At 35.4% G+C, this 144,179-nt stretch overlaps 2 protein-coding genes, 1 long non-coding RNA gene and 3 other non-coding genes across 9 annotated transcripts; 2 read left to right on the forward strand and 4 right to left on the reverse strand.

Moving 5' to 3' along the window:
- Positions 1-23,945: 23,945 nt before the first annotated feature.
- LOC112768369 (small nucleolar RNA R71) lies at positions 23,946-24,053 on the reverse strand. Its single transcript, XR_003185805.1, has one exon. It is a non-coding gene; the product is annotated as a small nucleolar RNA R71 (small nucleolar RNA).
- A 15,958-nt stretch (positions 24,054-40,011) lies between these two features.
- Positions 40,012-45,710, forward strand: LOC112765516 (uncharacterized). 4 transcript variants are annotated; one of them, XM_072223836.1, is made up of 7 exons: positions 40,012-40,489; positions 40,594-41,410; positions 41,567-41,675; positions 42,783-42,865; positions 43,448-43,535; positions 44,342-45,340; positions 45,436-45,710. In XM_072223836.1, exons 6-7 carry the CDS (start codon positions 44,854-44,856, stop codon positions 45,699-45,701), a joined length of 753 nt encoding a protein of 250 aa, XP_072079937.1. In that variant the 5' UTR covers positions 40,012-40,489; positions 40,594-41,410; positions 41,567-41,675; positions 42,783-42,865; positions 43,448-43,535; positions 44,342-44,853; the 3' UTR covers positions 45,702-45,710. The 4 variants fall into 4 exon arrangements, with proteins under 4 accessions (XP_072079937.1, XP_072079936.1, XP_072079935.1 ...); XM_072223835.1 differs by having other exon boundaries at positions 40,594-40,690; XM_072223834.1 differs by having other exon boundaries at positions 40,012-41,410.
- Positions 45,711-52,181: 6,471 nt separating this feature from the next.
- LOC112768329 (small nucleolar RNA R71) lies at positions 52,182-52,285 on the reverse strand. The gene has a single exon (XR_003185764.1). It is a non-coding gene; the product is annotated as a small nucleolar RNA R71 (small nucleolar RNA).
- Positions 52,286-60,571: 8,286 nt separating this feature from the next.
- Positions 60,572-64,133, reverse strand: LOC112765640 (cytochrome P450 CYP82D47-like). Its single transcript, XM_025811523.3, has 2 exons — positions 63,069-64,133; positions 60,572-61,340 (listed from the first exon to the last, which is right to left on the reverse strand). Exons 1-2 carry the CDS (start codon positions 64,023-64,025, stop codon positions 60,717-60,719), a joined length of 1,581 nt encoding a protein of 526 aa, XP_025667308.1. The 5' UTR covers positions 64,026-64,133; the 3' UTR covers positions 60,572-60,716.
- An 8,898-nt stretch (positions 64,134-73,031) lies between these two features.
- LOC112765137 (uncharacterized) lies at positions 73,032-76,352 on the reverse strand. Its single transcript, XR_003183532.3, has 3 exons — positions 75,571-76,352; positions 75,320-75,487; positions 73,032-73,242 (listed from the first exon to the last, which is right to left on the reverse strand). It is a non-coding gene; the product is annotated as an uncharacterized lncRNA (long non-coding RNA).
- A 59,533-nt stretch (positions 76,353-135,885) lies between these two features.
- Positions 135,886-135,993, forward strand: LOC112767748 (small nucleolar RNA R71). The gene has a single exon (XR_003185189.1). It is a non-coding gene; the product is annotated as a small nucleolar RNA R71 (small nucleolar RNA).
- The last annotated feature ends 8,186 nt before the right edge of the window (positions 135,994-144,179 follow it).

Consider the following 144,179-nt stretch of genomic DNA (forward strand, 5'->3'; position numbering starts at 1 on the left):
TTTTAAGTGAACCAGGTGGCAGCAACGGCGCGTGCGCGTACTATGCGCGTACGCGTCACCATGCGCGGTTCAACCATAGCAAAACTTATATCGTTTCGAAGCCCCGGATGTTAGCTTTCCAACCCAACTGGAACCGCATCATTTGGACCTCTGTAGCTCAAGTTATGGCCGATTAAGTGCGAAGAGGTCGGCTTAACAGCTTTCCGGTTCTTCCATTTCTTCATGAGTTCTCCAACTTTTCATGCTTTCTTTCTTCATTCCCTTGATCCAATCTTTGACTCCTAAACCTTAAATCACTTAACAAACATATCAAGGCATCTAATAGAATCAAGGTGAATTAAATTTAGCTATTTTGAGTCCTAAAAAGCATGTTTTCACATTCAAGCACAATTAAAGGAGAATATACAAAACCATGCTATTTCTTGAATAAATATGGGTAAAAGGTGATAAAATCCCCAAAAATCAATACAAAACAAACCGTCAAATTGGGGTTTGTCAAAGGGACCATATGTGATTACAAGTGTGTCACCATATGGCTATGTGGAGCTTCAAGACATTGATTCTGATAAGAAATTCATTGTTAATGGATAGAGAATCAAGCATTATCTTGAAGGCAATATTGAGCAAGAGTGCTCAAGGCTGAGGCTAGATTAAAAGCTCAGCAAGGTCCAGCTAAAGACAATAAAGAAGCGCTTATTGGAAGGCAACCCAATTTTTCCTTATCTATGTTAATTTTCTGTTTTCTTTAGGATGATGATCATGTGGAGTCACAAAAATCAAAGTAAAGTCAAAAACAGCATTAAAACAGCTCACCCTGGAGGAAGAGCTTACTGGCGTTTAAACGCCAGTAAGAAGCATCAGACTAGCGTTTAACGCCAGAAAGAAGCATCAAGCTGGCGTTAAACCCCAGAAACAAGCACCAAGTTGGCGTTCAACGCCAAGAAAGGGGAAAAGCTGGCGTTTAACGCCAGAAACAAGCAGCAGTCTGGCGTTAAACGCCAAGATTGCACACTAAAGGCATTTTGCATGCCTCAATGGAGCAGGGATGCTAAGTCCTTGACCCCTCAGGATCTGTGGACCCCACAGGATCCCCACCTACCTCACCATTCCAATTCAAACCATTCCCTCCTAAACCTGCCCATTCACATACCTCCTTCTCCTCCACTTCTCCTTCTACTCCCATCTATCTTTTTTTGCTCGAGGACGAGCAAACCTTTTAAGTTTGGTGTGGAAAAAAAAACATTGCTTTTTATTTTTCTATAACCATTTATGGCACCTAAGGCCGGAGAAACCTCTAGAAAGAGGAAAAGGAAGGCAGTTGCTTCCACCCCCGAGCCATGAGAGATGGAGAGGTTCATCTCAAGGGTCCATAGTTCAGTGGTAGAGCATTTGACTGCAGATCAAAGAGCCATGAGGGAGGAGCAACAAAGGCAAGAAAGAGACATAGAGGAGCTCAAGAGCACCATTCGTTCTTCAAGAGGAAGAAGACGCCACCTCCACTAAGGTGGACCCGTTCCTTAATCTCCTTGTCTATTTGTTTTTCTGTTTTTCGATTTATATGCTTTATGTTTTATCTATGTTTGTATCTTTATTACATGATCATTAGTGTCTAGTGTCTATGTCTTAAAGATATGAATGTCCTATGAATCCATCACCTTTCTTAAATGAAAAATGTTTTCTGAAAAAGAAAAAGAAGTACATGAATTTTGAATTTTAAAATAGTTTAATTATTTTGATGTGGTGGCAATACTTTCTATTTTCTGAATGAATGCTTGAACAGTGCATATTTTTGAATTTGTTGTTTATGAATGTTAAAATTGTTGGCTCTTGAAAGAATAATGGAAAAGGAGAAATGTTATTGATAATCTGAAAAATAAAAAAAATGATTCTTGAAGCAAGAAAAAGCAGTGAAGAACAAAGCTTGCAGAAAAAAAAAGAAAAGAAAAATGGCAGAAAAAAAAAAAAAAAGAAAAAGCAAGTAGAAAAAGCCAAGAGCTCTTAAAACCAAAAGGCAAGGGTAATAAAAAGGATCCAAGGCTTTGAGCATCAGTGGATAGGAGGGCCCAAAGGAATAAAATCCTGACCTAAGCGGCTAAACAGAGCTGTCATTAACCATGTGCTTGTGACGTGTAGGTATCAAGTGAAAACTTGAGACTGAGCGGTTAAAGTCAAGATCCAAAGAAAAAATAGAGTGTGCTTAAGAACCCTGGACACCTCTAATTGGGGACTTTAGCAAAGCTGAGTCACAATCTGAAAAGGTTCACCCAGTTATGTGTCTGTGGTATTTATGTATCCGGTGATAATACTGAAAAACAAAATGCTTAGGGTCACGGCCAATACTCATAAAGTAATTGTGTTCAAGAATCAACATACTGAACTAGGAGAATCAATAACACTATCTGAATTCTGAGTTCCTATAGATGCCAATCATTCTGAACTTCAAAGGATAAAGTGAGATGCCAAAATTGTTCAGAAGCAAAAAGCTAATAGCCCCGCTCATCTAATTAAGACTGATCTTCATAGATATTTTTGGAATTCATTGCATATTCTCTTCTTTTTATCCTACTTTGTTTTTAGTTGCTTGGGGACAAGCAACAATTTAAGTTTGGTGTTGTGATGAGCGGATAATTTATACGCTTTTTGGCATTATTTTTAGGTAGTTTTTAATATGTTTTAGTCACTTTTTATTATATTTTTATTAGTTTTTAAATAAAAATCACATTTCTGGACTTTACTATGAGTTTGTGTATTTTTCTGTGATTTCAGGTATTTTCTGGCTGAAATTGAGGGACCTGAGCAAAAATCTGATTCAGAGGCTGAAAAATGACTGCAGATGCTGTTGGATTCTGACCTCTCTGCACTCAAAATGGATTTTTTGGAGCTACAGGATTCCAATTGGTGCGCTCTCAATTGCGTTGGAAAGTAGACATCCAGGGCTTTTCAGCAATATATAATAGTTTATACTTTGCTCAAGGATAGACAACGTAAACTGGCGTTCAACTCCAATTCCATGTTGCATTCTGGCGTTAAACGCCAGAAACAGGTTACAAGTTGGAGTTAAACGCCAGAAACAGGTTACAACCTGGCGTTTAACTCTAGAAACAGCCTAGGCACGTGTAAAGCTCAAGTCTCAGCCCCAGCACACACCAAGTGGGCCCCAGAAGTGGAATTCTGCACTATCTATCTTAGTTTACTCATTTACTGTAAACCTAGGTTACTAGTTTAGTATTTAAACAACTTTTAGAGATTTATTTTGCACCTCATGACATTTTTAGATCTGAACTTTGTACTTTTTGACGGCATGAGTCTCTAAATACCATTGTTGGGGGTGAGGAGCTCTGCTGTGTCTCGATGAATTAATGCAATTATTTCTGTTTTCTATTCAAACACGCTTGTTTCTATCTAAGATGTTCATTCGCACTTCAATATGATGAATGTGATGATCCGTGATATTCATCACCATTCTCAACCTATGAACGTGTGCCTGACAACCACCTCCGTTCTACCTTCGATTGAATGAGTATCTCTTGGATTCCTTAATCAGAATCTTCGTGGTATAAGCTAGAATCCATTGGCAGCATTCTTGAGAATCCGGAAAGTCTAAACCTTGTTTGTGGTATTCCGAGTAGGATTCAGGTGACTGTGACGAGCTTCAAACTCACAAGGGTTGGGCGTAGTGACAGACGCAAAAGGATCAATGGATCCTATTCCAGCATGAGTGAGAACCGACGGATGATTAGCCATGCGGTGACAGTGCACCTGGACCATTTTCATTGAGAGGACGGATGGTAGCCATTGACAACGGTGATCCACCAACACACAACTTGCCATAGGAGGAACATTGCGTGCGTGAAGAAGAAGACAGGGGGAAAGCAGAGATTCAGAAGACAAAGCATCTCCAAAACTCCAACATATTCTCCATTACTGCATAACAAGTATTTAATTCATGCTTTTTTATTTTTCGCAATCCAAACTGATAATTATAATTGATATCCTGACTAAGAATTACAAGATAACCATAGATTGCTTCAAGCCAACAATCTCCATGGAATTTGACCCTTACTCACGTAAGGTATTACTTGGACGACCCAGTGCACTTGCTGGTTAGTGGTACGAGTTGTGAAAAGTGTGATTTACAAAGATAAGTGAAAAGGCAAAGAAATCAAAGAATAAGTACTGTAATTGCAATATGAATAAGTATAGAGAATTACATTTTAACATATGTATCATGATTCTGGATTTTGAAAATTGTTATTGCTATAGGTACTACTAACAAGGTAGGCATGATCATGAATACATAGTTGTTGAGAAGGCTCTTCCTGTTACTACCCATCTAGGTTTTGTCATCTTCAGTTATGAATTTTGATGGTTCAGATGTTCTCCATAGAGATTGAGTTAATCAGTTATTTCCATGTATTATATTATAAACTACTTAGTTTATTCAGAATGGAATTTTCTTTGCTTCATTGCCTCTAAATATTAGAGTTGTTGTATAGTTGAAGACTTGTAGCACTCTCTTAAGCATGAGTACCTTCATCTAGACACATACGCATGGTAATTTCAATTTTTTGTTTCATAGGGGACAGGCCATATATGTAAAATATAATGAAGCTTGTAAATGAGTTATAATTAGATCTTGATATGTTATTGCTATTATAATACACATGATTGTTTTTCTTTTTTAATTCATGCCATTAAAATCTGGAAAGGGTTTTTACCTTTTGTTAACAATTGTGCTGAGAACCTTGTTGTACTTAAGATGGTGTATAGCTGGTTAGTTTTTGTTTTTAAGTTAATGAAGAAAAGTTAAAATTGGTGAGCTTTATTAAGGAAAGGAATACATTGTTCAACTTTGTTTTTCATTTAATGAAAAAACAGATGAATTAAATTAAGTCAGTTAACTAGAAGACAAGATGATCAAATATTTGTTGTTGGTTTAGTTTAAGTCAATAATTTTTTTTATTTCTTGTGAATTTGTTGATGAATTCACCAATGATATAATGTGTTTTTTAATTGTAATGATTTGCTCTTCGTCACTTTAAACATTGTTTGACGGGATTAGTCTGTGGAATCATGTAGTTGTGGGTACTTGAGGGTTTACATTGTTGCTTGGGCTCGGCAGGAGGTGTGTATTTTTAGAAGGATGATGAGATACAGTTATGAATGAATATATGGATTGCTGCTGTTGGGGTAGGTGATGTATGATTTTCACCTTTAGCTTGGAGTAGTTGAGATTTTCATCGGTGGAAAAAAAATAGTTTGCTCATTATAGGATAGATACTTAGGTTGGGTCCTTGTAGTTTAGGGCCGTTAAGGGTCTTCGATTGAGAGAGTTATATTTTGTTTGGTCATTCTATATTAAAACAGTTTCAATGCAGTGGTTATGCCTTATTTGTGGAGTAAAATATATCCTCCTTTGGGAGAGTTGTGGTTGATGTTTTGACTGTATAGTTGGCGTGATTATGAGTTATATTTCTCTGTTTTGTATGTAATCAAGCTAGAACGTTGCATAGCTTGTAATAGTACATTGGAAGCATGGAATGTGAAAATTTTTCTTTCATTAAGTCGTCAACCATGACTTTTTAGCCACACAATTTCAGTTGAGAACTTAATTTGAAAAGTGCATAATTGTATTTACAGAAGGTTTTAAAATCTTGTAGCCTTACATGTATCCACTCATAATGAGCTTTAGGCAATAATACAATCTTTTAGTATTTATATATTTCTTTTAAATTTGTCCATAATTCTTGTAGATCTTTAATAGTCAAGTATTCTACTTTCAACCCTTCATGAAGGTGATGACGTAAAAAAATTAGTACCTTAGTCTTCTCCCTTCGCTTCATGATTCTAGTTTTTTTTTTATGGTATTCCCAGGCATTTTGGACACCAAATGGGTTTCAGCATCAAGCTCCCATCGTAAATAATTTTTTCTTGTTAAATCAAGCGTGGCAAATTCAAGCTTTTGCAAATTTGACATGATAGCTTTATTAGTAAAAATAAATAAAAGCAAGTAAATAATTAAGAATAATAATATCAATAATACATATCAAAATAAAGATTAGGATTTGAGGAAAAGAAAAGAGACAAGAAAATACGAAGAATTATAGATGATTCTATTAATGATTGTATTCATCAGAAAACATAAGAGGGGCTATTTATAGCTAAGGACCCAACTTATAGCCAAGGGCTCGACTCCTAGTTAAGGCATTCGATTCAAAACAAATATATTTATAACAATATTGTATATTTAGTAACATATATAATCATCAGTAGTATTTTCTTTTAATTAAAAATGTGAATAAGTGCTTCTTATATAAAAAAAAGTTATTTTCGTTCTTATAAATTTTTCTTTTTTTTGTTTTGGATTCGATAAAACATAAAAAAAATATATTTTTCTAAATTAGATTACTTTGTCGAGTATTATTGTGACAGTAAGTTATATTTTTATGCTTCATATCATTAAATAATATGCTATAAAATAATGTAAATAAATAACTTTGTTATATGCATTTAAAACATATTCGTAAATAAAATATATAAAATATAATTATTTTAAAGAATTCAATTAATATGTTATAATTTTAATATCATTAAAAATAAATAAATTTAAAATAATTTACTTTCAAGCATGTTTATACTATAATATATAAAGATTTTTTCAACATTTAATTAGAGGTTGACGTTATTATAAATATTAAAATATTTTAATATGATAATTGATGTAAAAATTAAGACAAAAAATATTTAAACAATGACCAAAGAATTTAAATATTTAAAGATTTGAAAATTTATTTATCGAAAATTGATTCCCAATAATAACATTCTTCTCAATTTAAGAATTGTTTCTTATTTTTAAGTTTAATAATTTAATTATTTATATAAGACAATTATTTACTCTATTTTTTAAATAAAAAATAAAATTATATAATACATAATAACTTTATAAATTTAATTGTTAATATTATCTTTGTTATTCTAACCATGCAGTTCATGTAGTTGCTAACTACTTAAAATGCAATTACGATTTCTGTTTATAACCTATAACTATGATGTTATAATTACTCATGTTTTGTCCAATAAAAGAGTCCAATTTATATACATATATATACATAGTTGGAGGCATATAAATGAACCCACAACAACGACAAAAAATATATATAATGGAACAAACCAGCTAGAGCCCAGTTGCGCACCTCTCTAACACTAAATAGTATTTGCAATGTAGTTGGCTCTCCAATGGGAGCTGCGGCTCCTCCAATCAGCCCATCCAACAAGTTGCAGAAGTCTCTCCAAGCCTGTCTCTCTTGAGCGCAGTAGCATCCTCACTTGTCACAACATCCTTATATCTGTATGGTTTATTTCTGTAGATTATAAAAATTTGAATTTTAATATGGCATAAACATATTTGTATTGTGATTATATTTCCATTATTTATGTTTATATTGTTGTAGTTATATTTGTATTACTGTGATTATATTTGTAGTCTTGTGAGGATAATTGCATATCTGTCACTATGCTTGTATAAGGCAAATGACTATAAAGTAGTATTAGATTTATGTGTATAAAATCTAGTTTTGGAAAAATGGAAGGGTTAGCTAACTGTTAAATGAAATTATTAGGGATCTATTTACCTGATATATGATATTTTTAGGGACCTATTTGTCTAATAAATAATTTTTGGATTTTTTTCTTAAATAAAATAAAAAAAAAACAAAAATATTTTCCCAAACAAGACGTTTCAACTTTATTTTCCAAAGTACGATTTTTTTTGTAATAAGGGCAAGTTCGCTATACCCCCAAACTATATGATAGGTTTCCAAGATAAAAGCATGTTTGCTGCAGAGTAGATCAGAAAAGCACAATATCCTTGTTTATTTTTTTCTCTTACTGCTGACATTTTCTCTACGATGTCAAGGAATCCATTGTTATCCATTCATTACGATGGTGAAATAGTGTATGATGAAGAAGGTTCTATCGTTTTTAGATCAAGGCAACCGATAATTACCTATATGACACTGGAAGTCGATAGTTTAACAGCTTTGAAGAATTTGATATTGTACTCCGTCGGGCAGCAAGAGGCAAAAATGGTGAAGAAAATTTACTACAAATATCTTATCAAAGTAGATGGAAGTTTGTTTTATAAAAGGTATATTATAATTGTATTGTCTCTGTTATTATTATATTTATCAGACCATGGTTGTGAGAAATATTTTTATTGTTTTCAATTAGGTACCGTTTGCGCGACGACGAGGACGTACGGCTTATAAGGTCGTGGCACAACCGATGGATAAATGTTCATCTGTTGGAATTATTTGTGTATCTCGTTGAGGTGGGTGGCTGAGGATCATCTGCAGATAATGTCGATGATAGTCCGTTGAGTGGAGCTGTTAGATGAACTATCAGAAGAACTATGGTAGATCTAAATATGCCACCTGAGGGTAGTCAGGAGGGGTCTAATGTTAAAGTTCATAATATTGACTTAATGGACGGCATGGTTGAAAGTCATGATTGTTCTGCTATTAGAGATCCAATGATAGAGGAGTATAAAGTTAACCCCGATGACGGAGACGATGTTGATGAAGAACCACCTGAAATTCCTGATGATAATGACGAGGAAGAAGAGATGAACTACTACCACTACAAGAAAATGGAACATTTATAACAAAAAATTTGTATCAAATTTAAAATTGTTACAAATTATAGTTTTTTCGTAACAATAATTAGTTATTGTTACAAAATAAGAATATTTTGTAAAAACAAGAAAATTTGTTATAAAACATTTCAATATTTTGTAACAACGTAATTTCTTTTGTTACAAATTATGTTGGCTTTCGTATCGAATTGTTGTTTTGTTGCAAAATATTATAATATTTTGTAACAAAAGATTATATTGTTGTAAAAATTTAAAATATTTTGTAACAAAAAATTAATTTATCACAAAATACAATATTTTTGTAACAAGTTATTTATTTGTCACAAAATTCAAAGATTTTTGTAATTAATAAAAAATTTTGTTTCAACATATTAAATGTAAGACTGCGACTTTTGAAAATTAACATAATGAGTTATTTATGATTTATTATATTTATTTAAGATTTTATATTCAGAAATTTATTTTAATAAAAATATTTAAGTCAAATTAATGATACTTTGAATTTAAAATTATTTTAAAAATTAAATAATAAGTCATTTATGATTTATTATATTTATTCAAAATGAATTTTTAGAGATTTATATATTAAACGGGGTATTTTTTATTTATAATTTAAAGTTTTAGTAATTGAAAAAAAAAGAAAAATTTATAATATTTCAAAAATAATTAATTTAAAGTTTTAATAATAAAATAGTATTTCAAGAATAATTAATTTAAGTACTCTAATCCTTAAAATTAGAATATTTATTTACAAATAATTTAAAAATTATAATTAAATAATATCTTTATATAATTATTATTAAATTAAAATTAATTTTCAATTACTATACTACCATTATTTTTATTGAAAATACCTAAATTACCCAATTTCTAACCTAATACAACTCACACACCCCACCCCGTAAACCTAGTAGCCGCCAGCCCTCCCCTTCCCAAAACCCTTACCCATCAGGAAAGAAAAGAAAGAAAGAGAAAGGAAAAATAGAAACATACACACAGTGGGAATCAAAGAAGAGAGATCGGAAAGGGAAAGAGGGAACCGCGCTCTGCGCCATCCAGCCCAAACCGTCGTTGCTGACCCATGCATCGCCACCGGCGCTGACGAAGAAGAGAAAGAGAGATGTTGAGACGGAGAGCGTGCGAAGGAGAAAAGGCCAAGGAGAGGAAGAGCGTCGTCGCGGGCTGGCCGTCAGGGGAGCTGCTGCAAGCTCGCGTCGTTTGCACCGTCACCTCTGCCCGTGTCGCTGTCGCCATTGTGCCCTGGTGCCGTTGAGGGAAGCTGCCACCACAGTTGGAATCACGAACTGTGGAGGAAGTCATCAATTCTGTCACTGGCACCATGTCTCGTCACCGTTGCTGCCACCAAAGGAAGCCACTGTCACTAACGCAAGGAACAGAACTCGAAGAGGGAGGCAGTGGAGGGTGATGCTGCTGTCGTCGTCGCTATGGAGGTGAACCAACGTCGTATCTTTGCTTCCTAGAACCACCGTTGCTGTTGCCATCATCCCCTAGCTTGGTTGTCATCACTACTGGAAACTCTTATTGCTGTTGTTGCCCGTTAGAGAGAGGAATTGTTCTGTGAAGAGAGGGCTGCCGGGGTTGCTGCTGTTGGTTTTGATTCTGTTACATTGATTCTGGTCTGTTCTTTTCCTTGGTTCTGAGCCATTTGTGTAACACCCTAATTAGCCTAAGCCTTACCTCGCGTCGTAAAGCAAAGGTTAATCAAAGGTTACGACAGTTATAAACTTTTACATATTTTATATAGAAGGAATTTAGTAATAACTAGAAGCCTGATGAACAATGTAGCTCAAAATATGGATTTCAAAAGCGCAAAACATACTAACGAAACTACTGACTTAAAGCATAAGGAAACAAGTATAGAATAACGAAACATCATAGTATAATAGTATAATATCATAAGACGCTAGCCACGACTCACGGAGTTTAGCATATACAAACCATGTATGAAACCAGACAGTAAAAACAACTTATACAAGTTTTGTTCTCTCAATACAAGCATCTAGGCCAAAGCAAAATACAAAAGTGAGACATATATATATATAATAAATCAAAAGGACTCCAAAAGATATCCAGATCCTCCGCTCCTGTCACCAATCAGACAACTCACTGAGGTGGGTTGTGACCTGCATATGAAAAACACAACAAAATATGGTATGAGAATCAGAGGTTCTCAGTATGGTAACAATTCCCAGTGATGTAGGATATAAGACCCCGGGACGCCAAAGGCAATCCTAGACTCCTTATCCATCACAATATTCAAGCTTAAAGCATTCTAAAACAAATAAGCATACTATATAATTCCTTAATACACCTTAAGCCGTAACTCAATAACAGGGTAATCTATCTTAGGAAATTTCTACGCTAATCAAACACCGCTGTCCCACAGCCTTTACCAACCGATCCACCATGCGATCCCATCGCCACCGCCTTCCGAACCTCCTCAGTTCCAGGAAAGCACAAGTATATACAATACAAATAAAACACAAGAATAGGCATATACAACAATTAATACAAGTAGCAATTAGACATGTTTAACAGATAGGGAGAAACAATATCAAGACGGCAAAGCATACAAACAGGTAGAAAATGCATATGATGAATGCCTGCCCTACTGGCTGTGATATCACATTGTCGGTTCAACTGCCAACCCGACACATCTCTATGGAGATGTTGCCCTTCGGATTCATGGTGTGGGAACCCCCGAGATATAGTGCTCGGATCATTGTCCAGGATTTTGCGCCTGCACGCTCTAATGATCCAAAGGGATGCGAGCGGGATCTATTGCCTCCGTTCTCACATCTAAGCGCAAGCGGGACGAACCACCGCCCTTACGCCACCGCCGCTACCTCGACAAGCGGGATCCAACCTCGGCCCCTGCTGGGCGCATAGCGTCTCATAATCTCAATGAAAAAGTGGTACGGTAGTTTTCAAAACATTTTTAGCACAAGATAGATCCATTACTTCATTCAGAGTCCTCAACCCCATTCAACCACTGTTCATGCACATTTCAGTTCCTTGATTTCGCATCTCATCCATCAACCATTCATCACACATCATCAAACCTTCCCCAGTAGAACAGAAACCTAGTTCTCCGTTTGCTAACTTTTTCCAAATAATAGTGTCTAAAACCTTTAAACCATTTACCATGTTTGAACACCCAAAAATATGCCCAAGAGTCTTAAAAAGGTGTTATAGAAGCTTACAACATCATCGGAAAGGTAGATTAGTTGAAAACAAAGCAAAATTTGAGAAACAGGACATGTGCGTGCGCACGCCCAGGAAATTTTTAAAAGTGTGCATACGCACAGGTATCAAAACATAAAAGGATCTGTTCACTCGCACAACCTGTGCCAGCGCCCCCAACAGATGGGCCTTCCCAACGTGTGCGTGCGCACAGGTCTGTGCATATGCACAGGTTGCAATTTTCCTATTAGTGTGCGCACGCACAAGCTGTGCCAATGCTGCAAGCAGAGGGACTGCCTCTGCGTGTGCGTTCGCACAGGTCACCATTTTCTCAGAGTGTGCGTGCGCACATACCAGAAAACTCATAATTCTGTAACTTTGTAGAATTTCCAGTTTTCAACACCAATTTTTCAATGATCATAACTTCCTCTACAAAATTCTAAATTTTACAAACTTTATACTGATTTAAAGGGTTTTCAAAGATCTTTAATTCTAAACAAATCTCAACAAATTTTGAAAACCGAGGCAAGAGTTATGATCGAACAAAGTTCACCAAAATTCATCTTTTACCCAAAATCACCATTTTCACAATTGCGTTGCAAAACACAACCAATACCAAACCAACCCATTCCCAAACTCCACCTTTCATCAAAATCAACCCTCTATGCCATACTACACCAAAAATTGCCACATCTTTCTTCACTTTTTTCCCATTCACAACATTCATATCAATATATCTCATATATTAAGCTCCATTAACAAATTCCAACTATATTATCAATCATCCAACTCCAAAATCACATTTATCAACATAATCTACTACTCAACCTCATAAAGCATTCATCCTCATCATGTTACTATCAATCATTATTATCAACTCAAAATTCATTATTTCATCAAACATCATCATACAACAACATCCAACAACTCATCAACCATTTAAATTCAATCCTATCTTATGGGTCACTAGCCTAACTGTCCATGAATATTATATACTACATAGAGAAAACTGAAACCATACCTTGGCCAATTCCCAATATGAACCAAATGAGCTTTCAACCAAAATCCAACCACCAATATAGCTCCAACAAGCACCAACAAGCTCCAAACTCACAATAATCAAGCTATATACATATAAATCACCACAAAATCAACCTAGGGCTCAACATAAACCAAAAGTTTACAAGAGTTCAAAGCCTCTTACCTCTTCCAACAGATTTGTGTGGCAAAACCCAAAGCCAAGCAAGGATTAGAGTGAACCTAAACACCAAGAATCACAAAAACTTACTCCATCAATAACCCTAGGTACCCGAAATTTTGGAGGGAAAAACTAGGGAGATTTCGAGCTTAACTCTAGAGTTTCTTGGATGGATTTTGTAGAGCTCTTCACAAGAAACGCATAGCCGCTGACGGCACGCAAATCGGAGCTCTAGAACTCAAGATATGAGCTTGAGAAGATTGAGGTGATTAGGGTTCAACCTCTTCTTCTCTCCCTCTTTCAAATCTGAAGTGTGTGTGTGTGTTTATGAGGCTAGGGTTCATTAAATGAACCTTTATATATGTTGGACTTGAGCCAAACTTGGGCCCGGTTCAACCCGTTAGCGTTTTTAGCCCGTTTGGCCCAACTTCAGGCCAGACCTTTAAAATTAACACTCGGTTTTCCATTTTTACTATTTTTCTAAGGTTTATGACTATTTCTACTTTTTCTCACGCAGCACCAGGCAGACTTGAACCGGTTCAACTGCCGGTTCGCGGTTTTTCATAGTTTTTCGCAAAAAATACATTTTTTGACTCAGAAAGACCCACTGAGTCCTAAAATGATGTTTAAAACCTCAAATTCTCACTCTAACTTTTCGGAATCAAATTTGGACAATATAATCACTTAATTAACAGGTTCGATTAATTGCGGTTCTTATAATTTGCATGTTCTGTTTTGTCAATTTTAATTGCCATGTTCTTGTTTTAATTCAATTCTAGTCTTGGATTTGTTTTGAATTTTCCAGAGTTATGTTTGCTTTTGATTCTTATCCAATTCGAATCCTTGTCTTGCTGCAACCATCGTCACTGCCATAAGAAATTGACATTGCTGCTATTTTAGTTGCATGCTTGCTACTGCCATGAAATTAAAAGAGAAGAGAGTTGCCACGTTTGATCTATGTGAATTCAGCTAATCGAGGTAGGGGGTTTAATTTAAATAGTTTTAATTTAAGAATGCCTACAAGGTTTATTGAATAATTACAAATAGGATTAATAGCTGTGAGTAATTGATTGATTATATGAATGTTGGATTGTGGTTGAGATTGTGTTTGGAGTTGTGATTGAATTGAGTGTAACTATGTGTGATAGATGATTGAATTATTGACTGTTGGCTGTTGAAATGGTTGTTTGGTATGTTGTTGTGGCTGTGAAAGTGACTCAAGACTAGTTGAGAATTGTGATTTTAACTTATTATGTATAATTGGGTTTTGATGGAGGTGATTGTGGAATGTGGTTTCTGGGATTTACATTATGTTATTTTGCACGTTTGAAATTGTGTTCATGGTGTCATGGAGCAGATTTTCTATAATGTTATGATCGGGTTTATCTGTTTTGGGGGGGGGAATGTTGGATTGGGTTTCTTGAGGGGTAAATTACTGCAATATGTGGTATATGAGAGTTTAAAGGATGGAATATAAGCTTGATAGTGTATTGGATTTTCTGTTGGTGCAGCAAAGATTGAGATTGGGGAAGTACAAGAGAGATTTGTATTCTTTGCAAAAGGAAAGAGAAAACTCTCAGGCCATATGCAGCCCTGATGGAAAATTAATCGCCATTCTTGTAAGTTCTTCTGAATGTTGATATGTGAATAGTGAATTAGTGAGCATTTTGAAAACATTTTGATTATACATGTTTGATTAAGAGGTAATAAGTAATCCTGCATATTCGTTGATGATTATGAAATGTGGCTTACAACTTTTGGAGGATGTATGCAAATGAAAAATGAAGCTGTCCATTGGGATTCATATTATCTGATTGTTAGTAGGCTATATTGAGAAATGAAAAATAATGCTTGCTCAGTCTATTCTAGATTTATAAAGCTTGTTGGATTAGCCCTTTTATCCAGAAAAAGAACTAGTGAGATATTATATGTTCAATTTCATTTAGGGTCTTTGTTTTATTCCCAAATTCACAATCCTAGTAACTTGTGCCTTGAAATTACTATATTGTGTATTGGCCGAGAAATAAGTAATGAATTGGCTGTTTTTGATGGAACCGTAGATGGTGGAAATAACCAAGTTTTAGGGGAGGTTCTGCCAAAATTTTTCTAAAAACTTTAGATAAAATTTAATGGAAAAATTTATAATTGGTGTTATATCTTGTTTCTAATTTTTTGTTTTGGTTTTTCTCATTTACAGGAGTGCTAAAATGGTGACAACATGCTACCTAAAGGATTCAAGAATATTTTGACTCATAGAGACACTAATCTATGTTAGACTTTCAACTTTTGGTTGAACGAGTGTAAGAAATATAACTCGTAGAACTAATAAATGTAGACACTAATGTCACTACAAAAAAAAAGCCCTATGGTCACGGTTTTTACCGTGACCATAGCTAGTAAAAAGGGTGACCATAGATCTATGGCCACGGTTTTGGACCTATGGTCACGGTTTCTTACCGTGGCCTATTTTCTCGTGGTCATAGGTCTATGGTCACAGTTTTTTTTTATCTATGATCACGATTTCAATTTTCAAAATCTGACATTTTAGGCCACGTTTTTTCACCGTGACCATAGGTTAATCTATAGTCACGCGTAAAAACCGTGACCATAGCCTTATCTATGGTCACAGTTTTCACCGTGACCATAGCTTCTATGGTCACCCCTCCTTAAAACCGTGACCATAGCCTCTATTGTCACCCCGTTTAAAACTGTGACCATAGCCTTATCTATGGTCACAGTTTTGACCGTAACCATAGCCTCTATGGTCACCCCTCCCTAAAATCGTGACCATAGCCTTATCTATGGTCATGGTTTTGGACGTAACTATAGCCTCTATGGTCACCCCTCTCTAAAACCGTGACCATAGCCTCTATGGTCATGGTTTTTCGTCGTGACCATAGCCTCTATAGTCACCCCACCTTAAAACCGTGACCATAGTCTTATCTATGGTCACCATTTTCACCGTGGCCATAGCTTATCTATGGTCACCCCTCCTAAAAACCGTGACCATAGCCTTATCTATGATCACGATTTTTCACCGTGACCATAGCCTTATCTATTGTCACAGTTTTCACCGTGGCCATAGCTTATCTATGGTTACAGTTTTCACCGTGGCCATAACTTATCTATGGTTACCCTATTTTTAAATGGTGACCATAGCCTATTTTGTTTTATGAGATTTAATTTTTTTAAAAGCATAATCACATCTCAAAATGATGATAATCACAAAATAAATCTAAGAATGAGAAATTCAATAAATCTAAATCATAAAAGTTTCATTAAAAACTAGATATCCATTACAACACTAATCAAAATAAGGTGTAATTTATCCATTACATGTAATATCGGATAAAGTCTCTTATCAAAAAGTAAAGAACATTCGAAGTTGTTATAAACGGTGCCGCAGCAACTAGTCAACTCCTGTTGTCTTTACCAGTACGAAAAAATTATCCTGTACACAAACCAAAGCCAAAACAAATTTCAAGAGAAGGTAAAGAACATTCGAGAGTAGAAAAACAAAATAATCAATTAACAAATACTAATCCTAAAAGAAATGAAAAGAAAAATATAAAAGAAAATAGCATTCCCTACATAGTTATCTCCATCAAGATACAAGAACTTAGAACCCAATTGCATGAAAGTAATTAAATTATCCCAATAGAAAAATGAAAAAAAAAAGTCTGCATGAAGACTTTAAATTTTCTTCTCTTCTTAGTTGTACTTCAAATAATTAACACTAACACAACCAAATTCCATATAGCAGTCCTTATTATTTAATATGATTTCAATAAAATATAATTAATTCGATGATGATAACTTTGTGTTGAACTATATATTAATTATTTAATTTAATTCTAAAAGAATGCAACATTAAGTTTTACCTATTTTGACACTCATAAATTACTAAGAATAACTTAGAGCAATTTCGGTTATACATAAAAACTTATTAGAAGAAAGGAACGGACAGCATTAGTGCTACATTGCTACAATTTCACAAAAGACCTAAATTAAAACAAATTAAACTAATAACAACAAAAATAGGAGTTTTCTTGAACATTTCAACTTTCAGATCAGAACCCATTTCTTAGAAAAAGCATTGATGCTTACAATATATGTAACAAAACAAATAAATAAAATTTGGATAAGAAATAAACATTAAACAAATCGCATCAATATTCAATTTTTTTGTTAATTAATAGGTAAGATCATGCATATATCAGACCGGGAAATCTTAATTGATGGATACCATTTAACTAAAAAGTAATGTGAGCAAGCATCATAATGCCTTACAAATTAGGCTAAAAAAGAAAACAAAATATTCAGCACTTACATCATAAACTAACTTGTGTTAGTAGATATTATTACATAAGCATAAGCATTCTAAGTAATACAAGCATTCGAACATAGTCTTTCTAACTCTTACCTATTTGTACGGACTCAGATTCACAAGGTCAAAACCATAAATCCCAGATCTCTGAAATCTCTTAACACGAGTCACCCTTTTTATACAAAGAGACCAAACCCAAAAAGCCCAGATCTTTGACTATGGGTAACACACAAAACAAAGAACCCAAATCTACACAGTTCTCAAAAAAGTAAACTTTTTATATAAAAAACAACGAATGCTTTCTGGTTATGGCAAATGTGAGTGTAATTCTGAGCTTTCAGTGGTGGTGGATGAGAATTGAGAAGAAGATTAACAGTTTTAACAACAAATACACACATATGATAATAGAAACTTGAATAAGCAAAAATAGTTTTAACAGTTTCAATTCGATTAAAATAAAATATTATTTTTACCAGCTATATTAAAAATTCAAGCTAAACTAATGCAGCCTTAATACATACAAACAACACCACTGCTTTAACTTCTTGTCCATGTGCTTCAACATCACGTGACAATACTTTTGTACCCTCTGCTCTCACCGTCTTCAACTCTCCTACCATCACTAGCTACTACTTCTTATTAACTCATTCAACTCCTTAATGTAAATACTACCTACTAATCAAATCAAATGCTATTTTCTTCTTTTAATTATCACCTCTTCTACTAAGCTTCATCATCTTTATTATCTTTCCTAATTTTTGAAATCAAAGCTAGCTACCTTGTTCAACAGCAGAGATAATTTTTTATTATATTTTTTTCCCAACACTTACTGATATTTTTAAGATCAGGGACTAGAAAAATGAAGTCTAAGTTGCTAAAAAATTATTTATATTTTTTTTCCAACACCTACTAATAATTTTTTTCCCAACACCTTCATCATCTTTATTATCTTTTTTTCCCATCATCTCATTTTCGTTTTAATTTTTTTTCTAAAAAAATCATACTTTATGAAAGCACTACTAATTTATTTGGCATTTATTGTCTATTTTATACCAATCAGAATCATATTTTCTATTTAAGATAGATCAGATTGTTGGTTCAAGGCATTTTCAATTGAAAAAGTTTCTTTTGTTCAAGAAGGGAGAGATTAGAATTTAGAAACCAAAAGGGAAAAATTTGTCGAGGTAAAGACTCATGAAATAGACCTGTGAACAAGAATTTTTTATACATGATTTAAAAAAATTAAAGAGAAAAAATTAATTAAACAAAACAACAGAATGCAAGTAACCAAACTCAAATATGAGCGTGACAGAGAGAGAGAGAGTTAAATTACATGAATGTCTAAGCCATCCTACATGTGCTTTGAACTTTGAATATCTCCCAACACCGCATCACCATCTCAAACTGAAATTAACTATGACAGAGCTTCCAATCACGGTGACACAACTTCCAACGACGGTGATGGATCTTCCTGCGATAGCGGTGGAGGATGCGTTGGTGTGGGACCTGCGGTGGTTGTGCCGCTGCGGCGCTATAGTGACGGCAGAGATTGCGATGGCTGTGGGCGGAAGGCTGCAGTGATGGGTGGATAGGGGCTAGGTTTAGTTCGTTGATGCTGTGTAGTTTCAGAGAGGAGAGGATCGTGGTGCTGGGTGAGTCTGGGTGTGGCTGCGTTGGTTTCCTTAGCTTCTTTAGTTTTAAGGCTTTGACGTATGTTTGTTTTTTTTTTTCTAAAAATGCACAAAACTTAATAATTATTAAGTTTTAAATTATTTTTTAATTTAAAATTAATAATATTCAACTTAATTTTTTATTTATAAAATTAGATTTAAAATTTTAATATTTTAAAGTAAATCACATAAAATTTTTATTAAATTTTAATTATTAAAATTTTTAAGTTTTAAATATATAAAATATTTAAAATTATAAAAAATATATAAAAATCTTAATTAATTTAAATTCAAATGATTAAAACTGTGACTATAGATCCTTTAAGATTAACTCTCAAAATCGTTATCATAGACCATTTTAGATCACCCCTCAAAACCATGACCATAGACCATTTTAGGTCACCCTTTCAAAAAACTGTGATCATAGACCCTTTTAGGTCACTCCTTAAAACCGTGACCATAGACACCTTTAGGTCACCCCCCCAAAACCGTTACTATAGACCCTTTTAGGTCATCCTTTCAAAAAATCGTGACCATAGACCCTTTTAGGTCACCCCCAAAACCATGACCATAGACTCCTTTAGGTCACCCCCAAAACTGTGACCATAGACCCCCTTAGGTCATCCCCCAAAACCGTAACTATAGACACTTTTAGGTCACCCTACTGGAAAACCGTGACCATAGACCCCTTTAGGTCACCCCCAAAACCATGACCATAGACCCTTTTAGGTCACCCTTCCGAAAAACCGTGACTATAGACCCTTTTTGGTCACTGTAAAAAACCGTGACCATAGACTCTGATGAGCGGATAATTTATACGCTTTTTGGCATTGTTTTTAGTATGTTTTTAGTAGAATCTAGTTAATTTTAGGGATTTTTTCATTAGTTTTTATGTTAAATTCACATTTCTGGACTTTACTATGAGTTTGTGTGTTTTTCTGTGATTTCAGGTATTTTCTGGCTGAAATTGAGGGACTTGAGCAAAAATCAGATTCAGAGATTGAAGAAGGACTGCTGATGCTGTTGGATTCTGACCTTCCTGCACTCAAAATAGATTCTCTGGAGCTACAGAACTCAAAATGGCGTGCTTCCAATTGCGTTGGAAAGTAGACATCCAGGGCTTTCCAGCAATATATAATAGTCCATATTTTGCCCAAGTTTAGATGACACAAATTGGCGTTCAACGCCAGCTCTCTGCCCAATTTTGGCGTCCAGCGCCAGAAACAAGTTGCAAAGTGGAGTTCAACGCCCAAAATGGCACAAAAGTGGGCGTTCAACTCCAGAAAGAGCCTCTGCACGTGTAACATTCAAGCTCAGCCCAAGCACACACCAAGTGGGCTCCGGAAGTGGATTTATGCATCAATTACTTACTTCTGTAAACCCTAGTGGCTAGTTTATTATAAATAGGACCTTTTACTATTGTATTAGACATCTTTGGATCTTTGGAATCATCTTTAGACGCCTGGTTCTTAGATCAGAGGGGCTGGCCATTCGGCCATGCCTGGACCTTTCACTTATGTATTTTTAACGGTAGACTTTCTACACTCCATAGATTAAGGTGTGGAGCTCTGCTGTTCCTCAAAGATTAATGCAAAGTACTACTGTTTTCTATTCAATTCATCTTATTTCACTTCTAAGATATTCATCCGCACTTCAACCTGAATGTGATGAACGTGACAATCATCATCATTCCCTATGAACGCGTGCCTGACAACCACTTCCGTTCTACATTAGATTGAATGAGTATCTCTTAGATCTCTTAATCAGAATCTTCGTGGTATAAGCTAGATTGATGGCGGCATTCATGAGAGTCCGGAAAGTCTAAACCTTGTCCGTGGTATTCCGAGTAGGACTCTGGGATTGAATGACTGTGACGTACTCAAAACTCGTGAGTACTGGGCGTAGTGACAGACGCAAAAGGATAGTAAATCCTATTCCAGTATGTTCGAGAACCTCCAAGATGATTAGCCATGCAGTGACAGTGCATCGGACCATTTTCACATAGAGGAATAGGATGCAACCAACGACAAGGGTGATGCCTCCAGACGATTAGCCGTGTTGTGACAGAGCATTTGGACCATTTTTCCGAGAGAGATCGAAAGTAGCCATTGGCACCGGTGACATCCTTACATAAAGCTAGCCATAGAAAGGAGTAAGATTGATTGGATGAAGACAGCAGGAAAGCAGAGGTTCAGAGGAACGAAAGCATCTCTACACGCTTATCTGAAATTCTCACCAATGATTTACATAAGTATTTCTATCCTTATTTTATTAATTAATTTCGAAACCCCATTACTATTTTATATCCGCCTGACTGAGATTTACAAGGTGACCATAGCTTGCTTCATACCAACAATCTCCGTGGGATTCGCCTTTACTCACGTAAGGTATTACTTGGACGACCCAGTGCACTTGCTGGTTAGTTGTGCGAAGTTGTGAACCATGGTATTGGCATCATGTTTTTGGTGCCATTGCCAGGGAAAGAAAGAGCAATGAATTTTACATAATCAAAGTGTAATCACAATTTCTGCGCACCAAGTTTTTGGCGCCGTTGCCGGGGATTGTTCGAGTTTGGACAACTGACGGTTCATCTTGTTGCTCAGATTAGGTAACTTTCTTTTCGTTTTCTTTTCAAAAATTTCTCCTTTGTTTTCGAAAAAAAAAATTTAAAATAAAAATGTTTTCAAGAATATATTTTTCTTCAGAATTTTTAAGAATGAATTCTAGTGTTTCATAAAGCTTGTTGAAGCCTGGCTGGCTGTAAAGCCACGACTGTAGGGCATGTTAGGCGTGTCATGTCTGAGTTACATACTAAAGCTTGGCTGGCTATTAAGCCATGCCTGACCCTTTGATTGGAGCTTTAGTCTAAAGAGCATAAGATTCCTGGAATTCATATTAAAAATTTTGAATCCTTATTTTTTCTTTTTCAAAATGATTTTCGAAAATTTTAAAATAAAAATACAAAAAAAAAATTCATAAAATCATAAAAATCAAAAATATTTTGTGTTTCTTGTTTGAGTCTTGAGTCATGTTATAAGTTTGGTGTCAATTGCATATTCATTTTGCATTTTTCGAAAATTTTCATGCATTCATAGTGTTCTTCATGATCTTCAAGTTGTTCTTGGTAAGTCTTCTTGTTTGATCTTGATGTTTTCATGTTTTGTGTTGTATGGTGTTTTTCATATGCATTCTTGCATTCATAGTGTCTTGCATGTTTTCTTTGCATTAAAAATTTTTCAAAAATAAGTTCTTGATGTTCATCTTGACATTCATAGTGTTCTTGGTGTTCATCTTGACATTCATAGCATTCTTGCATGTATTCATTGTTTTGATCCACAACTTTCATGCATTGCATCATTTTTCTTGTTTTTCTCTCTCATCATAAAAATTCAAAAATAAAAAAACTATCTTTCCCTTCTTCTCTCTCATAAATTCGAAAATTAGATTTGACTTTTTCAAAAAATTTTAAAATCTAGTTGTTTTCATGAATCAAATCAAATTTTCAATTTAAAAATCTTATCTTTTTTCAAAATCTCTTTCAAAAATCAAATCTTTTTCATTTTTCTTAGTTATTTTCGAAAATTCCAAAAATATTTTTCAAAAATCTTTTTCAAAAATCTTTTTCTTAATTTTACATCATAATTTTCGAAAATAACATCATCAATTAATGTTTTGATTCAAAAATTTCAAGTTTGTTACTTACTTGTTAAGAAAGATCCAAACTTTAAGTTCTAGAATCATATCTTGTGATTTCTTGTGAATCAAGTCATTAATTGTGATTTTCAAAATCAAATCTTTTTCAAAAACTAATTTCTATCATATCTTTTCAAAAATATCTTCTTATCTTACCTTTTTCAAAAATTTGATTTCAAAATATCTTTTCTAACTTCCTAACTTCTTATCTTTTCAAAATTGATTTTCAAATTTGTTTCAACTAACTAACTAAATTTTTATTTGTTTCTTATCTTTTTCAAAACCACCTAACTAACTCTCTCTCTCTCTCTAATTTTCGAAAATATCGTCCCCCTTTTTCAAAACTTCTTTTTTTTATTTTAACTAATTATTTTAATTTTTTATTTTAATTTTCGAAAATTACTAACCTTTTTCTAAAAACTATTTTCGAAAATCACTAACTCTTTTTCAAAAATAATTTTCGAAAATCCTCTCCCTCTCTCATCTTATTCTATTTATTTATTCATCTACTAACATCTCTTCCTCACATCACTCACCAAATTCGAACCCCCTCTTCTATCTGTGTTCGAATTTTTTCTTCTTCTCTTCTTCTACTAACAATAAGGAACCTTTTTACTATGACATAGAGGATTCCTCTTCTTTTCTTTTTCTCTTCTCTTTCTTATGAGCAGGGATAAAGAAAAAGGCATTCTTGTTGAAGCTGATCCAGAACCTGAAAGGACTCTGGAGAGAAAACTAAGAGAAGCTAAATTACAACAATCCAGAGACAACCTTATTGAAAATTTCGAACAAGTAAAGGAGATGGCAGCCGAACCCAACAACAATAATGCAAGGAGGATGCTTGGTGACTTTACTGCACCTAATTCCAATTTACATGGAAGAAGCATCTCCATTCCTATCATTGGAGCAAACAATTTTGAGCTGAAACCTCAGCTAGTTTCTCTGATGCAGCAGAACTGCAAGTTTCATGGACTTCCATCTAAAGATCCTTTTCAGTTCTTAACTGAATTCTTGCAGATCTGTGATACTGTTAAGACTAATGAAGTAGATCCTGAAGTCTACAGGCTCATGCTTTTCCCTTTTGCTGTAAGAGACAGAGCTAGAGTGTGGTTGGACTCTCAACCCAAAGACAGCCTGAACTCTTGGGATAAGCTGGTCACGGCTTTCTTAGCCAAGTTCTTTCCTCCTCAAAAGCTGAGCAAGCTTAGAGCGGATGTTCAAACCTTCAGACAGAAAGAAGGTGAATCCCTCTATGAAGCTTGGGAAAGATACAAGCAGCTGACCAAAAAGTGTCCTTCTGACATGCTTTCAGAATGGACCATCTTGGATATATTCTATGATGGTTTATCTGAGCTATCAAAGATGTCATTGGATACTTCTGCAGGTGGATCCATTCACCTAAAGAAAACGCCTGCAGAAGCTCAAGAACTCATTGACATGGTTGCTAATAACCAGTTCATGTACACTTCTGAGAGGAATCCTGTGAATAATAGGACGCCTATGAAGAAGGAAGTTCTTGAAATTGATACTCTGAATGCCATATTGGCTCAGAACAAAATATTGACTCAGCAAGTCAATATGATTTCTCAGAGTCTGAATGGAATGCAAGCTGCATCCAATAGTACTCAAGAGGCATCTTCTGAAGAAGAAGCTTATGATCCTGAGAACCCTGCAATAGCAGAGTTAAATTACATGGGTGAACCATATGGAAACACCTACAATCCATCATGGAGAAATCATCCAAATCTCTCATGGAAGGATCAAAGGCCCTAACAAGGTTTTAATAATGGTGGAAGAAACAGGTTTAGCAATAGCAAGCCTTTCCCATCATCCACTCAGCAACAGACAGAGAATTCTGAACAAAATACCTCTAATTTAGCAAACTTAGTCTCTGATCTATCTAAGGCCACTGTCAGTTTCATGAATGAAACAAGGTCTTCCATTAGAAATTTGGAAGCACAAGTAGGCTAGCTGAGTAAAAGGATCACTGAAATTCCTCCTAGTACTCTCCCAAGCAATACAGAAGAGAATCCAAAAGGAGAGTGTAAGGCCATTGACATAACCAAAATGGCCAAACCCAAAGAAGGAGAGGAGGACGTGAATCCCAAGGAGGGAGACCTCATGGGACATCCAGTGATCAATAAGGAGCTTTCCTCTGAGGAACCAAAGGAATCTGAGGCTCAACTAGAGACCATAGAGATTCCATTAAACCTCCTTATGCCCTTCATGAGCTCTGATGAGTATTCCTCTTCTGAAGAGAATGAGGATGTTACTGAAGAGCAAGCTGCCAAGTTCCTTGGTGCAATCATGAAGCTGAATGCCAAATTATTTGGTATTGAAACTTGGGAAGATGAACCTCCCTTGTTCACCAATGAACTAAGTGATCTGGATCAACTAACATTGCCTCAGAAGAGACAGGATCCTGGAAAGTTCATAATACCTTGTACCATAGGCACCATGATCTTTAAGGCTCTGTGTGACCTTGGTTCAGGAATAAACCTCATGCCCCTCTCTGTAATAGAGAAACTGGGAATCTATGGGGTGCAAGCTGCTAAAATCTCATTAGAGATGGCAGATAATTCAAGAAAACAGGCTTATGGACAAGTAGAGGACGTGTTAGTAAAGGTTGAAGGCCTTTACATCCCTGCTGATTTCATAGTCTTAGATACTGGAAAGGAAGAGGATGAATCCATCATCCTAGGAAGACCTTTCCTAGCCACAGCAAGAGCTGTGATTGATGTGGACAGAGGAGAATTGATCCTTCAATTAAATAAGGACAACCTTGTGTTTACAACTCAAGGATCTCTCTCTGCATCCATGGAGAGGAAGCAGAAAAAGCTTCTCTCAAAGCAGAGTCAAACAAAGCCCCCACAGTCAAACTCTAAGTTTGGTGTTGGGAGGCCACAACCAAACTCTAAGTTTGGTGTTGAACTCCCATATCCAAACTCTAAGTTTGGTGTTGGAGAGCCTCAACAATGCTCTGAACATCTGTAAGGCTCCATGAGAGCCCACTGTCAAGCTATTGACATTAAAGAAGCGCTTGTTGGGAGGCAACCCAATTTTTATTTATCTAACTCTATTTTTTCTTAGTTATATGTCTTTGTAGGTTCATGATCATGAGGAGTCACAAAATAAATATAAAAATTAAAAACGGAATCAAAAACAGCAGAAGAAAAATCACACCCTGGAGAGGAGCTGGCGCTGAACGCCCAGAACAAGCATGGTTCTGGCGTTCAACGCCAGAAATAGGCAACAAATGGGCGTTGAATGCCCAAAATGGGCACCAACCTGGCGCTGAACTCCCAGAGTTGTGTGCAAGGGCATTTTACATGCCTAATTTGGTGCAAGGTTGTAAATCCTTGAACACCTCAGGATCTGTGGACCCCACAGGATCATCTCAGGATCTGTGGACCCCACAGGATCACCTCAGGATCTGTGGACCCCACAAAATCCCCACCTACCTCCACTCACTTCTTCTCACCCCCTCACCACTCACATCCATCCACTCATCCCCATAAACCTACCTCATAAACTCCACCTACCTTCAAAATTCAAAATCACTTTCCCACCCAAACCCACCCTAAATGGCCGAACCTCCACCCCCTCCCATCCCTATATATAACCCTCCATTCTTCCTCATTTTCACACAACACAACCCTCTCTTCTCTTCTTGGCCGAAACACAACCCCTTCTCCCTCTCCTCCATTTCTTCTTCTTCTTCATCTATTCTTTCTTCTCTTGCTCGAGGGCGAGCAAAATTCTAAGTTTGGTATGGTAAAAGCATAAGCTTTTTGTTTTTTCATTACCATTGATGGCACCTAAGACCGGAGAATCCTCTAGAAAAGGAAAAGGGAAGACAAAAGCTTCCACCTCCGAGTCATGGGAGATGGAAAGGTTCATCTCCAAAGCCCATCAAGACCACTTCTATGATGTTGTGGCCAAGAAGAAGGTGATCCCCGAGGTCCCTTTCAAACTCAAAAGAAATGAGTATCCGGAGATCCGACATGAAATTCAAAGAAGAGGTTGGGAAGTTCTAACAAATCCCATCCAACAAGTCGGCATCCTAATGGTTCAAGAGTTCTATGCCAATGCATGGATCACCAAGAACCATGATCAAAGTAAGAACCCGGATCCAAAGAACTATGTTACAATGGTTCGGGGGAAATACTTAGATTTTAGTCCGGAAAATGTGAGGTTGGCGTTCAACTTGCCAAACATGGAAGAGAACGCACGCCCCTATACAAGGAGAGTCAACTTTGATCAAAGGTTGGACCAAGTCCTTATGGACATATGTGTAGAAGGAGCTCAATGGAAAATTGACTCAAAAGGCAAACCGGTTCAACTAAGAAGACTGGACCTTAAGCCTGTAGCTAGAGGATGGTTGGAGTTCATTCAATGCTCAATCATTCCCACTAGCAACCGGTCTGAAGTTACTATAAACCGGGCCATCATGATCCATAGCATCATGATTAGAGAAGAGGTGGAAGTTCATGAGATTATACCTCAAGAACTCTACAAGGTGGCTGACAAGTCCTCTACTATGGCAAGGTTAGCCTTTCCTCACCTCATTTGCCACCTATGCAATTCGGCTAGGATTGACATAGAGGGAGATACCCTCATTAAAGAGGACAAGCCCATCACTAAGAAAAAGATGGAGCAAGCAAGAGAGCCCATTCATGGAGCTCAAGAGGCGTATGAAGCTCATCACCATGAGATCCCGGAGATGCCTCAAATGCATTTTCCTCCACAAAACTATTGGGAGCAAATCAACACCTCCCTAGGAGAATTGAGTTCCAATATGGGACAACTAAGGGTGGAACATCAAGAGCACTCCATCATCCTTCATGAAATAAGAGAAGACCAAAAAGCAATGAGGGAGGAGCAACAAAGACAAGGAAGAGACATAGAAGAGCTCAAGGGCATCATTGGTTCCTCAAGAAGGAAATGCCACCATCACTAAGGTGGATTCATTCCTTGCTCTTATTTCTTCTGTTTTTCATTTTCTATGTTATGTGCTTATCTATGTTTGTGTCTTCATTACATGATCATTAGTAGTTAGTAACTATGTCTTAAAGTTATGAATGTCCTATGAATCCATCACCTCTCTTAAATGAAAAATGTTTTAATTCAAAAGAACAAGAAGTACATGAGTTTCGAATTTATCCTTGAACTTAGCCTAATTATATTGATGTGGTGACAATGCTTCTTGTTTTCTGAATGTATGCTTGAACAGTGCATATGTCTTTTGAAATTGTTGTTTAAGAATGTTAAATATGTTGGATCTTGAAAGAATAATGACTAGGAGACATGTTATTTGATAATCTGAAAAATCATAAAAATGATTCTTAAAGCAAGAAAAAGCAGCAAAGAACAAAGCTTGCAGAGAAAAAAAGAAAAAAAAATAGGCGAAAAAATAATAGAAAGAAAAAGAAAAAGCAAGCAGAAAAAGCCAAAAGCTCTTAAAACCAAGAGGCAAGAGCAAAAAGCCAATAACCCTTAAAACCAAAAGGCAAGGGTAAATAAAAAGGATCCCAAGGCTTTGAGCATCAGTGGATAGGAGGGCCTAAAGGAATAAAATCATGGCCTAAGCGGCTAAACCAAGCTGTCCCTAACCATGTGCTTGTGGCGTGAAGGTGTCAAGTGAAAACTTGAGACTGAGCGGTTAAAGTCAAGGTCCAAAGCAAAAAAAGAGTGTGCTTAAGAACCCTGGACACCTCTAATTGGGGACTTTAGCAAAGCTGAGTCACAATCTGAAAAGATTCACCCAATTATGTGTCTGTGGCATTTATGTATCCGGTGGTAATACTGGAAAACAAAGTGCTTAGGGCCACAGCCAAGACTCATAAAATAGCAGTGTTCAAGAATCATCATACTGAACTAGAAGAATCAATAACACTATCTGAACTCTGAGTTCCTATAGATGCCAATCATTCTGAACCTCAATGGATAAAGTGAGATGCCAAAACTATTCAAGAGGCAAAAAGCTATAAGTCCCGCTCATTTGATTGGAGCTATGTTTCATTGATAGTTTGGAATTTATAGTATATTCTCTTCTTTTTATCCTATTTGATTTTCAGTTGCTTGGGGACAAGCAACAATTTAAGTTTGGTGTTGTGATGAGCGGATAATTTATACGCTTTTTGGCATTATTTTTAGTATGTTTTTAGTAGAATCTAGTTACTTTTAGGGATGTTTTCATTAGTTTTTATGTTAAATTCACATTTCTGGACTTTACTATGAGTTTGTGTGTTTTTCTATGATTTCAGGTATTTTCTGGCTGAAATTGAGGGACTTGAGCAAAAATCATATTCAGAGGTTGAAGAAGGACTGCTGATGCTGTTGGATTCTGACCTCCCTGCACTCAAAATGGATTTTCTGGAGCTACAGAACTCGAAATGACGTGCTTCCAATTGCGTTGGAAAGTAGACATCCAGGGCTTTCCAGCAATATATAATAGTTCTACTTTGCCCAAGTTTAGAGGACACAAACTGGCGTTCAACGCCAGCTCTCTGCCCAATTCTGGCGGCCAATGCCAGAAACAAGTTGCAAAGTGGAGTTCAACGCCCAAAATGGTACAAAAGCGGGCGTTCAACTCCAGAAAGAGCCTCTGCACATGTAACATTCAAGCTCAGCCCAAGCACACACCAAGTGGGCCCCGGAAGTAGATTTATGCATCAATTACTTACTTCTGTAAACCCTAGTGGCTAGTTTATTATAAATAGGACTTTTTACTATTGTATTAGACATCTTTGGATCTTTGGAATCATCTTTAAACGCCTGGTTCTTAGATCAGAGGGGCTGGCCATTCGGCCATGCCTGGACCTTTCACTTATGTATTTTTAACGGTAGAGTTACTACACTCCATAGATTAAGGTGTGGAGCTCTGCTGTTCCTCAAAGATTAATGCAAAGTACTACTGTTTTCTATTCAATTCATCTTATTTCGCTTCTAAGATATTCATCCGCACTTCAACCTGAATGTGATGAACGTGACAATCATCATCATTCCCTATGAACGCATGCCTGACAACCACTTCCGTTCTACATTAGATTGAATGAGTATCTCTTAGATCTCTTAATCAGAATCTTCGTGGTATAAGCTAGATTGATGGCGGCATTCATGAGAGTCCGGAAAGTCTAAACCTTGTCCGTGGTATTCCAAGTAGGACTCTGGGATTGAATGACTGTGACGTACTCAAAACTCGTGAGTACTGGGCGTAGTGACAGACGCAAAAGGATAGTAAATCCTATTCCAGTATGATCGAGAACCTCCAAGATGATTAGCCATGCAGTGACAGCGCATCGGACCATTTTCACAGAGAGGAATAGGATGCAACCAACGACAAGGGTGATGCCTCCAGACGATTAGCCGTGCTGTGACAGAGCATTTGGAACATTTTCTCGAGAGAGATCGAAAGTAGCCATTGGCACCGGTGACATCCTTACATAAAGCCAGCCATAGAAAGGAGTAAGATTGATTGGATGAAGACAGCAGGAAAGCAGAGGTTCAGAGGAACGAAAGCATCTCTACACGCTTATCTGAAATTCTCACCAATGATTTACATAAGTATTTCTATCCTTATTTTATTAATTAATTTCGAAACCCCATTACTATTTTATATCCACCTGACTGAGATTTACAAGGTGACCATAGCTTGCTTCATACCAACAATCTCCGTGGGATTCGACCCTTACTCACGTAAGGTATTACTTGGACGACCCAGTGCACTTGCTGGTTAGTTGTGCGAAGTTGTGAACCATAGTATTGGCATCATGTTTTTGGTGCCATTGCCAGGGAAAGAAAGAGCAATGAATTTTACATAATCAAAGTGTAATCACAATTTCTGCGCACCAGACTCCTTTAGGTCACTCCCCAAAACCATGACCATAGACCCTTTTAGGTCACCCTTTTTTGAAAAACTGTGATCATAGACCCTTTTTGGTCATTGTAAAAAACCGTGACCATAAACCATTTTAGGTTACCCCCAAAACTATGACCATAGACCCTTTTAGGCCACCCCCCAAAACCGTGACCATAGACCCCTTTAGGTCACCCTCTAAAATCGTGACCATAGACCCTTTTAGGTTGCCCTTTTTTGAAAAACCGTGACCATAGACCCTTTAGGTCACCCCTCAAAACCGTTACCATAGACCCTTTTAGGCCACCCTTTTTTAGAAAACCGTGACCATAGACCCTTTTAAGCCACCCTTTTTAAAAAATCATGACCATAGATACTCTATGGTCATCTTTTCCAAAAAAACTGTGACCAGAGTTTTTTTCTTGTCACGCTGAAAAAGCGTGACCATAGAGGGTCTATGGTCATGGTTTTTTACAATGACCAAAAAAACCGTGGCCATAGACCCAAAATGTTGTAGTGTGTTATTTTGTTTTAAAACAATTTTAGTTAAATGAAGCATGTTTGAATTATCTATGCTTTTTCATATTATATAAATGTCGAGTTGCTCAGTAAAGTAGTTATTATATCAGTTAATTAAAAAAATAATTTGGTAAATTATGCATGCAATTTGTATTAAAAAATAAAAAATTATTACAAAATAAATATTTTGTTTTTGTAACTAAAGAAAAAAATGTTACAAAATCAAGTTATATTTTGTAACAAAATTTTATGATAGGAAAAAAATATTTTGTCACCAAAAATATTTTGAAGATCAAAATTTGTTATCACTTTCGTAACGAATTTTGGTTTTTGTATCAAAAAACTTTGTTACAAAATATTACTTTGAATTGTAACAGTTCCATTTTTTGTTACAAAAATTTTTTGTAACGGGACATATTGCAACGACCCCTTTTTTGTTACAAATTCTTTTTTTTTCTTCAAAATTCCGATTTTTTGTAACAAATTTTTTTGTTACAAATATTACTTTTTCTTGCAGTGATACGGTGACACACATATCACTCTGGCACAGCCTGCCATTTCTCGACCATATGACCAGCCAGATCATTTCACGAGGTTGAATCTCGATGCAATGACTTCATATTGGTCGTTTACCCAGGAGGCCCTAAAGAGGATCCAAGCAACTAGTTTGAGGTTGGACAACAATTTAAGAACAAGGAAGAAGTCATGTTGGCTGTTAAGCAGTACAGTATTAGGAGGGCTACGGATTACAAAATAGTAGAGAGTGACCAGTTGAGGTACAATGCACAATGTATCCAGTTCGGACAAGACAGCAGCAAGCTAATGCACCAACCCACATTGCGTTGACCATACTCTGTGGCCCGGCACATCTGGCGGTACAGCCATGCCAACACAAGCGATCCCCACGATAACCGGCCACACGCCTCGAGGTCCTCCAATAGGGGGAGTCACCTGATATGCACCCGAGAGTCAGATGCATCTGAGAATAGGAGACCCCCTATCAACTGCATGATCTACCCTCTCGTGTACCTCATCAGGCGCTCCTCTGTGGTGTCCTGCTCCAACTCTCCACAAACCATGTTGTGGAACCAAGTGAGCTTCACAGTTCACTTCGTCTGAGACTGTCTGTCATCTGGGCCGGGAACAACACCCAGAATCTGCTCACATAACCCCTCAATGGTGCGTCCCTGATGGTGCTGCTCCCACCCACCGATGCATCCACTCACAGGATCACCGTCGATCCCGAGTCCTAGCTAATAGGCCACGTCCTGCAGAGTGATAGTCATCTCTCCGCACGGTAGATGAAACGTGTGGCACTCAGACCTCCACCTCTCTATCAAAGCTGAGGCAAGCGGCCAATCGTGTTCAAATTCAATCATATAGGCCACATACTCAAATTCGGCTCGTATGAGATATGGCCTAATCTGCTTCGGCAGCCGTGTCATCAAATTCCGCCTGGTGCGCAAGATCCGAGGCACCTACCAAACAGAAACAAAAAATAAGAAAAATCCATAATGGTGAACACATAAAATAACAAGTTCACTACTTATTAATTATAAAAGGATAAAAAATAGTTAGAAAAGTGTACCACTTGATCAAGCTTGCCAGCAATGTGCTCAACGTGATCCAACCTGTACATTTCACTCTCATAACCCAATAACCGCTACTCCATCTAAACACAGTCTAGTAAAACGAAATCACACACATTGAACTTAGTTCCTTTTATGTGAACTAAATTAATAAAAAAAAATATTTAAATCCAAAACAGCTTAAAAACTTAGTAAATAACTAACTGAACCCTATATTTTACTAATCAAGTTTCTTTCTAGTCCAACTTAACCTAATTAATTATTCAACTATTTACCTTCTGATTCACAACTTAAACTAATTATTCTCACTAAACTAACTAACAATTTACTTTGTTATACACTTATACTAATTAACATGTTATAGACAATAAACAACAACTACACTTAAAAACAATAACATAAAAAATTTAACTAACATGTAAACAGTAAATCTGTAACTCTAACTAACATGCAACCTATAACTAATTATTTTATCTAACATGTAAATAGTAATTCTAACTAAGCTAAAAAAATAACTCTAACTAACCTATTATTTACTGACCTGGAACTGAGAATGTCATCCGCAATGAACTTCACCAGCATTGAACCGACAGAAAGAAAAGATGACCAGAGTAATTTTAGAATAGAGATTGGAAAAGAAAAGAACAAAGACAAATAATCCCACTAGGTTTATATATGGTGCTGAACTTATAATAGAGTTCGGGGGGAGGGGATGCGGCGAACTTGCCCTTATTATAAATAAATAAAAAATCATATTTCGAAAAATAAAACTAAAATATCTTGTTTAAAAAAATATTTATTTTTTACTTTATTTAAGAAAAAAGTCCAATAATTTTTTTAAAGGGACTAATTTATCCTAATTTAACACATTACAGTTAATAATTGAATCACCAACTTGACATGACACCTTAAATTGTTTCATTAATGCTTTATAGAATAGTGTAAAAAAAATCAATTTATCTGATGCAAAAAAATTTTGAAGACCAATTATATCATTAATTTTTGTTGACCAAAATATTCACTTTAAAATTCTTTAGACCAATTATATTTAAATAAATACTCTATATTATTAATCTTAGCATGTAGATAACATTGCATATTGTATTTTCGTACCATTATATTGTAAACCATCCATTTGAGTCCAAAGGAAAAAGGGAAGCAGCTACAGTAGTTGAAATATGCAGGAGCAAATTTGAATTTTATGTTGTGTGTATGAAAACAAAAGAAATAATATAAATGATGTGTTCGAATACGATAAATTACTATGCAACATTTGGAATCATCGAAATTTTTCTAAAAACATTAATTGTGAATTTGACACATTCATGATAAGAATTTTGGAAAGATTTCTTTGCCGGTTTCTGTGGATAGCGAGAAATTGACACATGCATGATAACAATCGGAAAGATTTAATAATTTGCTCGTTTATGTGGATAGCAAAAAAATTTCGCTCAGTTTTTGGATTAGTGTTTTTACAAAAGGTATGAGAATCAACTAAGTCACAAACTAACATAAGCCAACTTTCATCTAATTCAAATTTAAAAAATAAAAAATAAAAAATAAAAAGAAGAAAACCACTAAAAGTGACAATATAGTTTCATCTTCACATATATTCAGAATACAGAATAAAAAAAAAACAACCACTTATACCCTAAGACTTAGTTTAGTGACAATTATATTTGTCTTGCTAGAAGGTGTACGAAATTCAAATTCTAGCCATGTCTAAAAAGTTGATATATGAACACATTAAAAAAGGAAAGTAGTGTGTAAGGGTACTTGACCAAAAAAAAAAAAAAAGCAACCGCTCCAGTCATTATCTCACAATGTATTGCCACCTTCATGATCTCTTTTCACATCCACCACTCTCCAAAGATTACCGATTACCTTTCAACATAGCACCTTCCATCATGAGATTTATGCCGCCAATCGTCGCCAATTGCCGTGACCACCAAACGCTGAACGCAGAATTTTTTATCTTCAACGTAGGAGCTTCCACCACGCGCAGCGTTCACGCCAACCAGTGGCGTCGAGGAACACAAGGCCATCCATTGCTGTCAAATGCCAGCGCTGGTGCATCTCTCCATTGATGATCTTCTCCAAGGCCAAACTGACGCTTCTTTTTTTTCGTTTTGGGTCTGTCACTGCTTCTTCTTCTTTCCGCGTCTATTGCTACTGCATGTTCCTTCTTCTTCTTCTAACATCACATAAGTGGAATTCCATCTAATCATACAATCAAGAGATAATTTTTTTGTAAAAGAAACACCTAACTTACTACACCAACTCACAAAGGTATTACCTCAATACTCGCATTTGCAAATTTCATGAACTATCAATGTAGTGTGCTGTAACAACCATATATCCTTTTTTCTGATTGGAAGTTCACATGTCAGTTGTAATAGCTACTCGACTATCATTTGCACTATCATCTTGTTTATGTTAACCTTCTCCACTTCGTACATTTCAAAGATATCCTTCTTGAATGTGTTTCGGCTTGACATCTTAAAAGTTAGTTGCATTGAAGCAAACACTTTTCTTGTAATATGATCCACATATGACAAAGGATACTCATGCATATAAATGGACTTGGCAATTAATTTTTTTGTGTGAGATGCATCAAATAGAAAAGCATATGAACTATTCTTCCCATGTCTTTGAAGAGATTCGACAATTGTTGATTGTCTTGAGTTTGCTAATTTTATTCTCTTACAACAATGGAGTACATGTTTCTTCAAATTTGTAAACCCATTCTTTGGATTGGCACCAATAACAAACTTACAATGGTTTCACTTTGCCTTCCACTCGTTTTTCTCTTTAATTTATATCTACTAAAGTATTGCCAATAAACACTTTTCAATAAAGATTTGTTGCTATTTTCAACCGAGACAGACTCCTCCGGAATAAAATTAGCAGTTTCTTCAACAGAAGTTTCTTCTTGCTGTTCTTGAACTACTACATCCATATTGGTACTATCCATTCTAAATTTAATTGCCTACACAATCAGTAAAATAAATAATGAATATTAAAAGCTCAAGCATGCTAAAAAATCATTAAAATTCAGAACAAGCACAAAAACTGCAACATATTAAAAAAAAACAAAAAAAAAAAAAAACAAAACACACTAAAGAGTAAAGATTGTTGTCTTAAAACAAGTCAGATTGAGATAAACAAGAATCAATTAACAAGCAAATGCAATATATGAAAAGGTTCTACTTCTTCCATACAATTAGAAAGCATGAATCATGTTGGTACTTCGTAGGAACAATTAACATCATATATGAATTATTGGAACTTAAGAGAACAACAACAAACTAAATACAACATTAATAATTCACTTTATAAACTATGAGATCTAACATATATCAGTTTCTGTCTATTATATTCTGCTTATATCTAGAAAAGAAGTCTATTTTATTAATAAATTATTAGTGATAGTTTTTAATTTGTGTTGTTAATTTTTTCTAATGATTAACCTTTCAATGAACAAAACCTGTCTTAAATTAATCCAATTATGTGAATCAATTTGGACACCATATAAATTAGTTTAAATTAATTTAAATTTCATCCTCTATAAAAAGAAGATAAAAGTCAGAATAAAATTAATATGAATCTATTCAAATGAAAAAAAATTAACAAAGGAACCAGTACATTTATCATAATTAATTTTAAAAAATGAAAAAAAATCAATCATGGTAAAGTCACAGACCAAAGTTGCGAACAAAGATAAATCAACAGAGAATCAAAATCATAGATTCAAACGCAAAGTAAAATCACAATTTTTATGTCCAACTAACTAAAGGAATCAACATGATAAAGATGGAATATACAAAAATTAAGCTTTACATAAAGAACAAACAAGCATACTGAAAAATACCAAGGAAAGAACGGAGCGGTAGCGTCGCACAACGTAGCAAAGAGAGGAGGCCATGAAGCAGCGGCGTTGCGAGGAGAGGAGGGCACGAAGCTGCGGCGTAGCAACGTACCGGGGAGAGGAGAGCACAGAGGAGGAAGAAGAGAAGGAGGAAGGACCGAAGGAGAATTGGGGGTTATGGCCGAATTTGGGTTTCTGAAAGTGAAACGACGCTCTATGCTCTCACTTAGCTATTAGAGTTTCTGAATAACAAAGATAAATGATTTTGGTTTTTTATTTTTATTTTTATTTTAGGTTAACTTTATAATTATACAAATGTTCTAAATTACTAAATTAACTAATTAGTTTAGTGGTCATTTACTTATTGTTAGTTATTACAAGTAGGAGAGGTAGTGGGAGTTGAACTCACACCTCCTTCACTATATGTATAACTTTTGTAAAAAGTGTTATATATATAGAATGCGGATAGAGTAGAGTAGGATAAGGTATGTATTGTCAGTTCTATTAATTAGTATTTTAGTCGTTTTTTTAAATAATAAAAATTACAACAACCTAACACAAAATAGTACAATCGCTAATCAATAAAAAAGATAAGTAATTAAGAGAATTATTGATCACTAAAAAAAATCTAGATAAAACTCTCCTTGTTGTCAATTTATCTACTGCCATATTAGTCGTTTCGAGACACATATGACAAAGAAACAACCCATAGAATCATAGATAGCGTAACAGAGTCCAAATCTCAGAGACAAATTCATTTAGTTCAAGTGAATTCTTAGAAAAGTAGCTACTAGCTACCTGAGAAGTCTAAATTGATTCAATTCAACAATAATAATTAATAAATCTGAATCCTTTCTCCCAACATAGTCGCAATCTTAAGAAGAAAGCATCAAGCTAGCTCTATTCTCAGCACAGCACATTTAAGACTAGACTTCTTGGAAAGAAGCCAACAACCCAAGCCCCATTCTAGTCTCGAACTATACCTACCCCTGCACCCACCATGGACTGCAAGGGTAGTAAGTATCTGCCATCCACGTTGACAGACTCAGTTTTGAGACATTTTCATATAGCATAGTTGAAAGCTTACCATTCCATAGGAGATCGAAACTTTTGAACAAGCATAAATCATGATATGGTTGTTGTATTATGTCTCACATAAGAAAATTTTCGCTTATCATTACTGAAAATCTTATTCAAACATCGTCTCCAAGTCCACTAAAGACGAGCAAGGAAACATATATGATTCGGATTAGTGAATAAATGGAGCAACGATCAAGAGTTTCTTCATTTAAATAAATAAATTAAAAATATTATCTTCAACAATACACTACAGAATTTAAAATAGTTTATTGAATATGAAACTGTAATCATTGAAATAGGTCGATTTTTTTTTTTTAAATCGCAAGACCGAGTTGAGAAATGAGAGAAATTTTATTTTGATAGATGTTTTAATAAAGATTTTATAATTATTTTTATGTAAAAAAAATTTATTATTAAATAATAAATTATAAAATTTGATTTTGATATGTTATCAAAACATTATCTTTATTTAAAGTATAACCAAACAAAGAAGTCACATTCTTAAAAAAATTATTTTTATAAAAAGATATTTTAATTTTAACATCTTCACCAGTAGTGGCGGAGCCACGTTATAGAGAAGGGGGACAATGGCCCCCAAAATAAATAATATATATGTATAAGTTTTAATTTTTTAGTTTAGTTTTTTTTTATTTTTAATTTTTTTTTTAATTTATATTTTTTATGTTGGCCCCTCCCAAAAAAATTTCTAGCTCCGCCCCTGATCTTCACTGGAACATGTGTTTTCATTTTTTACCGAAACTCCAATATACAGCCATGCAACTTGTGCGGGAGCATTGTGGCTAAAGCAAATCACAATGACATCCAGCTATTGGAGTATCTCATGTTGGATCGATTTAAAAAATAAAATCAGTCTAATTGGTTATAATTTTGATTTTGTTGTTTAATTTTTAGTTTAAGCCAATTTTATTCAAACAATTATAATTCACTTTGTATCGATTTGAACTAATTAATCAGATTCAAATTACGGCTCATTTTTTTACAAATGGAAAAAAAATGGTGTAACATCATAAAATGGAGGCTTGGCAAAATATTCATTGATATGGTGTCAGATGAAATCGTAACTTGCATTTTGGTTTTTTAAATTTTTTTTGCATTTTGGTTTTTTAAATTTTTTTTTAATTCCTGAAATTAACTAAACGCAGGTAACGTTTAGCATGTTTCAAATTCAAAATTTTTTTATTTTTTCTTTTTAGCCCAAAATGCAGGTTGCATTTTTTGTGTGTCAGAAAAATTTTTAGAAGCTGTAAAATGCAACCTGCGATTTGAATAAAAAAATATTTTAAATAAGAGCATTGCCTATAAATACGAAGCGAAACTGATGCTAGTATCCTCACTTCACTTTTACTCCTATTACTCTTTCTTCCATATTTGAATGATACGTAGTGAGTTTTTTTGGCATTTAATAGTGTAAAAAAAGTCAGATTAGGTGAGGTTGAAGTTATGGAAGGTATTGCAAATATACGAGTGTATTTTAACGGTAAGATTATACCAAACACACACAAAGGAGTGACTTTTGTATGTGAATATCCGTTTTTATTTGCTATTACATGTACCATGAGTTTTGTAGAGTTGCAAAATGGTCTTTGTGAGAACATATAAAGTCACATTTCGAAAAGGGTGAGCAGTATTTTGTACAAAAATCCTGTACAAGTATTTGGTGGTGATACAGTTTCAACTAATGTCCATCACTAACGACGCATGCATGCAGCGAATGTTCTATATTTATCAACAAACCCGATTTCACGTGCCGATGATAGAGTTGTACCTTGAGTTTGAACAGCATACGGGGATGGATGCGGTTGGCGATGATGTCAACGTTGATGAACTCGGGGACATAGATTGGGAAGAAGATAACAACGACAGTAAAGAGGAGTTTGAAGCCAACTATGAGGTCGATGACGAAAACGATGACGGAGACTTGGCAGACAATCCGGCAGTACAAAATGAGGCGGATGCGATTGTAAGCCAGCACCCGTTTGGCGTTCTGTCTTTTATGGGGACTCTGGATCTCGAAGCCATGCATGCGGATATCGGTATGTTATCCACTACAAGAAAAACACCCATTTAGCCACACTTTTTTTAAGCTACATTTGAAAAGCGTAGCCTATTCATAGAATAGGCTACGCTTTTCTCTGTGTTCCCTTTTTTTAGGAGAATAGGAAACACAGTTGTTGCATCACTTGAAAAGTGTCTCCTTAGATATTATAAAGATCACTTATAAAGTGTAGCCTTATCTAAATAACTATAAGTACACTTTTCTTACCAAAGAGAGCGCTTTTAAAGAGTAACCTATTTGTTATATTTTAGATGCACTTTTAAAGTGTTTCCTAATGTAAGAAACCAAATACATATACACACTTAGTGAATTTTTTGTTTTCTTTTCACGTCACCCCCAAAATTAATCCCACACCCTTCGTCTTCAGAAACCTGCGCTCTTCTGCTTCAGAAATCTCACCACCACCTTCGCCGTTTTCATGCCCTCACCTTCGCTCACCACCACTCACCGGCGCCCTTTTCCTTCGTCTTCACCTTTTCTCACCACTCACTGTCGCAGCTCATCATCTTCTTCACCTTCACCTTTGTTGCCCTGTACACCGCGTACCCCGACCGTAGCGCCGCTACCAGTGACGTTGTCAACAGAATGATTCTCCCTCTGGCACCGCGCTTCACTCTGTTCGTTGCCTCCACCAGAACACGCCCGGGGTGTTCACAGCGAAGATTTTGTCGAACGTCTCTGATTGTGAGATAAATTGCAATTTCTCGTCCGATTCCACTAGAAGAGATGGTGATGATTGCTACTCGGTCATGAGTGGGTTAATAGTTCGAATTTGAAGAATTAATTAGGTTTTTTACAAGTTCAAAATTAGGTTTTTTTGAAGTTATTTATTATGATGAATTGCTGATTTACTGCAGATTGAGCATTAAGATCCAGTTGTATCTTATGCATTCATGAACGGTAACTGCCAATGACTCAGATCGAGTCTCCATTTGGAACTGTGAACACCGACGGGTATAATTTTATATTTTTCCTTTTGCTCCCTTTGTTGCCTGGGAAATTTGTTTCTTGTTTATCTGTTATTGTCTGCTACAATATTGCTCGTATTCAGGAGAGTTCTCATGGAATGCAAGATTTCCTACTATTGTATGCTCTGCCAGCAAAGATTGCTTGAATTTTCATGAATGTAGTTAGTCCAAACAAGTTTTGTGATGTACATAAATTGCCTCATTGAATTACTTCCATGTTATTAATTTACTGTATCTTTGCTAACAAGTTTATAGGATTACTAAAACATGATAAATGCCTTCTTAAACATTATTGTAGGTGATGAATATTTTTGTACTGATTTATGAACAGAATTTTATTTTTCTCCTTTTTTTCTTGGGAATTTGGTAAAGGAAAACCTACAGAAGTCATTTGAGGAGGAAGGTAATATACCTATGGTTCGTTTATTTATCATCAATCTTTTGTATTGACTGAAATTGTAAATTAGTTTGATTTTTCTCTATTAAACTGACAAGTGACAACTCACTAACAAACAGCATCCCCAATGAATGGTCGAGTCAATCGAATTTGATTAGCCATTTGATTAGTCAATTGGAGTTGATTTGATTAGCCATTTTAGTCAATCGGATTTGATTTTGCTTCCTAGATTCTCCTCTGTTATCACAAAAAGCTTCATTTTGTTTCCTTTGTATAGTGGAGGATCAAATTTGGTTTCTTTTCATTGCGGTGAGTAGTAATGTTGCCTTTAAATGATTCTATTAACATGATTTTATTAATTCCGATCTACATCATTGACTCTAGTGGTAGCTTTATTCGAGAACAAAAATACAACAATTTTGATTTGATTTGATTTGATTAGCCATTTTGGAATTCTGATTTCAGGGTTTTTAATTTTGGGGGGTTTTTGGGATTCTGAGTCACCGCAAGTCACCTCTCACCGCCATTGCTGCTCTGCTCTCTGCTCGCCCACTCTTCGTCACTGCCTTTATAAGTAAGTGATATGCATTCAAAATACCTGAAACTATTAATGATGTTAAAGTTTAGGATTGATTTGAATATTGATCCATTTGGACTATTTGTTATATATGATGCAATAAATTTATGATAATATATATGAATTGTTTGAGTGATCTGTGGCTGGTTGCTATGTTGAGTAATGCAGAAATTTTTGATTTCATATGAGTATGCTTAAATGTGAAAAGTGACCAAAAATGGTGATTTTTTAATCCTGAGTACTTGGGGCTGATTTATTCTTTTCAACAAGTCACAATACGTAAAAGAAAGTTAGAATGCAAGGTTAGAGTGAGCGAAAAGCTAGGAATCAATTTTTGACTTCTCAAAACCCAAGGTTACATGTTGCAGAATTATGCAGTCTCAGGCAGCACATTGTGAACAAAACTGGGAGTAATCTAGCCACTCAAAATGAGTGAAATTATTTTTCTATGAAACCTTGAGATGTCTAGATTGTTCCCCCAAAATTTCAGAATTTTCCAATGTGTGGTTTTAGAGATATGATTTTTAGAAAATGGTCATTTTCTGCAGAAACAATGCTGTCCGAATTCTGGAACAGCAACTTCAAAATCACATATCTTAATACTCTGAAACTCTTTGGAGGTGCAACCAAAGAGGGGTGAAATATTAGGATGTATAGTATTTTATGTCCAAATTTCAGAGAAATTCGAGTTTTGTAGCAAAAGTTGTGCCTAAAGGAAGCAGGGCTGTTCACTGCTGTGACAGCATCCTTTCCTTAAAATAAAACCATATTTCAAGAGCCATAAATTTTTCTAGGAAAGTGAAAATGCCCTAGGACTTGAAATGGGTAAAATATGAGTAAGTGTAGTTCAACCACATCAAAATTTAGGAGAATCCAACCAAAGATGGATTTTATATGATTTTTCCAAATTGATTACTGCTTGCTGTTTTCTGAAGTGTACTAAATCAGTAGCCGGTATATAAAATGAAATTCTTAGAGCGCAGTAACTGCTTGGAAGTAGCCCAGTCATTTCCTTCGACATAATCTTGTATTAATTGCGTATGGTGGTGAATCAGTATGCAAAATTCTTACATGCTTCTCTTTTTGAATTATGATACTCTGCAGCTGTAAGCAGGGCAGTAACTGCTTGGAAATTAGTTCTTGCTGGGCGCTTTCCACTGCTTCATCAATGGTGTGACTTTGTTAAGGTACCCTAATTATTAGACGACTGTGAAACTTATGTGGTGCTTTCTTTAGTGACAGAGGAAAGTGTTAGGATTCAGTTCAGAAGGTGTGTTGGTGAAATGATTCTGTAGTGTAAACTGTAAATACTTATTGGTTAATGGTTGCATTAAGCAAGGTTCTTGTATTTAAGGTTGGCCAAAGTGCATGATGTGGCTGCAACTTTACTGCATCTGTTCTTGAAATAGGAAAATCTTTCGTAAAACTCAACCAGTTAGCTATGAGGATGTGTTGTTGAAATGATCAATTTTATGATCTGTAATTGGTTGTAGATTTGGAAAATTAGGCTTGCTGAGGGTTTGTCATACTTTTAGCCTATTTAAATGAAAGGCTGAGCATTTTTACTGAGTTAAATTGATTGGACCTGATTAAGAAGTGGTTTTGTGTTATTTTTTCTTTTGTTGGATGCTGATGTATTACATATTTTAGGCTATCATTGTATTAAGCTACATTTGGTATAGTTCAATCCAATAGAAGATTAATAAGTTAATTATTTTTTTTTGTTGCACTTTTTCAAATTCTAATTATTTTTCTATATAATTATGCAGGATAATTCTGAAGATGTGAGTGAAGATTGAGATGTTTATCATGATGGTTTATTGGCAAAGATGGAGCTAGTGTTGGAAATTGAAAGATGTATGGTTGATGATGATGTCTTTTATTAGAAGATATATTAGTAGTAAACTCTAATTGGTCTCATGCATAATTTGATGAGTATACTTATTCTAGTGTGAGATGTATGAATACTCAAAATTATGATCATTTCGATATTTTTGGTTCATTATATAAATATATTGTTTCAGGATAATTTTTATTATTTAAAGATTATTGTATGGTATTATTATGTATTTATTTTTATTTTATAATAATTAACTAATTTAATTAAAAATATAGAATTATATATATAATTATATTCTCAAATATTAGATTTTAGATAAAAAGATTATTAGAAATTTCTGTTTATATATATATATACAAATAGAAATTTAAAAAAAAAGAGGGACAAAAGGCTACACTTATATAGAGTAGTTATAGGTATAATATTTGTTACGTTTATAAAGTGATGCAGTAGCCTTGAAAAGTGTAGCCTATTCTTTTGAATTTTGGTAACCATTAGTGCTGAAAAGCGTAGCCTTTGGTCCTGGACAGCATCACTTAAAAAGCGTACCCTATTCCTAGAGGTCAGAAGCGTAGCCTTTGATACAAAAAAGCGTAGCCTTTGAGAATAGGCAACACTAGTATAGGCATCCCCTAGAAAAGCGTCTCCGAAGCTTAAAAAGCGTAGCCTTTGCCTAAGGCATCATTTTTTTTCATTTTTGGCTACATTTTTCAAGTGTACTTGAATGGGTATTTTTCTTGTAGTGATCTTATGGTTATTAACTAAAGTTACCACTACCATTAATTTTATTTGCCTTGTACTAACAGTGGTTCCTTCGTCGTAGGTGGAGGCAATGTTGCAGCGGAAGATGGCGAGTCTAGGGTCGGAATAGAATTTGGTTCCAGGAAGTTGGTGATATCTGCAATCAAAAGCTACACTATCTCTAAAGGAGTTGATTACACTGTGTATGATTATGAGCCGCAGACATTCTATGCGAAATGCAAGGGTTATGGTGCCGGTTGCGATCGGCTTATCCGAGCTAGCTTGATTCGAAAGAAGGGGTGTTGGGAGATCAGGAGATACAACGGCAATCACACGTGCACCGTGGGCACGATTTCACAAGATCATGCCAAGTTGGACTCAGACACTATTGCAGATGCCATTAGGCCATTGATTGAAGCAAACCCATCGATAAAGGTGAAGTCTGTTATTGCAGAAGTTCAGTCCAGGTACAACTACACTGTAAGTTACCGCAAGGCTTGGTTGGCAAAGCAGAAAGCTGTCGCAAAGGTTTTTGGTGATTGGGAAGTTTCTTACCAGACTCTACCAGTGTGGTTGAAAGCAATGACTATGTAGATGCCATGGTCTCGTGTTCAAATAAAAACGCTCCCCGTTTACCGTGAGAGTGAAGAGGTTCAAGGTGTAAGAGTTTTGCACTGCGTTTTTTGGAGCTTCTATCCGTGTATTGTAGCATTCAGACAATGCAAACCACTGGTGCAGGTAGATGGCACGCACCTGTACGAAAAATATAAAAGTGCACTTCTAGTTGCGGTTGCATATGATGGGAACCAAAATATTGTGCTTATTGCATTTGCGATAGTCCAGGGCGAGACGGCAGACGCATGGGAGTTTTTCCTAACCAATTTACGGAGATATGTTATTACCATTGATGGTGTGGGTATTATTTCTAACCGCCATTCCTCCATCGACGCTGCAATAGCTCGCAGTAACGGTGCATGGTCACCACCAAGAGCGTGGCACATGTACTGTATCAGGCACATCAGGTCCAACTTCTTAAGGAGGTTCAAGGCTCCATATTTGCATAAACTCGTGGTGAACATAGGTATTTCATTTCGCTGTTATGGTTCTATTCATATTTCATAGTAATTTTGTGGCATCTGCTTATGACTAAATGGTTTGTTCAACATGCTATTCTAGGACGGAACAGGAGTACAACAAAAACTACCAAAGGCTTAAAGAGAGGGGGTGAGGCATATACTCAATGGTGCGATGACATCGGTGTTGAAAGATGGGTGTTGGCATTCGATGGAGGTCATCGTTGGGGACATATGACGACAAACTTGGTAGAGTGCATAAATTCTGTCCTGAAGGGTGCACGCAACCTTCTTGTGACTGCCATTGTTAGGTCTACTTTCTATCGGTTAAATGAATTGTTCACTCGGAAGAGCACCGAGGCTTATTGATTTAAGAGAATTGTCGTGTCGGTATAGAATTTCACACAAAATGAATGAATTCTCGTTGAAAGTATAGTTCTACACCAACAAACAATCCTCCCAATCAAAAATTTGAGTTGTCACAAGTACAAACCCCAAATAAAAATTAACCGAAGTATTGGAACTCCGGGTCGTCTCACAAGGAATTGCAATGAAGTGTTGAATTATTGGCTATGAGGATGCAAGGGGTTTGATTTTGTATTTTTGCAAGAAAATAAATGGCAAGAAGAAATAAAGAGAGCAATTAAAGAAAGCAATTAATAAAGAGAGACATTCATGGCAAGGTTTGAGATCATAGGCTTTCTATCATAGTCATTAATCATAACAATAATTAACAAGAATTTATCTTATTTCGTCATCTCCAACATTGGAAGAAGGTATAAGTTATCTTCCATGAGAGAAAGTCAAACAAGACTAGTTAACCTCAATCCAAATGTCCTAATCAACTCACTAATGGAATTAGCAAAATATTAGAGTCAATGGAAATCATATTAACTAACAACTCTAGATCACCAATCTAAATTGGGTATTAATGACTCAAGATTGCCCAATTACTCTTCCCAAGCCAAGAATGCTCAAAATCTACTCTAAAGACCAACTAAGCATTTTGTCAAACACTTGGTGGGTACAAATGGAAAGTATGGTAAATGTGCAAGAAATAGTAAACTCTACCAACTATCAATTGCAAGAAAAGTAAATCAACAATCCAAATCATCATCAAAAGGGTATCAAACATTCAATTTCATTAAAAGTAAACAAAATCCAACATGAGCATTCATAAACATAAAAGAGACATAAAAGTAAAATTGACAAGAGAACTAAGAAGAATAGAGTAGTAGAACAAGAAATTGTAAAGGAAAATAAGATGAGAACATGGAATTAAGTCTAGATCTAAGATGGATTAACCTAACCTAATTCTAGAGAGAAGAGGGAGCTTCTCTCTCTAGAAACTAACCTACATGATGCTATACTACAAACAATTGCTCCCCCTTTGCTTGGACTTCAATTCTGCGCGAAATACATTCAGAAACAAATTGGATTTGGGCCTGGGCAGCTCAGAAATCGCCCCCAGCGTTTTGCCTTTAAGTGGGCCACGTAAGAGTATCGGCGCGTGCGCGTGCGCGTGCGCGTCGATTGGCAAATTCTTCATCCGCGCGGACACCTTATGTACGCGTGCGCGTCTCTATGCGAAACCACTTCTGCGCGTGCGCGCCCATTGATGCATTCTCAATCTTTGTTTCTTCATGCATTCTCCTCTTTGTATGCTTTTCTCCTCATTTCTTCCATCCAATACTTGCCTTATGAACCTGAAATCACTCAACAAACACATCAAGGCATCGAATGGAATTTAAGTGAGTTAAAATCACCAATTCAAGGGCCTAAAAAGCATGTTTTTACATTTAAGCACAATTCAAGGGAGAATTACAAAACCATGCTATTTCATTTAATAAATGTGGAAAAATGTGATAAAATCCCCCAAAATAAGCACAAGATAAACCATGAAATCGGGGTTTATCACTCATGAGCGTGTCCGCAACTGATTCACGTATTCAGACTTTGCAACTAAGAGAGTTGAAGAAAGCTTTTGATGTGCAGGAAACATTATGGTCAACCAGTTCGACAGGCACAACGAGATGTTTGAGGTTCGCGAAATGCAGGATGGTTCCATTTACACTGTTAACTTTGCACAACGACACTACGACTGTGATCATTTCCAGGTCGAGCGACTCCCATGTCGCCACATTCTTGCATACCGAACTGTCGTCTTACTCGGTCTATCGGGTGCCACTCTACACACTCAAATGACACTAATGACGACTGTGTAGAGCACATAAACAAATTGATAGTGAGTTCATCTGGAACCCCACTCTCACATACGGCCACTATATAAACTGCACATTAAAAACCATGAGGCACGATAAGTAATATTATTATTCTAAATAAGCACCCTAAGATAAATGGTTAAAACTTACATCGTCGACTCCCATGTCATCGAGTCCTCGCCTAAAATGCAAAATAGGCTTCCGTATGTATCTTGTATGCCGGCGCCAATGACTCCACCTAAACAGAATAATAATAATAATAATAATAATAATATCGACTCCCATGTCATCAAGTCCTCGCCTAAAATGCGAAATAGGCTTCCGTATGTATCTTGTATGCCGGCGTCAATGACTCCACCTAAACATAATAATAATAATAATAATAATAATAATAATAATAATAATAATAATAATAATAATAATAATAATAATAATAATATTATTATTATTATTATTATTATTATTATTATTATTATTATTATTATTATTATTATTATTATTATTATTATTAACAGTTAAAAGGAATACCGTCGTTGATGAGCGGATAATTTATACGCTTTTTGACATTGTTTTTAGTATGTTTTTAGTAGGATCTAGTTACTTTTAGGGATGTTTTTAATAGATTTTGTGTTAAATTCACATTTCTGGACTTTACTATGAGTTTGTGTATTTTTCTGTGATTTCAGGTATTTTCTGGCTGAAATTGAGGGACTTGAGTAGAAATCAGATTCAGAGGTTGAAAAAGGACTGCTGATGCTGTTGGATTCTGACCTCCCTGCACTCAAAGTGAATTTTCTGGAGCTACAGAACTCGAAATGGCGCGCTTCCAATTGCGTTGGAAAGTAGACATCCAGGGCTTTCCAGCAATATATAATAGTCCATACTTTGGCCAAGAATTGACGACGTAAACTGGCGTTCAACGCCAGCCTTCTGCCCAAATCTGGCGTCCAACGCCAGAAAAGGATCCAAAACCAGAGTTGAACGCCCAAACTGGCACAGAAACTGGCGTTCAACTCCACAAATGGCCTCTGCACGTGCAACACTCAGGCTCAGCCCAAACACACACCAAGTGGGCCCCGGAAGTGGATTTATTCATCAATTACTTACTCATGTAAACCCTAGTGACTAGTTTATTATAAATAGGACCTCTTACTATTGTATTAGGCATCTTTGAACGCATTGTTCTTAGACCATAGGGGCTGGCCACACGGCCATGCCTGGACCTTCACTTATGTATTTTCATACGGTAGAGTTTCTACACTCCATAGATTAAGGTGTGGAGCTCTGCTGTTCCTCAAAGATTAATGCAAAGTACTACTGTTTTCTATTCAATTCTTCTTATTTCGCTTCTAAGATATCCATTCGCACCCAAGAACGTAATGAAGGTGATGATTATGTGTGACGCTCATCATCCTTCTCCCTTATGAACGCGTGTCTGACAAACACTTCTGTTCTACATGAATTAAGCTAGAATGAGTATCTCTCAGATCTCCTAACCAGAATCTTCGTGGCGTAAGCTAGAATGATGGCGGCATTCAAGAGAATCCGGAAGGTCTAAACCTTGTCTGTGGTATTCTGAGTAGGATTCAATGATTGAATGACTGTGACGAGCTTCAAACTCGCGAGTGCTGGGCGTTAGTGACAGACGCAAAAGGAGGGTGAATCCTATTCCAGCATGATCGGGAACCGACAGATGAATAGCCGTGCCGTGACAGGGTGCGTGAGCATAAGATTCACTGAGAGGAGGGGATGTAGCCACTGACAACGGTGATGCCCTTGCATACAGCCAGCCATGGAAAGGAGTAAGACTGATTGGATGAAGATAGCAGGAAAGCAGAGGTTCAAAGGAACGAAAAGCATCTCCATTCGCTTATCTGAAATCCCTGCCAATGAATCTACATAAGTATCTCTATCCCTTTTATTGTTTATTTTAATCTAATAAAATATCATGTTTAAATCCGCCTGACTGAGATTTGCAAGGTGACCATAGCTTGCTTCAAGCCAACAATCTCCGTGGGATCGACCCTTACTCACGTAAGGTTTATTACTTGGACGACCCAGTACACTTGCTGGTTAGTTGAACGGAGTTGTGTCCACACATACATAGAGCCACAATGAGGATTCAATACAATTATATATTGTTACTCTCACACAAGTACAAAGAACATGGAACACAATTTCGTGCACCAAGTTTTTGGCGCCGTTGCCGGGGATTGTTTGAGTTTGGACAACTGACGGTTCATCTTGTTGCTCAGATTAGGTAATTTTCTTTTTATTTTATTTTCAAAAATTTCTCATCTGTTTTCGAAAAAAAAAATATTTGTTTTCAAAAATAAATTATTCTATGACTTCAAAATTTTTAAGAATGAATTCTAGTGTCTCATGAAGCATGTTGAAGCCTATCTAGCTGTAAAGCCATACCCAAACTGCTTTGGGATTGGCTTTCAACTAATTACCTCAGTGGAGTCATGTCCAATTCTTTTGGATAGGGCATGTTAGGCTTGTCATGTCTGAATTACACTCATATTTTGATTAAAGCTTGGCTGGCTATTAAGCCATGACTGACCCTTTGATTGGAGCTTTAAGACTAACATGGCAAGATTCCTGGAATTCATATTAAAATTTTTGGAATCCTTATTTTTATTTTTTTTTACAATAATTTTCGAAAAAATTAAAAGAAAATACAAAAAAATTAGAAAATCATAAAAATCAAAAATATTTTTTGTGTTTCTTGTTTGAGTCTTGAGTCATATCATAAGTTTGGTGTCACTTGCATATGCATCTTGCATTTTTCGAAAATATCATGCATTCATAGCGTTCTTCATGATCTTCAAGTTGTTCTTGGTAAGTCTTCTTGTTTGATCTTGATGATTTTTTTGTTTTGTGTCTCTTCATGTTTATCATATGCATTCTTGAATTCTTAGTGTCTAAGCAGTAAAGAATTCTAAGTTTGGTGTCTTGCATGTTTTCTTTGCATTAAAAATTTTTCAAAAAATATGTTCTTGATATTCATCATGATCTTCATAGTGTTCTTGGTGTTCATCTTGACATTCATGGCATTCTTGCATGCATTCATTGTTTTTATCTAAAAATTTCATGCATTGCATATTTTTCATGTTTTTCATAAAAATTTCAAAAATCAAAAAAATATCTTTTCCTTTTTCTCTCATCAAATTCGAAAATTTGGATTGACTTTTTCAAAAATTTTTAAAATCAAGTTGTTGCCAATGAGTCAAATCAAATTTTCAATTTGAAAATCTTATCTTTTTCAAAATCTTTTTCAAAAATCAAATCTTTTTCAAAATTATTAGTTATTTTCGAAAATCCCAAAAAAATATTTTTCAAAAAATCTTTTTCTTATTTTTATCACAAATTTTCGAAAATAACATAATCAATTAATGTTTTGATTCAAAAATTTGAAGTTTGTTACTTGCTTGTTAAGAAAGATTCAAACTTTAAGTTCTAGAATCATATCTTGTGATTTCTTGTGAATCAAGTCATTAATTGAGATTTTAAAAATCAAATCTTTTTCAAAACTAATTTCTATCATATCTTTTCAAAAATATCTTCTTATCTTATCTTTTTCAAAAATATCTTTTCAAAATATCTTTCCTAACCTCCTAACTACTTATCTTTTCAAAATTGGTTTTCAAAATTTGTTTCAACTAACTAACAAACTTTTTGTTTGTTTCTTAACTTTTTCAAAACCACCTAACTAACTCTCTCTCTCTCATTTTCGAAAATATCTCTCCCCTTTTTCAAAATTTCTTTTTAATTTATTAATTATTTTAATTTTTAAAACTTAATTTTCGAAAATTACTAACAATTTTTCAAAAAACCATTTTCAAAAATCACTAACTCCTTTTCAAAAATAATTTTCGAAAATTCCCTCCTTCTCTCTCATTCTATTCTATTTATTCATTCATATCCTAACATCTCATCTCACATCTCTTCCATTCGTACAGTTGCATTTCTTCCTTTACATCACATTCTTTGTCTCCCCCTTCTCTTCCACTCACAAAGGGATCCCTATACTGTGGTATAGAGGATCTCTATTATTATTATCATTTTTCTGGCCATTCTTCCTTGTCATATGAGCAGGAGCAAGGATAAGAACATTATTGTGGAAGCAGATCCAGAACCTGAAAGGACTCTGAAGAGAAAATTAAGAGAAGCTAAAATACAACAATCCAGAGATAACCTTTCAGAAATTTTCGAACAGGCAGAGGAGATGGCAGCCGAAAATAATAATAATGCAAGGAGGATGCTTGGTGACTTTACTGCACCTAATTCCAAATTACATGGAAGAAGCATCTCCATTCCTGCCATTGGAGCAAACAACTTTGAGCTGAAACCTCAATTAGTTTCTCTAATGCAGCAGAACTGCAAGTTTCATGGACTTCCATCTGAAGATCCTTTTCAGTTCTTAACTGAATTCTTGCAGATATGTGATACTATTAAGACTAATGGAATAGATCCTGAAGTCTACAGGCTCATGCTTTTCCCTTTTGCTGTAAGAGACAGAGCTAGATTATGGTTGGATTCTCAACCTAAAGACAGCCTGAACTCTTGGGATAAGCTGGTCACGGCTTTCTTAGCCAAGTACTTTCCTCCTCAAAAGCTGAGCAAGTTTAGAGCTGATGTTCAAACCTTCAGACAGAAAGAAGGTGAATCTCTCTATGAAGCTTGGGAAAGATACAAACAGTTGACCAAAAAGTGTCCTTCTGACATGCTTTCAGAATGGACCATCCTGGATATATTCTATGATGGTTTATCTGAGCTATCAAAGATGTCACTGGACACTTCTGCAGGTGGATCCATTCACCTAAAGAAAACGCCTGCAGAAGCTCAAGAACTCATTGACATGGTTACTAATAACCAGTTCATGTACACTTCTGAAAGGAATCCTGTAATCAATGGGACGCCTATGAAGAAGGGAGTTCTTGAAGTTGATACTCTGAATGCCATATTGGCTCAGAATAAAATATTGACTCAGCAAGTCAATATGATCTCTCAGAGTTTGCATGGAATGCAAGCTGCATCCAACAGTACTCAAGAGGCATCTTCTGAAGAAGAAGCCTATGATCTTGAGAACCCTGCAATAGCAGAGGTAAATTACTTAGGTGAACCTTATGGAAACACCTATAACTCAACATGGAGAAATCATCCAAATTTCTCATGGAAGGATCAAAAGCCTCAACAAGGCTTTAATAATGGTGGAAGAAACAGGTTTAGCAATAGCAAACCTTTTCCATCATCAACTCAGCAACAGACAGAGAACTCTGAACAAAATGCTTCTAATTTAGCAAATCTAGTCTCTGATCTATCTAAGGCCACTGTAAGTTTCATGAATGAAACAAGGTCTTCCATTAGAAATCTGGAAGCACAAGTGGGCCAGCTGAGTAAAAGGATCACTGAAATCCCTCCTAGTACTCTCCCAAGCAATACAGAAGAGAATCCAAAAGGAGAGTGCAAGGCCATTGACATAAGCGCCATGGCCGAACCTGTGAGGAGAGGAGAGGACGTGAATCCCAAGGAGGAAGACCCCCTGGGACGTCCAGTGGTCAATAAGGAGCTTCCCTCTGAGGAACCAAAGGAATCTGAGACTCATCTAGAGACCATAGAGATTCCATTGAACCTCCTTATGCCCTTCATGAGCTCTGATGAGTATTCCTCTTCTGAAGAGAATGAGGATGTTACTGAAGAGCAAACTGCCAAGTTTCTTGGTGCAATCATGAAGCTGAATGCCAAATTATTTGGCATTGATGCTTGGGAAGTTGAACCTCCCTTGTTCATCAATGAACTAAGTGATCTGGATCAACTGACACTGCCTCAGAAGAGACAGGATCCTGGAAAGTTCATAATACCCTGTACCATAGGCACCATGATCTTTAAGGCTCTGTGTGACCTTGGTTCAGGAATAAACCTCATGCCCCTCTCTGTAATAGAGAAACTGGGAATCTATGGGGTGCAAGCTGCTAAAATCTCACTAGAGATGGCAGACAGCTCAAGAAGACAGGCTTATGGACAAGTAGAAGATGTATTAGTAAAGGTTGAGGGCCTTTACATACCTACTGATTTCATAGTCCTGGATACTGGAAAGGAAGAGGATGAATCCATCATCCTAGGAAGACCTTTCCTGGCCACAGCAAGAGCTGTAATTGATGTTGACAGAGGTGAAATAGTCCTTCAATGGAATGAGAACTCCCTTGTATTCAAAACTCAAGGATCTCCCTCTGCAACCATGGAGAGGAAGCTTGAAAAGCTTTTCTCAAAGCAGAGTCAACCAGAGCTCCCACAGTCAAACTCTAAGTTTGGTGTTGGGAGGCCACAACCAAACTCTAAGTTTGGTGTTGAACTCCCATATCCAAACTTTAAGTTTGGTGTTGGAGAGTCTCAACAAAGCTCTGCACATCTGTGAGGCTCCATGAGAGCCCACTGTCAAGCTATTGACATTAAAGAAGCGCTTGTTGGGAGGCAACCCAATGTTTATCTAATTCTTATTTTTATTGTTTTTCATGTTTTCTTAGGTTCATGATCATGTGGAGTCACAAAATAAACAAAAAAAAAATCAAAAACGGAAAAAAAAAACAGCAGAAGAAAAATCACACCCTGGAGGAGCATCTGTCTGGCGTTCAAATGCCAGAACAGAGCATAGTTCTGGCGCTGAACGCCCAGAATAGGAGCATCCTGGCGCTGAACGCCCAGAACAAGCATGGTTCTGGCGTTCAACGCCAGAAATGGCAGCAAAGGGGCGTTGAACGCCCAAGATGGGCACCAACCTGGCGCTGAACGCCCAGAGTTGTGTGCAAGGGCATTTTGCATGCCTAAATTGGTGCAGGGATGTAAATGCCTTGACACCTCAGGATCTGTGGACCCCGCCGGATCCCCACTTTACCTCATAATCCTAGTTTTTATTTCCACATCTTCTTCTTCATTTGCTCGAGGGCGAGCAACATTCTAAGTTTGGTGTGGTAAAACAATTATGTAAAGGATCTATAGCTCAGTGGTAGAACATTTGACTGCAAATCAAGAAATCCCTGAGATACCTCAGGGGATACATTTTCTTCCACACAATTATTGGAAGCAACTAAGGGTGGAACATCAAGAGCACTCCATCATCCTTCATGAAATCAGAGAAGATCTAAAAGCAATAAAGGAGGAGCAGCAAAGACAAGGAAGAGACATAGAAGAGCTCAAGGACATCACTAAGGTGGACTCATTCCTTGTTCTTACTTTCTCTGTTTTTTCGTTTTATATGTTATGTGCTTATCCATGTTTGTGTCTTCATTACATGATCATTAGTAGTTAGTAACTTTGTCTTAAAGTTATAAATGTCCTATGAATCCATCACCTCTCTTAAATGAAAAATGTTTTAATTCAAAAGAACAAGAAGTACATGAGTTTTGAATTTATCCTTGAACTTAGTTTAATTATATTGATGTGGTGACAATGCTTCTTGTTTTCTGAATGAATGCTTGAACAGTGCATATGTCTTTTGAAGTTGTTGTTTAAGAATGTTAAATATGTTGGCTTTTGAAAGAATGATGACTAGGAGACATGTTATTTGATAATCTGAAAGATCATAAAAATGATTCTTGAAGCAAGAAAAAGCAGCAAAGAACAAAGCTTGCAGAAAAAAAATAGAAAGAAAAAGAAAAAGCAAGCAGAAAAAGCCAATAACCCTTAAAACCAAAAGGCAGGGGCAAATAAAAAGGATCCCAAGGCTTTGAGCATCAGTGGATAGGAGGGCCTAAAGGAATAAAATCCTGGTCTAAGCGGCTAAACCAAGCTGTCCCTAACCATGTGCTTGTGGCGTGTAGGTGTCAAGTGAAAACTTGAGACTGAGCGGTTAAAGTCAAGGTCCAAAGCAAAAAAAGAGTGTGCTTAAGAACCCTGGACACCTCTAATTGGGGACTTTAGCAAAGCTGAGTCACAATCTGAAAAGGTTCACCCAATTATGCGTCTGTGGCATTTATGTATCCGGTGGTAATACTGGAAAACAAAATGCTTAGGGCCACGGCCAAGACTCATAAAGAAGCTGTGTTCAAGAATCATCATACTGAACTAGGAGAGTCAATAACACTATTCGAAATCTGAAGTTCCTATAGATGCCAATCATTCTGAACCTCAATGGATAAAGTGAGATGCCAAAACTATTCAAGAGGCAAAAAGCTATAAGTCCCGCTCATATGATTGAAGCTATGTTTCATTGATAGTTTGGAATCTATAGTATATTCTATTCTTTTTATCCTATTTTGATTTTTAGTTGCTTGGGGACAAGCAACAATTTAAGTTTGGTGTTGTGATGAGCGGATAATTTATACGCTTTTTGACATTGTTTTTAGTATGTTTTTAGTAGGATCTAGTTACTTTTAGGGATGTTTTTAATAGATTTTGTGTTAAATTCACATTTCTGGACTTTACTATGAGTTTGTGTGTTTTTCTGTGATTTCAGGTATTTTCTGGCTGAAATTGAGGGACTTGAGTAGAAATCAGATTCAGAGGTTGAAAAAGGACTGCTGATGCTGTTGGATTCTGACCTCCCTGCACTCAAAGTGGATTTTCTGGAGCTACAGAACTCGAAATGGCGCGCTTCCAATTGCGTTGGAAAGTAGACATCCAGGGCTTTCCAGCAATATATAATAGTTTATACTTTGGCCAAGAATTGAGGACGTAAACTGGTGTTCAACGCCAGCCTTCTGCCCAAATCTGGCGTCCAGCGCCAGAAAAGGATCCAAAACCAGAGTTGAACGCCCAAACTGGCACAGAAACTGGCGTTCAACTCCACAAATGGCCTCTGCACGTGCAACACTCAGGCTCAGCCCAAACACACACCAAGTGGGCCCCGGAAGTGGATTTATTCATCAATTACTTACTCATGTAAACCCTAGTGACTAGTTTATTATAAATAGGACCTCTTACTATTGTATTAGGCATCTTTGAACGCATTGTTCTTAGACCATAGGGGCTGGCCACACGGCCATGCCTGGACCTTCACTTATGTATTTTCATACGGTAGAGTTTCTACACTCCATAGATTAAGGTGTGGAGCTCTGCTGTTCCTCAAAGATTAATGCAAAGTACTACTGTTTTCTATTCAATTCTTCTTATTTCGCTTCTAAGATATCCATTCGCACCCAAGAACGTAATGAAGGTGATGATTATGTGTGACGCTCATCATCCTTCTCCCTTATGAACGCGTGTCTGACAAACACTTCTGTTCTACATGAATTAAGCTAGAATGAGTATCTCTCAGATCTCCTAACCAGAATCTTCGTGGCGTAAGCTAGAATGATGGCGGCATTCAAGAGAATCCGGAAGGTCTAAACCTTGTCTGTGGTATTCTGAGTAGGATTCAATGATTGAATGACTGTGACGAGCTTCAAACTCGCGAGTGCTGGGCGTTAGTGACAGACGCAAAAGGAGGGTGAATCCTATTCCAGCATGATCGGGAACCGACAGATGAATAGCCGTGCCGTGACAGGGTGCGTGAGCATAAGATTCACTGAGAGGAGGGGATGTAGCCACTGACAACGGTGATGCCCTTGCATACAGCCAGCCATGGAAAGGAGTAAGACTGATTGGATGAAGATAGCAGGAAAGCAGAGGTTCAAAGGAACGAAAAGCATCTCCATTCGCTTATCTGAAATCCCTGCCAATGAATCTACATAAGTATCTCTATCCCTTTTATTGTTTATTTTAATCTAATAAAATATCATGTTTAAATCCGCCTGACTGAGATTTGCAAGGTGACCATAGCTTGCTTCAAGCCAACAATCTCTGTGGGATCGACCCTTACTCACGTAAGGTTTATTACTTGGACGACCCAGTACACTTGCTGGTTAGTTGAACGGAGTTGTGTCCACACATACATAGAGCCACAATGAGGATTCAATACAATTATATATTGTTACTCTCACACAAGTACAAAGAACATGGAACACAATTTCGTGCACCAGTCGTGCAAGTGGAAGCCCAACATCAATGATAGGAATAGGCATACGCTCCCACTCCCAAACAAAAAGTAGTATAAGTGACCCATCTATCTCTTTACAGTTGAATCGTGATGCATGACACAACGATCTGTATAAATGTGCCAGACTGGCTACACCCAACTGTATCCTGAAATCCGGTGAAAATTCCGAAATAGAGGCAAAAACTTCGAGTTCAGTGAAGTAGTCGACTTATCCGGAAGCACAACCGTTCCAAGCACGCAGAGAATGTGAGCCCGTATGTACCGCTCAACAGACTCCTGCGTGTCACACGGCTCGGTGTCTATGCACCGCCGGACACATGCAAGATTAACCTTACCCAAGACGTGATCTTGCGGACCTGGCTCCCGACTGAAACACGCAATGCAGTTCTCCACCAAAAACTGGTGACTGCTTTCTGATCTACCCGTAACAGGCGCCCAATTAATCGAGAGGCCTAGAATATACGCCATGTCTTCCAGCGTCACTGTCACTTCACCAACAAGAAGATGAAATGTGTGGGTTTTCGGCTTCCATCGTTCTACCAAGGCACTGAGTAGTGCAAAACGGCCTCTCATTTCGCCAACTCGCGAAACATGTTGAAACCCAATAAGTGCTAATGACGTTGCAGCTAAGTTTCTGGCGGATCTAATTTTCTGGGCAACAAATTCATGATAACCTGCAAAAAAAAATTCAACAACAACAACAACAACAACAATGATGATGATGATGATAATACGGTTACTAATCATAATAATACTACTTATAATAATAACAATAATAACAATAACAACATTAATAATAATAATAATAATAATAATAATAATAATAATAATAATAATAATAATAATAATAATAATAATTTTCATGAACCGTGACATTTTTTTAAAATAATATTATCAAAAAAATAATATTAAACAGTAATATTATTATCATAAAAAATAATAATAAATTATTAAAAAAATAATAATAAATTAATAAATAATATTATTAATTATTAAAAAATAACAATAAATTATTTTTATTATCATAACCAGTATTATAATAATAATAATAATAATAATAATAATAATAATAATAATAATAATAATAATAATAATGACAATGTCACTAATAATAATAGTATAATTACAGTAGCAATAATAAACCCAAATAATAATGTTAATAATAACGATAATAATAATATTATCTATTAGAATACAAATAAATAAATTCGAATATATATATATATATATATTAAAAAAATTTATTTATCCATTGAGAATGATCCAAATACTTAATAATGTATTCTTCACGTTTAGTAAAATTACGAACCATTTTTTGTTTTATAACATCTACCTTAAATTTTTTACCCTCTTCTTCCTCCTACAAACTCTCAGCAACTTTACAAGTTAAAATCCCTCATTGTAACCTCTCTCTCAGCAAGCCTTTCACCTCTTCTACCTTTACTTCCTGCGTTTTGCGTTCAATTTAGGTTTTATAGACTCCATCACCGCTCTTCCAACACGTGGCGTTCATGCAGCCAAAAAACATGCCAAACGCAACCTGCGTTTTACTCCTAACTGCTACCAAACGCAACTTGCGTTTTGGAAGTTTCCAAGCGGTCAACCGTTCAGTCAATGTCTGCATGTAGGTAACAGGAATAGGTTTCGAGGTTTCAAGCTGCTTCTCTGCCAAACGCAAGCTGTGTTTTAGAGCCTGCATGCAGCTTTTCCTTTTTTTTGTTGCACTCAAAACGTAACCTGCATTTTGCAGGTTACTAAGTTTTGCAGATCCACATTTGTGGATTACACTCCATACAACAATATAATTAAACAACACCATTTTTACTTCCATTCTTTAATTAATTTCTGTCAAATTACTGTGATTTGAATAGGATTGAGTTATTCGATTTTAGAAAAAATGTAACAATTTAAAAAATAATTAAAATTTAAAATTTGGATGGAAAAAAAATTAAAATTTTTGAATTATAAAATTTAAAATTTGTATAGAATAAAAATCATCCAATTCAAATCACAATAGTTTAAATCGGTTTGGATAAAAAAAATTAAATCAATATTCAATACTATACAATTTACAGTCGTTCGAATAATATATGTTCAATAAAACTATTAAGTATAGAAATTTTGTAGCGCAATAAAAAATTTTTGATATACAACACATAAATTTTTGAAGGATGACTCGCTTAACTAATAAAATATATATGTTCACTAAAATTATTAAGCACAGAAAATTTAGTACAAAATACAGAAATATTTGAAGGATCATATATCCATAATATTAACTTATCCAATTAATAAAATTCATTCACAATAAAAATTTTTGTACTATATATGTATCAACAAAAAGCAACAGAGAAAAAGAAGCATGTGACATGTACATGCGTCAAACGCATTAGTTTTTGCTGGACTTGCGCCAATTTAGTTGGTTTTTACAAAATTACTTGTATGTGTAGCATTGTTGTTTGATTTATTGGATAAAAATTAATTTTTTTTATTTTTTATATTTTTTCATACTAAAATATAAAAGATATATTAAAAAAGAAAAAGTATACATGGAATTAACTTTTAGTTCGTTTGTCAATATTATTAACCGACTTTAAAATTTAAGCTTATAAGTTAAAATTTATAGTTTATTGTTTATAATTTAGACTCTAAATTTCGAATAAATAAAATCATTTTTAAAAAATTAGTTGATATTAACCGAAAAAAATAGATTATCTAGCCTTGTTATTAAAAAATGCACAAATATTATATATATGATTTTTTTTGACAAATCCATTTGCTTATCACTCACCAATAAATCAATAGTTAGAGAATACATACACTACATTCTTTTCAAATAAGATCAAAAGGTATCACCAATTCGAATTATAACTCAAATGGTATAGTCTTCTATTCTCACTTAAATATCTCGGATTCGAGTTTTACTCTTTAACTCTACATAAAAAATAATCAAACAGTATGTTTATAAACTTCTTTTGTTTAGTAATTTAGTTGTTTCCCACTTTAGATAAAAATCATGCAACGCCGCAGGCGCAAGATTAGGAAGTAATTTTATACATATATAATATATGGTACTAAAATAAAATGGTACATCAACAATAATTTTCTAACACTCGATGACTCGAACCAGGTCCGTACGACACGACCATTATACAAATGGAAGAGCCGAAGAGGGTAGTGCATTCAATGATAAATAGAAGGAGATAGACGAGGTTTGAGCAAAAGCTCGAGTGGTGTGGCTTTCATCATTGTGAGTCCAAATGAGGCACTCATATCGACGGGAGCATCAAAGGGTGTAGTTACCTCAAATGCATGCAAGAATGCAGCCAATGCCAAATGAGTCATTTGAATCCCAAACGTTATCCCAGGACACGACCTTCTTCCACCGCCAAAGGGAAGAAGCTCGAAATGCTGACCCTTCACATCCATATCCTTGTGTGTGGTTAGAAACCTTTCTGGCTTGAATTCCAATGGATCTAACCATACGCGAGGATCTCTGTGAAGCTTCCAAATGTTCAAGAGCATTCGTGTACCTGCTTTGATATGATAACCTCCCAAGGTACAATCTTCCGTGAATTCTCGAGGTCCTGAGAGTGGCCCAGCCGGGTACAATCGCATTGATTCTTTTACCACAGCTTGAAGGTATGTTAGCTTGTTAATATCTGATTCCTTCACTAGTCTCTCCTTGCCTACTTGTTCATCTAGTTCGTCCCGAACTTTCTTCAAAGCGTGCTGATGATTTATTAGCAACGAAAGTGTCCATATCATTGTAACTGCTGTTGTATCCGTTGCCCCTGAAATTATCATCTGCCAAATGATGCAAAAGAGGTCACCATTATTTAAAAGTACAATAATTTTTAGAAGATAATAAAAAATCAGCATAAATAATCAAAATTTATTTAGAGAAAGTCTAGAGGATCAACACTTTTATTAAATTTTGGCCAGCATTTAACTATAAAAAAAAATGAATAATCTTATATCATTAGATATAATCTCACACCATTAAACATATTATTGATGGCTACAAATCACATAATCTATTGACCCCTAGCACTTCTCATTTAATATTTATTAATGGTTATTAAAATTAATAAATATTAAATAAATTAAGTTTAAGTTAATTATTTTTATTTTTTTAGTATTACTGTTAAAAATAAATCTATAAAGTTATCGCATTTTATTATATTAGCCAATAATAATTAATTAGTAATATTTAAAAATATGAAATTAGACTGTTTGGACTAAAAATATTGAATTACTAACTAAAAATACTAGTCAATATAAACAAAATTGTTAACCCTTAAATTTTTCTCAAATTAAAGGAGTAGGTTTAAATAAGTTTTGAGGAAGAGTCACCCGATAAAAAAAAAGTTAGAGGAGTACTAGGGAGCAGTAATTTTTGTATTTTGTAATTATCAATTAGCCATTAATAATATTTTTAATGGTATGAGATTATATCCAATGATAAAAGATCATTCACTTTTTTTTTTGGTAGTTAAATACTGACCACAAAACATAACATAAAAATTGTTGGCCTTAGGCTTTCTCAAAAAATTATTCGAGAGAACAATCTTATAAAATTATTTTATTTAACTTAATATTTTATATATATAATATTTATTTTATATTTATATATTTATTACATTTAAAATTATTTATTTATTTTAACAATAATGAAAAAAATATAAAACAAGAAAACAAATGTATTAAAAAAATAAATCAAATATACATCAACAATTATCATCAGATATTATTCATGCCGCGCTAAAATCCAATCAGTGGTTAAAATTATCCTAAACTTTTAAAATATTAAATAAATTACAAAATATTATTTGTACACTAAAATCAGCCATTAAAATTAGCTACTAATGTATTTGTATATATGTATGGTTTAATTTATTTTCAATGTATATTTATATTTCAGTATGTATTTTATACTGGTGGCTAATTTTGATGGCTGATTTTGGTGTACACGTAACGTAACTCAATAAATTAATTTATGATAAAATAATAAACTAAGCTTTATTCTTTAGTTGAATAATTAAATTGTCCAAATATTTAAAAAATAAGAGATTAAATTATTCATTGATTTTGTTAATAACTTTTTTTAAACAAAAATACTAGAGACCATAAATTTATTGATTTTTAGTTTTTACTATAATTTAGCTATTAACTTAATTCTTTTAGTTTATTTTTTTAGTCTAATAATTCAATAACATAGTTTATCCCATACTTTCAAACATTAATATCTAACTAAGGTTAAAAATAATAAATTTTGATAATCCTCTAGTATTACTCATTTTTAAAAGAAAAAATATTAAAAAGAGCCAACATTTTTAGTGTAAAAAAAAAAAGTGGAGAATTGATTAGTATTTGATTTAAATGTAAGATAAAAAATAAAAAATATTAATTATATAATATTTTTCTTTTGAAAAGGCCAAAAATTAATTTATGAATATTTTGGTAAAATTAATTTGTTAATCATCCATTCATAACAAAATCAATGACAAAGCAAGACGTGAATGAGGTGCATACCAAAGAGGTGGCTTTGATGACAGTGTCAAGATCATAACCATCAAGATCAGCGCCATTATGAAGGACAGAAAGCAAGACGTCAATGAAGTCTTGTTCTGTTTCGGCCTCACTCTGATCATCATCACCGCACTCTCTTCTTCTCCGATGATCTTTCAACCACTCACAAATGATCTCGTCCATCTCCTTAGCAGTCTTCTTCATCTCCTTCACTTGGCCACCAAAATCAAGCCATCCAAGAAAAGGAATGGCGTCCCCAATCACGTGCACACCCGTCAGACGAAAGAACTCCCTGAACGCCCTCCTGATCCTCCCTACTTCTCGCCACTCATCTTCGCTTCTCGCCGTGTATCGCTTCCCCGCAACCATCCTGAGAACCGTGTTCAGGTTCAAATCCCCCAACCACCTCTTCATCTCCACCACATCACTTTTATCGACGCATTTTCTGTAAATCTCCTTCACCGATGTCTCCACCTCTGAATCCCTAATACCCCGAAGCATCTCGAACCGGTGAGCGGAGAGTAACTCTGAAGCGACTATCTTGCGAATCTCGCGCCAAAACTTACCGTAAGGAGCGAACGCGAAATTGACATAATCGTATGTAAGAATCTTTGCGGCGGTGAACTTGGGACGAGAGGAGACGATGGCATCCAGGGTTGTGAAACACTCCTTGGCTAACTCCCAAGAGCTCACAACCACGGCAGTGTGAACACCGATTCTGATGCTGAATATGGGTCCGTACAAGTCTGCTAAGTCTCCAAATTTTTCGTATGGTAGCTGGCCTGAACCGCCTAGGAGGTGAAGATGACCTATCAACGGCCACCGACCTGCGGCCATGGGTGGCTTCTTTCGGTGACCATCAAGTGGTGGTAGTGCTGCCCTCTTGGCCAAGTACAAGCAGTACGAAATGATTAGTGTGCCAGCCACTCCGGCTATTATGGTGTCAAGATACAGGAGCATGTTGAGAACTATTGTTTACGTTTACCGGGCCAATTAAAAATATGATACTGAAATGTTAAACTAAAAATAGCACATGCTAAAAAGAGGGACCCTTTTCGAATGTGGTTTGTTGTTGGACCCTTTATAGAAAGGATTATAGCACAAGTCATGCACATGAAAAAAAGACAAACTTCATCAATCTAATTATCTAAAACTTTATCGGTAAGACGGTAACGCAGCTAGGCATGCCTACCTTTGCACAGAGACATGATACATAAGGAGTCCGTCCATCGTGGACAATTTTTGTTCTTACACGTTGCAGAAGGTTCCCTTGATATATTATGCAGAAGCTGTTCACATATACCATTGTATTTTTATGGAACACTAATATTTCAATATTTATGATCACTCAGATTTAAATTAAATAATTCTTTAGGAGATATATAGGGGCCATGACATGTGGAAGTTCATAGCATTACAAGAAAAATATTCATTCAGCCACATTTTTTTAAGCTACATTTGAAAAGTGTAGCCTATTCATATTCTATGAATAGGTTATGCTTTTCTCCGTGCAGTGTTGTCTTTTTATAAGAGAAAATGATATACAATTGTGGCGTCATTTAAAAAGTGTAGCCTCAGGTATTATAGAAATCACTCATAAAGCGTAGCCATAGGTTGATATCTATAGGTTCACTTTTTGTATCAAAGAGGATGCTTTTAGAGGGTAACCTATTTGTTAAGTTTTGGGTGCGTTTTAAAAGTGATGTTTAATGTATCTAGAGCAAAAAACTTGACGCTTGGTGAATTTTTTTCCTCTTAATTTTTTTCCTGTAAGCACGCACATTCAGCTCACACACTTAGTGAAATTTTGACCTATTCCCCCCAAAGCACCCTTTCATATCAGAGAAGGAAACCTCCAAAGCACCCATTCCCTCCAAAGCTCGTCATCTCTCTGCTCCAAAGCACGAAAAAACCCTTTCAGAGAAGATCGAAAACCCATTTAGAGAAGAAAACCCATTCCCTCCAAAGCTCGTCATCTCTCTGCTTCTTCACTATCGTCGCACCCCAGTCACCACTCACCCCCAGTCACCACTTACCGCCACACACCACTCATTTTATTTGAATGTTTTAATTTTTTACAGGGTCTTACATGTAAGTTCTATTTCACATTTTATCATCATCTTAAGGTACTCTCCTTTTGGGTTCATATAAAGTGTTGTTAATTTTTATATTTGTTCTATGAGACCAATACCTTGATACTGTGAAAATAAATGAATAAGGAAAAAGGACGATTTGTCAAAATTGGTTGAAAATACGGTGGTAGATACGAATGAAAGCAAGGGTTCAATTTGTAATATTTAGGAATGGGTTATCCTCTATGTAAGGATAGCTGCTGAATGAGCAATATGCCACTGTGTCAGATTGTTCATATCAAAATTTAAACCCTCTATTTCCCCCTGTATTGTCGTTTCTTTTAAATACTATATATAGTTAATTAGTCCGTTATGGAAGACATGCATAACTTCTGCCAAAGCTTCTAGAAATTTGATCCTTGCTTACTACTACTACTACTGTACTAATTGTCAAGCATTTTTTGGTTTCAATATTCAATAGGCACACCACATACTATTCAAATTTGTATATATGAATATCTATAATTGTTGAAAGGGAAATGTCTTTGGTGAAGAATGAAGATTCACACTAAATTTACAGAAAACATGAAAAAATTTTTTATGACTTTTTCTCTTATTAAAAAAAAACAATCCCCATTCAAAAGCATTCTTCACCATAGCATCATACTCAATAAAGTCCTTCAAATTGAACTTATATATTCTTGTAACCAATGGAGTGTTCCCCCCCCCCCCTAACCCTCTCCTAGAATTTAGTATTCTCTTTTCTTGGTGATGCCAATTTGAATGTTGCATTATAGGTTTTGAAGAGTTATGGACATATTGACGTACATCAAGAACAGCCTTATGGTGATATCAGATTGAATTTGACCCTTTCCTTGAATCGTCAATTTTGATAGTTTTGTTAAGTTGCTTGCAATACTTCAGGGTGCTGATGTAAATAGGTAAGAGTTCTAGCCTCTCTACAAGGTATGCTTGATTTAGATTTGCTTGATTTATATGTACAAAATCCTATAAATATAGGTACAAAATTAGATAAACATTAAAAAAGAAAGAAACTAAACCAGAACAGCTTAAATCCACACAAATACAATTGATAAACTGAAATTGAAAACAAACTGAAAATCACGTACCTGACTAGTAGATATGTATCAATGTGTTTCTCAAGATGAAATGTACTCTTCTTGTTTTCTCCTTTATCTTCACCATTTAGGACAAGGTTCTGTGAAAAATCATAATTCAAGATGAATAATATGAACTTAGCTATTCTTCAATTGGGACAAGGTTTGAAGGCTTATGCTTATATCTTGAGTGCTATCCATTTCTATAAACACAGCCTGCAGATTCCCATAGATTTCTGATTTGCTGTCTTTCTGCTTTATGCTTTCTTCGGCACTTGTAATCATCTTTCTTCTTATCAACTACAATTAAAAATTATAGTATCAAATCTCATATTCATCAATAAGACTTGCTGCTACTGATTCCAAACTTTGGGGCCTTCTTAATTAGTAATGGTTTCAAAATTTTTGGTACCCTTTCAAGCAGAATCTTACATCTTTAATTTATGTTGTTATTACTTGAGTTTTCTTTTTAAATTATTATAGTTAACTTGTTATTATTGTGATTCTATTCTGTTGGTTGATTCTATTAGTTGATTTATGTTCTTGTTATTTTTCTTTTTCCATTTTTTTGTTTTTACTATGATTTTCTATTTAGGTTGTTACTATGATTTCTATACTATGATTTTTCTGTTGCCATCATCTTCGAACTGCTTTTCACTGCTCACGTAGCACCACCAGTGTCTGTTGTCTTTGCCGCCACTCCTCTGTTTCGCAGCCTCTGAGCCGCGAACTCCATCGCCGGTTCCATCTTCACCTGGCCGTTGAACACCCTTAACTTACACCACGAGGACAACGACTCACCTTTTGCCTTCTTTGATTACGCCTGCTGCTCTTCTACCCTGTGGTATCTGGTTCTGCCCTAATTTCCACCTTCTTCTAGGTTGTCTTTTTTTTTTCCAATTATCCATGAGCATCAAAGCATACTCATAGTGCATGTAACTATTAGTACTAACTAGGCTGATTAGATTCCTAAACTACACTATTGAAAAACTTGTATAGTTTTCCTTTTGTTCCATTGGATGCCTATTGATTGGTGTTGGTTAAATTCGAAAACTACATTACTGGAAACTTCTATACTTTTATTTTTAAACTATTAAAATGGTACCTGAAAAATTTTGATGCTGACAAAAATAACCCAAAAGACGATTATGGATTCTATGGCTGTCCTATACACTCAGTGGCATGTTTAGAAGTTACATGAAATTAGATTGTGTTCATGACATAATTTTGTGGCAAAACATCACATGCATAAGGCATATGCATTCCATGCAAAAAAGGGTAACCGTCATTGGTGTAAATCTTCATAATTGAATTGGTAATGCTCCATCTGAAACACATGTATGAGAGACATTTGCATCTGAAGCTTAACAAAGGCTATGTATGATTCTTCATGTATAGGGTGTAGAATCAAGTGAAATAACTGAACTACCTAGTAGACAACATGGAAGAAGGCAAAATTTTATGTTGGAAATACCTGCAAGAAATCTTGATGAAGCAAGAGAGGAATTCTTGAGAATTAACATGCCTTCTACAAGCCCTGCTTTCTCCAGTATCAATGAGTTACAACCAAAAAATAAATCAAATATTAAAGCCCTTATTCCCAAACTTATCTTTAAGTTAGGGAACACTGAAAAGGCTTCAATTCTAGCACTTGAAGGTTCTTCCACAGAGGTGCCGAAAAAGCCTATGATTTCGAGGACATTATCTCTTACAAAGTTGATCACACCTAGAGGGAAGAAGATGTCGTCTTTACCCGTGACACCAATTGGAGGAAACGCAACCAATATGACAACATATGTGGTTAGCAGTGATCCAATTTTCTATTGAATTTTCATAGTTAGCATGCTTTGATCACAATGTTGAAATAAGTTGCTCTCTCAATAACCATGATTTAAACATTTTGTTACAAAATGATTCATACTTTCCTCATTTTACAGAGAAAAGGACAGCAATCATCTCCATCGTTTGCGTTCATTTCTTGCACTTAACAAAGATAGGAACACATCAGTAGGTTTGATGAGTAATCTTTGTATACTATATCTAATTTTTAGTAGTAGATGTAGAATGTAATCTTTAGTAGTAGATGTATATATATAAGGAACTTAGTAATTGAGGGTTTGATGCGTTTCAAGTTTTGCTCACCTTCAAGGTGTTTGATACAATGTCAGTGTCAGAGTCAGCTTGCTTTCTAGTAGCTTTTTTATTTGTTTTATTTTATTGTGTGAATTTGCTTTTGGAATTTCCACTATTGGATCCTTGTTTTTGTTTTTGAATGTTGGCTTATCTGTTTTGTTATGGTAAGAAATATGCATGCTGAGATAGAGATAGGAAGCCTGCGCGTTTTGTTAATAATGTTGCTGGTTTGATTTATGAGCTTATTGATTGTATGCTCCGGGTGATTTTGCACTTGAGTTGTTTGATGAAATGCGCAATAGGCTTATATATGTAAAATCCAAAAAACTTTTATAATTTTTGTATACTAAAATCTTGATATAACAAAAATTTCATTTAATTTTTATAATTACGAATGTCATTATGAATATTTTTCTATATAATTATGTAGGATAACAATGAAGATTAAGCTGATTATTATTGTGGTTTATTGGCTAAGATAGAGTACTGTTTAGAATCTTTACATGTATGGTTGACTAATGACTTTTATTAGAAGATACTTATGTATGTAGGATATATTTCTTTGTAGAGTATTAGTAGTAAATTCTAAGTGATATTATGGTTATTTTGATATGGGTATGCTTACTTTAGTGTAAGATGTATGAATTTTTACAATTAACTTCATTCTAGTACTTTTGGATCATTATTATAAATATATTTTGGTTAGAGATAATTTTTATTATTTAAAAAAATTATTTAGTATAATTATGTATTTATTTTTATTTTATAATATTCAACTCATTTAAATAAAAATGCAGAATTATTATACATGTAATCATATTAACTATTATGTTGTATTAATAATTATTAGTTAATTTTATATATATACAAAAAAAACGAGACCTAAGGCTACACTTATATACAGTAGTTATAGTATACAAGAAAAAAAAAACAAGGGACCTAATGCTACACTTATAAAAAGTAACCATGGTATATAATGTGGCTACGCTTTACAGGTGATGCAGTAGCATTGAAAAGTGTAGCCTATTCTGGCAAAAATGGAAGCTGAAAAGCGTAGCCTTTGGTCCTGGACAACATCACTTGAAAAGCACACCCTATTCCCAAACGCCAAAAGCGTAGCCCTTGGTGCAGAAAAGCGTAGCCTTTGAGAATAGGAAACGGTCGAACAGGAATCACCCCAAAAGCGTAGCCGTAGCCCAAAAAGCGTAGCCGTAGCCTAAGGCATCATTTTTTTCCACTTTTGGCTACACTTTCAAATGTACCTGAATGAGTGTTTTTCTTGTAGTGTAGTTGGTCTGTAAAGATTGAAGTCAAGCAAGCTGATTGCTTTCAAATGAAGGCCTGTGCCAAATGTTGGGCTTTTTTATATAAATAAAAAAAATTTATATTTACTAATATATAAAGTTTTTGAATTTTTTATTGTTTTAAACACTGTCACTATTTCGCAGACAGTCTATTGCGTAGACAAGGACTACGAAACTATGAGAGAAAGTGCTGGTGCTATAGTGCATGTGTTGCATGTAAAATTATCACAAAAGATGCATATATATATATATATATATAAGATTTTTCTAATAATTTTTACCTTTCATCTATTGTTTCTTTTTTTTACAAAGACAAATTCACAAAATAGCTAGTGAACATATAATTATTGTTTATTTGAATATAACAATAGTACATAAAAATAATGGTGCACATTTTGAAAACAGTAATTTTATTATTAGGCATACTTAGTGATTGTATTCGTTGACAGAACTTAAAAATCTGATTTTGATCAATATGAGATTGTTTGGAATTAAGCATGTTCAAAAAATTGAGTATCAGTACAGTTCATTGGACGCCATGTGAAATATTTGGTATACGGTATTCTGACTAAAGGATGATGAACATGTGCGAGCTATGTTCGAATTCCATGAAAAGATTGTGATTGAACAAGTGATGGAGCTTTGAATTGAGTTCGTACGTAGACATTGACGGTAGATCTTCTTCTCATGGTCAATTCCAATGAGTTGTGCGGCAGGACATAGCCATGCAGGAAGAATCGAATCCCCCATGAGAATTTGATCTTCTCTCCCAATACCCGAACTTGGTACTAATTTGATTTTCGAAGAGTCTGAGTCAGAAGATGAGTGGGTATGGTCCAGTCTGGTTCTAATAATGATAGTGATAACAATGACAATACGAAATTTGGCCCAAAAACTCAATTATAGTATTATACTTTCTCACAACATATCTTGCCAGCACCATAAGTTCCAAGCCATTATTCAACATTGGACCTAAATGCTATGCAAGTGAAACTGATGTCTTTCGATCTGGGAGCGTTGATGACTATAACATTGATGGTTGTGTGTAGCTAAGAGTTGGTCATAAATTATACAGTAGAAAGTCCGTTCACTTAGCCATCAAGAACTATAGCATTTGTCACAGTGTAGAGTATCGAATGGTCAAACACTACAAGAAAAATGCTAAATACCATCTGAATTAGCGTCGAACATTAGCGATGGATTTACCAGCGGAAAAAAAGTTACCATCGGATTAGATTTTTTGATAGTAAATTCATTGGTAATATTTAGAGGGAAAAAAGAAAAATTGGCACGAGCATTACCGGCGGATTTATCTGCCGATAAAGCTCAATTTATAGAAGGCTACGTTTTGGTCATACGCAATGCATTACTGTCGGATTTATCCGCCGGTAAATTCGATGGTAAACCTGATCTAAATTCAAAATGCGTGGCCCATTCCCCTCACTTTCGAGAACACTCTTCTCTCTCTCTCTCTCCCATTCTCTCCTTTCTTCTCCCTTGCAACTACCACCGGCAGTCCCTCTGGCCACCCTCCGCCAGCGCTGCCCACCTCCATTCTCCCCAAAGTCTGCGTCAACTCACCTGTATTGTGTTTCGTTGCCTCAAACAGAGTTGCTTCCTCTGTCGCCAGACTTGTGTCTCTCCTCAATTGTCCAGGTAGGTTGCCCTCATCCCTCTCCTTATTCCATCTTGTTTTCATTTTTTTAATAAAAAACCCTAACCCCTTTTGTCCTAACCCTTTTTTGCCCTCTCCGATGGTGTGTCCCCTTCCTCTCCTAGAGCTTGAAGCTACGAGTTCCTCTGTCTACCACTCTACGAGTTTTGACGTTGCCTTGTCGTCGTCTTCTGCCTCTCGTTGCTGTCGCTTTCGGACCTGCTCGCCTCTAGCTCCATTCCTTCTGGCGTTCAGGTATAGTTTGTGACTCTGTTACTCAATTCAGTTCTTCAGCATCTCATCGCTGATTGTTCTTCTTCTTCCTCTGTTAGTTGTTCTTCTTGTTTCTAATTCTTCTTGTTAATTGTTATGTTGTTGTTGCATATATTTTCAGTTCTTGTAGTTATTCAATTTATTTGCTGTTATTGTTCTTGATTACTTAAGTTTTTTTACTAATAATTGTTTAGTTTTTGTAGTTATTGCTTTATAGCTCTTGTTGATTTGTTAGTGATTGTTGTTGTTGTCATTGTTCTTGTTGAGTTGTTAAACTTTTTGCTAATAATTGTTCAGTTCTTGCTAATAATTCTTTTGCTAATTTTTTATTAGGTGTTATTAAATTTTTTGCTATGTAGTTATTGAATTTGCCTAGCTATTATTGTTCTTGCTGCTTGCTTATTATTCTAGCTATTATTTATTTGCATACTAATAATTGCTGCATACTTATTAATCTTGTTTGGATATTTCTTTTGTTATTTGACTTGTGTAGACTTGGATGAGATTATATAATATTTTGGTTGATGTAGAATTTTTAATTTGGATGAGATTTTAAGATTTATATTAGAATATAATTATGTTTGGTGTGTTTATTTATATTTTATATATTACTTGATTATAGAGAGATATGCTTAGCACTACTTACCTCTGTCCATAATATAATTACTACTATAGAAATGGGAAATGAACAAACAATGTAATGCTAGCAGTATCACTAAAAGTTTTTCAGAAGATTATAGTAATGTAATAGGTTCAATACACTCTTGTAGTAGTAACAATATAAAGTGTAAGATTATGATAACATAATAGGTTCACTACACTGACCCTTTGATTCTTCAACCACACTTGAAATTAGTCAAAGAAGGGAAAAGTTTGGTAACCAAAACTTTTCAGCCATAATTAGCCAAAACTTTTCGTAATTTACTTCATTTACATCACTTAATAACAGTTTTATTTTTTATCCCACTCTCTTATCGTTCCACTTATCATATTCTTATCAAATCCAATTAATGACATTAATTATAAAATCATATCCCCTTTTTATTAGGCATTTTTGGAATCAATACTTAATATTCCTTTTTATAATTTGATTTTTATATATAAGAATACATTAAAGATTAATAATAATAATAATTAAGAACGGTAATTATAATATCAATTACATTAAATAATTGCAATTGATTCTTTGTCCGTTATGGTATTTATCATCAATTATTGGAGATATGAAACATGAAACCTACTATAACGCCCTAACTTTCAGCACGTCATGATCGTACCAAAGCAAGGTGTTACTGACCTGTTTTCCTTATTTACTATTTAATATTGAGCCTTTAGTTCGATTTCGCATTTCAATTTTTAGGAAAAAGCCGAAAACTTTTGTTTTTATTACTTAAAATCATATATCAAAGATCTCAAAAAAAATACTAGTCACATAATTATTAATAATAATAAATATCTTACAAAAGAATACAAAAGAAACTCAGTTACAACTCCTATCCCTCTGTATAAAATAAAATAAAAAAAAAACAAGGGCGAGGGAATTCTATAAAAGCAACTCAACACATAAACTTAAATAAAACTCCTAATCGCCCGCGACTTCAAACTGAGTCTCTGAACCTGTCACTGAAAGGGTGGAAGATTTTGGGGTGAGAACAAACCACTAGTTCTCAGTAGGGAATATGAATGCCGCATTAAACAGAGTAAATACAAATAGCTAATTCATATCATAAAAACAATTTCACTTAAAATAGTTTTAAGTTCCTTCCTTTAATTCACGTTAATTAAACAAAATTCCAATCACATTAACAATTCCTTATCCATAAACATCATTCCTAATTACTTTATTAAGATCACAACACAAGTAAAATATCCATAAAGCACGTAAGCACATCACCAAAACAACAGCACAAGCACAAATAAATAAAATAAAGCAAACACAATCAAATGTAAATGTGCAAACAAGATGATGCATGTCTGTTCCTAGCGCAGGCCATGAGCTCATGCGTCGGTTGTCTACCCGCAACCCGACGTTACTCAGAGTGAACCCCGAGTATGGTCCCTTTACTGTGTCAATTAGACACCTTGGCATCACGGTTACCCGTGTCAATTAGGCCTCATTATAATAACATTTCAATGTGTATCACAGTAAGGAACAGTGCTATCAATTAGGCGAACATTCCCGCATTAGCAATCTCAGGCTATCCATTAGGCGGGCACTTTCGCATTAGCAGTTCGGCACAAGGCCCATTCAATATAATTCTCAACTTTTATTTCATTCCTTGTTCCTCATTTTTCTTTCTTCACTTTATCTCTCAATATCATTGTCTTTAACTTTAACCTTTCTTAGGAGCAACTTACACATTTTTATTAAACTAATTCCTTGAACTTTTATAGAAATTCGGACATAATCTCCTCTAAAATAGCACTAAAACCACCCTTACGGGTTCCCTCAGCTTTAACAACGTTCAAACTTTCCTTAACTATTTACCAGGTAAACATTCTTAATTGGTCATTATACTCTCTTTAATCCCTTTAGTTATTGTAAAATCACGGGTTTAAAAAATAAAACTTGGTTCTGGGGCATTCCGACCATAACTGAAAATTGTACAAATGTTTTAAAATTCTGCTATCATTGCAGAAAAACAGCAGTGAGCAGTAAATTTGTTAAATTCACTAAAAATCCAGTTCTCATCCATTGCCTTTCAAAATTTATGTACTTAGACAAGACTCTTTCAGCTTTCCAGAAAACTAAAGTTCAGATTATTACCATGTCACATGAAAAAGTTATGAGCTTAGGAACACAGCCCTGTTTTCACAAACCAGTTCAGAGTTTCCAGCAAACAACTGATTTTCCAAGTGACTTATCTAAGTCTACAAAATAGATATGAACATGAAACTTGTACTCATTTAAAATAGATTGATAGATCTTTAAAATCCTTTTGGAATCAACTCAAAATTCTGTTTAAATTAAAAGTTATAGCATCTGAAAGTTGGTACTGCAGAACCAGAAAACCAGAAAAATCTGCAGCAACCACTAAACTTCAAAAAATCATATCTTCCAAACCGCTTGGCCAAATTCTCTGAAATTTTTATGACATGTTCAACACACACTAAAGTTTTACAGAAAAATAATATCATCTAAAAATTTGGTCTGGACTGCTCCCAGAAAATCATTCGTTTTACTGCCAATTATGCATATTTCTGCAGAAATTCTGCACAAAACATTTCCAACAACCTCACATACCAAATCCTATAAATCCTATATTCAAGCCTAGGATTCATCTAAAACCATAATTTTACCTTTCTTTTGACTAATTAAAGTTTCTAGCATAATCAACACAGCTCTAAGAGTTTATATTCATTAATTTACCCCTTGTTGCAAAGGCCCACTCATAACTCAAACTCACTTTTCTGCATCTTTATCATAACAAAAATTCACTATACACTTTTCAACAAACAAACACATGATAAACCATCAATCATAAGCAGTATACACAGCTGCAAGTAACATATCTTGTATAGACTATCCCTTACAACATTCAACACGCACAATCATCAAATCAATCACCAACTACAGTTATAATTCAACTCAATTCCGTCAATTATTCACACAAAGCAACCATGAACCATTTGCAGTTACTCATTTAATTTTAGTAGCATTTATAAGTTAAAACCTTTACTTTTAAAACAAATCCCCTACCTTAGTTAGTCGAAACCCACAAAGTTAGGCGTGACCCCAACTTCGTTCTAACTCGCAGCAGTAGCAACAGCCTCAAACCGGATTAGCAACAGCAGTGGCATTAGCCTCACCAACAACTCTCCACAATAGCAATATCATCGAACAATTTGCAGCGGCATTTACACAACCCTAATACATTAATATCTCAAGGTTCTCAACAACCATGAAAAAGAATGGTAACAGTGAGGGTTTTTGGAATGAGTGCAACTTACGGAATTCAAAAGAATAGTGGAATGAGGCGACCAAAACTTCGTCGGTGACTTCCGACGATCAGAGCAGAGACAAGGAGCTCTAACAGCCACATGCAACTTGATGAGGGTGACTGAACGGCCTTCCTTCAGCGGCAGTAGTACGGACGACTATAACAGCAACGGGGAAGATGGCTTTCTCCTCCACCTTGGTTTGTGACTCCGGTGGTGGCGATGGCTAAGAGAACACCCACCACCACGCGTTCTTCTCCTCCTCTGGTTGCTCGCGATTCTCCTTCTCCCTAACCTAATCGATGACGCGGCTTTGGAGATGATGGTGGCAGTTTCCATGGCGACGGTTGATGCGAGCTCGACGGCAGCTGAACTAACGGCGGCGGCGGCAACGCATGGCAGTGACAAGGACGAACAGCGTGAACGTCTCCGTTGATCTCTCTGTCTTCGCGCTTTTACTTCTCTCCTTCTCTAGCTCTCGCGGCAGCGATGACAACCGGCGCAGGGAGCAGCACAGCCCGGCGATCCTCCTTCCTCTGTTCCGTCACACTCTCCCTCTGATCTCTGTTTTCCCCTCAAGCCCCCCCAGTTTCCATTCTTTCCCTTTCTGATTTCTTTCTTTCTTTTGTTGCGTGGGTGTGGGTGGGGATAAAAGGAAAAAGAGAATGGTGATGGTGAGTGAATAGCGGTGAGGAGTGGGTAACGTGGCTAATTGGGGGGTGAACGAGTGTGAAGGGAGGGGGTTACGTGTGTGTGGGTTGGGTAGAAGGGATTAGGGTCAGTGAAATTAGGGTTTGGAATTGGGAATTTAAGGTTTTCTATTTGAAATTGAGAATTTCGGATAATTTAGTAATTTCAATAAAATTGAAGGTAATAGAGTAATAACTTGAAATCAAATTTAATCAAATAATAATATCTATGAAAATACTATTTAATTATCAATTTATAATTTATTTTTCAAATAAAGACTCAAATTCAATAATTAGAGATAATCAAATTAATTTTCTTTTAAAATTATAAAATAATGTTCAAAATCTAATTATTCAAATTAGCGCATATAAAATCCTCATTGTTTTTAAATCACTAAACCTTTAAATCAATAATAAGAAAGTACTTAATTAATACAAAAATTTCTGAAAATATGCTCTCAAATAAATAAAATAAATCATAAATAATTTATTATTAAATTTTCAAAATCTGGGTCTTACACCTACCCTAATATATACCTTATGTTAATTCAATCATGTTAATTCAAAAATCACAAGAATAACACCATTGCAAGCACAATAGTGTATAAGCCAAGAAATTTTACAAGAAATCGTCTTTATCATTGCAATTTGTATGGCAATTGAATTCGACCTTAATACAGTATCTATGGCAGAAGGTGCTGAATAATTTAAACAGCAGACGGACTCACCCGACGAGATTGTTGTCAGTCAATCAATTTCCGAGAATGTGAAAAACTACACTAGCTCTGATGAGGTATGGTAATAATCCGGATTATTTTTTGTGTATTTTTTACGCTCATTTATACCTATACTGTACTATTTAGTGAACTGCCAATTTTAGCACTTTAGTTTTTGTTTTATTATTTTTGTTATATTTTTTAATTTTTAAAAATATTTTTATCATGTTGATCTCTAAAATAAGAAGTATTTTTTTGAGTATTTAAATTTTTTTTGGTAATTAGTATTTAAATCTTTTGAATACATTTCAGTAGTTTGCTCACTAATTTTTTTTTGGCTAAATAGAAAAAAAAAAAAACAAATAAGACAACAGTAAGAAAAGACTAAGCACTATAGCTTATTAGTCTAAAATCCTACCAATTATGGCCTTTTTGTTTATGCTGTTTATTTTTTATTTGCATATGTGGACGAAGAAAATAATATTTATTTAAATAAATACTTATGTTATTTTTGATATAATTAATCATGCTTTTAATTCCTTCTTCTTATAATTAATTAGTTATCAAATTATAGATTTTTTTATTTTAATTTGCTTAATAACAATAATTTTTTTAGAAAATTCAAAATAAATAAATATATAAAAATTATTTTATCATGATCAGCCCATTAATCCATAAAAAACTATAAAATTTTTATATTGTCTTTTTAAAAGATTGGAATATTTTATTTTACTTATCGACAAATTTTTATTAGACAAGAAAAAATAAAAACAGACATATCATGTTTTTATGTCTATATAAAAATTATTATTTCTATTATTATTATTTCAACCACTAGCACAGCCATACAATGTTCGCTGTATCATGTAACACCCTAACTATCAAAATGTCACGCTTCCGGCTGCGCCACTCTGATTGCTCGAGTATTACCACGACTCTTATAATATTTAAGATTAAAATATGAGCCTGTTTAAAACTTAAAACCGCATAACCTTTCGATAACTCTTTTTCGTGAAAATCAAAACATACATGTACAAACAAATCAGATACAACCTTAAGATATATATATATATATATATATACACACACACACACTAGTTTACAAATATACATATCATAATTTTCTATCCCTCTTACAAACTTAATAAAGATAAAGGCGAGGGAAAACAATAGCTACGGTAATACAAAAGGACCGAATAAACAGAAAATAAACATAACTCTCCTGAAGCTTCGTCTTCCATATCCTGAAAAGGAATAACCTGTAGGGGAGTGAGAACGTCGTCCTCGCTTGTTCTCACTATAGGATTACAGAAATTGCTATAACAAGATACGTAAAGATAAAATCACTCTTAGAGTTCAGTGATCATTACTCGTCTTAAGTCTTCCCAAAAAAACCATAGGTTCACATTCGAAATCCAGAAAATTCCTTTTTGAAGACTTGCTAAATTTCTCAAACATTCTAAAACAAAACCTTTTTCCTTTCTTAAAGAAAATGTCTGAAAAGATTTTCCTAGACCGCAACCATGAAAGCAGTTACCTACGCGGTATAAATGATCATCCCGTTCCAAGCATAGGTTCATTAAGTCTATACTGAATCGGTCAGATACTTTATACAGAACTAGGACTCAATATACCAATCACGGCCTCAAGCCCATCCAATCCAACACGGCCCCCGGCCCAAACAGCTCAATCAGCAACCAACTCATCACAAACCAATCAATTCAAACACAATCACAATTAATGTGGTTCAAGCACAATCAAGAGCAATTACAACAAGTATAACAGTTAGCAGTTAACATAAGTATTCACATAGACAACCCAAATACAATATGCACACCCAAACAATATCACATAGATGCAAATGATGAATGCCTGTCCTACTGGCTGTGATATCACATTGTCGGTTCAATTGCCAACCCGACACATTCCCATGGGAATGTTGCCCTTCGGTCACGTATAAATGGGAACCCTCTGGGATAACGTGCCCGCCACACGGTCCAGAATGTCAGTGCCTGCACACTCCTGTGATCCGAAAGGATGTGAGCGGGATACTTTGCCTCCGACCTCACATCTACAAGTAAGCGGGATTAACCACCATCCTTACGCGGGCGCCGCAACCTCGACAAGCGGGATTAACCACCGTCCTTGCCAGGCGCAAGCGACTTATCAACAATCTCGTCAATTATCAAATCTCTCAGCATAAGCGGGACGAACCCGGGCCTTACGCCTACCAACCAATAACTCATCAATCTTGATGATATCCACAATCAATCAGGCTCAATAACTGATTTCAAATTCATTCTTGGCCCATTTTCTTTTAAATAACAAACTTATTCAATTCACATCTTGTCAAGAATTACTTTTCAAAATGGAGCCACTTCCCACCTCTTTCCAACACTTCCGAACAATCATGAAACCAGGCCAAACTCAAAATCTCTTTTGAAAGACTCAAAATCATTCATTTCTAAATCAGGATTTGGTCATAAAATTCCTCAGCAGAGTCTCAAGACTTTAGGGGAGATTAACCTAACTCATTCCCTAAATTCATTGAAAACTTCCGAAACCTTAACTTCTTGTTTTAACTAAATAAAATTGAATTTAAACCAAAACCAAGTCATGTGTCTAAATATTCCGAACCAATTTCAAAACCAATTTACTTAAACCAAAACCAAATCATTTAAACCGAAAACCAATTTCAGTTTCATTTTTAAATCCTTTTCCAAAGGCTCGGAAATTGTTTCAGTTTTACTAAGTCAAAGTTTCCTAAAATACTTCAAACTTTTCTTAAAACGTCGTAAAGTGAAATTAGTTAATCAAAATCCAAGTTCCTTTTAAATCCATTAAAACTTCTTCAAATTTACTTATTTAATCAACTTCCAAAATATAATTATTTTCATCTTCAAATTGACTTTAACACCTAATCCTTTTCAAAAATAGTTTACATTCAAAGTATAAAGATTTTCTTAATAAAAGACTTCAAACATATTTCATATATCCGTAATTCAAGTCAAAGCATAATTCATTCTCTTTTTAAAAAATTCATTTTAATTAGAGTATCTGATTTTATAGAAATTTCGGCAGCATCTCCCCTAAAATTTGGACTTTGCCACCCTTTTCGGGTCCCAACAAAACCAATCATCAACTCTTTCCAATAGGTTCAAGACCAAATCAGTTTCCAATAAAACAAAAACTCAACTTTCAAATTGTCAAAATCATTCAGATCAACCAATCCAGAAATCTCCAATTTATCAAAACCAGACATTGTTTCAATCAAACAGGCAACCATATTCATTCAAGATAAAATCAGACAATTCATAAGACTCACATAACCACCAGAAATACATTTTGTACAACATATCCATTTATAACAATTTCTAATTTAAAATAAATCAGTTTGTATTGAAAGCCCCTACCTCAAGATGCAAAACCATATCCCAAACGCCTCACTGAGTCCTTTTCGTCTCAACTCGAAATCAACAGCAAACCACAACTCGGTCTCTGATCACTTTCGCAATACTCACAGCAACTTAAAAGTGACACGCAACATACAGAACTCGAACCTACGTTACCAAGACCTCAGAGTTTATAACCAAACATAATAGGATACTAATGCAGGGTTTTCTAAAACACAACTACTTACCGAACTAAGAAAAAAACCAGCAGCGTTCATTGAACCGGCTTAGCAGCAGCCCCGGTAACCACCTCGAGTGGCGGCAGCGACCAGATCTCCGGCGACGATAGCTGAAACTAACATACAGCGACAATGAAGCTTCCGGAAACCCAAAGGAAACGAAGACCAACATAAACCCTTACCGGCAGAGTTTTTCCGGCGACGGCGACGAGGTTTTCCGATGGCCAAAAACTTAGAGGCGTATCTCCCCACGGCGGCGGCGGCAACAGCAAGGCACCGACGGCGGCGACAGAAACGGTGAGGAACGGTGGATCTAATGGCAATGCGAGCTCCCTCTCTTCTTCGCGAACGGCGACGGCGTCGGAAAGCAGGGAGGATGAATGACAACGGCGCAGACAACGGGACGCGGCAGCGAACTCCTTCCTACGGTGACTCCCTCGTGAGTCTTCTCTCTCTCTGTCCGATCTCTCTCTCTTCGTGCTCGCTGGCAGAGGCAAGATGGCGCCAACAGAATCCAGCAGCGGCGAACAGCGGCGGCGATCTCGGGCAACAAGGGTGGCGCGGCTCCTCCTTCGCGGCCTCCTCTCGCGCTTCAGATCTGACCTGCGACGGCGAGGGCTTCATTGGCAGCGGTGGCGGCGAGCTCGGTGGCAGCAACAGTGACCTCTCCCTCTCGGTGCTACTGCTTTCTCACTCTCCTCGGTTCCGACCTCCTGGCGGCATCACGACGGCGGCGACGGTAGCAGTGACGCCCACCGGCGCCACCTCCCTTCCTTCCTCCTCTCTTTCCCCTCCGGTCCTCCCCTTCTGTTCTCTCTTTCTTTCTTTGTATCTTTCTTTCTTTGGCAGCAGCTGCTGGTGCGCATTGAGTTGGGGGAAGGGAAAGTGTGTCACTGCTGCTGGGTTTTGGGAAACCAGGTAATGGGTTAGGGTTTTTGAGAAAATTAGGGCTAGGGGCATTTTAGTAATTTCAAATAAAATTGTGGATAATATAGTAATTGAAACTCAATTTAAATCCAACACTAATTGTATATAGAAAATACTATTTGTTCATCAATTTTACAAATTATTTTCAATAAAATGTCCAAATCAAATAGTTGGAAATAATATACTTAATTTCTTCATTTTCCAAAATATTAGTATTAATATTTTAAAATATTCATTATTTAGTTCAAATCATATAAAAATCCTTATTATTTCACAACTATCGACTTTACAATTTAAATATATAAAATAACTCAGTAATTGTAGAATTAGATAAAATCTTAATTTAAATAGCCCAAACTCATTATTTTTGGATTTCTAGAACTTTAAGTTGTAAATAGAAAAATAATCCATAATTATAGAGTTTGGATGAAAATCTTAATTTATTTCAAATCCAATTAATCAAAACTACCTTTAATTACCTTCAATGAGATAATTTATGAAATTAAAACTGTAAATAGATATATGGTTTGAAATTAGTTCAAAATAAGACCTTTCCAAAAGTCTTGGGTCTTACATATCAAGTATGATACTAATTGTATCCTTATTTATACTTATATTGTACTATTTAGTGAACTGTCAATTTTGGCACTTTAGTTATATGCATAACATTCGTATAAAGTTCATACTTTATGCAATCAATAAGTTCATATGAATAACATCCATAATTACACGAAGTTAACATCCACGTTAACATACATAATGGCACGAAATTATCACCTAAAATTACCGTAGTGTGTTTTATTTGTTATACTCGATAGTGAAATTAGCCACTTTTGCATAGTTAACTATTAGGTAGAGTTTCATTTGTTTTTTTCTTCTTCTTTTTTGTTTCAGGTTATAAACCAAGCTATTCATGACGAGGAGCTAGAGCCCGAGGAGGAAATGTGCTTTGGCACATTAGAAGATGCGCGTGCATATTATTACCGATATGCGGCTTGGACTGGTTTTGTCATCAAAATAAGAACCACCGGCTGAGAGACTAGAAACGGTCAGAGGGTGGTTGTTAATCAAGCTTTGCATTGTAACAGAGATGGATACTGCACATCCCGTGTAAAGGCACCCAAGAGAAGGAAAATGGTGGCCTCAACAAAATACAAAGCCCGTTGCTATTTGGCATTAGATAAGATGATAGGACAATGGAGAATTTCTCGAGTAGAGGTATCCCACTCACACTTGCTTAATTTGAAGCTATCTGGAATGTTCTCAACAAACCGTCAGCTAAGTATGCATGTGAAGGACCTGATACAGCAAAACGACCAAGCTGGCATTAGACCGAGTAAGACGTATTAGGCACTAGCCAATGCCGCCGGTGGCCTTGCCAACCTCACCTTTACGGAGAAGGATGTTAGAAATTACATTAGCCGTTACTTATGCATTTTTGGAGATGAGACGGATCCAAAAGAGTTACTTAAGCACTTCTCACGGATGAAGGAGTTCAATCTGAACTTTTTCTTTGAAATAGGTGTGGACGAAAACCATAGCCTTAGAAATGTGTTTTGGGCTGATGCTCGGTGTAGAGCTGCATGGGAATATTTTGGTGATGTCGTAACGTTTGACACTACTTACAAGACTAATAGGTACCAAATTATTATTTTTTTTGTTCGACTTAATTAGATTTTTTTTTCAGCTAAGGCATTTGGATTTTACACCTACGTTACATGTTTTTATGTTTCCATTGTTTAGGTACGACATGTCATTTGGGTATTTCGTAGGTGTCAACCACCATGGGATGTCTACGCTTCTTGGGTGTACATTATTGCGGAATAAGGACACTCGTACATTCCAATGGCTTTTTTGTACTTGGTTGAAGTGCATGGATAAGGCCCCCGTATGTGTTATAACAGATCAATCCCCGCAGATGCGTTCTGCGTTAGAGACCACATTACCAAACACACGCCATAGATGGTGCATATGGCATATCCTAAAGAAGATATCAATCAAGCTGGTAGGTTACCGTCGTTTCGATCAGCTCAACACATGCATGAAGAGGATTGTGTTTGAATCCAAATCTAAGGACTCATTTGAGAGAGATTGGCACGATTTTATTGAAGAGTATGACCTCCACAATTCTAGTTGGCTAAACGGTAGTATAATCTTCCGGTTTATTGCTGCCTCTGTGTGGCGTCTTTATAGATGTTATTTTATAGTCAATATGCATGTTGCACTTATGGGTTAACTTACGCTATTTTTTTTTTTTTGCATTTTTTGTTTTTCCTATTCATTGGCAGATGTGTTTGCTGACCGACACATGTGGGTGTCAGTATTTTCAAGGACAAATTCTGGGCTGGTATGAGGAGCACACAGCGTAGTGAGAGCATGCATTCAGTTTTCGATAAGTTCTTAAATAGTAAGAACTCTTTGTTGCAACTTGTTCGCCAATACCAAAACTGTGTTATAGACAAGGAGCAAAAGGAGCTTGAGTGTGACGCTGCTAATTTAAGGGGGATTATCCCTTATGTTTCCAACTTACCAATAGAGAAGTAGTTCCAGAGAGAATATACAAACTCCATGTTTCGAGACATTCAGGATCAATTTATAAAAAAAGGCCGATTGTGACATCTCCTCAATCAACCATCATGGCACAAGTATAGTTTGTGAAGTTGACCAACAAAAGATGGTGTTTGACATGTTAGTGTATAGCAAATACCAAGTCGTGTATTGCTCACAGTCATCAGAAGTTCAATGTGATTGCTTTATGTTCCAATCAAATGGTATTCTATGCTGCCATATTCTTGCTGTTCTTCTACATTTTCGTTTAACAATAGTGTCTTCACAATACATTCTATCCCGATGGAGTACGAATGTTAGTTGGAGACAAACATACATCAGGAGTAGTATTGACATAGACCGTTTTGATGAAAGCATGACCATTTTTAGGGAATTGTGTTCTGCTTTTTACAACATCGCTCAGGATTTCGTGACTACTCCACAGGTTGCTGCTATATTGCGTGATGCCATGGACAGTGCTCGGCACAAGCTCAAAGAACACAAGGAATCCGAGAATCAAGCTGCACATGTACCAAGTGAAATTAACTCACATACGCGTGATGAGTGTCCCGTTAGCATGGATGAGCTACAGGGCTCATGTCGTGTTCCTACTCGAGGTCGTCCAACGTCCACCAGACTTGGGGTAGAAATGACAGATAATTTGGCTAAGCACTCTGGTTCCTTCATATCACTATTGAATTCATTCCATAATGCCGAACAATTGTGTATGTGTACCTAGTGTATTTTTCATAGCATCAATGTCATGTCCATTTATTTATTGTTTCCTCTTTGTTTTGTTTTTAAATTTTTTTTCCACAGGAAGCATTTTTGGAAGATTCGAAGTTTAACAACACTACATATCATAAGCATTAGAGTTTAGCAACTACTTTATACTTTGGCCATGCTTCAACGTTTTTTTATGTTATCATGATTTGGTGGTTTATTGGGTTGGTTTTATATATTTTAATATACTTAACTTTATTTTACCTTGTTACAACTTCATATATCATTATTAAACAAAATATAATAATAGACTTGGGCAACTAATATACAATCTTTTTTTTCTTTTACTCTTTTTTACCGTTATTATTTCTTACTAATATTTAAAATAATAAATGTTCAGTTGATAATTTGTTCTTTATGATAATTTGGTGCATTACATGAAATTTAAACTTGAATTTTAAAAGTATCTGTGCACAATAAGGTCTTTATTTTATTATTTAAAAAAGTAGACATAAAAAAGGCATATCCAGGCATGTATTTTGTTTACATCTAATAACATCCTCTAATTTATTAAAATAACATCCACGATCGAGCATTTATTTTTTGGGCATAGATATTTTTAGCTGGCTGTTAAGTATGGATAATTTTAAAGTTCAATTAAAAAATTTTTCAGTAGATATACGAAAGAAAGTTCAAGCTTCAATCAACGTCTTCTCGTTATGAGCAAAAACAAGCCAAACACATATAAAAAAATAAACTAAGAATTTAAAAACAATTATTTTCATACATAATTTTTTAATGTGACATTGAATTCTTTTTTTTTCCAGTCCAAATCCAAAAACATTCGCAAGTATTTCATGATAAAATCCAGTAAATCCTGCAACCATATTAATAGTAAATACACACAGCAACTCTAGTCTTAATTAATTGTTTGTAGATATATTTACCCTGATGTCCAGTATAGGTATCCTTTTAAAAAAGATGCACCCATTTTTGGTTTAAATCCAATAACATCCATCTGTATTCCATGATAACAACCATTAAATTCTGAAATCAAATTAACAGAAAACACACACAGACCAACTCTAATCCCAATTTATGGCTTATAGTTCCGTTTAGCTTTCTTAGCCCGTTCCGCGCTTCGAACCAGTGATATTGTCCTTGGATTCGTTCAAGGGTCTTCAATATTTTTCTTCTTTCCCCTATCCTCCACATGACGACATGGCACATTGAGTACACCCTCTACCACACTCATAGAGATGTTGTCTTTGCAAATTAGTATGTCAGTTATAATTTCTTTCCGAATTTGTTGCAGCTGAGCCTATGGTGACAAACAGATGTATATGTGTTTGGTATAAAATACATTAAAGAAGCAAATATAAATTCAGCCATCATAAGTAGATTTCATCCAAAAAGAGTTATTTATCAATTATTAAATAAGCAAATAAGCATCGGCATATGTTTTGGATTTCACTAACCATCGTCCAAATAGGCATGTTCAATTTATCCTCTGCCAAGCTCTTTGGATCCCACATTTCCATCCATTTAATGACATATACACCACAGTCCCACCTATGCAACACAAACAACGAAAGTCGTGCCAACATATTAAAATTTTTGTTTGGGTTAATTTTTTTAACCCTTCTTCGTTTTCATATCTAGACTTACCCATTTGGCTGTTTTTGGAGCCTTGATTCATAGCAACACTCATAGCCCTCAGTTGTGAATACTACATTCGGGTCTACAGTTGCTGCCAACTCTTGGAGAAGAAAGCCTACGACAAGCCAGATAGAAAAAATTAGGAAAAAAAAATACATGAAAGGCAATACCTAACACCCGAAAAAATATGCATCATCAAATCTATTCTCACTTACTACATATTTATTTTCTCTCGGCACTCGGAGTGTGGGTCATTGTGCATGGAGTCTAACACCCATAGGTTATCAGTATGCTGGTGGAGTACATATAGCCACCAGTGATCATCTCGACAGATTGGAACAAACCACTTCATCGTTGAATAAAGCATGTTAGCATATAGTTTTTTTTTCGCATTCTTGTAATGAAAAATAGATTTTGTGTGTGGATAAGTAAGTACATGAATTACTTACATATTTAATTTGTTTCGCCTTCCCCGCATCGAACCAGTGCTGCCCGCGGCCCATAAAGCTGTTAAGAACAGGAACAAAACCAGTGTTCGTGCCGGCACATCGTTCAACATTATCATCAGTCAATATTAGGGCCTGCAAACCCATTTTGGATTAGTTAAACACCTAACAAAATAATTAAGAGTATCCTTCACTGAGGCAATTATGGGTATTAATTAATATTAAGTGGGTAAGGACAGATTGCACTAACCATTAGTCTCGGCAGAATACAGTAAAAATCCATGCAGAACATTGCGTTGCTCGAACCATTGAACATGGCACAACAGTAATCAACCACCTGAATAGAATAAACGCATTGCATTTCATAGCACTTTAATGCAGAACACACTCACCAATTGATTACGGTTTTTTTGTTTGGTCTTACTGATAAACTACTATTTTATGGTTTATCTTATGCTCAATTGAGTGGTTTATATCAATTCTTTACTCACTTATTCATATGATTTGCATGAGTTTATGTTTTCCTTCCTAATCTTGTGATATATTGAAAACATGTTTCCTAGGCCTTTAAACTGTCAATTTTAATTATCCTTTATTATCATTCAATGCCTTGATATGTGTGTTAAGTGATTTTAGGGTTTATAGGGCAGGAATGGCTTAGAGGATGGAAAAGAAGCATGCAAAAGTGGAAGGAATACAAGAAACTGAAGGAACTGCTAAAGCTGTCCAGCCTGACCTTTTGGTACTAAATCGACCATAACTTGAGCTAAAGAAATCCAAATAACGCGGTTTCAGTTGCGTTGAAAAGCTAACATCCGGCGCTTCGCAATGATATATAATTTTCCATAGCTGCCCCGAAGCCAGGCGACACGCACGTGTAGATCACGCGGACGCGTGACCTGGAAAAAATCCAATCCACGCTAACGCGTGGACGATGCTTCCGCGTGACTTTGCAGCGACCTGTACGTACCAGAAATCGCTGGGGGCAATTTTTGGGCTATTTTGATCTAGTTTTTGGCCCCGAAAACATAGATTAGAGGCTATAAAGTGGGGGAATCTATCCATTCATGGATACAACATTCACAACTTTCAAATTCACAATTTGAGGTTTTAGATGTAGTTATCTAGAGAGAGGAGAGGATCTCTCCCCTCTCTTAGGATTTAGGATTAGGATTAGAATTTAAGATTTCTATTATGATTAGGCTACTTCTCTTCAATCACAGGTTCAATGCTCCTTTAATTTATTTTCTACTTTTATTTATTCTATTAATTTAATTGTTATTTATCTTTTCAATTTGGTTTATGAACTCCATGTTAGGATTGATTTTCTTAATTAATACATATTGAGGTATTTCAGATTTATGATTACTTTCTTTAATTTATGTTATTGATGCTTCTAATTAATCCAAATTATTTTCATTCGAGTAGATTTTCTTCTCTTTTGGTTTTGGTTGAGTAATTGGTGATACTTGAGTTATCAAACTCAGCAGTTGATTGGAAATTGGGATTGCTGATTGATTTAGATCCCTCTAAAGCTAGTCTTTCCATAGGAGTTGACTAGGACTTGAGGAATTAAGTTAATTAGTCCACTTGACTTTCCTTTATTTAGTAAGGGTTAACTAAGTGGGAGCAAAATCCAATTCTCATCACACCTGATAAGGATAACTAGGATATGATTTCCAGCTCTCATACCTTGCCAAGAGATTTTCTAATTATTAATTTATTTTTCTTGTCATTTAAATTACTTATTCCTTATTTTAAAAAACCCAAAACAAAATATACTTTTTCCATAACCAATAACAAATCATACTTCCCTGCAATTCCTTGAGAGACAACCCGAGGTTTAAATACTTCGATTACAAATTTTATTGGGTTTTGTTACTTCTGACAACCAAAACTTTTGTACGAAAGGATTCTCTGTTGGTTTAGAAACTATACTTACAACGTGATTATTTTTATAAAATTCTTTATTGGCAGAAATCCAATCGTCACTTACCGTATCGCTTACTCTTCTAACCCATCCCAGTGATTGAAGGTCCGCTCGATGCAGCTGAACATCATCACCATTGCGAATCCACGCGAGCGTGGCATTCTTTGCACCCCTACGATCTGTCGCCCACTTATATATCCTGTTCATGTCATCCCCTGTAGGCCTTGTAGCACCCCCAGATGGCATTAGTGTGTCCACCATATCTTTTGTTTTTCTTATGTTTTCTGGTGCTTTAGGTTTTGGAGTCGCATTTTGTTCGTTTGTTACCGGAGATCCCGACGTTGAGTCCGGTATGTGCATCTGAGTGATACCAAGCTAGAATGACGGGATTGGAAAGTCAAATTGAATTGGGTCCTCTGGCGCAACATACACTACCATTGCAAGTTCTCCGGATTCCCTGCACATCCATTAACAATTAAGTGCTCTTAACAATTAAGTACTCTTAACTGAGTGCAAACTAAAGTAAAGAAAGTTGTGTAACCAGCATAAGATTAGATAGATAACATCTATTATTGATTAAACATTCCACCTGAAAAGCAGAAAAGAGTCAGAGATAAAATGTCATGCACTTACTATAATTATCAATACTTCGTATTATTGTTAAATTCATCTAACTTGCCTTTTCTTTGAAGGTCCTTCATCAACATTATCATCTGTTCTGTTTCCAACAGGTGTGTTAGGCATTGTCTCATCTCCTGTGGGCGTTTTAGTACATGTCTTATTCATACTCACAGTATTCCCCCTAATGGACCTGTTTTGGGACTCTTGACTGTAGTTTCTGTTTAAATAAATTGGAAGTTGAGCAGCTATAGATGATAATAATAAAAGACACTTGACACAAATCTGATCTGATCAAGCAAATCTAGTACGCTTAAATGTGTAAATGATGTTAATTCGAAAGTTTATCCAAAGCTTTTTCATGTAGAATAAAGTAAAGAATAGATAGTAACATCCGCAGTGCCAACCAGTTAGCAACCATAATGCCACATAGATAACATTGGGTGTGAGGCATGCATAACATCCGAATTAAAATGATAAATATTAGCTATTCGATCTCCTATTCAAGATAAATCTACAAGTTACAACCCCTAATGTTGCCATCCTTCTCAACTAAGCACAATATTATACGTAGGTAACGAATATTAAAATTACTTTATAGAAGATAAAATTTTATATACAAACAAATGTAATGATTAATTATGTTAACGCAGATGCCCAAATAAAAAAAATTTTATACTAGTATACTATTAAAAAGTGGCAGGTTAGAGCATTAAAATTTCATACTATAACTGAAAAATCATTAACTTGCCTTTCCTCGGAAGGCCCTTTAATAATATTATCATCTGTTGAATTTACCATTGGCGTGTCGGCCAATGTCTCCTCCCCTGTAGGTGTTTCTATACATGTCTTGTTCATACACACTTTATCCACCCCCAATGCATCCGTTTTGTGAATCTTGGCTACAATTTCTGTTCAAATAAATTGGAGGTTGAACAACTGTAAGTGATAATAAAAAGGTCACCCAGCACAAATATAACCCGATCAAGTAAATCTAGTACGCCCAAATATATAAATGAGTTTAATTCGAAAGTTTACCCAAGGCTGATTCGTGCCGAGTAAAGTACAGAATGGAAAATAACATCCGTAATTCCAATCAGTTAACATCCATAAGGCCACACGGATAACATCAGGTGTCAGGCATACATAACATCCAAACTAATAAGATGAAAATTAGCTATTTGAAATAATATTTAAAGTAACTAGTACTGGCATTACTTAGATCTTTATTTAATTGGAAAAACGCTCGTCAAACTGTCATCCATGTTGCACATTAAAACCAAAGTAGCTTAGTAAAGGGTGTTTAGCTATGCATATAAGGGAGAGGATACATAGTTTTCAAAGTTATTATTTTATGAAGTGAATACTAAAACACAAAAAGATGTATTTACATGTGTAAGGTCTATTGCCATGCTCAAGATAAGTAGCTCCAACAGTTTTTTAAAGATAGATCTACAAGCTACAGCATCAATATCACACTTCTAAAATTAGATAAATAATTAATTACTCTATACATGGTAAAACTTTATATACGATTAAAAAGACGCAAAAACTAAAAAATATTCATACTAGAATACTATTAAAAAGACGCATGTTAGAGCAATAAAATTTTATAACAAAACTGAAAAATCATTGAATTGCCTTTTTTTGGAAGGATATTCATCAAATTTAGCAGGTGATGCATGACCAACCGGTATGTCAGTCTCAGTTTCATCTATCGTGGGAGCTTCTTTATGAGTCTTTCTATTAGACTTTCTTTTTTTCCTAATGCATCCTCTCTTTGATACACGGTTGTGCTTTTTTTATATCCCAGACATCTTTCCAATTAAATTTAAAAGCCCCTACAGTGGACAAAGTATAAGTTTTATTTTCATTAGAGCTTAAAAGAAGTGATCCGATTAACATATCTTTCACACTTATCACTATTAAAAGATTATATATCTATCATATGCCTCACCAAGTGAGATGTGCTTTCCTCTTCATCCATCTTCTTCAGATCAACAAGCGACCAGTCTCTGATCTACGGTTCTCTCCCTTTATATCTTCCTAAATCTCCATTCTTGTTAGCATGGAGATATATAATCTGAAAGTTATAGTAATTACTATAAACAAGGTATACTATAGAATAACAAACAACAAATCAAAGGTTAGGGATATACGACTCACCAGTAATGCGAACATACATCTATCCACTGTCTTCTTCCCTACATCCTGAAACCTCAAAACTCCCTCAATTAGAAAATCATAAATGTACCTCGCCCAATATATCTTCCTTGGGTTCAATACATCAGTGGTAGCCCGTATATGTATGTCTGAAATGGTGGCCTTTGACGAGGGAAAGAACAAACACTTCGCTATCAACATGATGAACTGTCTCCGGAAGTTGATTCTATCGGCATCAGACTGCATCGAGCATGTGATAACATCCCTTTTCAAATCTGCTTGTGTCTTTCCTATGAAGCTGTTAAAAAGTCGGTGCTCTGCTGGTGTTTTTGGAATTTTGAAACTATTCCCTGCCAAACATAAAATGAGTCGATGCAGTCCAAATCTTTAATGGCTAATTTTATCGAAAACATATACTCAACAAGATTATTGTGGATAATTTTTTGTCTTTTCTCCCTATTTTATTTGGGAGATTGCTTACCATGGTACGGTAGTCCAAAACACCGCGCAATGGATTGAACCGATATGGGAATTTTTCTTGTTCCGACGATCAAAGACTTCTCATCCCGACTATATGATGATGCTAATGCCACCATCATATCTTGGTTGACAGCCCATTCAGGTAGATATTGCAGCCAGCCAAATCCCATGTTCTGCACCTCCATTATTTTCTCTCTGCCCGCGTCTGAACCTAATTGCTTCATAACTGAAGCCACGCAACATGGCGAGCACCTAGATACTAGTGTTTTCTACACAAACATTCATAATCATCACAAAGTGATAACGAAGGAGAATCTCAATTTTAACATTTACTATTAAAACACAATATCCCGAGTTTATAGTTACTTCACCACTAACCATTCAACGTACCTTTTTTTGTCCACCAGTTTTTTTTTTTTTTTTTTGCGGTTCTCTTTCAGGAGTGTTATTCTTATGTGTTTCTGTTTTGCTCCTGAAACGAGCCATGCCTACTTCTTGTTTTTTGAACACCTGTTCACGAGCAACTACTATGTATACTTAAAAAAACCACTTAAATTAATCATAACATACCAACATGTTAATCAATAGCATAGATACGCTAACAACTTTGTTTAGTATAACATCTATGATTGAAACATATCTTGCTCTATCATTAAAATATCACAATAGCCCCCCAAAATACCATTTACATGTCCAACTTTTTGAGAGTTTATTGTTAATCTCTAGAAAATTTTAAATTCGATCCCCACCTGAACTAACAACTTTGCTTGCAAATAACTTTGAACAAAAGTATGATATCAAGAGATTGCATATGAAATTATGATCCTCCCTCATATCCCATTCTCTATTCCCACCGCGATTGTTGTGATAACCACACTAATTAGGTTAGTTCAACACAAAAATAATTATTTACTATGTATCCATTATTCTCATAATTATTTCACTAAAGTAACTAATCAAAATTGAGTGAATTAGTTTGTTTAACTATATACCATTATTTAAATAGTCATATATGTATGTATGTTCAGTTTTTAGCAGACACTAATTATGTAGGAATGTGTACTAATCTATGTAAAATTTCAACGCAACCTTTTATAAAAATAAAGCAATTCACGCTAAAAAATATCAAGGCATAACATCTCTATTGCATCCGTATCTAGAAGGATTTTTTTTACATGAATAAAAACAGAAATCTGAAAAAAAAAATAATTTGCCACTAACCTTAAGTACTCCTTATGTACTCCCACTATAGTTAACTACCATAATCAGTCAACTATTAAAAAAATACATAATCTAAGTGATAGACATAAAAAAATACTTTATTCATATTTTTTTATCTCATAGTAGAATTGACAAAGAGAAAAAAATGAAAGGTACCTGAAGCAGCTAGAATGAAAGGGATTTCGTTATTGCTCTGCTCCTTCGCCTCAACTTTATCATCTAGAGACACAATCGCGACTTTTCCAATGGAGATCTTCGAAGTATGGAGGCAACCTGAATGAAATGGCTACTTTACATTTGTCACACTATTAATAACTTGAAAGTAAGCACAACACCAAGCATGTAAAATAGCAAATCAAATCACGGTTGAATAGATCAAAAATCATGGGAACCGTAACACTCCAGAAAAATCATGGCTGCTTATCAAAACGAAAAAAAAAAACCCTTTTTTGATGCCTTCCCTTCATCTCCACCCCCAAAACGCCATCTTCGCAAGCAAGCTTTTCCCTTTTCCCAAACCGATCAACGTGAGATAAAGACCAAAACTTTCATCGTCAACATCGAATCCAGCAACATGCAACAACTGATAATGGAGCCCCAATATGCCAATTAATCGAAACATGAAACTATATAACATACCTATAGGAGTCGGAGACAAGGCTATGCGATGCTCGGCTTTTCCAGTGGAGAGCTTCAAAGTATGGAGGCAACTTGAACGAAATGGCTACTTCACATTTGTCACATTATTAATAACTTCAAAGAAAGCACAACACCAAGCACGCAAAATAGCAATTCAAACCATGGTTGAACAAATCAAAACTCAGGGGAACCGTAACACCCCAGAGAAATCATGGCTACTTATGAAAACAAAAAAAAACCTTTTTTGATGCCTTCCCTTCATCTCCACCCCCAAAACGCCATCTTTGCAAGCTTTTCCCTTTTCCCAAACTGATCAACGTAAGATAAAGAGCAAAACTTTCATCGTTAACATCGAATCCAGCAACATGCAACAACAGATAATGGAGCCATAATATGCCAATTAATCGAAACATGAAACTAGATAACATACCTATAGGAGTCGGAGACAAGGTTATGCGATGCTCCGATGACGATGTTGCTGGGTTTCCTCCTCTCTGCGTCTTTTCATTTTTTTCGGTAGTGGGCTTATGGTTCGAATGAAATGGGGAGAAAAGTCTTCATCTTTCACTCGGGTTAATTTGATAGTGTTTTCGATTGTTAATCCACTAGACAGAAATTGTATTTTAATTGATATAAATGTAGATGAGAGATTATAGGGATTTAATTTAGAGTAAACTAAAATGAATTTTGGGAATGAAATTAATTACTCTAGGTATGGAGAAGAAGGTTGAGTGATAAGTATGTTATTGATAAGAAGGTGTACTCCACTCGCTTATCATGAGATTGGTATTAATTTTGTACTATATCTATATTATACACTATTTTTTGGCTACCTAGCACTACTCGTCAAAGAATTGGGATCAAGATAGAAGAATAGAGAGAGAGATAAATTAGTTAATTGTTAGTATCATAAATAGTTTGGCATGGTTGATCTTTTGTAAAATGTAGTAGTATATTAGTATAGTCTAATCTTTAATGCTCATCAGTATTGTTCTTTCGATTTCTAATTTAATTTTGCTCATTTTTTGTAATTGAGGGTTTGATGCATTTCAAATATAATTTTCCTGCTTAATTGAATTCTCTTTTTTTTAATAGTAATAAACTTTGAAATTTAAACTTGTTTGTAAACTTTCAACTAAAAATTATAGACAAATTATTATAAGAAATTGTAAAACTTTGAATTTTATTTGTTTAGAAATTATTAAATTTAAATATTTAAAATTATATATTGAATTTTCAAACAATTTTTTTTTAAAAAAAATTAAAATTTAAGTTTACCATTGGATTTACTGTCGGTTAAATCTGTTAGTAACCATTAATTTAATTATTAATAATAAATAATATATTACCGTCGAATTTACCAAAAAAAATATTATGGTAACAAGCTCCAGAATTTTGCAAGAGTTTATATCCACCGCTAAATTTATCGGTATTTTGCAGCAGACGAAAAAAATCTGCCGATAAATCCGACGGTATCTGATCCAGCGACTTTCTTGTAGTGAAATCTAATCATCTAAAGTATCATTGTCGGTGTAAATATTATGTTATAGGTTATCGATGGAGCATTTGGGTTGATTATCAATAGAATCTTGGTTATTGGGAGGCTTGTAAATATAAGACACACGTGCTTGGTACCAACAATGTTCTAAGATCATTCGAATCTTGATAGCAATCTGATTTGTGGAGTTATCTTTGCCATAATAGAAGATAAATATTTTAAATTTTCGCATCTGTTTTTGAAAAATGGCTACATGTTTATAATTTTATATTTTTATTGTTGTAAAATTTCTAAAAATGGTGACATATTAATCAATTTAGGTAATTCTTTCATTCCAATTAGAGTATTGCAAGGGGTAGTGGAGCAGAGTTGTAGGTTTAAGTCGTTGTACAGGAAGGTTTGAATGACAAATCAAACAGTAACGCCTTAAATTTATGGAGATTAAAAAAAGTCGTACAACCAACTTTCGAGGTTTTTGAATAGGATTGAGCAATGTTTGCTTGGTATAGTTCATGATATCAAGGTTGTGCCACATTATGAAGGCATTCTTCAAGACTTTGGTTTTATGCAGTTTGATAAGATATTTTGGACATTTCTTCCCTACAATGAAACATTTAAGTATTGCAAACTTCTGATATCTATTGATGGTACAAATTTGTATGGGCAATAAAAAGGAGTTCTGTTAATGGCCTTTGCACAAGATAGCAACTCAAACATTCTTTCCATTTCTTTTTTATTGATTGAGTTGGAGTCAACAGAATCTTGGTTGTTCTTTATAAGGAATTCCCAACAACATGTGACTCCACTTCAAGGTATTCTTGCCATGTCCTGACAGAGCAAGAGTCATACATGCTACAATGGAAGAGGAGGGTAGAGGATGGCATCCTCCAGGGCTGTATTATGCTTATTGTATCCGTCATACAGTTGCTAACTACTTCATGAATAGGTTCAAGTGTAAAATAGGAAAAATGAGCCATGATCAATGTAGCATATTCTCCAAACAAGGAGTAATACTTGGCATACATGAGATCACTAAAGTACGCAGTTTTTGTTCTTTGAGACTGGAATTGAGACTAGGAGGCTAGGACTTAATATTGTGTTTGGTGGCAATAGACTAGAACTAAAATTTCAGTTTCGGAACACAAAATTTGCCTTTTAGTTCCTCCAGAAAGTGAGAACCAAGGGACTGAAACTTCCGGAGATGGGATTGAAACTTTAATAATATTTTTTTAATAACTAAAGATATCTTAGTAAATATCATTATTTCATATCCATATTTATCTTGAACCAAATAGAATACTAAGATATAAATTTAGTTCTGTATACTTTACATCAAACATAATACAAAAATTTAATTTAGTCTCTGTCTCCCTGTCTTTATCTATCAAATTTAGCCTTTCTTACAAATGTAGCCTAAGAGATCTCAAATCAGAATTTAAAATACGGGAAAATATGTTTTGCAAAGAGACCTGGTTGCGACACTGTGATTCTAGATGAATGTTTGACCACATGACTACCATCTTATCTGAGTACATCAATGATGTACTAAAGGGGATGCGTAACCTTTCCGTTGCATATGCTCAACTTATTAGGAATGGCCGAGAAGCATATGCTCAACTTATTTGGGCCAATTTGTTTGTTATGAAATTTACTTTATATCTTTTAACTTTAGTTTCCTTTCCGTCTTTACTTTAATATCATAGTTATTTAATTTTTCTTTCCATCAGTTTTTATCAATGTTCTAAAAATCGGACCGGACCGGCCGGTCGAACCGGTCGAACCGGGAACCGGCGATGTATACGGTCCGGTCCGCTGCTAATAACCGCTCATTTGCAAACCACTATAAAATCGCTGAACCGGATGAAAATGGCCGGTTGTATCGAACCGGTAACCGGCCAGTTCTTGTTAAACGGTGTCGTTTTCATTTTTTTTTTAAAAAAGACACCCCATGGTTCAGCCTCACTCACTAACCGTCTCACCCCCTTCCCCCAATACCACCCCCCCCTTTCGTGAATCACTGTGACCCTCTGAACTCTGAAGCAAACCCAAACCCTAGGTTCTCCCCGCAACAGATCTGCCGCAGTGCCGCTGCCGTCTGTGCTGTCGGCGCCTTCGCGGCTTCCTCCTTTCAGCTGTGCCGAGCCCAGGCCCTCTCTTGTAGCTTGGTGTCTTCCTTCCCCCATATTCCCGTCCTTTGTGGCTTCTCTGTTTGAGGATTGGAGTAGCTCGCCGCCGTGTTGCCGCTCGTCGTCGTCTCCCCGGTCACCGTACGTGTCTACGTCGAAGGTTAGTGGCATTGCTTTCACTTCTTTCGTTCTTCTCTTCCTTTTATGCTCTATTTGCTGATTTTTAATGTGAAATTGTTAAATTTCTAATTTTTGCTGATTTTGTGATGTTGCTCTTTTTTTAATTCTGGAAATTTTTGTTGAAAATTTCTTGCTGCTGCTAAAAATGGAAATCAAATCATTATTGAAATTTTTGTTTAGGGATTAGGGATTACTTGTTGCGATTTTGTAATATTTGTTGAAATTTCAGGTTTAGTGTGATTAGGGATTACTTGCTGCTGATGAAATTTCAAGTTTAGTGTAATTAGGGATTACGTGTTGCTGTTTTGTAATGTTTGTTGCTGAATGCTAAAAATGAAAATCAAATCAAATGCTGTTTTATATTTTCAAATGGCTGTTGTTAACTTTTGTGCAGTTCCAAGGTTTCAAAGTCCCTTTCTGTACCTGGGAGAAATTTTGTTATTGTAAGATCCATCTCCTTTTCTACCCGTAGTGAACAGGATCAGCAAGATACAAATGATGATATGTTCCCTCTAAGGCCTTACTAAAGTCATATATATTTTATGTGCTTCCAATTTCGTAGTCCTACTTTCTATTTTTAAATTCACAGTGAAAAAATCTAATCCATTTTCCAAGCTTTACATTTCAAGCAAAAAATGGGTTGTGTTTATTATTTCACTTAATGTTGTGGTTCCTGTCATCGTCCTTTTATGGGTTAGAAATTATGAATTATCTCAATTAGTTGCTAGTGTTTGAAAATATTGTATATTGATAATAGACAAAATGACAGCCACTTTTATGAGTACGAGTATATTACACTGCTGGGATATTTTACTTAGTTCCTGAGTGGTTGTCTTGTTAGTAACATTTTAGTTAGAGTGCCATTTTATTAACTTATTGTCACTTTAAATCTTCTACAAAATAGTTTAACACACTAAAACAAGTTTTCATGTTGGCATTTAATATTTAAATATTTTTTTTTACTATTTAACTTTTGAATTTGTAGTTTGATAAGATCATATGGATTTAGTTGATAATATTTCATGTAGTATTTTAAATTTGGAAGACATTTTAAGTTTTATATTAGACTATAATTATATTTTAGAATGTTTATTTATAATTTATTTATTATTTTATTCTAAAACGATTTTTTCGGTTGAATTACCAATTGAATTGATTGGACCAATAAACTAATAAACCAATAACCAGAACGGTTTGATGACCAATCCGGTTCTCAGAACCTTGGTTTTTATCATGCCTTATCTAAACAAGTATTTACAACAACATATCTCATAATCACAATCAATCCCACAAATATGAAAAAGTCTATAGAATTTACTAATAATGATAAAAGTCCATAACAAAGATAAAATAGATAAATACATGAAACATCATGACTAATTGACTATATCCCTAATCTAAACCCAAACCAAGACCACGACCATCAGCACCCCAAGTCACCATGAGTGCCGACATGTCTCGCGCTTGGGTCGCTGTAGTGGGGCCTACTACTGTGTTGGGCATCTTGACGTGATGCAAACTCGTGTTTTGGCGGAAGTGTATCTAATGCCTGTGGTGGGGTCTTCCAGCTCTATGATAAGAAGCCGAATAAGTTTGCATCTATAGACGATGGAGTATGAAAGTCGAAGATTGAATCTACTAATCTAAGTTTTGGATAATTAGTAACTAATTAATTAATAATTAATTATTATTTAAAATATTAAAAATATTAAATTTTATAATTTAAAAAAATTAAAATAATTGTTTCTAGTATTAAATATATTAATAACTTATATATTTATTCTAACAAATAAATATATATGATTTAATATATCTAATTTTAATAATTATTTTTTTAATAATATTTTATTAATAAAATCTATCCTTATAACTCCAGAAAGGTGCCACGGTTCACCATATATATATATATATATATATATATATATATATATATATATATATACACGTTCGTTATATTAAATCCATTCACACATATATATATATACTACTTGTTTTAAAATCCGCAATGCTTCTTTAAATATATATAGATAGATACGTTCATATACATATTTTATAAAATAAAGAAAGAGAGACCGTGGGAGGGAGAGAGAGAAATCATAAAAGCTTGTGAATTTCCGACCTCGATTACGGTAATTCTAATAAAAAATTTAATTCGATAAAATTATTTATATTTTTTTTATGTGTTGGCATCATTTTTATTTGGTAGAAGTTGACGATAAAATAATTTTTCTTCTCCTTGAGTTTGGCTAATTGAAATTTTAGAAGACACAGATAATTTATGACGTTCTCTTTTTCGGCAGCTCGGTCAAAAAGTTTTTCCGGAGTTTAGAGTATTTTAATTTCGTATGGAGATAGGGTTTGATAATTTTATAATAATTAAATATAAATTTGATAAGTGAATGTTGATTTGGTTGATTATTGAATGAGTTTATGTTGAATTAACGTTGTTGCTTGTGATTTGTTGGTTTGGCTATGAGAAACAGCTCAGTTATGGTTGTTTTAATGGTTTGGGAGACTATTGTGATGTGGTATTTTGAGAAAATTGATGAGATTTGGTGGTTGAAAAATTAAATTAAAAGTTAAAAAAAAATCGGTAACCGAAAGACTCAAAAATGGATTAAAATACAAGTAATATTTTGAAAGAAAAAGGTTAATGGTTTCGATTTTAGTATGAGAGGGAGATTAGTAATTAAATTTTATTTTTAAAGAGTAACATTGTAATTGTATATAAAATCAAGGTAAAATTTATAATTATATAAGTTTTCGAGTATTTTGGATAATAAGTAAAGTTTAGGGGTAGTAAAATGGGTATTTTATAAAAGTTTATGTTATTTTTATAAATATGAAAATAAGTAAGGGTTCAAATATAATTTTATAAAATATTGAGGTTGAAAATAGAATATTAAAAAGTTCATGATTTAGAAAGTAAATAATAAAAGATTAAAAATAAAGGTTTTATAAACTAAGTTTTAAAAGAAGATTATAAATATTATTTTAAATACTTCTTTAAATTACTCATTTATATTAAAATAAATTATTATTATAATTAATATTTATCAAAAATAATATTTTATAAGAATATTATAATGAGTAATATTAATGAGAAAGCAAGCAAGCAAAGTAATCTTAAAAGCTTTAGAGAACATAGACTTAATTAAAGAACTTTATAATTCTTTTCCATAAGACACTTAAGAAAAAGAGAGGGAATAATGCGAAGACAATTTATAATGTAGAACGATAAGAAAGAAAAGAAAGAAAGAACGAAAAGAAAATGAGATAAGTAGAGATATGGTGGTTAGTCCACCGAGATTTTCTTTCCAGAGATACATCGGCCAATTCAGGGGATGGTCGCACCTTTAAGACATAAGTTGTTTACAGAGGTTATGTCTGCAGACATCGGCTCAAGAGAGTCGCACCTATAAGACAATGGTTGCTTACAAAGATTATAGCACTAGAAGCCAAACTCAGACAAAGGTTGCTAAGTTAAGTGGAAATATAATTCAATAAAGAACAGAGAGCAAAAGAATTAAAAGAATAAAAGAAACTAAAGAATGTCTACCACAGTAGAGTAGATAAAAAAGAAGGTATTAATTAAAGGTATCTCTGCCGCAGTAGAGTAGAGAGAAAAAATTAAAAAATTAAAAAGAAATTGAGTGCTGTTTGGGCCTTAGTGCCAGGTGTCTAGTGGGGCAGCGATGCGTAACGCTCACTTGATACTATAAGGACGGCTCAGTGAGGACGGCGATGTGTAACACTCACTGGAGACCGAAAGGAAGGTTCCCCCATGAGGACGGCGATACGTAATGCTCATGGAGGGGACGTTGGCTGAGATAGGGACGGCGATACGAAACGCTTAACTCAGGACCAGTGTCGGGAATCGGACAACAAACCGACACATGAACTCATGGCCTGTATAGGACTAGACATGCATCATACTTGTTTGCGCATATTTGTTTGGGATTGTGTTTTCTATGATTGTGTGTGCTTGTGATTGGGTTCTATGTTTTATAATTGTTGAATTGGATTGTCCCTTGTGACTGTTATTGCTGACCAAGTACATATAAAATGAACTAAACTTCTAATCCCAATCCTACTAAGAATTTCTCAATTCTTACCCCCTATTTCCATCCCTTTCAGCTACAGGTGCGAAGGTTTAGTGTGGAACTACAAGAACATAGAAGATTCTATTTATAAGTTGAGTTGTAAGATTTTATTTTCCCCTCGTCGTTTATTGTTTTTAGTTTTTAGAGGGGATAGGACTTGTATTTGAGAATCTTGAAATAAGTCTATGTATATAATGCTATGTGAAAATATATATATATATATATATATATATATATATATATATATATATATCTTTGTGATTAAGTGATTAAAAGTAAAACCTTTCCATTTTCTTAATTAAACTTTTAGTACGTACTCGCGAAGGCTCAATATTAAATAAACATAGTATATAATTAAAGGAATAGAGTTAAGTAGCACTCGGACTTTTAGTGCGATCATGAAGTGCTAAAAGTTAGGGTGTTACAACTAAAGTGGTAAGAGACTCAACTAAAGCGGTGTCCACTTTGTGGTTGGAGCTGGTGTCGCCGTCTCAGTAGGAGTAGCCTGGTATGACCTTGTAGCTCGGTTCTCCTTATACTGAGCAGCAATACCTGCCATATCCTCTTTTGGCTATGACACAGGATACATCGTATATCTTGTCTAAATGCTTCTTAATGTCTATTACATCTCCCTCATGTGCCTGTTGACCAGCTCCACTCAATGAGTGATGAGTGCTAAAGACTAATTTAAAAAATTCACAGGTTTAAAAGCTTAAATTCGTTGTAGCACTAAACCGAAATTTCACACTCTCAAAGTTTAGTAAAATTGTCATAGAATTTTAAATCAATAACCGAGAGTTTAATCCCGAGTCATTCTCCCTAGAAATCACAATCGAGTGCATTATCATTGGCTTTGGAGAAATCAGGAGTTTTAATCGCAATTAACGAATATTTAAATAGCAAGAAATTAAAGAGAAAGAAAATCTAAATGGAAAGAGAAATTAAACTAAGAACAACTAAGGCAATTAAAAAGTAAATTCAAATTCTAAAAGATCTTGGCACGAGTTAAGGGTTATGGATAACTATCCATCTCACTAACCACAACATGATAATTACAAAGAGCAAACCCAAGTCAACTAACCTTTACAACTTGAGGAAAGTCAATTAGGCTTAATTAACTCTAATCCACAAGTCCTAAATAACTTACTAATTTTATTAGTAAAAGATTAGTATTAGTAGAAGTAAGATTAATCAATATCTCTAAATTATCAATCAACATGGATATTAATGACTCAAGTTCACCCAAATTTTCTAACACAAGCCAAGAATGTAAAATCGACTCTATAACTAAGTCAAGTATTTTATCAAATACCTAGAATGCATAAACATAAAACTTCATAAATTACAAGAATGAGTAAAATCTACAACTACATAACTCAAGAAAGCAATAATAACATCTCAATTAAGTAATAATAAAACATAAAACTTCAAGTTCATTAAAGAAAAATGAAAATTCAACAAGAGTTCATAAACTAAAATGATATAAGCAAGAAACCAACAAGAAAATCCTAGTAAACTAAGATAATAGAACAAAAAAATATAAATAAAACTATACAAAAACAAGAGAGAATTAAAATAGAAATTCTAAGAATTCTAGAGAGAAGCTCTCTGTAGAATTTTCTAAAACATCATAAAATCTAAAACCTAAAGACTACTTGATGTCCTCCCTTGTATTCCCCTTGAAATACTTTAAAAATATGATACTTGGGACTTTTTTGGGCCCAAATCGTAATCTCACCTTCTCATTAACCCAGGCACGTGACAGCATTGTTGCCTAGGTGAAAATATTCGCCTAGACGCCACGTTGTTTGGGCAACAAATCTCGTTTGGGCGAGATTTTTCCTGGGTAACTTTTCCTCGCTTGGGTGAGGCTTTGCTTGGGCGGACAATCCTGGCTTGGGCGAGGTCAGTTATGCTGAACTTCCTATTTCGTAATTCTTTTCTCTTTTGGCTACGTTTCATGCTTGCACTTGAACCTAAATTGACCTGAAACACTAACAAACATATCAAGGTACCAAGTAGATGATTAAATATTCAAACATATTTAATTTATGACAAAGAATCATACTAATTTGACATTAATCACAATTAGAATCAATTAAAAATCACAAATATAGTCAATTAAGCACAAAAAGTAGAGAAAAATTGCATGAAATTTCTAAAAATACATACAATAATTCACATAAAATTAGGGCTTCATCAATGAGCCTATCTCGAAGATTGAGTTCCTTGGAACATCATCCCAATCTGCATCCTTGATGCCATCATCATCATGAACATCCTCCTATTATTGGTACTCCGCATCCTCCTCTTGTTGAACATCAAGTCGCTCTGGCTGTCTATATCTCGCTCCTGTCCGAGCACAATTATGCACTTTCCGAAGATCAGGAGCATTGGGAGGAAGAGTCAGGCGAACACCCTGCAGGGTCTCTAGTGGAGTATCGTTTGGCAACACATGTAATAGGTGTCGCATCATGACAAGAAATGACTATGACACATCTGGCACCACCAGGTAAGCAGGATCACAAAGATTGTAGGTCTGTCAAGGGTAACAGTATTGCTTGTCGTAGAGACTCAAAACGATCTCTTTATGAAAAGTACCACAATGCAAGCTCCATTGACCACCATTTATCCTCCAATATAAAGGGTCAATGTCAATAGTCCATCAATGTTTACCCACAGCTTCGGTATATGTTGTGCACCCCCGAACTGTCGAATAAGTCGATCTGGGTGGTGGAACTTGACGAAATGAAAACAAATCAAAGACACCACTGCAGTATGCGTGTAGCAACTTTATGTTATATGGTGTCCATAGGAATTACAATATATATATATATATATATATATATATATATATATATATATATATATATATATATATAACGTTTTTCAAAATATTTTCAATAATTTAAAAATGTAATTGTATAACGTATAAATATACTTGAACAAGTATTAATGCTATAAGAGTTTCTAAAGTACTAATGATGTTAATATAAGAATAACACTACTTTCTATTTTAAACGAATATGAACTTGGATTGAAGTAACGGATACTTGTTGAGAATACAAATATTGCAAAGAAAGTTTAAAGCAATACGACGTAAGAGAGGTTGTATGTGAAAATCAGATGTCCTTCCTAAACCCACTCCCATTCTCTTTCTTTTGATGGAAAATAAAATTTTTATTTCTTTGATTGGTTTAATAATTACTTTCAAGTCTTTAAAAGAGAGTTTTATCCTTTGTCAAAAAGAACCACTATATGAAAAATTAGTACAGGCTAAACTATAGAACCACAATATCCTCTTAAAGAAACTATAAAACTACAATTTGTCCAAGACCTATAATTAAAAGCTACCCCTTAAAAGGATAGCAGTATAGAAGGTAAAATAGATAAAAAACACATTAACAAAAAAAATCATCAACAGCTTAACAATACTAACATAGTCTTAGATGTTATGAAAAATCAGCCAGAAAGGATTGAGCATAAACATGTGAGAAAAACAAACCAATAGAAAATTCATATACAAGTTTCAAAATCCTGACATGATCAAACTAAAAACAAATGTAAAAGCAGATATAGATGATATAAAGGAAAAACTTAATAGTAGAGAAAAAATGGGTATTTATACCATAGGTTTGAAACCTAATAAAATGTCATTCCAACCTCAAAATTATCCAAAACTTAAGAATTACTATCCACGACCAACCCGACAGATATAATTATTGATGAAAGAACACAACCAGTAGAAAATAGTTTTATGGGTTTCGACTTAGTAGAATGAAATTTAGTTGGATTGAGTGAACAAGCCATTTTAGATCTAATGTATAGTATGACAATGGTAGTAACCGCCTATAAATAAAAAAGAGCCAGTGATAGAGAGGCGGTAGTAATGATAACCCAATGATTCACGGAACAACTAAAAGAATGGTGGGATAACTTCCTCACCATACAAGAAAAAGAATTAATCCTTAATAACATTAAGCAAGAGGACCAGTCACACGATGCAGTGACAAGTCGACAACTTTGATATTTACAACCATAAAAAATTTTGTAGGAGACTTAAATATTTTTAAAGATAGAATAAGAGTTCAGTTAATGAATTTAAGATGTCCAACTATGTTCGATTATAGATGGTACGTACAATGACATTTTCATATATAAAGTTATGATGAGAGATGATGCATCAGCCCCTTTTTGAAAAGAAAGGTTTATAACAACCTTCCCAAACTTTTGGCCAAAAAAGTATTCCAAAAGTTATAATTCCCATTTGGTGCTTAAAGACCATATGAAGGATTAACTTTTGGACAAATACATAATATAATACTACAAACAAGAGTAGAATATGTACAAATACTAGACTACGAGAAAAACTAAGAAGAGAAAATACGAGCAGTGAGAGAGAATTAGAAAACTTTTATCAACAATATGGGATTACAATTTACAATGGAAAAGGCGCCGAGTAATCAAAATAAAATTAAAAAAAGAAATATCAAAATAGGTAATGATAGATATCAACATCGTGAACCATATAAGATAGAGTACAAACCTAGGTAGAAGCCAAGTGAAAATCACAAGAAAAAAAACATAAATTAAATGGAACAATAAGAAAAAAAAAGGGATAAGAATAAGAAACAAATAATATGTTGGAAGTGCAAGAAGAAAAAATAAAAAAAAATTAATAATGAGAAAGTATGACAATTTCTAGTTGCTATAGTGATTGATAATGAAATAAAAATAAAAATAAAAATAAAAATAAAATAAAAATAAAAATAGAATACGAATACTCATTGAAAATTCAAGTAATTTTATACAACAATTAAATATAACCTCATCTTCAAGTTCATTAGAATCAGAGAAAGATTATTGTTTACGACCAGGAATATATGTAATTATAAATAATTGGTGAGATCTGTAAATCATCCTAGATCTATTAATGTTTTAACTAGAGAACTAACATGCATACTAATATCTATAATAGGTAGGTGAGATGATTCACCATGAAAAGATGAATTTATATTACAGCTAAATGATCTAGTCAGAAAAGAGAAAGAAGTTAAAGAGAAAGCAACGTCAGTAAAAATTAAAGAAATATACAAAATAGACTCCCAAAGAAAAAATTTCCTTAAAACACCTACAAGAAGAAATAAAAGTTTTAAAACTAGAAATTTCAGAGTTAAAACAGCAGGATATTTTTTTTAATTATAGACTATTAAAATTAGAGGGAAAATATGTTAAAAGCACAAAGAAAAAAAGAGCGACTAGAATTAAAAAAAAATGAGGAAAAGTGTAACTCCACAAAATTATACTGACAATTATAATAATGAGTTATCACTACTAGTTAGTCGAAATTGTATACCTATATAGCCATAATTATTGGAAAAAAATTTGAATTTATAGCTTTGGTAGATTCGAAAGCAGATATAAACTATATACAAAAAGAATTAGTACCTACTAAATATTATGAAAAAATACTGAAATTATTGCCGAAGATGAAAATGAATAGACCATAAATCGTAAGATTTCTAAAGTAAAAATTTGGCAAAACAAGGTATGTTTTTCAATTACTTTTTTTTAGCTAAAAATATATCTCAACAAATTATATTGAATAATTCTTTTACATTACAAAAAATGTATTCATATAGCAATACTTTTTTTAAGTTACAGTTAAAAAATGTAGCCTTTTCTATTAATAGGATACATTTTTCTTTCTATTACAATATTATTTAACAAAAGTCTTCTAAAACTTCAAAAAATACCTTAAAAAGCGTAGTTTATTGTAATGTCTATAGTTACGCTTTCTCAGTAAAAGAGAACTTTTTATAAATGTAGTTAATATTTTATTTTGAGACATAACTTTACAGGTGTAGCCTATTTGGGTTGGTAGATTTTTAGGGTTGTTTTTATTTTTCGCAATGTTTCTTTCTTTTTTCCCGTGCTGTTGTAGTAGCCTTTTCTCTCACCGAGTCACTGTGTTGACTCTTTCACTTCCCACGCACCACCACTGGTGGAGATAAAGAAGTGGTTGAGGGATTTAAAGACTTATATCATTCAGATGATTGTGAATTATATAGTATTGAATATTGATTTAATTTTTTCTAATCCAAATCAATTTAAACTATTGTGATTTAGATTGTATTTTTGTTGTTAAAGGGTCTTCGTGGTATAGCTCGTTGCAGAAAGACAGACATCGTCCTATCTTTTTCACGGATGAGATATACGTCGAATTCTAGAGAACACTAGATGGGATGGGTACCTATAAAAAGTATTTCGACACTTAAGTCAGCAATAATTCAAAGAAGCAATAATTCAAAGAAGAGAATAAGATTGATTTCACTAAGTAGGCTTTAAATATCTTCTATTTTTTATCTTATTTTACCTTATATAGACATAATTATAGAAAGTTGACTATTTTCAAATATTTTTTATTTTCGAAATATTAGTGAACACATATCAACTATAGTGTAATTACGTTTAAAGCATTAACGTCTCTTTTAACTATTTTTCCGAACTATTAGGAGTGACGTGTAATGAGATTATTTTTTTATTTATTTGTTTGACTTATTTTCTGAGCTATAAATTACAGCTACCAAATAATATAGAATGAACTATGTTGTAATATAATGACTGAATTATAAATATAATGGTCAAGTTATGTATAACAACATGAGTGGTAGTTGTTTATGAGTTATGAAAACTCTAATATTCTTTTAACCTAATTTTCAAATTATAGTTTTATAGCTACCGAGACAATTCAATTCAAGTCTTTCAAGTAGTTAGTAGCTACTTTCCCAAGAACTCACTTGAGCTAAATGAATTTGTTTTTGAGATTTTGACTGTATTCCGTCGTCTATGAGTTTTTTTTTTTTTTTTTTTGCCATATGTGTTTTGAAAGATTAATATAGTGACCGAAAAATCGACAAAAAAAAGAGTTTTATTTAGGTATTTTTTTAGTGATCAATAATCCTTTTAGTGACATCTTCTCTATTGATTAGCGATTGTACTATTTCTTTTTTATGTCTAGAAAGTAAAGAGGCAAGCCCGGATAAAGGAGGAGGGTTGTGTTAGGTCTTCGACAACTAACATAAAAATATAGTCGAATCCCATGACATGAATCAAAGACATTATTGCGCTAAAGTTAGGTCGTTGCCTGGAAGCAACGCGCTGTATGACTCGAGTACAGTGTCAAATGAGCAAGAGCTGCTGCATCGGTGCCCGGATGTAATGTTAAATGAGCAAGGGTTTCCGCGTTTTTGTGAACGGACGAGGGTAAATAAGCTAGTTCACAAAATAAAAGGTAAAGGTTGGAGCGACAGAAGGTTGAGATTTAGGACATGAAACATAGGCACTCAAATAGGAAAATCCATGAAAATGGTGGACACCATGACAAGGAGGAAGATTAATATTATGTGCCTACAAGAAACAAAATGAGTCGGCGCGAAGGCTAGGGAGTTGGATACTTCTGGTTTCTAACTTTGGTATATAGGAAAGTTGAAGAATAGGAATGTGATTGGTATTATCGGAGATAAGCAGTGGAAGAAGGACATAGTGGATGTCAAGAGGGTAGGAGATCGGATCATCTCTATCAAACTTGTGGTGGAGGGAGGTGTTTTTCATGTGATTAGCGCCTATACACCGCAAGTGGGATCGGACGAACAATACAAGATAAGATTTTGGGAGGATCTAGAGAGTTTGGTCCAAGACATACCTTCGAGAGATAATATTTTCTTAGGAGGAGATTTAAATGGCCATGTTGGAAGAGAAGTGACTGGGTATGGAAGTATTCACGGAGGCCATGGTTTCGGGGTGGTCAATGCCGAGGTTAAAATTATTTTGGACTTTTCCTCAACCTTTGATCTTCTCATCGCAAATACATGTTTTAAAAAGAGAGACAAACGTCTTATAACCTATAAGAGTGGCATGACAAGCTCTCAAATAGACTTCTTCTTGTTGAGGAGAGTCGATCGAAAATTTTGCATTAATTGTAAAATTATTCCGGGAGAGAGTTTGACAACACAACATAGGATGCTCCTCATGGATTTTCGCATTGAGAAAAAGTTGAAGAAAAGACATCATACGAAGAACCCAAGGACGAGGTGGTGGCAGATGAAAGGTGAGGAACAAAGAAACTTTCTAAGACGTGTAGGAGAAGAGGCAAAGTGGGATGGAAATGGAAGTGCGAAAGAGATGTGGAGGGAGATGGCATAAGTTATTAGAAGTACAGCAAAAGAAAGTTTTGGTGAATCTAAAGGAATAGGACCAAGAGACAAGGAGTCCTGGTGGTGGAATGCGAGTGTACAAGAAAAGATAAAGACAAAAAGAGAGTGCTTTAAAGAGTGGTCTTTATGCCGCAATGCAGATAATTGGGAAAAATATAAGACGGTTAAGAAAGAGACAAAAATGGCTGTAAGTGAAGAAAGAACAAAAGCATATGAGGATCTCTACCAATCTTTAGGTACAAAAGAAGGAGAAAAATGTATTTATAGAATCGCAAAGAGTCGTGAAAGAAGAACGAGAGATTTGGATCAGGTTAAGTGTATAAAGGATAAGGATGGAGAGGTGTTGGCTCAAGAGGAGAAGATTAATGAAAGGTGGAAGAGCTACTTCTACGAGTTATTTAATGAAGGACATAAGAGTCTTCTGAGCCTTGGTCGGTTATGCATAAGGGAAGAAGATCAAAACTTTGACTACTATCGAAGGATTCGAGACTTTGAGGTAAAATAGGCTCTAAAACAGATGAAAAATGGCAGGACAGTAGGACCTGATAATATCCTGATTGAGGTTTGGAAGGGCATTGAAGGAAAAGGCATCAACTGATTAACCAAAATTTTTAATAAGATTTTAAGGTCAAAGAAGATGCCTGATCAGTGGAGAAAGAGCACCTTGGTACCTATCTATAAAAATAAGGGGGATATACAAAGTTGTGAAAACTATAGAGGGATCAAGCTCATGAGCCATACCATGAAGTTATGGAAAAGGGTGATAGAACGGAGGTTGAGAAAAGAGACACAAGTAACAGAGAATCAATTTGAATTTATGCCAGGCAGATCCACCATCGAAGCGATATACCTATTAAGAAGGATGATGGAGAGGTATCATAGTAATAAGAGGGATCTATATATGGTGTTTATTGATTTGGAAAAAGCGTACGATAGGGTGCCAAGGGAGGTCTTATTGAAGGTTTTAGAAAAGAGGAGAGTAAAGATCACATATATTTGTGCAATTAAAGACATGTATGATGGGGCCATAACTAGTGTAAAGACTCAATGTGGTGTGACAAAAGAATTTCCTATTGGTATAGGATTACACCAGGGATCATCCTTAAGTCCATACCTTTTCACATTAGTCTTGGAAGTACTTACAGAGCACATCCAAGAGCCTGTGCCATGGTGCATGCTTTTTGCCGATGATATCGTCCTTATGGGAGAGTTAAGGGAAGACCTAAATAAGAAGTTGGACTTATGGAGAGAAGCTCTAGAAGTGTATGGTTTGCGCATAAGCCGTAGCAAGACAGAATATATGGAATGTAAGTTCAGTCTGAGAAGGAAAAATCCTAATATAGAGGTGAAGATTGGAGAAAATATCCTACAAAAAGTTAAAAGTTTTAAGTATCTTGGGTGCATCATACTGGATAATGGAGAGATTAAATAGGATGTAAATCATAAGATCCAAACAGGTTGGTCAAAATGGTAGAGTGCATCTGGTTTTATACGCGACAAAAAAGTGTCTTTAAAACTTAAAGGTAAATTCTATTGTACTGCTATAAGACCGGCTATACTTTATAGTACGGAATGTTGGAAGGCCAAAGGGGAGCACGAACATAAGTTGAGTGTGGCAGAGATAAAGATGTTGAAATAGATGAGTGGTCATACGCGATTGGATAAAATAAGGAACGAAGATATAAGGAAGAGAGTTGGAGTAGCACCCATTGTGAAAAAGATGGTAGAATAGCGTCTCATGTGATTTGGACATGTGAGAAGAAGACTAACAGAATACCCAGTCAGGAGGGTGGATGAGATGGAAGATGGACAAGGAGTGAAAGACAGAGGAAAACCTAAGAAGATCATCCATGAGGTGGTCAAACGAGATCTACATGTAAACAGTCTCTCTGTAGACATGATACATAACAGAGCTCAATGCCATCGTTTGATTCATGTAGCTGTCCCTATCTAGTGGGACAAGACTTTGTTGTTGTTGTTATTTGTTGTTGTCTAGAAAGTAAAGAAGAAAAACAAAGACAAACTTAAACAGCCATGCTCAGATTCTTCAGCAAAATATTCTCAAACTGTTACGAAAGTAATATTCTCTTTTGTGTTAGATTGTTGTACTTTTTATTTAATAATAAAAAAAAAAACTAATCCAAAAGCTGAGCGAAATTTTCTCGCTATCCACATAAACGAGCAAATTAAATCAATCCAAAGAGGTTATCATGCATGGGTCAATTTCTCGCTATCCACAGAAATCAGCAAGGAAATCTTTCTAAAATTTTTCATGCACGTGCTAAATTCGTTTTTAGAAAAATTTCGATGATTCCAAATGTTTCATAGTAGTTTGTCGTATTCGGACCCTACACTTTTATTATTTCTTTTGTTTTCATATGCACAATAGAAAATGTCAAATTTGCTTCTGCATGTTTCAACTACTGTAGCTGCTTCACTTTTTCCTATAGATTTCAATGTTTGCTTATACACGTTCAATAAATAAATAAATAAATAAATATATATATATATATATAAAGCGGCACTACAAAATTTTGGGTCTATGGCCACGGTTTTTTTTGTCACGGTAAAAAACCGTGACCATAGACCCTCTATGGTCACGGTTTTTTAGGGTGACAAAAAAAAAAGCTATAGTCACAATTTTTTTGGAAAGGGTGACCATAGAGTACCTATGGTCACGGTTTTTTGAAAAGGGTGGCCTAAAAGAGTCTATGGTCACGGTTTTGAGGGGTGACCTAAAGGGGTCTATGGTCACGATTTTTTACAGTGACCAAAAGGGGTCTATGGTCACGGTTTTTCAAAAAAGGGTGACCTAAAAGGGTCTATGGTCACGGTTTTGGAGGGTGGCCTAAAAGGGTCTATGGTCACGGTTTTGGGGGTGACCTAAAGAGGTCTATGGTCACGGTTTTTTACAGTGACCAAAAAGGGGCTATGGTCACAGTTTTACAAAAAAGGGTGACCTAAAAGGGTCTATAGTCACGGTGTTGGGGGGTGACCTTAAGGGGTCTATGGTCACGGTTTTGGAGGTGGCCTAAAAGTGTCTATGGTCACAGTTTTGGGGGGTGACCTAAAGGGATCTATGGTCACGGTTTTGGGGGGTGGCCTAAAAAGGTCTATGGTCACGGTTTTAGGGGTGACCTAAAGGGGTCTATAGTCACGGTTTTTTACAGTGACAAAAAAGGGGCTATGGTCACGGTTTTTCAAAAAAGGGTGACCTAAAAGGGTCTATGGTCACGGTTTTGGGGGGTGACCTAAAAGGGTCTATGGTCATGGTTTTGGGGGTGACCTAAAGGTGTCTATGGTCACAGTTTTTTACAGTGACCAAAAAGGGTATATGGTCACGGTTTTTCGGAAGGGTGACCTAAAAGGGTCTATGGTCACGATTTTGAGGGTGACCTAAAGGGGTTTATGGTCACGGCTTTTTACAATGACCAAAAAGTGTCTATGGTCATGGTTTTTCAAAAGGGTGATCTAAAAGGGTCTATGGTCACAATTTTGGGGTGACCTAAAGGGGTCTATAGTCACAGTTTTAATCATTTGAGTTTAGTATCTAATTCTATTTTTCTATTTTATTCTTATTTTTATAAACTAAAATTACGTATTTAGTCACCTTTTATAAACTCTCAATTAATTATGTAACTCCTCCATTAATCCACGAAGGAGTTATGCAACTGCTCACTTTTAATGGTCAAACACAATAAAAAAACTTCTTCACTTGCTTTTTTTTTTTTTGTCTCCCTACCTTATGTTTCTGATAGAAAAATAAAAATGAAAAATTCAATACTTTTATATTCTATAACAAAATTAATCAAATTAATATACATTGTTTATTATATATCTGAATACAAATGTTTAATTTTAGATAAAAAATTATACATACATCGATATATTTCTTAATCAAACAATACATCAAACAATATAGGAGTTATAAAATTAACAATATAAAACGTCAAAATTAAAGTTTAGTGTTTAACTTTTTCAGACATCATTCATCCTTAAAAAATTTAGTATGTAAATTAAATTTAATGGTCAAAATAATAATAATATTTTTTTAATATTCCATCTCCATCATACAATATAATATATAATGTAATATATAATATTTATATATTTATATTTATTTAACAAACAAGATTATAAATTCAATTATAAATACTTAAAAAAAATAAAATAAAAAATATATTTATAAGACTAATAATAACAAATATAATAAGAAAAAAAATATAGATATTTTATTTTTTGTTGTGTACTTTTAAATTTGGGTGAATAAATATATCTTACAAAGTAACAACTATGAAATGAAAATAAATTTATTACTCTAACTTATAAAAAAATTTAATGAGTACTCTTCAACTTGTGCTTTTATTTATTATACATTTATTACGAAAAAATATATTCATATTTCAAATTAATGTAAAGTCTGAGTTAAAAAATTAGAAATTAAAAAATATGCATTTTGCATTTTTATATTAAAAAATAAATAAAATTCCTTTGTATACAAATACTATTTTATATAAGATAACTATAAAAATCTCTCAACCACTCCCAATTCAATCCGTTGATCCAGCATAACACACAAAACTTAATAAGATATTAAACCGTACTCTTAAATTAAAGTTTATCAAAATAATTTTATAATCAAAATAATATATATATATATATATATATATATATATATATATATATATAAAATCAATATAACATAATAATTTTTAATATACTTTAATTTAATTTTTTTTTATTTTTTAATTTTTATCTATGTTCTCATATTTTAGAATTTTGGTAATGATATATATTTTTTAAAATCTAAAAATGAAACCAGGATATATCTCACTTTAATACAAACACAACGGTCAAAAAAGAATACAAAACTATTCATATTTTATTTAATGTATTTAAAAATGCACTGCATAAATAAGATTAATCATTTTTATTATAAAATTTTTGTCCATTTAAAAAATTAACCAATGATAAAATTTGGTAACGGTAAAATGTATTTTAATTTTAAAAAAAAGTCTAAATACTATATTAAATGTTACAAGTTAATGGATAAACAACTTTTAAATTATCGAATTAAAAACATTTATCGAATAACTAATTCAAGTACCAACTATTAAAAAATGTTCCTATATTAACCCATGACAATAGTCATAAAATACCTAGCAACATTTATTACTAAAAAATATATTTTAATTTAATAATATTAAATAAATAATAAATACTTGATAAGATAAAGAGAGAGCAACGTAAACACAAAAAAACAAAGATAAATTACAATATAATAAATACATTATTTTTTAAAAATATTTTTACATTCTTAATTAATAAAATACTCATCATATCATCAATTTAAGGTAACAAATTAAAAAAACAGGCTTGCTACACATACATGCTTTTTTAGCTTATAAGTTCTACAAGTTGGGCCAAGTTGAACAAAAGTCACGCGCACCACACTTCCCACACTCGAGCGTAAATACACGCGCGTTACTCAACCGTTTCTTTTTTCTAAAGCGCGCTCATTAGAACGACTCTTATTATTCTTCCTCGATGAGAACCACAACTGTCATGTTTTCTTCGCGTTTCTTCTCTTCTTCCTCTTCTTCCTTCTTCTTCTCCTTTTTCTTTGTGCTTCTCCTTCTTTTTCTTTGCGTGTTTCATCTTCATCTTTGTGTTTCTCCTTCTTCTTCTTTTGATTTTGCAACATTATGTATTTTTTCTTCTTTGTTTGATTTTTTCCTCCCTAAAAGAATTATGAGAATATGAAATAAGAAGTTGAAGAAGAAGAAGCAGCAGAAGATGAGAAAGAGGAAGAGGAAGAGTTCTGAATTATGCAGAACTTATCAGAATAAAAATACTCCCAAATATCTTCGTTTTACACCCAAATTTGCTGTAAATACAGAAATGAGTTATGCTACATGTACACTAAAATTAACCACCAAAGTCAGCTACCAGTATAAAATACATATTGGAATACAAATATACATTGAAAATAAATTAAAGCATACATGTATTTATACACAAATACGTTGGTGGCTGATTTTAGTGGCTAATTTTATTGTATAAATAGCATTTTTATATAGAAAAATATTTTCTCTAATGCTACATTTTTTTCTTCTTCTTCTTTTCCTTATTTCTTTCTTTTTTTTAGTTAAATGAATGTAAGTTCATCATCTTTCATGTAATTTTGCAGCATTATGTGTTTCTTCTTCTTTTTTGTTTGATTTTTTGTTTTTATTCTTGTTAAGAGAGTAAAACAAGAAGAAACTTGAGAAGGTAAAACAAAAAGAAAAAAATGAATAAGAAAAAAAGAAGAAGAAGATGGTGATGATGATGAAAAAAAAAGAAGCAGCAGAAAATGAGGAGGAGGAAAAGGAAGAGTTCTGAATTATGCAGAACTTATCAGAATAAAAATACACCCAAATTTCTTTATTTTACACTCAAATATCTTCGTATTACACCCAAATATCTTCCTTTTACACCCAAATTTGCTAGAAATACAAAAATGAGTTATGTTACACGTACACTAAAATCAACCACTAAAATTAGCCACCAGTATAAAATACACACTGGAATACAAATATACATTGATTCTTAATTTCGTTTCCCTTCTTATTTGTGCTCCAAACTCTTGTAGAAAAACCTGCAACCTTCGAATAATCCTTGTAGAATTTTGCAGCATCTTCAAGGGTGTTAAAAGTCATCCAAAACTTGGGGACAAACTGGTCATCAATACCACAGAAGATCTGCAAAATACACTCAAAATACACCATATTAAAACAAGCATAAACTATAGAATGCAAATACAACTATAAAATCATCATAAAAAATAAGAAAAACCATATTCATGAATCATAACTAAACAGAAACTAAAACAATTCAACTAAAATAATAAGACAATTTACCTTCCGTCAGATAAAAAGTCATAAACTATAAATACACCCAAAATTTCCTGAAATACACCTAAATATTCCTGATCTACACCCGAATGTCTAATATAAAATGGACAAAATTATTTTAATTCTAATGAGAAACCACTGCCACTGTCCTAACCGAGAGCAATAACCTAAGCCTCACAAAATTATTTTAATTCTAAATATTCCTGATCTACACTCCTTAGAAGCCTCACAAAAGAATGGGAAACCACTGCCACTGTCCTAACCGAGAGCAATAACCTAAGCCCCATAACCTATGATGAGCTGAGAGAAAAATTCCTTGCCTATGAAACCACACACACAAACCCAGACTCAAAGAAAAAGGGAATAGCCCTCAAGTAAAAAATAGAACCAAAAGAGAGTGAGTCCAGTGATGGTATTTCAGATGATGAGCTTTTGTTTTTTGCTAGGAGATTTAAAAGGATGATAAAGAACAAGGGAAAATACAAGGGTTCAAGCTCAAAGGAACACAAGATCGACTTGAGCAAGGTGACGTGTCATCATTGCAAGGAGGCTGGACATTTCAAACTAAACTGTCCAAAGCTCAAAAAGGAGGACAAAGGAAAGAAGGAAAGGAAGAGAATGCTCTTGGCAACTTGGGAGGATCTTGAGAACGACTCCAATGAGGAAGAAGAGTCCGAAGGTGAAGACAAAGATTGTTTCATGGCTGGAAACAAAAATTTTGATGAGGTAAATTACTTTGATCTGTCTATGGATGATCTACATGCTATTATTGATGATCTCACCCTAAACACCTCAAAACTGCTTGACAAGTACAATGAGCGCAGATCTGAAAGAGATGTGTTAAGAGCTGAAAATGATTTTTTAAAAGAAAAAGTGAAGGAAACAGAATGTGCTTTAGATATCATTGAAGAAAACAGATTTCTAAAATCTGAACTTGAAAAATTAAAAGGAAAGCACATTGTAGATTCTTCTCATGAGTTAATTGCTGAAAATGAAAGATTAAATGATATGATTAAAAGACTAAATGGTGACTTAGCAAAATTTGCTCAAAGTTCCAGTAACTTGGACAGATTACTTGCAAGTCAAAGACCATTATTTGAAAAATCTGGTTTAGGCTATATAGCCAAGGAAGATGTAGTTTTCAATGATTCCTCTATAAAATTTGTGGCTTCTTCATCAAATACTAAATCTACACCAATCAAATCTGGTATTGGATATGTTCCAACATTTGAAAAAAAAAATTTGATGAAGTATACACTAGTGAAACTGAGCCTTCACCAAGAACCGAATCTAGTTCAAATAGGCCAGGTTTGGGATACATTTCGAAAAATGAGGTCGCTTTCAAGAAACCACTTTTTTACAATAAAACCTCATTTTCGAAAAACCCAAAAGTTTTCAAAAATCCTGGTGAAAATGCTTTTGCAAAGAGGAATAATTATAACAAAAATCAGTTTGTCAAAAGAAATACACCTCTTCCAAAAACCAGAAAATTTCAATCATTTAATCATTTCCAGCATGGTAGCTCATCTAAATTTCAGCAACATGCATCAGAAAATCATTGTTTCAATTGCAAAAAATTTGGTCACTCATATGCACAATGTTTCATTGAAAAGAGAGTCGTGGAAAACCAAATTTATAATGTTGTTTGTGATTTCAATGCACTTGGACAACCAAGATGGATTAACTTCAAAGGATCCAAATTAATTTGGATACCTAAGGCTACTTGAAACTCTTCATGCAGGTTTGCCTAGCATCTAACAAAAAGGACATGTGGTACATGGATAGTTGATGCTCAAGGTACATGACTGGAAGGTCAACTTATTTCATCAAACTAAATAAGTATGATGGAGGTTTTGTGACCTTTGGAGATGATGGTAAAGGTAAAATCATTGCTGTTGGAAAAGTAGGTAATGAACAATCTACTTTCATTGATGATGTATTTTTGGTATGTGGTTTGAAGCACAATCTTTTGAGTATAAGTCAGCTGTGTGATTTAGGATATTTAGTGACTTTCAAAAGACTTGAATGCTGTGTTGTTAATGAGAAAACAAATGAAGTGCTTTTTGTTGCCAAGCATTTTAATAATATGTATGGACTTACTCTTAATGAACTAAAGGATTAAAATGTAGCTTGTTTTCATTCTAAAGAATCTGAAAAGTGGTTATGGCACAAGAGATTGGGCCATGCAAGTATGTTTCAAATAAACAAACTTGTAAAGAAAGAATTAGTGAGAGGCCTTCCTTTGATAAAGTTTGACAAAGACATCACTTATGATGCTTGCCAAATGGGAAAACAGACAAAAAGTTCTTTTAAACCAAAGGAATACATCTCTACTAAAAGACCACTTGAGTTGCTACACATTGATTTATTTGGTCCAACAAGAACTCAAAGCCTAGGTGGTAAATATTATGGTTTAGTGATTGTGGATGACTATACTAGGTTTGGTTGGGTTTTATTTCTTGCACACAAAAATGAAGCTTTTTCAGCCTTTGAACCTTTTTGCGAGAAAATTCAAAATGAAAAGGATTTAAAGATTTCTTCTATAAGAAGTGATCATGGAACTGAATTTGAAAACGATTTATTTGAATCCTTTTGTGAGGAATTTGGAATATTGATGAGAGAACTTTTGCGTGGTCTAGAAATTTGCGGATAAATCCTCGTTGCAAGTATAGTTTCTAAACCTTCAAAAGTCCTTTCATACAAACGTTTTGGGTGTCACAAGTAACAAACCCCTTTAGAAATTGTTAACCGAGTATTCAAACCTCGGGTCGTCTTCTCAAGGAACTGCGAGGAAGTATGTTCTTATTATTGGTTATAAAGGTTGTAATCGGGGTTTAGAAGATGAGAAGCAAGTAATTTAAATGACAAGTAAAGTAAATGGCAACAAAAATAAATAAATACTGTAAAGCAGACTTTTGGCAAGGTAAGAGAAGTTGGAGGTCCAACGTAGTTATCTCTCTCAACTATAATGAAAGTTGAATCTAAACTCCACTTGGTCAACCTTTACCAGGGCAAAGGAAAGTCAAGGGACTAATTAAATTGACTTTTGAATCCTAATTATTTCCTAAGAAAAGGTTGGGATTATTTAAGTTCAGCTCAATTAGCAAGATAATGATTATCAATTATGTTGAGTTTAATAACTGTTGAGTTACTAAATTCTTAACCAGAACCAAAAGGGGAAAAAGTAAATTGCTGGAATAATAAAAATATCCTTAGATAGGAAGCAATGGTGACTTAAATCAAAGAGAACAATCATAAACTGAAAATACCTCAATTATCATTAATTCAAATAACTGTCTGTAACATGGAATAATTCGTAAATCAAATTATAATAATCAATTCAAATGTTGGAATAAATAAAGAAAAGTAAAACTAAAATAAAAGAACATTAAACCTGGGATCCAGAGTTACTCTTAAAACAAGAAGAAATCCTAAATCCTAAAAGAGAGAGAGAGAAGATCTCCCTCTCAACTAAATCTAAATCATTGAAAAGTAAAATATATGCGAGCTCCCTTTGAATGGGTGCATTCCCACACTTTATAACCTCTGGTCTATGCTATCTGTACTTGGATCTGGGCCAAAAAGGGCTTCAGAATTTGCTGGGGGCGTATTCTGTAAATTCTGATACGTGGCCTCTGTCACGCGTCCGCGTGGGTCACGCGGTCGCGTCATTTGGAGCTTTTCCTTGCCGCGCGGTCGCGTCAGTCATGCGGCCGCATCGCTGCTGATTCGTGCTTGGCACGCGATCGCGTCATCCATGCGATTGCGTGAATACCAGTTTCCTTCAAAGCTCCGTTTTGCTTTCTCCTTCCATTTTTGTATGTTTCCTTTTCCATCCTTTAAGTCATTCTGCCTTAGAAAATCTGAAACTACTCAACACACTAATCACGGCATCGAATGGAAATAAAGGTAATTAAAATAATTAATTTTTAAAGCTTAGGAAACATGTTTTTCACAATATGACATAATAAGGAAGGGAAAGTAAAACCATGCAATTAATGTTAATAAGTAGGTGAAGAGTTGAATAAATCACTCTAATTAAGCACAAAAGAACTCATGAAATATGGGTTTATCAAATATCTCACAACTTCTCTCGTCCAAGGACACCATAACAAAATGGTGTGGTGGAAAGAAGAATAGGAGTATACAAGAAATGACAAGAGCCATGCTTTGTGAAAGTAATGTTCCAAAATTCCTTTGGGCTGAAGTGGTTAACACAGCTTGCCACATTTTGAATAGAATAATCATAAGGAAATTTTTAAAGAAAACCCCTTATGAACTTTGGAAAGGTTACCCACCAAACTTAGACTACTTACACATCTTTGGATGCAAATGTTTTGTTTTAAAAAACAAGGATAATTTGGGTAAATTTGATCCAAAGACGTATGAGTGTTTATTTGTGGGATATTCCACAACTAGTAAAGCATATAGAGTTTCTCATCAAGATGCTAGGATTATTGAGGAGTCCATACATGTTACATTTTGTGATACTAACTTGGTGCAAAGCATTTTAGAAGATTGTGATGCAGGGAATCAAGCTCAAAAAGAAAATGAAACTGCTCAAAATCATGAAAATGGAAATTTTGGACAAGCTGAACCAGATACTGCAGATGCTGAAAATTCAAGAGACAATTCCATTTTGTCTCATGAATCTGAAGGAGATCCTAAAGACAGCAGCTCCCAGAATCCCTTGGTGACTGAATTTGCCTCCAAGTCCAGCAGACCTCGTGAATGGAGATTCTTGAAGAATTATCCTGAGGAATTTGTCATTAGGGACGTCTCTCATGGAGTGCAAACTCGATCTTCCACTAGAAAGGCAAATGAAGAATCAAACATTACCCTTCTTTCACAAATGGAGCCTCAAAATTTCAAGGAAGCCCTCAGTGACCCTTGGGTTAAAGCTATGGAGGATGAGCTTCTTAAGTTTGAAAAGAACCAAGTGTGTACTTTGGTTCCAAGACCAAGTGGAAAGAAAGTGACCGGCACCAAGTGGATATTTCGGAACAAGTTAGGAGAAGATGGCAGCATTGCAAGAAACAAAGCTAGGCTAGTGGCACAAGGATATGACCAAGAAGAAGGAATAGACTTTGATGAATCATTTGCCCCTGTTGCCCGAATGGAAGCCACAGGACTTCTCTTAGCTTATGCTGCATTTTGTGGTTTTAAATTATATCAAATGGATGTGAAATGTGCATTTTTGAATGGTGTGATAGATAGAGAAGTGTATGTGGAGTAGCCACCTGGTTTTGAAAATAAAGAGCATTCAAACCATGTTTTCAAATTATCAAAAGCTCTCTATAGTTTGAGACAAGCTCCTAGAGCTTGGTATGAAAGACTTAGCTCTTTTCTTTTGAAAAATGGTTTTCAAAGAGGCACCACAGACACAACTCTATTTATCAAGAACTCTAATGATTCTTTTATTCTAGTCCAAATTTATGTTGATGACATTATTTTTGGATCAGCCAATGAATCCCTTTGTTCTGAATTTGGAAAACTTATGACAAGTGAATTTGACATGAGTATGATGGGTGAACTTAATTTCTTCCTTGGGCTGCAAATTAAACAAACTGAAAATGGTATTTTCATTCATCAAGAGAAATATGCCAAGGAATTAGTTAAGAAATTTGGTATGGAAAATGCCAAACTGGTGCATGAAATTGTGATCTTCAATGGCGCCAACAACTTGGTACGCACAATTATAATCTCAATTCTTTTTCACAATTCCGCACAACTAACCAGCAAGTGCACTGGGTCGTCCAAGTAATAAACCTTACGTGAGTAAGGGTCGATCCCATGGAGATTGTCGGCTTGAAGCAAGCTATAGCCATCCTTGTAAATCTCAGTCAGGCAGATTCAAATGGTTATGGGATGTTAATAATTAAAATATAATTAAAACAGAAAATACGATAGAAATACTTATGTAATTCATTGGTGGAAATTTCAGATAAGCGTGTGGAGATGCTTTGTTCCTTCTGAACCTCTACTTTCCTATTGCCTTCATCCAATCAGTCATACTCCTTTCCATGGCAAGCTGTATGTTGGGGGATCACCGTTGTCAATGGCTACCGTCCATCCTCTCAGTGAAAATGGTCCAAGTGCGCTGTTACCGCACGGCTAATCATCTATCGGTTCTCACTCATGTTGGAATAGGATCCATTGATCCTTTTGCGTCTGTCACTACGCCCAACACTCGCGAGTTTGAAGCTCGTCACAGTCATCCCATCCCAAATCCTACTCGGAATACCACAGACAAGATTTATACTTTCCGGATCTCAAGAATGCTACCAATTGATTCTAGCTTATACCACGAAGACTCCGATCTTTCGGAATGGAGGCTAAGAGATACACGCTCAAGCTATTGCAAGTAGAACGGAAGTGGTTGTCAGGCACGCGTTCATAGGTGAGAATGATGATGAGTGTCACGGATCATCACATTCATCAGGTTGAAGTGCGAGTGAATATCTTGGAATAAGAATAAGCTTGAATTGAATAGAAAAACAATCGTACTTCGCATTAATTCATGAGGAATAGCAGAGCTCCACACCTTAATCTATGGGGTGTAGAAACTCCACCGTTGAAAATACATAAGTGAAAAGTCTAGGCATGGCCGTGAGGCCAGCCTCCAAACGTGTACAATGGTCTCAGATTCAAAATATGAAAATTGGATACAAAATAAATCTCTAAAAGTAGTTTTTATACTAAACTAGTAACTAGGGTTACAGAAAATGAGTAATTGATGCAAAAATCCACTTTCGGGCCCACTTGGTGTGTGCTTGGGCTGAGCATTGAAGCTTTCATATGTAGAGACTTCTCTTGGAGTTAAACGCCAGGTTGCAGCCTGTTTGTGGCGTCTAACTCTGGTTTGTGACCTGTTTCTGGCGTTTAACTTCAAAATAGGGCAGGAAGTTGGCGTTTGAACGCCAGTTTGTGTCGTCAAAACTCGGGCAAAGTATAAACTATTATATATTTCTGGAAAGACCTGGATGTCTACTTTCCAACGCAATTGAGAGCACGCCAATTGGGTTTTTTTAGCTCCAGAAAATCCATTTCGAGTGCAGGGAGGTCAGAATCCAACAGCATCTGCAGTCCTTTTTCAGCCTCTGAATCAGATTTTTGCTCAGGTCCCTCAATTTCAGCCAGAATATACCTGAAATCACAGAAAAATACACAAACTCATAATAAAGTCCAGAAATGTGATTTTTATTTAAAAACTAATAAAAATATAATAAATATTAACCAAAACATACTAAAAACTACTTAAAAACAATGCCAAAAAGCGTATAAATTATCCGCTCATCACAACACCAAACTTAAATTGTTGCTTGTCTCCAAGCAACTGAAAATCAAATAGGATAAAAAGAAGAGAATATACTATAAATTTCAAAATATCAATGAAACTTAGCTCCAATTAGATGAGCGGGACTAGTAGCTTTTTGCCTCTGAACAGTTTTGGCATTTCACTTTATCCTTTGAAGTTCAGAATGATTGGCATCTATAAGAACTCCGAATTTAGATAGTTTTATTGATTCTCCTAGTTCAGTATGTTGATTCTTGAACACAGCTACTTCATGAGTCTTGGCCGTGGCCCTAAGCACTTTGTTTTCCAGTATTACCACCGGATACATAAATGCCACAGACACATAACTGGGTGAACCTTTTCAGATTGTGACTCAGCTTTGCTAGTGTCCCCAATTAGAGGTGTCCAGGGTTCTTAAGCACACTCTTTTTTGTTTTGGATCACGACTTTAATCGCTCAGTCTCAAGCTTTTCACTTGACACCTTCACGCCACAAGCACATGGTTTGGGACAGCTTGGTTTAGCCGCTTGGGCCAGGATTTTATTCCTTGGGCCCTCCTATCCATTAATGCTCAAAGCCTTGGATCTTTTTTACCCTTGCCTTTTAGTTTAAAGGGTTACTAGCTTTTTTCTCTTGCCTTTTGGTTTAAAGAGCTCTTGGCTTTTTCTGCTTGCTTTTTCTTTTTCTTTCTTTTTTTTTCTTTTATTTCTGCCATTTTTTTCGCAAGCCTTGTTTTTCACTACTTTTTCTTGCTTCAAGAATCAATTTTATGATATTTCAGATTATCAAATAACATTTCTCCTTTTTCATCATTCTTTCAAGAGCCAACAATTTTAACATTCATAAACAACAAATTCAAAAATACGCATTGTTCAAGCATTCATTCAGAAAACAAAAAGTATTGTCACCACATCAAAATAATTAAACTAATTTCAAGGATGAATTTGAAATCATGTACTTCTTGTTCTTTTGTAGTTAAAAACATTTTTCATTTAAGAAAGGTGATGGATTCATAGGACATTCATAGCTTTAAGACATAGACACTTAGACACTAGTGATCATGTAATAAGACACAAACATAAATAAACATAGAGCATAGAGAACGAAAACAGAGAAAAATAAATAGACAAGGAGATTAAGGAACGGGTCCACCTTAGTGAGGGTGGCTTCTTCTTCCTCTTGAAGAACCAATGGTGTGCTTGAGCTCCTCTATGTCTCTTCCTTGCCTTTGTTGCTCCTCCCTCATGGCTCTTTGGTCTTCTCTAATTTCATGGAGGAGGATGGAATGCTCTTGGTGCTCCACCCTTAGTTGTCCCATGTTGGAACTTAATTCTCCTAGGGAGGTGTTAATTTACTCCCAATAGTTTTGTGGAGGAAAGTACATCCCTTGAGGCATCTCAGGGATTTCTTGATGAGGAACTTCCTTATACTCTTGTTGAGGTCCATGAGTGGGCTCTCTTGTTTGTTCCATCCTCTTTTTAGTGATGGGCTTATCCTCTTCAATGAGGATGTCTCCCTCTATGACAATCCCAGCCGAATTGCAGAGGTGACAAATGAGGTGAAGAAAGGCTAACCTTGCCAAAGTAGAGGACTTGTCAGCCACCTTGTAGAGTTCTTGAGGTATAATCTCATGAACTTCTACTTCCTCTCCATTCATGATGCTATGGATCATGATAGCCCGGTCTATAGTAACTTCAGACCGGTTACTAGTGGGAATGATTGAGCGTTGGATGAACTCCGACCATCCTCTAGCCACTGGCTTGAGGTCAAGCCTTCTTAGATGAACCGGCTTGCCTCTTGAGTCAATTTTCCATTGAGCTCCTTCCACACATATGTCCATGAGGACTTGGTCCAACCTTTGATCAAAGTTGACCCTTCTAGTGTAGGGGCGTGCATTTTCTTGCATCATTGGCAAGTTGAACGCCAACCTTACATTTTCTGAACTGAAATCTAAGTTTTTCCCCCTAACCATTGTAAGCCAATTCTTTGGATTCGGGTTCATACTTTGATCATGGTTCTTAGTGATCCATGTGTTTATATAGAACTCTTGAACCATTAAGATCTTGACTTGTTGAATAGGATTGGAGAGAACTTCCCATCCTCTTCTTTTAATCTCATGTCGGATCTCTGGATACTCACTCTTTTTGAGCTTGAAAGGGACCTCAAGGATCACCTTCTTCTTTGCCACAACTTCATAGAAGTGGTCTTGATGGACCTTTGAGATGAATCTCTCCATCTCCCATGACTCGGAGGTGGAAGCAATTGCCTTCCCTTTCCTCTTTCTAGAGGTTTCTCCGGCCTTAGGTGCCATAAATGGTTATGGAAAAACAAAAAGTAATGCTTTTACCACACCAAACTTAAGGGGTTTTCTCGTCCTTGAGCAAAAGAAGAAAGAAAGTAGTAGAAGTAAAAGAAAATAGAGGAGATGGAGGGAGATATGTGGTTCGGCCAAGGGGTAGAAGTAGTGGTTGTGATGTGTGAAAATGAAGGAGTGGTGAAGGGTTTATATAGGGGTGGGGGGAGGGATAGGTTTCGTGTATTAGGGTTGGGTTTGGAAGGGAAAGGATTTTGAATTTGTAGGTAGATGGGGCTTTTGTGGGGTCCACAGATCCTGAGTGGCCAAGGACTTATCATCCCTGCTCCATTTAGGCGTGTAAACGCCCTTAGAGTGCAATCCTGGCATTTAACGCCAGACTGCTGCTTGTTTCTAGCATTAAATGCCAAACTGTAGCCTGTTTCTGGCGTTTAACGCCAGTTTGATGCTTCTTTCTGGCGTTAAACACCAGTCTGATGCTTCTTACTGGCGTTTAAACGCCAGTAAGCTCTTCCTCCAAGGTGAGCTATTTTTAATACTTTTTTTCATTCTGTTTTTGATTTTTCAGTTGTTTTTGTGACTTCACATGATCATCAACCTAAAGAAAACATAAAATAACAATGGAAAATAAATAGATATAATTAAATAACATTGGGTTGCCTCCCAATAAGTGCTTCTTTAATGTCAATAGCTTGACAGTGAGCTCTCATGGAGCCTCACAGATAATCAGAGCAGGGTTGGGGCCTCTCAACACCAAACTTAGAGTTTGAATGTAGGGGCTTTGTTTGGCTCTGTATTGAGAGAAGCTTTTCATGCTTCCTCTCCATGATCACAGAAGGAGAACCTTGAGTCTTGAATACAAGGTAGTCCTCATTCAACTGAAGGACCAACTCTCCTCTGTCAACATCAATAACAGCTTTTGCTGTGGCTAGGAAGGGTCTGCCAAGGATGATGGATTCATCCTCATCCTTCCCAGTGTCTAGGATTATGAAATCAGCAGGGATGTAAAGGCCTTCAACCTTTACTAGTACATCCTCTACTAGTCCATAAGCCTGTTTCATTGATTTGTCTGCCATCTCTAGTGAGATTCTTGCAGCTTGTACCTGATGAGTATTTTGGTGAAAAATAAATTTCTCCCAAAACACACAAATCTAACCGGCAAGTGCACCGGGTCGCATCAAGTAATAAAACTCACGGGCGTGAGGTCGATCCCACAGGGATTGATGGATCAAGCAATTTTAGTGGGTGATTAGTTTAGTCAAGCTGACATTTAGTGAATTTTGTGTGAAATGTAGCCAACAGAAAGTAAATTGCAATAAATCTTAAAGATGCAGAAAGTAAAATTGCAAGTAAGTTAAAGAACAAGAAAGTAAAATAGCTGAAACTTAAATTGCAAGAAAAGTAAATTGCATGAAAAGTAAAGGGGAGTGGGTGCTGGAAATTAAAGAGAGCAATAGATCAAAGCTTAGAGAAAATTAAACTTGCAAGAAAAGTAAATCAGATCATGAACAGAAATGTAAAATGCAGAGCACTTGCAGGAGAATTAAATTGCTTGAAAATAAATTGAATTTACTGAGAACAGAAAGCAATGAGAACCAAAGATCAAACAGAGAGCTCTGTATTCCTCGTGCTCCCTTATGGAGCCAGCCCCCCCCCCCCACAAATATGAAAATGATGCCTTATATAGACTTTACAAAATGGAAATGAAAATGAAATTAAAAACAAATTACAATTAAATGAAATTCCTATTTTATCTATTTCTTGTGCCTTTGAGTGATGATCATTTGGGCCCTTGCTCTTGATGGAATTGGGTTGATAAAGGCCTTGGTTGATTGCTCTTGGAGTTTGAAGAGGAACCGAATTGAACCGGGTTGAGTTTGCAAAAGTTGGACCAAAATTTGGAGCTAAAGTTAGGGGTCTAACTTTGGCTCCAACTTTTCATAGCAGCCCACAAAACTTGCTGGTATGAACATTGGTGCCAACGTTAGGGGTCTAACTTTGACCCTAACGTTGGCCTCCCTTATGCACATTTATGGCGCCAACTTTGTCCTCTTGTCATGTTGCCAATTTTATGCCCAATATAGACTATCATATATGGTTGGAAAGCTCTGAATGTCAGCTTTCTAACCCACTTGGAATCACTTCAATTGGACATCTACAACTCAAGTTATGATCATTTGAAGAGGGCATGGTCGCTGGCTTTGGTGTGCAGCGTTTGAGGTAACGTTAGCCCTCAAACGTTGGCGAAAATGCCAGTTCTGGAGGCTCAAATGTATTGTCCACCCCATACTATTATACATTGTTGGAAAGTCCTGGATGTCTATTTTCCAATGCCGTTGGGAGAATATTATTTGGAGCTCTACAGCTCGAGTTATACTCCTTTGAAGGTGCAGAGGTCAGTTGGCCTCACTGCAGGTTGCCACCATGTTCGTTTATGCACATTGCGGGGCAGTTTTCTCCCTCAATTTTAGTGTCCACCATGCAGTGCCATATATGCTTGGAAAGCTCTTGATTCCTACTTTCCAATGCTTCTTGAATCACCTCATTTGGAGCTCTGTAGCTCAAGTTATTCTTGTTGGAAGTATACCCCTTGTATGCCTTGTGGTGTGTGGCGCCAACGTTAGCCTCCAAGTTAGGGGGCTAACGTTGGCGCAAACGTTGGCCCCTCTCCCTTATGTTTTCATGTGCCAACGTTAGCCTCCAAGTTAGGGGTCTAACGTTGGCGCAAACGTTGGTGGCCAGGGAAGAAACTCATGTGCCAACGTTAGCCTCCAAGTTAGGGGGCTAACGTTGGCGCAAACGTGGGATGGCCAGGGAGGAAATTTCAAGTTCCAACGTTAGCCTCCAAGTTAGGGGGCTAACGTTGGGGCTAACTTCTTGCTTCTTGGTTCAATTTCACTTATTCCATTGTCCTCTCTTCACTCCTAGCCATTCCTCTTCGCTTCAACCTTTCTCCAAGCTTTCTTCACCTATCATTAATCAACCAAACTCATCAAAGCTATGCTCAAAATCATGAGATATTCATTCTTTCATAATATGCAACAAATATAGCATAAAACCTCATGAAATAGCATGAATTCATACATGGTTGATTAGATCAAAGGAAACATGAAAATCTACCCAATTGGCTTGCTTATGGCTCAAGAAAGTGCATAATTCAATTGAAAACAAAAGAAAAAGGCTAGTTAAAATAGGCTAAGATGACTTGTCATCACAACACCAAACTTAAAGCTTGCTTGTCCCCAAGCAAGAAAAGAATCATGCAATAAAGATTGATAATCCAAGGTAAGAAGAATAGCAACTCAATGTTCATGGTAAGCTAGTTTTCTAAGCATGCTACAATCACAAAAGAAATGTAAATGATTGATGCTTCCATCTAGCTCAATTTATGAAATCTTTCTTTTATATTTCTTCCTTGAAACAAGCTTTTGATTTTCTTATTTAGCTTCTCCTTTTGGGTGCTTTGCCCCATGATTTGATAACAAAGCTACGACTTCTAAATGCTTTGTTTTCAAGTATTACCACTTGATACATAAGCACCACAAGCATTTGATTAGAGGACTTCATTAAGCTCATTTTTCTTTTCTTTTCTTAACTCTCTAATCATTGATGCTCAGAGCCTTGAGCTTTGAGGGAGTGCTTTTGCACTTTGAGCCTAGCCTTGACTTCTAAGTGTTTTGTTTTCAAGCATTTGGCTTGATACATAAACACCACAAGTACTTAGCAAATAAATTGCCATTGGTACTCAGAGCCTTCATCTTTCTCACTCTTTCCCTTTTTCTTTTCTTGCTTTATTTTTGCATTTGCTTCTTCAAGGTTTTCATGATTTTAAAAGATTTCACAAAATGTCCTAGATGAAAACTTCAATTAAATAAAATCTAATGCAATTAAGCAACAATCAAACATACTAGCTTACCAATACTTTTATGCACATGCTAAAATCTTCTTTAATGCCTTGTTTGTTTATGATCATGATACTTTGTTGCTTTTGAATTCACAAAACTCAAGTTGGTAATCATAATGACATAGCACCATGTTGCAATTTAGACATCAAACTATGCCTTTTCATACACACATGCATACAGAGAAGGTAAAGACAATCATGCAGTTTATAGTGCTTTAAACAAATGGGAGGAAAAGGAACTTTACAACCTTGTAGTTCATCTTCTCTATTGTTGTCAATTTCCTCCCATTCTCCTCCTTCCCATACCAAACTCAGAATGCTTGCTCATCCTCAAGCAACTATTAGAACCATGGCTATGGGGCTAAGATGGATCATGAATGTCTTACACAAGGAATGTTAGTAGTACATGTGTTTCAAGCAAGCAAAATTAAAGATAATAATCAAGGCATAAGAGACAGAGACATTGTGATTGCAAACTTAAGAAGGTGAGCATAATACTTTGCATAAAAGATAAGTGGCACACCAAACTTAGTGTGACACTTTCACTTGGAATTAATGCAAGTATCTTGTAAGAATTGGAACCAAATTTTGTTGCATAGCAACACCAAACTTAGAATGCAACCATATGTCAATTTATTTGAAATTTAAACAAAGCAAGGAAAAGAAATGTACCTACTGTCTACCTGTTCTTTACTTTCTTCCTCTTCTTCCAATTTGTTAAGAGAAATGACTTCAAAGGAGAAGAAGATTCAGCTATTACCCCCTGTCTTGGTCTCTCCTCAGCAAGCTTTCTTTTGTATATGGCTTGATTGAGCTTGCTTGCTATTGGTCCAGGGGTTGGATTGCTTGTGGTTGACCTCCTCTTGAATGTTGTCCTTGGTAGTTTGGTCACAATCCTCTTCTTGGTACTTTTGTTAATTGCCTTCACTTCTTTGAATCCATGTTTTGGTAGTTGTGTGATTTTTGGAGTTTTGTATTCATCCAGAGCCTTTTGTATTGGTGGTTCCATGAACTCCTCCTTTATGTACTTCTCTGCCTCACTTGAGTTTGGAATGACTTCTTCACTTTCTTGCTCCTCCACTTCCTCTTTTACACCCAACATTTGTTTCAATCGCTCTATCATGGGGGAGGTTTGTCGATCTTCCCAACATTTCTTCATCTCCTCGTCATACCTTTCAATCATGGATTCAGGTGTTGAGGCGTTTTGGTCCAGGGAGGTTTGTGAGAGTTGTGAGTCTTCATGTTCTCTTGTCATCTCAAGTGAAGTTTCAGGTTCAACCACCTCATTCTTCATTGAAAGTTCACTTGATGCAGTGGCCTCCTTATCTTGCTCTTCCACTTTCTCCTTCATATCCATCAATTGGCCTTCATTTTTCTTGCTCAGTGGTTCTAAGCTCCTCCTTATTTTCTCTACTTCTTCATTCATATTTTTGAAGAAAGCTTCTTGCCTTTTCTCGGATATTTGTGCTTCTTTCGCATATTTTTCGAGCTTGGACTCAAGCTCTGAAAGCCTTGAGTGGTTCATGGAAGTTTGTGTGGGTGGTGAGTTTTGAAAGGGGCTTTCGGTTGAAGTATGGTCAAGTGATGATATCTTTGGATGATTATCATATGGAGCACTAGAATTCCCTTCCCAGCCACCATTAGAATCATGACTTGCATCATTTTGTGGTGGAGGGAAATATCCCATATGATTTTCTTTCTCATCTTGTGGTTGTGAAGCAAATCTCCATGAATTGGAGTGCTCAGAATGTGTATTCTCTTGGTGATATTCCCAGCCACCATTAGAGATTGGTGATGGTGGGTGATATCCCATAGAATTTGTTTGATCATAAGATGAGTTGAACTCCATTTGAATTTTGTAAAACACAATACCAAGGAGAATTGAAATTCATATCTCAGAGATGAATTTCTTAGTGAGGCAATAACTCAAACACCTTGGTTTCAACTTAGAGTAGAGAACAAAAACAAAGAAAATGCTTGATCTAGACTTCTCACCCACTTAATCATTGTTGATCTAATCAATCCCCGGCAACGGCGCCAAAAACTTGATGAGTATTTTGGTGAAAAATAAATTTCTCCCAAAACACACAAATCTAACCGGCAAGTGCACCGGGTCGCATCAAGTAATAAAACTCACGGGAGTGAGGTCGATCCCACAGGGATTGATAGATCAAGCAATTTTAGTGGGTGATTAGTTTAGTCAAGCTGACATTTAGTGAATTTTGTGTGAAATGTAGCCAACAGAAAGTAAATTGCAATAAATCTTAAAGATGCAGAAAGTAAAATTGCAAGTAAGTTAAAGAACAAGAAAGTAAAATAGCTGAAACTTAAATTGCAAGAAAAGTAAATTGCATGAAAAGTAAAGGGGAGTGGGTGCTGGAAATTAAAGAGAGCAATAGATCAAAGCTTAGAGAAAATTAAACTTGCAAGAAAAGTAAATCAGATCATGAACAGAAATGTAAAATGCAGAGCACTTGCAGGAGAATTAAATTGCTTGAAAATAAATTGAATTTACTGAGAATAGAAAGCAATGAGAACCAAAGATCAAACAGAGAGCTCTGTATTCCTCGTGCTCCCTTATGGAGCCAGCCCCCCCCCCCCCCCCACAAATATGAAATTGATGCCTTATATAGGCTTTACAAAATGGAAATGAAAATGAAATTAAAAACAAATTACAATTAAATGAAATTCCTATTTTATCTATTTCTTGTGCCTTTGAGTGATGATCATTTGGGCCCTTGCTCTTGATGGAATTGGGTTGATAAAGGCCTTGGTTGATTGCTCTTGGAGTTTGAAGAGGAACCGAATTGAACCGGGTTGAGTTTGCAAAAGTTGGACCAAAATTTGGAGCTAAAGTTAGGGGTCTAACTTTGGCTCCAACTTTTCATAGCAGCCCACAAAACTTGCTGGTATGAACATTGGTGCCAACGTTAGGGGTCTAACTTTGACCCTAACGTTGGCCTCCCTTATGCACATTTATGGCGCCAACTTTGTCCTCTTGTCATGTTGCCAATTTTATGCCCAATATAGACTATCATATATGGTTGGAAAGCTCTGAATGTCAGCTTTCTAACCCACTTGGAATCACTTCAATTGGACATCTACAACTCAAGTTATGATCATTTGAAGAGGGCATGGTCGCTGGCTTTGGTGTGCAGCGTTTGAGGTAACGTTAGCCCTCAAACGTTGGCGAAAACGCCAGTTCTGGAGGCTCAAATGTATTGTCCACCCCATACTATTATACATTTTTGGAAAGTCTTGGATGTCTACTTTCCAATGCCATTGGGAGAACATTATTTGGAGCTCTACAGCTCGAGTTATACTCCTTTGAAGGTGCAGAGGTCAGTTGGCCTCACTGCAGGTTGCCACCATGTTCGTTTATGCACATTGCGGGGCAGTTTTCTCCCTCAATTTTAGTGTCCACCATGCAGTGCCATATATGCTTGGAAAGCTCTTGATTCCTAATTTCCAATGCTTCTTGAATCACCTCATTTGGAGCTCTGTAGCTCAAGTTATTCTTGTTGGAAGTATACCCCTTGTATGCCTTGTGGTGTGTGGTGCCAACGTTAGCCTCCAAGTTAGGGGGCTAACGTTGGCGCAAACGTTGGCCCCTCTCCCTTATGTTTTCATGTGCCAACGTTAGCCTCCAAGTTAGGGGTCTAACGTTGGCGTAAACGTTGGTGGCCAGGGAAGAAACTCATGTGCCAACGTTAGCCTCCAAGTTAGGGGGCTAACGTTGGCGCAAACGTGGGATGGCCAGGGAGGAAATTTCAAGTTCCAACTTTAGCCTCCAAGTTAGGGGGCTAACGTTGGGGCTAACTTCTTGCTTCATGGTTCAATTTCACTTATTCCATTGTCCTCTCTTCACTCCTAGCCATTCCTCTTCGCTTCAACCTTTCTCCAAGCTTTCTTCACCTATCATTAATCAACCAAACTCATCAAAGCTATGCTCAAAATCATGAGATATTCATTCTTTCATAATATGCAACAAATATAGCATAAAACCTCATGAAATAGCATGAATTCATACATGGTTGATTAGATCAAAGGAAACATGAAAATCTACCCAATTGGCTTGCTTATGGCTCAAGAAAGTGCATAATTCAATTGAAAACAAAAGAAAAAGGCTAGTTAAAATAGGCTAAGATGACTTGTCATCAGTACCTCAAAGATTCCTAGTTTCTCCATTACAGAGAGAGGCATGAGGTTTATCCCTGACCCCAGGTCACACAGAGCCTTCTCAAAGGTCATGGTGCCTATGGTACAAGGTATGAAGAATTTTCCGGGATCCGGTTTCTTCTTAGGTAATGTCTGCCTCATTAATGCACTCAGTTCATTGGTGAAAAAGGGGGGGTTCATCCTCCCAAGTCTCAGTACCAAATAACTTGGCATTCAGCTTCGTGATTGCTCCTAAATATTTAGCAACTTGCTCTTCAGTGATGTCTTCATCCTCTTCAGAGGAAGAATATTCATCAGAGCTCATAAAAGGCAGAAGAAAGTTCAATGGAATCTCTATGGTCTCTGTATGGACCTCAGATTCCTTTGGTTCCTCAAAGGGAAACTCCTTTCTGTCCAGAGGACGTCCCATGAGGTTTTTCTCATTGGGACTCACGTCCTCCTCACTCTCTCCAGGTTCGGCCATGTTAGTCATGGTTATGGCCTTGCACTCTCTCTTGGGATTTTCTTCTATATTGCTTGGGAGAGTACTGGGAGGAGTTTCAGTAATCTTCTTACTCAGCTGACCCACCTGTACCTCCAAATTTCTAATGGAGGACCTTGTTTCATTCATGAAACTTAGTGTGGTCTTGGAAAGATCAGATACTATGGTTGCCAGGCCAGAGTGGCTCTGTTCAGAATTCTCTGTCTGTTGCTGAGAAGATGATGGAAAAGGCTTGCTATTGCTAAACCTATTTCTTCCACCATTATTATTGAAGCCTTGTTGAGGCTTCTGTTGGTCCTTCCATGAGAAATTTGGATGATTTCTCCATGAAGGATTATAGGTGTTTCCATAGGGTTCTCCCATGTAATTCACCTCTGCCATTGCAGGATTCTCAGGATCATAAGCTTCTTCTTCAGAAGATGCTTCTTTAGTACTGTTGGATGCAGCTTGTAATCCATTCAGACTCTGAGAAATCATATTGACTTGCTGAGTCAATATTTTGTTCTGAGCCAATATGGCATTTAGAGTATCAATTTCAAGAACTCCCTTCTTTTGAGGCGTCTCACTGTTCACAGGATTCCTCTCAGAGGTGTACATGAACTGGTTATTTGCAACCATTTCAATGAGTTCTTGAGCTTTTACAGGGGTTTTCAGATGAAGAGATCCTCCTGTAGAATGGTCCAATGACATTTTTGACAACTCAGACAGACCATCATAGAATATAAATATGATGCTCCATTCTGGAAGCATGTCAGTAGGACACCTTTTGATCAATTGCTTATATCTTTCCCAAGCTTCATAGAGGGACTCACCTTCCTTCTGTCTGAAGGTTTGGATTTCCACTCTAAGCTTGCTCATCTTTTGAGGTGGAAAGAATTTGGCCAGGAAAGCACTGACCAGCTTTTCCCAAGAGTTCAGGCTTTCCTTAGGTTGTGAATCCAACCATGTTCTAGCTCTGTCTCTTACAGCAAAAGGGAAAAGCGTAAGCCTGTAGACCTCGGGATCAACTCCATTGGTCTTGATAGTGTCACAGATTTTCAAGAATTCAGCTAAGAACTGATGAGGCTCTTCCAATGGAAGTCCATGAAACTTGCAATTCTGTTGCATTAGAGAAACTAATTGAGGCTTAAGCTCAAAGTTGTTTTCTCCAATGGCAGAAATTAAGATACTTCTTCCATAGAAGTCAGAAGAGGGTGCAATGAAGTCACCAAGCATCTTCCTTGCATTGTTGGCATTGTTGTTATTTTTGACTGCCATGTCTTCTTCTTTTTTGAAAATTTCTATTAGGTCCTCTCTAGAGAGTTGTGCTTTAGCTTCTCTTAGCTTCCTCTTCAAGGTCCTTTCAGGTTCAGGATCAGTTTCAACAAGAATGCCTTTGTCCTTGTTCCTGCTCATATGAAAGAGAAGAGAACAAAGAAAATATAGAATCCTCTATGTCACAGTATAGAGATTCCTTTATGTGAGTAGAAAAAAAGAAGAATAGAAGAAGGAGAAGAGAAAAACTCAAACACAGATAAGAATAAGGGGTTCAAATTATGAGTAGAAGAGGAATGTTAGTAGATAAATAAATAAATAGAAAGAGATGAGAGAGAGAGAATTCGAAAATTAAATTAAAATAAAAGGAAAATATTTTTGTTTTTATTTTAATTATTAGTTAGAATTCGAAAATTAAAAAGAGAAATTAAATTAAATTAAAATTTAAAACAATTAGTTAATTAAAAGGAATTTTGAAAAAGTGTGGAGGAGTTTTCGAAAATTAGAGAGAAAAAAATTAGTTAGGTGGTTTGAAAAAGATATGATTGAAATAGAAAACTTTTTAAAATCAAACAAAAAGTCAAGTAGTTAATTGAAAAAGATTTGAAAATCAAATTTGAAAAGATAGAAAGTTAGAAAAGATTTTGAAAATTGATTTTTGAAAAAGATATGATTTGAAATTTATTTTGAAAAAGATTTGAAAAGGAAATTTAAAAAGATTTGATTTTGAAATCAAAGTTGATTACTTGACTAACAAGAAACTAAAAGATATGATTTTAAAATTCAAAGATTGAACCTTTCTTAATAGGCAAGTAACAACTTGAAAAATTTTTGAATTAAAACATTAAATGTTAGCATTAATTTCGAAAAAATGAAATAAAATAAGAAAAATATTTTGAAAATTGATAAACCCATATTTTATGATATAATTTGTGCTCAAATTGAGTGTTTCTATCAATTCTTCACCCACTTATTCATGTAAATTGCATGGTTTTACTATTCCTTCCTTATTTTATGATATATGTGAAAAACATGTTTCCTATGCTTTAAAAATATTAATTTTAATTACCCTTTACTATCATTCGATGCTGTGATTTGTGTGTTCAGTACTTTGAGATCTCATGGGGCAAGAATGGCTTAAGGGACAAAAAGGAAACATACAAAAATAGAAGGAAAACACAAAAATAGAGTTTTGAAGGAAAGGCAGCGACGCGAACGCATGGACGACGTGAACGCGTGCCTAGCGCGAAATGGCAACGACGTGAACGCGTGGATGACGCGGACGCGTGCCTTGAGCAGATAACGCAATTGACGCGAACGCGTGACAGACGCGAACGCGTGACTGACTCCATGTACAAAAATCTATAGAAAATGCCCCCAGCGATTTCTGGACCCTTTTTCGGCCCAGATCCAAGCCAGAAACACAGAATATAAGCCAGAGAATGGAGGAATCAAAGACATACGTAGAACAACTTCATAATACACAAATTTTAGGTTTTAGATGTAGTTTTGAGAAAGAGAGGTTCTCTCCTCTCTCTCTCTTAGGTTTTAGGATTAGGATTCCTTTTATTTTTATTGCTTCAATACCAGGTTCAATATTTCCCCTTAATTAATGTTTCTCTTCTATTTTTATTTATTCCAATGCTTTTACTTGTTAATGTTCCAAATTTAGCTTATGAACCTTTTCATGTTAAGATTCAAATATTTTATTTAATATTATTTGAGGTATTTCAGATTAATGATTGTTTTATTTTATTTATGAATGCTATTAATTTAATTTAAGATATTTTCCCTTTTTGGCTTTGGTCAAGTAATTGGCAACACTTGAGTTATCAAACTCAGCTGTTGATTGAAATTGGAATTCTTTGCTGATTAATTTGTACTCCAATAACTCTAGTCTTTCCATAGGAATTGACTAGGACCTGAGGATCAAATTAATTTCTCCACTTGACTTTTCTTTGTTTAGCAAGGGTTAATTTAAGTGGGAGCAGAATCCAATTCTCTTCACACTTGATAAGGATAACTAGGATAGGACTTCAATTTCTCATACCTTGCCAAGAGTTTTATTATTTATTTAAATTAATTCCTACAGTTTACTTTCTTGCCATTTACTATTCTTGCTTTTTATCTTATACATTAAAAAACCTAAAAATATACAATTTTCTCATAACCAATAATAAATCATACTGCCCTGCAACTCCTTGAGAGACAACCCGAGGTTTAAATACTTCGGTTATAAATTTTATTGGATTTTGTTACTTGTGACAACCAAACTTTTGTACGAAAGGATTTTCTGTTGGTTTAGAAGCTATACTACTAACGCAATATACTTTTATAAAATTCTAAATTAGCAGAAATCTAATCGTCAAAATGGCGCCGTTGCCGGGGAGTTGCAACTATATGCCTTATTATTGGTTATTGTAAATATTTTCGTTTGCTTATTTATTTCTTTTTATTTTTGCTTTTAATTTTTATTATTCACTATGAATTCTCACCCCTATCGCTTTGAGTTTGGTTATGATAATGTTGAAAGGAATGGAAGCTATAATAGGAACATGCATCAAGGTCAAAACAATCAGAGATGGACGGAGCCACAAGGATCTGATCAACCTTTTAGGCAACAACACCTTCCACACTATCATGGACGACGACCATTCAATAATGCATGTCAAAACAATAGTTATGGTGGATCCCCTTGTAATTACCGACAAGCCCCATCATACACCTATGAACCACCTCCTCAACACAGCTTTGAACCACCACACTCACAAGCCAACTGCTACCATTCACCTCTATATGACCCTAACCCGTATCCACCCCAATTCCAACCTAATTACTCCCAAGAACCACCACTTCCCTATGCACCATGTCCATATCCATCACTCCAAGAATCAAGGGAGCAACTCAAGGAAACATTTGAAAAATTTCATGCCACACTTCACCAATTGAATCAAGAGATAAATAGACTACCTTCCCGACGTTCGGACACTCAAGGAACCCCATGGCTTCATGTGGACAAACTAATGAAGAATGCAGCATGAAGGAGATACTAGAAACCCCACTGGACAGTACAGAGCATGACTTTGTACTGGAACAAGTGGAGGAAGCTGAATTTATCGAAGAAGAAGAATTGGTTGAAGACTTAGGAGACGCTGAACCTCCATGGAAATCCAGAATTGTGGAGAATTCCGTCAGGAAAAATGCAGTTGATGCTAAGGAGGATAGTGCACAACCCCCGAAGCAGGAATCCTATGAAGACCTGGACGGAATAACTCAACAAGCAAGTTTTCTTGATAATGAATATCACAAGTCAAGTTCTCCTAGTAAGGAACTTGCATCCGCAAGTGAATTCTTTGAGATAGAAGAATCTTCCCCAAGTGAATACGAAGATGATGCGGAGGTAGACTTTTCGCAACCTCCAACGTATGATTTGAGTGATGAGGAAGATATCGAAGACTTTGATCAAGACATGGTTACAGCTAAAGAAAATTGCAAAGAAGTGGAAGAACTCACAGAAGAACACAAGGGAGTAGAGCTTGCAAAACCCCTAGAAATACCTAACCCAAGGCCATTACCGCCCAATACAAACTTCAAGTGGGTAAAATCCTTAGCTTTTATCTTTACTTTTCCACTTGAATATGGTTTACTTGAAACAGATGGCCAGCTTAGAGCTCTTTGCGGCTTTAAGAGTAAAAGGGAAATGGTTCGTGCTCAAGGCTGGTATGCAAGATTCAATAAGGTTCCACGCTTCAATCTGAAGTATAAGGATTGGTTTCGAGTTCAATTGAATGGGTCTCGGAGAATGTTTGGCCATCTTGGTGAGAATGCAACTTCCAAACCGCCCGGCTGGAAAAATATAGGTAAAGACAAAGGCGGATATAAAAGCAAGGTTTGGGATCCTGGAATCTATTCTTACATTCAACACTCCGGGAACCTGAGAACCTGTTTGAATTTACTCAAGAGCTTTACATGCCTAGTTTGGGACCCCGGAGGCTGTTGACATTCCAAACAGTAGTGGAGATTTTTGGATGAATTCAAGCATAAGCCACCATAGCAGGAAGCTCATCAAATGTCCAACTTAAGGACTTTAACCAAAAGTGCTAGGTGGGAGACAACCCACAATGATATGATCGTTTCTTTTTCAATTTTATTTCGTTTTGTTTATTTTTATTTTATTTTATTTTCATTGAACCTGGAATTATTCATAGCAACTACATTAGCATTGCATATTTCATACTGCATAACTGCATAAAATAATAATAAAAAATTATTACCCCACGCAAGCGCGCAGGCCACGTGTGAGCATCAGATGGAAATCGGCGTAAAGATTCAACGCCCAGAAAGTTGAGCTGGAATCATGCGGCTGGTGTGCGTTTAGCAAAAATTGGCCAACGCGTTTGCATCCCTGACGCGAACGCGTCACATGCACTACGCACATCCCACGCGAAAGCGTGAGCGACGCGTCCGCGTCGCATGGATTTTATGGACCCCATTGGAAACAGAGAGTTGCGCCAAAACGACGCTGGAACTGTGCGTTTAGCACAATTTTCAGCGACGATTTGCGTGCTCTACGTGTTCGCGTCCCTTACCTTTTACCTAATACACGCGATCGCGTCAATGACGGATTCGCGTCAACACCTTTTCACCCAAATCACGCGATCGCGTGCTCCACACGTTTGCGTGGATTCAAAAACACTAAACCCTCATTCACGCGAAACCCTACCCATCGCGTCACCCAAAACCCCCCCTCCCCACCCCCCTCTGCAACCTCTCTTCTCCCATCCCCCAACCACCACCACTCCTGGCCGCCCAAACCCGACCACCACGCTGCCATCCCGACCGCCGCACTACACCGCCGACGCCCCCCTTCTTCTTTTCCTCCCTCCCCTTCTTCTCTTCCCCTCTTCCCCTTTCCTCCTCCCTCCACAACCCCACTGCCGCCATCCCAACACCGAGCCGCCACCACCGCGCTACCCCCCCAACCACCACAACAAAACCCTCACCCCCTTCCCTCACATCTTCTCCTTAACCCTCCTCTACCCACAACCACCAAACCGCCCTTGCCCCCACCTCCGACCGCCGCCGCTCCGCCACCAATCGCCGCTGCGTCACCACCATCCCGCCACCATCTCTCTGAGCCTACTTTCTGTTTCTACACACCAGGTTCCGCCGAACACCGATTTTATTTTCCAATTAGTCAGTTAGTTGCATATTTTACAGTTTTGTTCAAAATAGGTTAGTTAAAGATGCATGATTGTAGTGGATTCTAGGTGGTTAGGTAGTTAGGATGTGGTTAGTGGATTTAGGCCTGATAATTGCACCGTTCTTGCTAACTGTTTTTATCTGATTCGTAATTCTGAATTTTATGTGATGATGTGTTGTTCATATGTTGTTCTTCATATTTGTTGTTGTTGTTGAACTGTTCTTTAATATTCTTGCTATTTGTTAATCTTTCCAGCACTATTTAATTTCATATGAACTAATTTTTCTTGCTGTTTACTACCCTAGAACATCGAATTTTAGCCGGAATACTGCCAAAGACTTGGTGCTCTCAAACGTGAATCACACTTTGTCACAATTCCGCACAACTAACCACTTGGTGTGTGCTTGGGCTGAGCATTGAAGAATTTTCGTGTAGAGACTTTTCTTGGAGTTAAACGCCAGCTTTTGTGCCAGTTTGGGCGTTTAACTCCAACTTTTGTGCCAGTTTTGGAGTTAAACGCCAGAATTCTTGAGCTGACTTGGAATACCTATTTGGGCCATCAAATCTCGGGCAAAATATGGACTATTATATATTTATGGAAAGCCCAGGATGTCTACTTTCCAACGCAATTGAGAGCGTGCCAATTGGGATTCTGTAGCTCCACAAAATCCACTTTGAGTTCAGGGAGGTCAGAATCCAACAGCATCTACAGTCCTTTTTCAGCCTCTGAATCAGAATTTTGCTCAGGTCCCTCAATTTCAGCCAAAAAATACCTGAAATCACAGAAAAATACACAAACTCATAGTAAAGTCCAGAAGAGTGATTTTTATTTAAAAACTAATAAAAATATAATAAAAACTAATTAAAATATACTAAAAACATACTAAAAACAATGCCAAAAAGCGTATAAATTATCTGCTCATCACAACACCAAACTTAAATTGTTGCTTGTCCCCAAGCAACTAAAAATCAAATAGGATAAAAAGAAGAGAATATACAATGAATTCCAAAGACATCTATGAAGATCAGTATTAATTAGATGAGCGGGGCTTTTAGCTTTTTGCTTCTGAACAGTTTTGGCATCTCACTTTATCCTTTGAAGTTCAGAATGATTGGCATCTATAGGAACTCAGAATCCAGATAGTGTTATTGATTTTCCTAGTTAAGTATGTTGATTCTTGAACACAGCTACTTTATGAGTCTTGGCCGTGGCCCTAAGCACTTTATTTTCCAGTATTACCACCGGATACATAAATGCCACAGACACATAACTGGGTGAACCTTTTTAGATTGTGACTCAGCTTTGCTAGAGTCCCCAATTAGAGGTGTCCAGGGTTCTTAAGCAAACTCTTCTTTTTTACTTTGGACCTCGACTTTAACCGCTCAGTCTCAAGTTTTCACTTGACACCTTCACGCCACAAGCACATGGTTAGGGACAACTTGGTTTAGCCGCTTAGGCCAGGATTTTATTCCTGTGGGCCCTCCTATCCACTGATGCTCAAAGCCTTGGATCCTTTTTATCACCCTTGCCTTTTGGTTTAAAGGGGTATTGGCTTTTTCTGCTTGCTTTTCTCCTTTTTTTTTTCCGCATATATCCTTTTTTTCTGCAAGCTTTTCACCGCTTTTTCTTGCTTCAAGAATCAATTTTATGATTTTTCAGATCATCAGATAACATTTCTCCTTTTCCCATCATTCTTTCAAGAGCCAACACTTTTAACATTCATAAACAATCAAATTCAAAAATATGCACTGTTCAAGCATTCATTCAGAAAGACAATAGTATTGCCGCCACATCAAAATAATTAAACTGTTTTAAAATTTGAAATTCATGCACTTCTTTTTCTTTTTCAATTAAAAACATTTTTCATTTAAGAAAGGTGATGGATTCATTTTCATAGCTTTAAGGCATAGACACTTAGACACTAATGATCATGTAATAAAGACACAAACATAGATAAACATAAAGCATAATTTTTGAAAAACAGGAAAATAAAGAACAAGGAAGTTAAAGAACGGGTCCACCTTAGTGATGGCGGCTTGTTCTTCCTCTTGAAGATCTTATGGAGTGCTTGAGCTCCTCAATGTCTCTTCCTTGCCTTTGTTGCTCCTCTCTCATGGTTCTTTGATATTCTCTAATTTCATGGAGGAGGATGGAATACTCTTGGTGCTCCACCCTTAGTTGTCCCATGTTGGAACTCAATTCTCCTAGGGAGGTGTTGATTTGCTCCCAATAGTTTTGTGGAAGAAGATGCATCCCTTGAGGTATCTCAGGGATTTCATGATGAGGAATTTCCTCATGCTCTTGATGAGGTTCTCTTGTTTGCTCCATCCTTTTCTTAGTGATGGGCTTGTCCTCATCAATGAGGATGTCTTCCTCTATGTCAATTCTAGCCGAATTGCAAAGGTGACAAATGAGATGAGGGAAGGCTAACCTTGCCATAGTGGAGGACTTGTCCGCCACCTTGTAGAGTTCTTGGGATATAACCTCATGAACTTCCACTTCCTCTCCAATCATGATGCTATGTATCATGATAGCCCGGTCTATAGTAGCTTCGGACCGGTTGCTAGTGGGAATGATTGA

This window comes from Arachis hypogaea, chromosome 17 (assembly GCF_003086295.3).
Source record: "Arachis hypogaea cultivar Tifrunner chromosome 17, arahy.Tifrunner.gnm2.J5K5, whole genome shotgun sequence".
Taxonomy (NCBI): Eukaryota; Viridiplantae; Streptophyta; class Magnoliopsida; order Fabales; family Fabaceae; genus Arachis; species Arachis hypogaea.

Bases quoted from the DNA above. Each gene is read 5' to 3' on its own strand.
- LOC112765516 (XM_072223834.1), top strand. From the start codon at position 44,854: ATGCCATGGTCTCGTGTTCAAATAAAAACGCTCCCCGTTTACCGTGAG. The intron at 45,341-45,435 runs GTATTTCATTTC...ATGCTATTCTAG, and splicing joins TAAACTCGTGGTGAACATAG to GACGGAACAGGAGTACAACA.
- LOC112765640 (XM_025811523.3), bottom strand. From the start codon at position 64,025: ATGCTCCTGTATCTTGACACCATAATAGCCGGAGTGGCTGGCACACTA. The intron at 61,341-63,068 runs GTATGCACCTCA...ATCATTTGGCAG, and splicing joins TCATCAAAGCCACCTCTTTG to ATGATAATTTCAGGGGCAAC.